The sequence below is a fragment of the Scleropages formosus genome, chromosome 20, assembly GCF_900964775.1.
Source record: "Scleropages formosus chromosome 20, fSclFor1.1, whole genome shotgun sequence".
NCBI classification, from domain to species: Eukaryota; Metazoa; Chordata; class Actinopteri; order Osteoglossiformes; family Osteoglossidae; genus Scleropages; species Scleropages formosus.
In genome coordinates, this window is record NC_041825.1 from 21,626,893 (window position 1) to 21,750,180 (window position 123,288).

At 44.2% G+C, this 123,288-nt stretch overlaps 8 protein-coding genes and 1 pseudogene across 16 annotated transcripts; 8 read left to right on the forward strand and 1 right to left on the reverse strand.

The window, feature by feature from the left end:
- Nucleotides 1–673: 673 nt before the first annotated feature.
- LOC108939817 (calponin-1-like) lies at nucleotides 674–11,051 on the forward strand. Its single transcript, XM_018761447.2, has 7 exons — nucleotides 674–860; nucleotides 5,998–6,119; nucleotides 6,646–6,712; nucleotides 7,294–7,431; nucleotides 7,801–7,917; nucleotides 8,899–9,045; nucleotides 9,488–11,051. The coding sequence occupies exons 1-7, from the start codon at nucleotides 801–803 to the stop codon at nucleotides 9,731–9,733; spliced, it is 897 nt and encodes a 298-aa protein (XP_018616963.1). The 5' UTR covers nucleotides 674–800; the 3' UTR covers nucleotides 9,734–11,051.
- An 882-nt stretch (nucleotides 11,052–11,933) lies between these two features.
- LOC108939943 (transcription elongation factor 1 homolog) lies at nucleotides 11,934–15,538 on the reverse strand. Of its 2 annotated transcripts, none has more exons than XM_018761636.2 (4): nucleotides 15,372–15,538; nucleotides 14,145–14,265; nucleotides 13,976–14,046; nucleotides 11,934–12,853 (listed from the first exon to the last, which is right to left on the reverse strand). In XM_018761636.2, exons 2-4 carry the CDS (start codon nucleotides 14,258–14,260, stop codon nucleotides 12,789–12,791), a joined length of 252 nt encoding a protein of 83 aa, XP_018617152.1. In that variant the 5' UTR covers nucleotides 14,261–14,265; nucleotides 15,372–15,538; the 3' UTR covers nucleotides 11,934–12,788. The 2 variants fall into 2 exon arrangements, with proteins under 2 accessions (XP_018617152.1, XP_018617153.1); XM_018761637.2 differs by lacking the exon at nucleotides 15,372–15,538 and adding an exon at nucleotides 14,405–14,925.
- A 3,255-nt stretch (nucleotides 15,539–18,793) lies between these two features.
- LOC108939881 (mitochondrial cardiolipin hydrolase-like) lies at nucleotides 18,794–22,773 on the forward strand (annotated as a pseudogene).
- A 2,377-nt stretch (nucleotides 22,774–25,150) lies between these two features.
- On the forward strand, nucleotides 25,151–39,599 carry LOC108940165 (ras-related protein Rab-3D-like). 4 transcript variants are annotated; one of them, XM_018762135.2, is made up of 5 exons: nucleotides 25,151–25,228; nucleotides 29,413–29,643; nucleotides 35,056–35,174; nucleotides 35,939–36,063; nucleotides 36,634–39,599. In XM_018762135.2, the coding sequence occupies exons 2-5, from the start codon at nucleotides 29,413–29,415 to the stop codon at nucleotides 36,819–36,821; spliced, it is 663 nt and encodes a 220-aa protein (XP_018617651.1). In that variant the 5' UTR covers nucleotides 25,151–25,228; the 3' UTR covers nucleotides 36,822–39,599. The 4 variants fall into 4 exon arrangements, with proteins under 4 accessions (XP_018617651.1, XP_018617649.1, XP_018617648.1 ...); XM_018762133.2 differs by lacking the exon at nucleotides 25,151–25,228 and adding an exon at nucleotides 25,619–25,758; XM_018762132.2 differs by lacking the exon at nucleotides 25,151–25,228 and adding an exon at nucleotides 26,049–26,108.
- A 604-nt stretch (nucleotides 39,600–40,203) lies between these two features.
- On the forward strand, nucleotides 40,204–45,802 carry LOC108939965 (erythropoietin receptor-like). 2 transcript variants are annotated; one of them, XM_018761669.2, is made up of 8 exons: nucleotides 40,204–40,844; nucleotides 41,939–42,074; nucleotides 42,279–42,445; nucleotides 42,547–42,698; nucleotides 42,787–42,943; nucleotides 44,321–44,408; nucleotides 44,713–44,800; nucleotides 44,900–45,802. In XM_018761669.2, exons 1-8 carry the CDS (start codon nucleotides 40,523–40,525, stop codon nucleotides 45,611–45,613), a joined length of 1,824 nt encoding a protein of 607 aa, XP_018617185.2. In that variant the 5' UTR covers nucleotides 40,204–40,522; the 3' UTR covers nucleotides 45,614–45,802. The 2 variants fall into 2 exon arrangements, with proteins under 2 accessions (XP_018617185.2, XP_018617186.2); XM_018761670.2 differs by lacking the exon at nucleotides 40,204–40,844 and having other exon boundaries at nucleotides 41,756–42,074.
- Nucleotides 45,803–48,848: 3,046 nt separating this feature from the next.
- LOC108939992 (tetraspanin-1-like) lies at nucleotides 48,849–58,807 on the forward strand. 2 transcript variants are annotated; one of them, XM_018761722.2, is made up of 8 exons: nucleotides 48,849–48,878; nucleotides 51,759–51,834; nucleotides 53,234–53,449; nucleotides 53,957–54,031; nucleotides 54,127–54,234; nucleotides 54,800–54,928; nucleotides 57,514–57,606; nucleotides 58,487–58,807. In XM_018761722.2, the coding sequence occupies exons 2-8, from the start codon at nucleotides 51,778–51,780 to the stop codon at nucleotides 58,550–58,552; spliced, it is 744 nt and encodes a 247-aa protein (XP_018617238.2). In that variant the 5' UTR covers nucleotides 48,849–48,878; nucleotides 51,759–51,777; the 3' UTR covers nucleotides 58,553–58,807. The 2 variants fall into 2 exon arrangements, with proteins under 2 accessions (XP_018617238.2, XP_018617239.1); XM_018761723.1 differs by lacking the exons at nucleotides 57,514–57,606; nucleotides 58,487–58,807 and adding an exon at nucleotides 57,276–57,334.
- Nucleotides 58,808–63,373: 4,566 nt separating this feature from the next.
- On the forward strand, nucleotides 63,374–74,582 carry LOC108939882 (tetraspanin-1-like). Its single transcript, XM_029246997.1, has 7 exons — nucleotides 63,374–63,430; nucleotides 64,090–64,305; nucleotides 66,060–66,134; nucleotides 66,242–66,340; nucleotides 66,886–67,031; nucleotides 67,223–67,355; nucleotides 74,367–74,582. Exons 1-7 carry the CDS (start codon nucleotides 63,374–63,376, stop codon nucleotides 74,580–74,582), a joined length of 942 nt encoding a protein of 313 aa, XP_029102830.1.
- A 6,846-nt stretch (nucleotides 74,583–81,428) lies between these two features.
- On the forward strand, nucleotides 81,429–98,628 carry LOC108940192 (tetratricopeptide repeat protein 39A-like). Of its 3 annotated transcripts, none has more exons than XM_018762178.2 (18): nucleotides 81,429–81,837; nucleotides 83,455–83,559; nucleotides 85,795–85,926; nucleotides 88,223–88,296; nucleotides 88,976–89,043; nucleotides 89,658–89,722; nucleotides 89,925–90,024; nucleotides 90,159–90,224; nucleotides 91,178–91,286; nucleotides 91,887–91,954; nucleotides 92,732–92,791; nucleotides 93,045–93,206; nucleotides 93,401–93,492; nucleotides 95,048–95,168; nucleotides 95,289–95,400; nucleotides 95,558–95,672; nucleotides 96,803–96,919; nucleotides 97,276–98,628. In XM_018762178.2, exons 1-18 carry the CDS (start codon nucleotides 81,797–81,799, stop codon nucleotides 97,382–97,384), a joined length of 1,716 nt encoding a protein of 571 aa, XP_018617694.1. In that variant the 5' UTR covers nucleotides 81,429–81,796; the 3' UTR covers nucleotides 97,385–98,628. The 3 variants fall into 3 exon arrangements, with proteins under 3 accessions (XP_018617694.1, XP_018617695.1, XP_029102848.1); XM_018762179.2 differs by lacking the exon at nucleotides 81,429–81,837 and adding an exon at nucleotides 82,728–82,862; XM_029247015.1 differs by lacking the exon at nucleotides 81,429–81,837 and adding an exon at nucleotides 82,933–83,118.
- A 3,525-nt stretch (nucleotides 98,629–102,153) lies between these two features.
- dand5 (DAN domain family, member 5) lies at nucleotides 102,154–103,240 on the forward strand. The gene is made up of 2 exons (XM_029246998.1): nucleotides 102,154–102,615; nucleotides 102,950–103,240. The coding sequence occupies exons 1-2, from the start codon at nucleotides 102,154–102,156 to the stop codon at nucleotides 103,238–103,240; spliced, it is 753 nt and encodes a 250-aa protein (XP_029102831.1).
- The last annotated feature ends 20,048 nt before the right edge of the window (nucleotides 103,241–123,288 follow it).

The window sequence follows — 123,288 nt, forward strand, 5'->3', positions numbered from 1 at the left end:
CCAAAAAGAAAGAACGACGGGCAGCGTGGTGGCGTAGCGGGTAGTGCAGTCCGAATCCGACCCAATCTGTGTGTGCATGTTCTGCTGGTGTCTGCGTGGGTTTCTTCAGGCTGCTCTGGTTTCCTCCCACTGTCCAAAAACAGAGTTCAGGTAAATTGAACACTATAAATTGCCCTGTGTGTGTGTGGCTACCCTGCGATGGACTGGCGTCCCATCCAGGGCATATATCTCAAGCCCTGAGCCCAGTGACTCCGGAATAGGCTCTGCACTGCTGCGACTCTGGCAAGGACAAGCGGTTAATATGAATGACTGCTAAATACTAGAAATAATTTACCCTTTTATGTGAGGAACTTGTTTATGTACCTGTATAATTATCCCCAGTCATATTGTAATATATTATCATTTAAATTCTTTAGCCACTACTTTAAATTTGACACTAATCAATAAAAACAAGCACAATTGTTTTCTGGGAGTGAATATTACAGAAAGTGCCGAACTGAAACATATTAAAAAAAAGAAAAGTTGTGCTCACATAAATTACAACTGAGTACCACAATTCCATTTCCCTCGACGCCATCCAGATGACGTCACGAAGAGAGCGCGACCTCGTCCCGATTGGCTGGCTGACATGACCAATCACAGCGTGCACTGAGCACGCTCACGCGGTGAGAGTTTTAAAGAAATTCTGAGGGGCGACACCGAGTTGCCCGCGAGCACAGCGACGTACGCGTTCGCACGTTCAAGGAAAGAACACCTTTTTCATTTGCACCTGTATCGACCGAGAGTTGTTAGGAGCCAGAATGAGCAGCCACTTTAGCAAGGGACCAACGTTCGGGCTGTCAGCTGAGGTCAAGAACAAGGTAGAACCAGGTTTTACTCTGTCACAACAGCACTCTCTGCAGCGCGTCACCGTCAGTCAGTCGGCGAGATGTGTAGCGGTGTCTGTCTGTGTTGTTTCATTGTCCTCTTTACATCTCTTACTCTACTGTATGTAATTTATTTATTTATTGTGTGTGTGGCATTTATTTATTTATTTATTTATTTATTTAGTGTGTGCGTTATTTATTTATTTATTTATTTATTTATTTAAATGGAGGACAAAGTTTTGATAGACAGAAGCAGCAAAAGAGCAACATCTGAGGATGAAATGGTGCATTAGGAGCTGTCAGTGTCAGCCTGCCACAATTAAGAAGTTTTCCTTTCAAGTAAGGGGGGAGAGGGGGCAGTACTAGCTGGGTTGGTCAGTGTTGTTCTTCTCTTGGGGGGGGTGCAGTGGGTTGGACCGAGTCCTCCTCTCCGGTGGGTCTGGGGTTCGAGTCCCGCTTGGGGTGCCTTGCGACGGATTGGTGTCCCGTCCTGGGTGTGTCCCCTCCCCCTCCGGCCTTACGCTCTGTGTTGCCGGGTTAGGCTCCGGCTCCCCCGCGACCCCGTATGGGACAAGCGGTTTAGACTCTGTGTTTGTGTGTGTGTGTGTGTGTGTGTGTGTGTGTTCTTCTCTTCGATAGACAGCGAAGCAGTGAACATGTCTGGATCACACTGGACCTCAGTTGTTGCTATGTGCACTGTGGACCACATGCCGTGGTCCTGGAGACACGGGTAGACAGGTAGACTTTGACCTCTGATGTCATTTGTGCAGTTTTGTTTAACATTTACTGTAAAACCACATAATAAGTGATGTTATTAAATGCTGTTGTTAAGTTGGCCCATCTCTGGATGAAACTGACAAGTGCTGTATACAGAAACTGCACATCGCTCACTATAGTTAGAAGTGAACTGTATCGGTTAGCGGTGCTAAATATAATTGCATGTGCCTTTACACGATATACTGGTTTAATTTTTTTCTTTTGTTTTTTTAGTGTAGTGATTCATTAGGCAGTACGACAGTAATAAATGGCAACATTTATGCAGTGTAATATCGTAGTAACCTTGTGAACTGTGGCCAGAATGATACTGATTGCTTATGTTTTTCTAACTCCTCTGTTTTTGCTGTCGTTTCTTTTCTCTCATGTCATTACTTTCACGTGATACTGCTCTTCTTGCCCTACATTTTCAGTGTAGTTTTGTGGAACGGAACGGAACGAGCTTTATTGCCAAGTATGTTCACACATACAAAGAATTTGTCTTGGTGACAGAAACTTCCACAGCACAGACAGAATGACGGTAACAAGACACAGATGAGAAGATAGAATATGTGAATAAAGGATGAAAAATGTATAAAGTACACAATATACAAAAAATAGTCACTAGACATAATATGTATGTTCTATACAAGTGCAAGGGAATGTGAGTAAATGTGATAAATAGATATAATTATAAATATAAATAGCATTGTGTATTGCACTGGTTTATTCTCTAGGGGGGATTTAGCTGTTCATGAGGTAGATGGCCTGAGGAAAGAAACTTTTCTTGTGCCTGGCCTGTCCTGGTGCTCAGTGCTCTGTAGCGCCGGCCAGATGGCAAAGGTTCGAAGAGGAAGTGGCCTGGATGCACTCTATTCTAACTGTATCAGCTGGTCCAGAGTTTACTGCTCCTCCAGAATTTCTTGCGACCCCAGAACTGACAGCGACAGTATGATGAACGCCTAGAGGATGGTAATCTCATCGCCTGAGCCATTGTAGCTCGCATCCGGTGAAAGTGAGACTCGGAAACAGTGTCAAGGCCAAGGAAAGAAAAGTAGGAATACGAACGCAGAGCGCAGCCGCCTGCTGGCGTGTCTGGCGGGGAGCGTGTGCAGGCCGTAGGCGTTTCCTGCCAAACGGTCCAGCCAGCTGTAAAAGGACAGACTTCACAAAGCCCATACCACAGATAGGAATGGTGTGAATGAGCAGTTTCTCCCAAGTTTGGTGTGTTTTAAGGCCACTGGTCTGCAGTACTTGTTTGTGTTGGCTGGTCCTTCTCTCTTTCTGTTGGGCAAATGAGGGAATATTTAAAGGACAAGGGGGAGGAAGAGATTGAGAAGTAGACTACCGTCTTGGAATGTGAAATATGGTGGTGTTCTTCCCATCAGCCAGAATGGGAATAGGTGGGAATCCTCACTGAAATTTCGCATGGTTTCCCTTGTTATGTCTTCTCTTTTGTGTACACTATGGTAATTTAGGAGCTGCCTTTTTCCAAAAAATGACTGGCACTTTCATCACATGAGTATACCTGTTCCTCACATAATGGGGTTAAATTTGTTCTGGAAACCCATCAGTTAGGCCAATTCCCATTGTGAGGGGGATCAAATTACCACTTTTTCTCACGGAATAATTTTTTTTTTTTTTTTTTTTTTGTCCTGGATGAAAAACCTGTAACCTGAAGTTATTTAAAATAAAATTTAAAGGTATTTTTATGGCTCATAATTAGAACACCAACATATTTTATGCTATTTCTAACAAAAATATTATTTCTAGCTTCCCTTTTTGGCTATACTTTCATGAATTATTTTAATTTGTTAGTTAATTCATAATGAATACCCACTTGTCCAAGCAGAGTCTTGCAAATCTGGAGTCTGTCCAGGAAGCACAAGGCAGGACACATCAAGGATGAAGACACTTTGACAATTTGGGTCCTAGATGCCTACTACACCTAGTGAAAGTGATAGTTTCCTGAGAAACCCGTCATGAGATTAATTCTCATAACTCAAAGGTAATTACCTTTACTTTCAATGGTAAACAATGGTGTTCCTGAGCCCTAAAACTATGCTGTATTGATGAGTGACTCTGTAAGTAGTGTATCTAGCAGTGTAAGTCACCTTGGTGAATAAGGTGTGCAGGCTAATAACACTACATAGTATCCATTGGAAGTCACTTTGTAGAAAAGCATCTGTTAAATAAATAGAAATGTAAATGTATACTAGCACCCATTTAGACTTAAATATCTCCAATTTCTATAAAAATGGGCCCAATTATTCCTGTAATTACCATTATAGTTATCATGACAAGGTTGTTTCCCTTAATTAATTGCTCTGTAACACTGTATGGCTGTTTACCTGCTCTTGTTCAGCTCTTTCATAGCTCTTATGTACAGCAGACTTTAGGCTGATAATACATACAGTATATATGATACTCTGTGTTAATGCATTAATTTAATGTAAAAAAAAAGATCAGTAAAGACAAAAGGAATCAATGAAAATGTTAAAAATGAATTCACCAAACAGGTTGACAGGGTGTTTCACAGCATCTGAGATGTGTGATCGGACATATGTTCGATCCCTGCTCCTTGTGTCTGAAGTGTGCATGTTCTCACCATGTTCGAGTGGGTTTCTTCCCACAGTCCAGTGATATGGAAATTGCTTTGCTACATGACTACATGTAAATGTCTTGTGTTGCTCAGCATTTGGGACGTGTGCAAAATCTGTCCTTGAGAAACAAATATCCTGTAGGGTTATAAATCGTCCATACATCCATATACTACACATATATATATTATATGAAATCTATATAGTATAAATCCCATAAAGTTGAACTGTCATTCAAATGGTTGTATCATAAGGTGTGACTATATGTCTTTCGCTCTACAAAGCAATGTCGTCTGTGATGTGGTGTCGTGTTTAAAAATTAGCCTGCTATATGAATAGGTAAATGATTGTAAGTAGCTTAACAATTTGCATCACTTTGGAGGAAAAGTGTCAGGTATCATGATGGTTATTACTATTATTGCACTGAAGATGCCTTTTCAGTTGTGATATAGCATGAGACATAATTGGCATTAAATAAAACCCCAGTTGGTATGGTGGCGCAGCAGGTTTGGCTGGGTCCTGCTCTCTGGCAGGTCTGGGGTTTGAGTCCTGCTTGGGGCACCTAGCGACAGACTGACATCCCGTCCTGGGTGTGTCCCCTCCTCCTCCGGCCTTGCGCCCAGTGTTGCCGGGTTAGGCTCCGGTTTGTTGCAACCCCGCTGGGGATGAGTGATTTCAGCGTGTGTCTGTGTGTGTAAAATCCCACTTCTGACAGTAAAAGGACTGTAAGTGCAGTTGTACTGAATAATAAGCCTGCTGTGTGTAAAACAAGTATATATTGTCATTGAGCTATTGTCGTGGTTTCTCATTGTACAGAAACCTGGAGCTGAGTTTAATGCAAAAAGGAGGTCACTTACATAGAGTCACAGTTAATGTATTACTTGGGGTCTGCAAATAAACAAGCACATGTATGGAAAGTTCTCATGTTCAGGCTGCAGGGCACAGGTTGGAAGTCTTCAGTCTTTCTGAGATATTGTGCTTCTTGAGCTTTTTTTGACAATGAATGGGTTTCTCTAATTTGTGTAGTTTCCCTGCATATTAAATGTTAATGAACCCCCAGGTTCAAAATGAGTATTTTCACGAATGTGTCTTTACCAGTAGGGTTCGTTCTTTGTCTTCTGCAGAGCTCTTAGTCATGCCAAGTAGCGTGGTGGTAAATGGAGTAGTAAAAGCAATGGGTCATACCTCTGTAGATGCATTTCACAGGAACTGATACCATCACAGAGCAGCATCAGTCTCCTGAAGCTTGTGGATCCAAAACAGGACACACTGGCTTTCTGGCTATAATATACATTTGTGTTTTTACTCTGATTCTAAGATCTTTGGTATGATCTTGGTATGAAGGTCTTCCGTCAGCATCGTCCCTGAACGGAAGACCATGTGAAATGATTAACTATATTAGACTGAACTAAGGAGTTTCCTTGCACACCTAACTGAACAAGCCCAAGAGCAGGTCTTCATCTGCACACACATTAGCAGTGGATATTGGCCTAAACAATGAAGGCTTCTAACTGCTGGCACTACAGAAGTATATTGGGTGGTTTCTATGAAGAGATACAGAAAATGCTAAAAAAAAAAAAAAGATGCCAGGTTTTGCAGAAACAGTAAAGTCACCACATATTTTCATACGGCTTCTCCTAAATACTCTTCAAATTGTAATCACTGCCAGTCAATGCAGTGTAGGAGGTTCCAGCCGGAGTCTCCCTCAGTGCGACTGCAGAAATCAACAGAAATGTAACCATGTCAGTTCCGCTGTGAAAAGTGGCCTCTCCCCTCAGCTGGCCCAGAAGTACGACCCGCAGAAGGAGGAGGAACTACGACTCTGGATCCTGGAAGTCACGGGTCACAGCATCCCGGACAACTTCATGGAGCGTCTGAAGGATGGAGTCATCCTGTGCGAGTGAGTGATTAGCTGTTCACTTGTCAAAGCCAGATTTTGAGTTTGTTCTCTGGAACTAGTGAGGTGTTGCCCACTCAGCAAAAGACCAAGTGGAAAAGGTAAGTGATTGACTCAGTAAAGTCCTTATGGGTTATGCTACGATCCTCCGCTACACTTGGTTGTTTCCGTCCGCATTTGCCATACAAGGTAATATATTTGACTTAATAATATGCTGCAAGTTTTGGAGAAGATGTTAGAAACTCCGTAAGTAAAGGACAGAGGATTTTCTCCAGGACTGTCAGACCCTATTACCCAAAAAAGGATACACTGCGGCCGACAACATCTGGGATTGCGGACAAAGACGTGCCAAAAAGTGGCAACTTGGCACATCTTTGTCCGCGATCCCAGAAGATGTCAGTCACTGGCAGTGACATCACAACAGTCAGCTACACTCAATGGTTGATAGTTAAATACATCAGAAAGGTCCTTCTTGCTGGTACGTGTGTGCTATATCCTGCATGTATTTTTGTTCTGTTTGATGTGGTAGACTGATCAACAAGCTCCAGCCTGGATCTGTGAAGAAGATCAACAACTCCGCACAGAATTGGCACCAGGTAACCATACCCAGTCTCAACAAGGAAGTGCCATCCGAAACAATCAAGTGACATAAACACCCAGCGTGTCCTTTTAAGACCGTAGCTCTTGTAAGATTTCCGTCTGTGCTGCTGCCGACTCTTAATTCTTGTTGTTGGCAGGGATTACGTATACATTTACATTCCATGTCACTGACGATTAGTTAAATTGGGTTCATCCTTGTGTGCGTGCGTGCAGTTGGCTTCCTGGGGAAAATGATTAGAAACTCTGCTGACTTTTTGGCTTTTGTGCTTCATTGTTGTGAACCTTACACTGTTTGAAATAACAAAGTTACAGAGCAGATCCTGAACACATAAAACCGAGCCAGGATTTCAAATCTATGGCACCAGCAGCATTGCCGTTTATATTTCATCTGATGAAAATCCAGAACATAAAAGGTTTTGCTTCACATTATGTGCACGTGAGGAAAATGCTTCTGGAGCTGTTGCTTGTTCCTGTGTATAATATATTTCCAGTCTAAATAGCTGGCTGTGCCACTTACACTTCTTGAAATTCATTTTGGTGATCTCCTCTAGTTTGAAGCTATTTATTGTATTTTCAGCTGGAAAATATTGGCAATTTCGTCAGAGCCATTACAGACTATGGGCTGAAGCCTCATGATATCTTTGAAGCAAACGATCTGTTTGAGAACATCAACCACACCCAAGTTCAGAGCACACTCATCACTTTGGCTGGACTGGTAAGCGCTGGGTTGACTGATGTACACAGTATATCAATGAAGTATCTTGGTAGAATTTGAATTTGTAACTTATGTTTTGGCATAGTTACGGTATTTTGTATTTTCTGTATGACAGTGTTTAATCTTAATTAATCTGCTCAGGGAAAGGAGAACAAAATGACTTTGAATACATTTGAAATATGGGAGTTTTGTTCTAAAAATGTTTGTTTCTGTGTAGTAAACTGAATGATCCAAGGTACTCTTAAACAAGGAATGAAACTGTTCATCTGCATCACGAAGCCACTTGGGCCTTGAGTCCATACTGACTCGTTGGGGTTTGGACCTGAAAATGCATCTCGTGTGCTTGAACTTCCCCACCTTCCTCTGTAGGCGAAGACTAAAGGGTTCCACACAAAGTATGACATCGGGGTGAAGTACGCTGAGAAACAGCAGAGGCGCTTCAACCCACAGAAGATGAAAGAGGGCCGTAATATTATTGGGCTGCAGGTTTGGAAAAAAAAACATTGTCCTGCCGTGTCTCCGCATGGCTTTGTCTGATTGTTTCAAGACCTGTTAAACTCGCTTCTATTATGATGGTCTGTTACCCTTTAAAGAAGTACTCTTGACTTTATGTTATTTAAAATTTATGATTAAATGGAATAAATCTGAAGTAAACTAACATTTTAGTGATAGGAACAGATATAACACTAATGGTGCTTTAATATATGGTACACAGTAAGTTCTAAGACTGGCCACTGCGTGGCACTGTTATGCTGTTTCGTGTAGCATGCATACAGCGATGGGTTTGAAACAAAGCATCATCACACAGTGGCCACTTTTAGAAATTATAGACTGCACCACAGATAACCTTTCCAGCCTGGATAGAAAAGAGTAGTGAGATTGCCCTTTTATTCTTTCACCTGTGGTTCCTGCAACACAGGTATTTGATATGAATGTCATATTTTCCATTAAGCTAAAACAAGCAACTAAAACTTTTCGATACTTTTCAAATCCATGTATCGCACTTAGATTGCAAGATGTAAACATAGTTATAGTTTCAGCTCCCATTAAAGTCATCACCAATGATCAGGAAGCAATGAGGTTCCTAGCCCCTTCTAGTTTTCAGAATTTCTTACACAGACTATTAGGCATTTTAAGATGCTTTCCAAAATTAGATGCAAAACCTTTCACGTTTAAAGCTCTTTCCAGTTTGTGGGTGATGAGTAAATATTAATTTTAGCTTACCATAATGCAATTTTTTTTGGTTTCCCCAATTTTTTTCTGTAAGTTGACAATGTGGTTTCCTTCTTTCAACCCAGATGGACTGGCAAATACTGCCATCTGTTGTCAGATATAGAGAAATTTTCAAAGACTATTAGTATTGTTTATTGCATGGTTAAGAAATGCATACTTCTAAATTACAGACATTATAGCTTGAGATCACAATCTACTGCTTTAATTTAGTAAATTTTAAACTGCTCATTTCAGATGGGGACCAACAAGTTTGCCAGCCAGAAAGGCATGACATCATATGGCACAAGACGTCACCTCTATGATCCCAAGACGGGCATGGATAAGCCTGTGGACCAGTCAACCATTAGCCTGCAGATGGGCACCAATAAAGGGGCCAGTCAAGTGAGAGCATTTTCTTTTTACTGTAGCAAACTTGAAGCATATTGGTCACTTTATAAAAGAAAACCATTTACTGCTAGCCCAGGTCTTTCTGCACTGGTGTTGATGTGCAGGGAATTCCTCATCTGACCTGTGATGAAATTCAGTAGTTTTGTCCTCACTTTTAATTTTACTGCTTTAAGCCCAAAACCTTTCCATGATTCTGTTCAGTCCTGATCAAACAAACAAGGCCTTGGCAACCTTCTTTTGGTCTCTGTGAGGAAAGTTTCAACACATATCTCTCAACAAAATTTGTAAAAATCAGTGCACTGTGTAGTGCTCATGGGTTCCCATAGGCTCTCTGTGTATCACCTGTGCTGGGACAGATGTACAGAAATTAAGCAAACATGTCTTTTAGTTTTTGAAGTGTGACAGTGTGCGCATGTGTCATTTCTCCCCTTCCAAGTCGGGCATGACCGCTCCTGGCACGAAGAGACAGATCTTTGACAAGAAGGTGGACCTAGAGCCATGCGACATGTCCACAGTGTCCCTGCAGATGGGCACCAACAAGGTGGCGTCACAGACAGGCATGACCGTTTACGGTCTCCCGCGCCAGATCTATGACAGCAAGTACTGCATGAGTCCTGATGGCTATATTAACAACGGGGAGGACGGGGAGATGTACGCTTACGATGGCTACGACAACTACTAGGAAAGACGAGAACCTGTGAGATCCTCCCAAACGTCTGTCAACTGTCACTCTTGCTGTCCTGTGTTTGTGTTGATTGTTTCTTAGTCGTTTCAAAATTCTTCCCTCAAGTTTCTGTCTGCTGTTGTCACCTGAAATATTTTGTCAAAGAACTTTTTAAATTCCCTCCCCTTACATCCATCCCTCCATTCCACAATTTTTATATTACAACTACAGCCTACAAAGAATGTCATCACTCAGTCTATTTACTGCAATGCCTATTTACTGCAGTGCTTTATTTATATGTATTATACATTATCAGTTTTGATACCAAAGACACTTTTTTTTTTTTTGTTCTTTCCTCCTAAAGGCAATGGGCAACTGCCAGGTAAATGTATATAAAAATGGCTCATTTTGTCCAGGCTGCAAGTTTCTCCATGGCTTCCTCTTTTGATGATTGACGTCTGTGTAAAAATGGACTGACATTTTGGAGGGAAGAGCCGCAGCCTTTTGGCACTGGGGGTTCATGGTCACAGTGAATTTACAGTGGAGATGGAGCACATAAGTTGAAGGGACCTGGTCATTGTCTGCCAGCCTGGAGTTTGGAGGATCAAGCAGATCCCTTTGTCAGTGTCTAAAATTTCTGTTTTCAAAATGTTTTAGTTTCTGTTTTTTCACAGTGCAATATATTTCTTTGCTCCCCCCCATGCTGTTGTTGTGTGTTTTTTTTTTTTTTTTTTTTTTTTTAACAGTTAATGTAACATTAACTGGGCAGTATAACATCACTTGCAGCCAGTCATTTTATACAAATTTTTATGACAAGCCTTTTTAATTCAATGTTTTGCTTTATGTTAAGCAGATTCTGTATCACACAAACTATGTTTAATAAGGTAAATCTTTGAGAAGATATTTAGAGCATTGCAGAAATGTACCATTTTGGATTTGTTTCTACATAAATATTGGTACAACAAAAGTGGATGGCGAAAGTTAATTCAACTGAAGTAATTTCTGTAAGAGAGTTTTGCATTTAAAATTCTATTTGTGTGCAGAATAAGCTTCCCGCATGCTGTTTTTACGATACTGACTATAGTGAACAGGCAAGTTTGTTGGGAAAGTCGGAGGAACGTTCATAGTCCTTCCTTAAATACGGACTATGAAGCTGAAGGCCATGTAAGGTGGTGATATAGAACCCTAGAAAAATAGCGAAGAAGCCTGCAGAGCACTGTTCTCCCGTGGCCTTTCTGCTTCATATTTATACAGTCAGTGGACACTTCTCGAAAGTGACTTACAATTTTAAGCTACCTGCAGTTATTGATACAGCCGAGTAATTTTTACTGGAGTAATTAAGGGCAAGTACCTTACATAAGGGTACTACAGCAGCAGGCAGGATTTAAACCTACACATCTTAGAATCCTGGTTCTCAAGGTAGCAGCTACCCCAAGTGTGTTGAAGTGTGCAGCAAGTGTACCATGTGACTGCCCATCCTCACCTACTGTTCATGTGATACTAAGGAATGTCTGTGGTAGAAAGTGGAATAAAGGATAAATGGTCTACTGTATGTATGTAGCCTTCACCTTTGCAGCTGGAAATTGACTGAATAAAATAAAAAGTTGAGTAGCTGTTTAATGAATAGAAAACTTTTCCAATGTTTCCTTTTTTTTTCTTTAAAAGAGACACAATGGGCCATGTTAAACAATTAACCTGCCTTTGTATTTGAACAGGTATAACCTTTTCACATTTACTGATTTGTCAGATGCCTTTTCTCCCAAGTGACAAATTCAAAGTTTAATATAGCAACTGCTAATAAATAACTGAGCATCTATTAAAGCAAGTGCTACAAAAGTAGTGTACACATTAAATTTTACTTTTATTACAAAATATACACAATAAAGCAACTACTGTACCTTCACTGTACCCTTCCTGAAGACAGCAGGCTAGTGAAGCACTGCGGTGATGAGAAGTTTATTCCACCACCCTGGGGGCATTCTTAGTCAGCTGGACAATTTGATGGTACAGGCCAAAAGATCATACAAGAAGAAACTGGACTAACAAGAAACCATGAGTATGTAAGCAGTGACATAACCAGAATTCATTCACAAAATATTACAAGAATATGCAATGAGGCCCTCTAGCTAAAAGCTGAGGAAATGCCTTTGTATTGGCTTCCCTTTCTTGTATACAAGATCGAGGGACATGTGTCAAGACTGACACGTTACACTCAACAATGAATTCCTTGCAGAAGTTTAAGTCCCAAAATAAAGTTTATAATTGACACTTTTCTTAAATGACATGTACCACTTCAGTTCTGCTCCCCACACAGTTTGCTTTATTACAAAAGGTTGGAAAGAATATTTGTAGGAAAAGATGTCCTTTTAAAAGCAATGCGAAGTGGTTTGGGTTCCTTAGTGAGCTTTGAAAGTAGAACACAAAAGCTTCAGCGGAAAGGGCTGAACACGATAAGCTTCACCATAGGCGTACTTTCAGATGTGAAACATATGCACCTTTTATATAGAGAAGCATCCAAGGAAAAAAAAAAAAAAAAAAAATCAGGAGATTCAAATGTTGAAGTTCATTAAAAATTATTTCTACTGTGACAGCCAAATTATTAAAGATAAACCAAACCTTTATTTGTCTCCAAAGTCCAAACCAGGAAGAGTTACTATGACAAAAGGAGGATGCTGAAGGACTGTGGTCTTATCCCGAAAACTGCCACATTTTGGCAACTATGTCTTAATTCTGTGTGAAATTTTTTTTTGCACAAAAAACCTTTTCACATCCATCATTTTTTCACATTTCTTGTTTGCAGTGTGAACATCACTCCACACTGAGTAACATCAATTTTATAGACCATATCCTTCTGATGACCTACTTTGCAGTAGAACAGGACTATTCAACTCACAGAATCAAAGGGTCCACTCCCATAGGATTTTTGTTTTGATCAGACTACAACTACTTGATAGAATCATCTTACCACCTTAACCGAACCCAGTGAAGTCCGTTTCTAACCTACTGGTGGATTAAGCAGAGCTGGATCCAGTCCGTCTGGACTGTGAGTCTAACAGCCCTGTTGTAGGAGTCGCTACTGATTCGCTGCTTCACAAGCATCTATCCAGTCACTATAGACATCTACTGGTTCTGAAAGATCTGAGGAGGAATATTAAGGAAACAACTTCTCAGGATCAAAACTGGTGAACAATATTGTCAGTATACTTAACAATTCTATCAGAGTAACTACAGCAACAGCAACCCCAGACTCACTGAGTAAGTCACATGCACCTTCAGTATTCTTGAACTATAAAGGTTAGTGCTATCAAAAATTCAACTCTCAGTGACTACTCTCATGGTCTTCATTATAGAGGAGGGTACAGCTGTGGTTAACCACTGCATCAATCCTGATGTCGCTGGACTGAATATGTGGAGAACATGCAAACTCTCAGTCAGATATGAACCTCATACAGCTGAACCACTCTGGAATACCTGCATTATACACTGTACCACTACTTAACTACAGACTCATTTTTAAATACCCCATAACTAAGATGGAAGTGCTTTATGAAATGCCCACCAGGTTATTTTTAAATTTGCCAAAGAGTTTAAGCCAAAAGCTGTGATCGAAATTGTGTTACCTATTCTAGCATACAACCTTCAAATTTTTGCGGGAACTTTTCTGGCTGATCTAAAAGTACTACTTCATATCCCACATCAATGATTCTTGAAAAGATAAGTAATTACTGCAACCAGCTCCACTGATAGAACAAGTTTCCAGCACTAGTAAGAAGTGCTGAGCCATGTCTATTATGGCTAAGCAAGTTAGACACTAACTTTTCATAGTCTAACAAATCAAAGTTCAAACACAGCACGCGGTTCTACCTGCACTTGTATAATACCAAAAAATGTCAAAGTGGGGTCAGCACAGTACTGTAGCAGGTAGCACTGGTGCCTCACTGAGCAAGGGCTTTGCGTGAGGTCTCCAGTTCTCACCACTTGTGACTCAGGTGGATTGATGACTCTAAATTTCCCATACTGGGTTAGTGTGTGTACATGTACACATGTATGTGTGAAAGAAAGAGTATGTAACTCCCCTGTGATAGACTGATGTCCCCTGCAGGGACTATCTTGCCTCACACCATATGCCTCCACGATAGGCTCCAGATCATGCAGACCCTGAATCAGGACAAGTGATTATTGATGATAAACCGATGGATCTGAAAACCAAAGAGGCCAGCACAAGTATCCAGACAAAGTTTCTTGGCTGAAGAAGGATACAGGTGATGGGAGTCTGGAACTCCTCTAGACATACCGTGCAGGAGATGATGCCCGTGTTCCTGCTGCGTTCCCTGGGGAAGCAAACACACAGGTAAATATGTCAGAAATGTAGGACATTCCCGGAACAGCGAACACCACATAGGTGAGGATTATACTCGTGTCCTGGTACATTTTCACATCGCAGGATTTCTCGTGGTTGCAGAAGGGGCACGTGAACTGTGTGTCCAGGTTGCCCGTCAGCTTCTTCTTTGGAGGTGGCTTTCTCTTCGATTTGCGGCGACCCATGTTCTCTGCAGAACAACAATAAAACACAGCCAGGGCTCAGGTAATGGTGTCCTTTACAACAAAAAAATTGTCACAACAGCTTACACAAAGAGAATTCTTTAAACACTGGCATTTTACTGTACGACTGGGACCAGACACTCTTACCAGGTGTTTAGTGACAGAAGTATTGGTGTTGTTGCATCAGTGGTGTCAACCTGACTAATTCAAGCGTATTAGTAACACGCTGAAAACAAAACCAAATTCCATCACACTGACAATCCGACACAGTCGCAACAATTGCTTGCGGTAAATCTAGCATCGCAACAGAAACAGCACACTCAGTACTATTATTACTTGATTTAGCTGAGACCTTTCTCCAAGCAACTCACAACATTACCTACACGTTGCACAGCTGGGTGGGCAATTTGGGGTAAGTGCCTTCAGGGTACTACACATGGTGTGGGGATCAGACATTCGTTAGGTATGTAACACAGTGCCCTAACGGCATAGCCTCCATGTACACATCGGAGAAGATGCACCCTGCCTCGATCCTGCTTCTTCCCGGATAGACTCTGGACCTCCAGGACCCAGCACCGGACAAGCAGCAGGTACTAATACGTACGGGCAGCCGGTAGCATACTGGTTAGAGCTACTTCTGACCCAAAGGTTGCAGGTTCGAATCCCACCTCCAGCTGTAGTACCCTTGAGCACCGTTACCTCTACATTGCTGCAGTAAAAACACCTGGCTGTGTATAAATGGGTAAACAATAGCAAACGGATTAACACACATTGTAAATGATGGAGAAAAGCATCAGCTAAACTGGGAAAAAAAAAATGTAAATGATAACGAACCACTGAAAAAAGAAAGATATGATGATTAGAACACAGTCCTCTAAGAAATACAATCATGCTGGTGTTCTTGCCGTGTAATACCATTTCCTGGTGAGGTGACATGATTAACTTGGGGAACTGATTATTTTGGCCATGACTCATGAGTAATCTCCTCACAACGGGAATTCGCGTAAGAAAGCGATGCCTGGCTGGGACTGCGAGCTCTTAGCCACCTACTAGCTTTTGCCGAAACTACCCTACTGGGTAACTAACAGTAACCAAACAGGAGCTTGTAACTTACACTTTTGGTAAATGACACAACCGGAAGGGCGCGCGAAGATTCAGAAACGCAAACGCAGGTCCGCCACTAAATAAAATCTTTTACAAAACCGCTTCATAAATCTGATACTTATCTACCCGCTCAACAAAACACGAAGCAGTGCAGCATGACTCAAATGACCTCGTACCCGGATGTTGTACCACAACCTTCAACGTGATTGGATAGAAGCCTCGAAATGACCCTTCAACTATCACCTGGCAAACCAAGTAGGTTGATCCTGGTTGGTTGTAGCAATATCCTTGATATGATTGGATGACAGTTTCAGTGTGGCTCGTTCGAGTTGCACATGGCGGTAAAGTTAGGGTGAATCGTGCTATTGGATGTGTGTTAGTATCGCACTTCAGCGCGGTTTTGCAGCTCGTTTTACTGAAGGTGAATAGATGAAGATTTAAACGTTTAAAAAATACTAAAATATGTGAAGATATTACATAGGTCTCAGGTTTGAACCCTTATCTTACAGATGTACTCCTGGGTGTGTAGGTCTTTACTTTGAATGAGTAAGAATACCTTGCGATAAGTGGAAGTCCCGGTAAAGTTCCTATGTGACACTCAAAAATGCCCTGAATAAAAAAGGGATAAGAAAAATAAATGCTCGTTGTAGTGGTTTTGGGAAATTATTCTTTATTTAGCTGACTCTCTTAGTCAACCCCCACCTCCTTGTGGTAGAGAGTCGGGCAACCATGCACCATGTGCCATAGGCTAACAGGGGCTCTGCACATCCAGAGGACTAATCATTCTCTAGAGGTAACCTTCACGATTCCCAGAACTGTAAAATGTGAACAAGTCTTGTCCTCTGGCAAGACTGAAGGAACCATGGGAAAAACACCCGATTCATCTTTATACGAATTCTAACAATGTGCTGCCAGATCTTTAAAGTCCAAGGCCAGACGGTTGCTCCATGTCCGCCGGCAACACCCGGAAGAAAACAAGCTGAAAATGATAGCACAATGGGTGTGAAATTCAATACCACATGATAATCTAAGTCCTGCTTTTCAATCTTTACATAGGCACATATCCATATTGGATATAGAAGAAACAGCTAAGGATGTCGACCGATGTATCAAACAGCTGCTCGATACCCTGCTGCCCCCAAGGAAACGTAAAGGAGACGAGAGGAGGAAGATGGATCCATCAATAGGGAAATCGAACAAGGAGAAAGGCACAGATGTAACAACAACTAGAAGAGTCCTCAGGTGTATTCAATATGCAAGAATCCAAAATCTGTATAAGAAGAACAGGAAGAAGACTACAGACCTTATCCTACCAGGCGAATGGGATAAGGAGATGGTCACCACAGTATCGGGCAAAGACAAACTTAGATACTGGAGAGGAGTACTAGGGGAAAGTAAAACCAATGACCCAAGGCCCCCGGTGAAATTAGGAACAGCATACTACGATATGCTGAACCCTACCACCGTAGAAGAGGTAGGAGCAATGCTCAAGAGCCTATGTTACAACAAGGCTCCTGGCCCAGACGGACTACTTAATAAATCGATTAGAGCCATAAATGTTTACAACCTGTGCCTACTGTTCAATGGAATACTAGTGTCGGGGGCAGTTCCTGAAAATTTTAAACTTAGCAGGACAACATTGATCCCGAAAACATCGACACCAAGGGATGCGATAGAATTTAGACCTATTTCTGTAGGGGATGTGCTGGGTAGATTGTACCATAAAATTTTAGCAAGGCATATGTCCACATACATACAACTGAACATGGTACCAAAGGGTTTTCCCAACACAGATGGCTGCAATGCTAATATTATGATCATTAGCACCATCATAGATGATGCCAAGAAGACTTACCAAGACCTAGCGATTTGTTTCATTGACCTACGAAAAGCATTTGACTCCGTAGCCCATGAGTCCATAATTAGAGGTGCCATAGCTGCAGGAGTACCAGAATATATTTGCTGGTACTTACAACAATACTACTCGTCTGGAACAGCTGAGCTTCTTGGTCAAAAGATCCGGATAGCAAACGGAGTTAGACAAGGTGAGCCGCTAAGTCCCCTGTTGTTTAACTGCGTGTTAGACGAATCAATCGAGAAGGTCCACCGCCTTAACGTGGTTACAGGCTAAAAAACTATAAGTTAAAGCATTGGCCTTCGCGGATGATATGAAACTCATAGCAGGCACAGAGATGGGACTTCGGAAACAACTTAACACACTGCTAGAATGCTTGGCGCTCTCCGACTTAACACCAAATGCCAAAAATGTGCCAGGATCATTGGAAATCCAAGGAATAAAACTTGGCATTGCAGCCCGAAGACTTTAGCATGCATAGGGCAGGACCAGGTACCAGCTATAGACATCATGGGCACCTACAAATACTTAGGGATACATTTTAGTGCTTGTAGCACGCTGGAGCAGTCTGAAGAGGGGGCGGAGCCAGGGACGGGCCAGCAGCAGCTGAAACTAATTAACGCCTCTATTTCTTTCCTTGTTCCGGCCAGTGAGAGGGAGAGAGACTGAGGAGCCGACGACGGAAATGGCTCCAAGACATCAGCGATCCTGACCACAACACCGACCCCGACCGCAACCCCACACATCGAGTTCCCCCATGATCTACCCGTTCCCTGTCCCCCCGTTCCCCCCTCTGTCTGCTTCCCCGCACGACCCTGAATAAAAGCCCCCTTTTCTCATGAACTCTCCTTGTCTCTGCCGACGCTTCTTTGCTACAGTACCCAAGGTAGGCAATCCTCAAATCAAGAGGCCCTAAACATCATGTTGCATAACATGAAGAAAGCCCTGTTAAAACCACAACAGACAATGTTCCTGCTAAGAAACTACGTAGTACCCAGAGTCCAGTATCAACTGGTGCTCATAAGAGTCACTGTGAAGACATTAAACAAACTGGACATCATCAGAGGCTTTACAAGAGCTGCGCTGAGGCTACCCCACGACACCCCAAAAGGATTCTTCCACAGTAACATCATGGATGGGGGACTAGGTGTGCCTAACCAGCGAACACAGGTCCCATACCTCAGACACAGTAGAATGCTGAACCTGACGAGGATCCTGGAAGAGGACGCTTATAACATCACTAATACAAACAGATTTACCTCTCAGCTAGAAAAGGACGTGCAGTTAATGAAGCGAGGGGGGATTATCATAGACAAAAAAGCATTCTACAGGAGCTACTGGGCAGAAGAACTACACACCAGTCGGGATAGTATAGGCCTTAAAAACACAAACCAATGCCCTCTGTTGCCAGCTTCTGGGTTGGAGACAGGACAACCTTATTATCTACATCAAACTACATCAAAGCTATAAAGATAAGAGGCAACCTGTCCAAGACAAAAGAAAGAAGTCTACGAGGCTGGGGACAAGTACCTAAATGCAGCGAGGGCTGTAACGCCACAGAGAGCCTTGGCCATATCATGCAATCCTCCAGTAGAGTGCATGACAAATGGGTTGCAAGACACAACAAGGCTAATAAGATGCTGACGGATCTCATTACTGCAAGGGGATACCAGGTCATCCAGGAACCGAGATTAAAAACCAGTGAAGGTACCAGAATTCCTGATTTAATTTGCTATAACACCAAACAACTGTTTACCATAGATGCAACTATAACAGCAGATGCCAACTTAGGTGACACCTTGACCAAGGCCTACAATGAGAAAAGGACTAAATATGGAAGACCACAGATCAAAACGACAAACTGGAGGTGCATGTAGGAGCACTTGTGTTCGATTGGAGAGGTGCGTTAAGCAAAAAGAGCATTGACCTCCTAAATGGAGAGGCTGACTTAACAAAGGAGAACGTATACTTTCTCGGAGTCAAAGCTTTGGAGGGAAGTGTTGTAACGGTGGACACTTTTAACCAAAGAACAACCAGGAACAGGATGAAAGATAAGACGGCACAAAAGCATATCAAAGACTAATGATGGCAATGATCTAAACCCTTTGGGAGGTCATCACCGGAAGGAAGAGAGGCTCAACCAACTTTTTGCGTGCCGCCCGCGCCTGATACAGTCGAAATTTTGTCCAGTCGGGCTGGGGTTTTAGCTGGTAAGAGTCCGACAGTACCCGGGTTTGCTTTTTCCGGGTCTCCATGAGGATTTCCCAAGCCTTGGCTTGGCCAAAAAACAAATATGTGACACTCCAAAACGCCCTGGATAAAAAAGGGGTCAGAAAAATAAATGCTCGTTGTAGTGGTTTTGGGAAATTATTCTTTATTTAGCTGATGCCCTTGTCCAACAAGCAACTTGAAGTGTTAATACTACATTTTTTCTTTCCCTCCCATATTTTTTTGAAAATATACAACAAAGTCAATGCAAAAGTATAATATAAAAGCCAGTCGTATGATTGGTAAGTTTTGAAGGAAAATGTTTGTGCGACACACTTTATTATTGTACATGGAAGTCGTGTCTAACACGCATGTGCACCTTTCCACCTCTAGGGGGCGGAACTCGGACATCCATCGTTGAACACGCTGAACTGGCAACTTGCTTTAGATTTGTGCGCATTAATACCACAAATTACTACTCCAGGTTGGTGTTGCTCAATAGTCATGTGTATGGTCACATCCAGGTCGGTGTAGCTCAGTGCTCATGTATGGTCATGTCCCCCACAAGCGTCACCTGCGTTGAGCATCTGTTTGCATCCAGAACGGACCTCCCTCTGTAACAGACCTACATTTCTCTTGTTTGTTTTTTTTTTTAATTATTAATATTCCTAGATTTAGGGGGTTTGGCTGGTGGCAGCTGTGTGGAAGGTCTGGGGTTCGAGTTCTGCTTAGAGTGCCCTGCAATGGACTGGCATCCCATCTGGGGTGTACTCCCCCACCCCCGCGCCCTGTGCCTCCGGGATAGGCTCCAGCTCACCACAACCCCGCTCAGGATAAGTGGTTGTTGACATTCGTTGGTTGGTTTGTTATCCCTAGATGATTCAGCTGGTTAGAAAGTAACAAAAGTGTGTGTCCCACAGACATCAATACACTGACAGTCGTACTCTGTACCCTCATTTGTCACTGTGTGTTCATTAGTCACATCAAGCTGCGCTTTGGTTCAGTTTAAGGTGTAGTGGCGGATGGTGTGTAGAAGTTCCCAGCTCCACCCTCTTATTTGCCGTCGCCCGGGGAGCGTCTCGTGATGGCTATCACTGTAAACACGGAGCAGTTGGAACATTCACGTCTCTGTCCGTGAGTGTTCAGTCATACACACGTGCGCGCACTCGTTGTGCCCAGTTGTCCTTCTTTGTACTAACAGTAGCCGACGCCTTTGGATGCTTTGCTGCAATTAGTGTGTGTGTTGTGCTTGCTGGAGCAGCATGTATTTAAACTGTGTACATTGTGTGTGTTCTGTGTCCAGTGTCCTGAACGTTACCAGAGTAGCGCTGTTGTAAAATGTCAATTCACATGTGAGCGACACTTTTCTCCACAGCAACTTACACTGTTCAGTGTCTTACGCTTATTTACCCGTTTATACAGCTGAGTCATTTCACTGAAGCAATTTACGGTAAGTACCTTGCTCAAGGGTACTCCAGCTGAGGGGGGATTCAAACCCATGACCTTTAGGTTCAAAGGCAGCGGTTCTAACCACTACACAAGCAGCTCACTGTTTTAGTGGTGGGTAAATGCACATGATGAGAGCCACACTTACGAGCAGAAATTGAGTGCGTTACTACGATGGGAAGAACATTGACTGCTTTGTATCTTCTCTCTTTGATCTCGTTTTACCCCCCAGGGACTCTGCTCTCCACACCGGCCTACAAGAAGAGGAAGGGCAACAGGAGGGAACATACCGTGATAAAGAGGTGAAGCAGGACTGGACACAGCGCTGTTGGAGTGGAACCATTGGCTGTAATGTTCACTCTGCTGTGATCCAAACCCCCCCCCCAAGTGCTGTCTTGTATCCTCCTCCATGCAGGTCCTGCCCCTGCTCTCTGCCGCACGGCCTGGAGACGTCCTTCACGAGACTCATGCGGCACCTTCTGTCCGCTACATCATCCCTCGACCTGTGTGTGTTCGCCTTCTCGAACCAGAAGCACCGTGCTGCTGCTACTGCAGAGTGGGGGGTGGCCGTGAGCATCCTCACCAACAAGAACTACGTCTTCATCAGTGGCTTCCAGATTGGCGCCCTCCGCAGGGCAGGTGCTGTGCTGCTCTTCTCATCATTACCGGGTTTTGCCTCTGTTGTTTACCTTACTGTTATTTCTTTTGCATGGTGCTGCTGAGAGCTGTGCGCTACGTGGGGGGTTGGGGGGGCAGCTTTTTGCAGTTGACAGTCGAACCATAGACTCCCTGTGGCGAGTGGCTTTCATTGTGGGAGAGCAGGTGAGTGAAGCGCGATGTCCCGGGTCAGTCCTCAGTCGGGCCCTGAAAGAGAGACGAAGGCTGAAGTTACCACAGTAAAATAAGTGTTTTGCGGAGCTCTGCACAGCAGGGCACCCGCAGTGCGTCGTGAAGGTGCTGCACCGGTGGGATCAGAGCCCAGTTCTGTCCCTCAAATGCAACGTAAAGCTCTTGGGGGTGCGATCTCTCTCGAGGGGCAGTGCGGCACTGCGCTGCATGATGTGTTTCAGTGGTGTATTGTGGTGTAAGTGTTTCTACAGCTTGAGGCACCTGGAAGATTACGAGACATTTTTGTTACGAGGGCGAAAACTGACAGTCGGCTGTTTGCAGCGCTCATCGGGGTCGCTGCCCTGTTACTGTGTGCGCGCTGGCCGAACGTTGTGTGACGGGGTACTGTACCAATCATCTTCACACCCCCCCATTCATATGAAGGAGCCTTTGCTGGCAGATCCCTGGAAGCAGAAGGAGCAGTAAACCAAATTATGCAGACGTTGACAAAGGGAGAAAGTGATGGGATGTTGGATCGCGTCCCCTTTCCAAAACTCACTTTCTAATTAAAGCTTCAGCATCAGCGCTAATGGGAAGATGCCCAGCACACACGGCGCTCATTACCTGGGAGGATGGGAAAGACGGTGGTAGCAGGGTACACACACACACACACACACACACACACACGCACACACACACACACACAATGTGTAGTAAGATAAAGTCTTTCTAAGGGCAGAGTGAAGCACAGTTTGCTCTTCTTACCTCTGTATCTCTGTGTGGTATTTTGATATCTTCTGCCCCCAGCGCCCACAGCCCCATCTCCTACTTCCTATGTCACAGGAACCTGTGTGCGGCATGAGATGGGGCAGCATACGTGCATCACAAGTTTTGTGTGGTGGACAGCCAGCTGGTCATCGCCAGCTCGCTCAATTGGACCATAACAGCATTCCAGAGCAACAGGGAGAACGTTCTGGTAACGGAGGAACCCGATCTAGTTCGCTGTTTTATCCAGGAGTTCGAGCAGCTGTGGGAGGCGTACGACCCCTCGCGATACCTCTCCAGCCTCACCTAAATGTGTACAAACACTGCTCCATTGACATACTTTGTTATACTTTGTAGCAGCTCACTTGGCATATCTTGTCATATTAATTTATCATCTCATCCATTTGCATTTCATGTGTGTGGCAAGTACTGCATACAGAGCAGTAGTTCTGTACATGTATTTTTAGCTTGGACATTCAAAGAAGGAATAAATATGGATGAGCATAATGGATGCAAGTGATATCGATCTCAGTACTGTACTGTGAAAGTGCAAGAGAAAACAGGAAGGAGGGTGGGAGGGAGAGCCAGGGTGCGATGCAGAGTGATGTGTGACAGACTGGTGTGGAGATTTAAAAAAAAAAAAAAAAAAACTTCTGTAGGGGCCTGTGGTAAAAGTGAGATGTAATACCCATGATGCAGCAGTTTGGCAGAGCTCCCTTACACTGCCTAGAGCTGCACATTTACTACAAAAATTACAAGATTCATGAACGAAGCTCAGGTGGCAGGGAGCAGAGACTGCGACGCATCTCTCAAGAGTCCCTTTTCTCCCACAGGCAGAATAGGAGTGGAGCGGAGAGGAGCCACGCTCAGAAAGGGTACAAATCATGGTATAAAGGGGGAATAGCAGTGCACATGTCTCTGCTGTAATGACAGGACGCACTGCAGGAGGAAACTGCTGTGCAGCTCTCCAGTTCCGTGTGTAGCAGCGCTTTAGCTGCTTATATGTTATATTTTTTGTTGCACTGCCTAATAAGCAACAGAATGATAATAATAATTCTTTCATTCATTGTCAGTCACTGCTTGTCCAGCGCGCAGTCACAGTGGTCCAGAGCCTTTCCTGGAATCACACGGGATACACCCTGGACAGGATGCCTGTCCACTGTAGGGCAGTCACACGCAGAGTGTGTATTTCATGTCATGATTGTCCAAGAATCTTTAGGGGACAGAATAAAGGTACTAGGTGGCACAGCAGGTAGCGCTGGTGCCTTAAATTTCCTATGTTTGGACATATATATATAGAGTTTACATGTTCTCATTTCTTCTGGGTGCTCTGGTTTCTTTTCACAGCTAAAGATGTGTTTCAGGTGAATTGGTGACTCAAAATGACTGTTACCGTTGTGTCCGGTCACGGGACAGAGGCGACCACAGCAGGACTTTTCTACTGAAAAGAGTTTATATCATAAACCAAAAGAACTGAAACAGCCCCTCTGGGCAAAAGGCAAGAACCCAACAAAAAACAGGACTGAAACCCCTTCTCCAGCACCACCCTTCCAGCCAGTTCTTCTCCAAAACAAGTGAGTCCTCAGGCCTGCTCCTCTTATTCCGTCCTTCCTCATTAGATCTGATCGCATCCAGCCAGCTATCATCATTCGCTGAGTGGCGGCTCTGTGAGAGCTGTCAATCTCTCAGCTCCTGCCTCCTGCCTTGGTTTGCACCACCCACAAGCTCACTGTGTGTGTGTGTGTGAGTGATTGAATGAGTATGTGTGACTTGGGATAGGCTCCAGACCACCATGACCTTGTATGGGAAAAGCGGTTGCTGATGATGGATGCATGAAGAAAGTAGCTGGTTTACTGACAGTCTGAACCGGTCGAATGAGTACAGGATGATGGCGTCTCATTTCCTAGAAAGCCGTGTTGCTCCTTGCCGTTGACAGCCGATGCCTAGATCCTCGGGTATTTTACAGCACGCGTTCTAGCAGCGGAACGAGTGAAGGTAAACAAAAAGACAGAGTAAAAGTACAGTAATGCTTAACTCCGTCCCGCTCACCTGGCGTCCTTGATCCAGAGCTCAGGTGGGTTCATCAGCCATCAGGGCTGCAGTTTAAACTGAACAGAAGCAGGACACACTTCTGTCCAAAATGAAGCGGTACAGTATGCGGGGCAAAAAAGTTTACTCAGAACCATCATTAATGAGAATGTTCTATCGGTGCAATAAAAACTGTTTCAGAAAATATAAAAACAATGAAAAATTGTGCTTTTGAAGCATTTTTCCAGATACAGCAGTCACTTCTTTTGTACCTGCTACTTTCCATGTTTGCTGGTGTATATTTTTACAGTATATTTTAATTCAGCGGGATACTTAAGGGCCAATAATTTATGCAATTTATTGAAGTTTTCAGCGTGGATCCTTAACCACCCCACTATGGCCTGGCGTGTCTGTGGCTCCCACACCTCATTCATGACGCTTCTTCAGCACTGACACGAACGTGATCTGAGCTCTCAATACATACAAATATTACTATTTATGCAAGACGGCACGATGACATGCGAAACAGAGCCCTCGTCCCTGCGCAGTGTGCGACACAGCGTAGCTCCAGCGCTCCATTACTTTTTATGGCGCGTTTCGCAAAAAAAAAAAAAAGGTGAACGCGCGAGACGTGAAAGATGAACGTGCACGTCGTGAATAAAATATGAACCCTTTACATCCCGCTAATAAATGAGCCACACTGCAGTTCCCTTGCTTTGCCGCAGCAGGCACACGAGGTAGAATTTCTTTTTACCATTCAGCAGCTATATTTTATCTTTCGAATGTTATTTTGTCGTTTTCCTCCTATGTTTCGTTATCCCTCGGCTAACTGCACGTACGTGTCACGTTCAGCTGCTTTCTGTGAATCTCCCTCTTAAGGATTATTAATAAGTATTCTTTCCCTATTATTAATATGCCCGGTCCTATATACAATTTAATTTAAAGTGATTCGAATTGGAGTTGTGTAAAAACGTGTGAAAACCACGCTAGGTACCCAAAGTACTGTACGTGTGAAAGCTATCGTGTCCGTTACTGAACTGTGCTGGGCCACAGTGTGTGTGTGTGTGTGTGTGTGAGTGAGGGGGGGAGGAGTGTACTAGAGGGAGTGTACGAGCGAGGGAGGAGGGTGGAAGAACAGAGGAAGGATACGGGATACTGGAGCTCGCGACCTACTCTTTTCCAGCGCGAGCCCTAAATTTCATAGAATTCTGCACAAATTCCAATTTAAAGGGACAGCTGTAAAAGAGAGGGTCCCCCGCACAGAAGGGTTCGTTCATTTCCTTCTTTTGTGTTTATAGGTGTACATACATATATTTTTGTTGTGTCTGTGTGTGTCGTGTGTGTGTGTTGGGTCACTTATGTTCCGGTGCGTTTTCCTCTGTTCTGTCCTGTTCACGTAGAGAATGCGGATGCCGCGGGCGGGCTGTGTGTGTGTGTGTGTGTGTGCGCGCGCCGAGTGACCATATGGTACTCCAGTTGGTACAGTTACAGTGAGGACAGATAGTTGGAGACCAGCAGCCCTTAGTACATGGTGACTGCATGCAAGACAAGCTCTGGCGTGTTAACACCGACCCGACTGCACTCGCTCGCGCTGTGCTTAATAACTCTGGTGAAATGGTACGTGTCGTGTGTGTGTGTGTGTGAGAGCAGAGAGACAGACACACGACACGCCGGGCTGTGTGACTGACTCGCTGACTCGCCACTTGATAAGTGACACGATAAAGAAAGAAGTTGTGAGGCCGGCCGTGTGTAAGAGCTGCCCGTAGGCGCTTCGATATACATAGTCTGTACAAACCTCTCGGTTTGACTTGATAAACTTTTATAGTGACGTAGACCGTGCACGCGCCCGCCGCCCGGCAGCGTGAGCGGCACGAGCACGAGCCCGGATTCGATCCGTATACCTTTATTCTCGGCTTATCCATAAAAACAGACCCCGGTGGGCACATTCGGGACGTGGCTGTCTGATAATTTTGGGTAACTGATTTGAAGCTGAGCTTTCCTGAGGTGTGTCACATCCTGTTTGGAGATTTTTGTGTGTGTGTGTGTGTGTGTGTGTGTGCGCGTGTGTGCGCGCGCGCGCACCTGGCTCCAGGAGCTTCGCCCCTTGTATAAACACATAAACTCCAAGTGGCCCATTCCTGTCCTCCCATTCACTCTAACACACACACACACACACACACACAGGCATCTCAGGGCAGTTCCGAGACCCACATACACACTGTACAACAGTCCTTATACAGCTGCACCCATACCTCATTTTGCAATCGGGGACAACACACACTTATACACACACACACACACGCAGCTAAGTCAGACCCTGTCCTCTAAAAGAATAACATCTTCTGCTGGAGAGAGAACATTGTCTGGAGGTTGGAGGTGAGAATCGTTCATAACTCTGCAAACCGCCGACAGTTCAGCAGCCGCGTTGCTCCTCGTCACGGAAAAAGTGCCTCTCTTTGCAGCTTCCTGCTAATAAAGGCTTCGAAGAGCTTCAGTTCCAAAAATAAGGAAGGAGTCTTTGAGAGACACGTCTACTGCATGTCATCGGTGTGACAGGATGCGAAGGCTGCCAGTGTTCGGGGGCCTCAATCTATTATGACCTGTAATAAATGGCTCGGAAGGACATGCTGTCTCTGCACAGCCCTGAACCACCACGGCTGGCATCAGTCACTTATGGATAATGAAGTCCATCAGGCTCAATATTCCATTACTCATTGTGTGTGTGTGAGTGTGTGTGTGTGTGCGCGTGCATGCAGGTTTAAAGGCAGCTTTAATCTATTCATTGTGACACAGCATTGCTAATGTCCTTCCATGTCCCTGTCAACACTGCCGTGGATCTTGTGTGCTCAGATGGATATGAAATAAGAATTCTTATGGTATTTTTTCCAGTGCTTTTGTTATTTTGACAGAGAGCAGGAGAGGGATTGTGGGACTGTTAGTCGCCTTGAATGATTTGTTATTCATTCCAAGCGGCTGTGGTGCAGCAGGTAGCGCTGGTGCCTCACAGCTCTTGTGCTGTGGGTTCAAACATGGGTTTGAATCCAGCTCGCTCTATATGGGGTTTGTATGTTCTGCTCATGTTCACATGGGTTTCCTCCGGATGCTCTGGTTTCCTCCCACAGTCCAAAGTGATATGTTTCAAGTGAACTGGTGACTAAATTGCCCATAGTGTGCGTTTCAGTGACTGGCTCAGCCATTGAGAGCTTAGTTATTGATAACGAACGTGCGGCTGGATGAAATTGTGACACGTTTTTGAAGTGAAGCAAATGATTCTTAATGAATGATTTACAGTTTTGCACAGCCAAATAAGGATATGTTATTTGTGACAGATATCGGCAGAATGATGTACGCTAAATATTTTTTTGTGGTCCATCTGTCAGCAAGGCCACAGCGTCATAAACTGGTGCAAAGACACATTTGATTCTGTTGCAATTATTTTGGTCAATCTTGAGAGCGTTCTGTTACATTGGATATAAATATTACTGTGCTTGTGAGAGCATTTCTCCATATCCAGGCCCTCCTCTTATCGAACCAAATCTTGCGCCACAAAAGTGCAAAGAGGGAGGAGAGGGTGGCGCTTTATCCTATTGTTCCTAAGGAGTAATCCACAGATCAGAGAGCTTATAGGATGTTCTGATCCGACACAGTTCCTTCCCGAAAAGTTCACCTTTCCCATTCCTCTTAGTCATTGGTATCCAACACCCTGAAGCAACTTGCTAGTATGAAAGCCTTCCTTAAACTGATCTTTAACTCCCTTTTCAGAGGCACTCTTGCTATTTTTTTAATGCAGTCAACGTTATGATCTGGAGAACTTCAGCATATGTTTACACTTTATTTTCGACCTTGGGGTGCTTAGAACTGAAAAATCCGAACAAGTTTTACGATGCTCATCCGAGAATGGAAACGTGACGGAACATGTTCTTTTATCCTGCTCGACTCATTCATTGCTCACGCGGGCCTGCTGCTTCCTGACTCTGAGCGATGGAGTATGGGGGTGTTTTGCGCTGCATTAGCATTGTCTTTAGTGGAGCTCTGCGAGACCTCTTCAACCCGTTATTGACCGTGACATCAGTCGTTCGTTATCAGGTCCCGCAGGCAATTCATTCCCTGTTCGGGTCTGGCCCGGTGATGCACGACCTCATCAAAAAACAAGCGAACCCGGAAACAGAGACGCCAGTTATGCTGCTGCAGCACATATGCTTTAGTTTCATCGTTTCTGGAACTAATGTTACGTTGCCAGACTTTTTCCTCCTGTTCTCAGCTGATGCTCTTCAACGACTGGCCACAAATCTCCACCTGCAGCACAAGAAATTATGTCTGAAAAGGTTATCAATCACAATTTTGCAGCAAAGGAAAAATATAGCATCGGCCTAAGAACATAAACCGTCGTGCAGGGGGTTTGATTTTTAAACAGTGCACAATGTCTCTTTGCCTATTAATTTATTTTATCATATCTCTACTGCTGGCAGTGATCTTTCCTGAGTGCATGTTGCCTGGCTCACTAATGGGTCCGGGTGGTTTTTGTTGGGCTCGTTTCCATGGAGAGGGTCTTCATCAGAGGAAAGCAGCGCTGATTTAATAGCTGGGTTGGGAGGGGCACGGCCATACTGAAGTGGGGGAGGGAGAGGGTCCCATCATCTCTCTGCTCGGTCCTCTGTTGCTTTTCTCCACATCCCACTGTCAAGTATTGCCTAGGAGAACAAAGCTGTCAGCACAGTATTTTGTTTTGGCCTTTGGGGGCAGTCACAGAGCAAGTCCACAGAGCCAGGTTCAATAATTTGGTCATTTGTGATGAAAAATGTCCCATAATTCCTAAAAATCTGACTTACACGGTGGTTTTGGAAATGTGGATTGGACGACATCACCTTCAAAGCTCACTGAGGTCTCTGCACCATCTTGCTGGGTTCTCTCCCCTTTGTAGATGGCGTCAGTGAATGATTCTCGGCAGCAATCCCAGAAGGACGCGGCGGACCAGAACTTCGACTACATGTTCAAATTGCTGATTATCGGCAACAGTAGCGTCGGTAAGACCAGCTTCCTGTTCCGCTACGCGGACGACTCCTTCACCTCGGCCTTCGTCAGCACCGTGGGCATCGACTTCAAGGTCAAGACCGTCTACCGCAATGACAAGAGGGTCAAGCTGCAGATCTGGGTGAGTGTGTCAAGCTGGCCACGGGCCGGGAGAGCTTAGATGCAGAGGTGGATTTATTAGGACAGGCAAAAAAAAAAAAAAGCTGGGTTTGTGAGCAATTTGGTATGAACCGAGTCTTGTACAAATTAATGACTTTGTGAGTGTTTGTAGAAGAGAGGTGTGTATTATGTGTATTAACACATGGGGGCAGATCCGTGTGTGTTCTGTCAGTTGCATAGCACCACGAGCCTGCTCTCCGTAGTGAAATGCACAGGAAGCACAAAGGAAGTTACCCCTCTAGTAAATTACGGAAACTATCCTGAATCCAAAGCATGTGACCGGGAATTCTGTTTAAAAAAATACAAGTGACGTCATCTCTGAATAATAACAGGATCCGTTATCCCCCGACTTTCCGTGGAACTTACTATCATCATTCGTGCCTTTGGAAATATGTGGATTATAAGTCTCGTCCACAAAGTTTGTAGCTGGTACAGTGTGTAATCTTCATCCCATCCCAAAAACTCATTTGTATCAGGTTCATTTCCAACACAAAGTATAATGTTTACTTTTACTTAAAAAAAAAAAAAAGCTAATAATTTCATTTGAACGGTTAGAATTACAGTGCTTCAGTCTAGGTTATTAAGGGGAGAACTGGAAGTAAAGTTTGCACCGAATGGACCCGCTAAATATTCTTTCACAGAGATGATGTCCGCGATCTGACTCACAGTGGGTCATTACAGGTCCTGAGGCACTTACTGCAAACAGCATGGGTGTAACCCCCATGCGGCTGGGCTAATAGAGCCGTCTCCAGCCAGTCCTTTAATCATCTCTTGTAACTGTTCAGCGCGAGTCCTCCTCTCTCCGCTGACTTCCGTGTGTAGCAAAAGAGTTTTGGCAAGGGTCAAAATGACATGGGTCACCTGGGTTTCTCAACAGGTCCGGATGGTGATCCCTCAGTGAGAGAAGGCATAGGAATGCCCCAGGCGTAATTGTGGCTCCGTGAGCCTGGGAACACAATGTGTCATCCCGTCGCTCTTGCACCAGCGTCCTGGTGTATTTAGAGGGTGTGGTCACTGAAAGACCTTCTCCAAGGGATTTCCTACAGTTCCTTAACTTCGTGGTTAATGATCAACTTTGAGAAGAGGAATTTGCAGTTTTGTTTTAGCTGTGGTTCTGATGGTGCCTTCACTTGTTACCAGAAGGTTGTGAGATCAAAGCCCTGAAGGAGCACTGCTACAAGACCATTTGGTATGACATGCTGCAGGAATTGCTTTCGCTGTGTACATCTGTGTGATCCCAGATACCACACACACACACACACACACACACACACACACACACACACACATTGGCTGAAACCGCTTGTCCCAAGCAGGGTTGCAGCGAACCGGAGCCTAACCCAGCAACACAGGGCACAAGGCTGGAGGGGGAGGGAACACACCCAGGGCGGGACGCCAGTCTGTCACAAGGCTCACAAGGCACCCCAAGCCGGACTCGAACCCCAGACCCACCGGAGAGCAGGACCCAATCAAACCCACTTCACCAATGCACCCCCTGTATGATCCTAGCTGCCTTTAGATGAAAGTGTTGGCAGTGCAGCAGTATAACAATGATTGGGTTTCTAGCAGAAAATGACAGAGAATTTTTGAGAAAAGCTTTTGCCAAATGAGTGAATGATTGAATGAAGTGAATGAGTGAATGTTTCTACTGAATGGACAGGTGAAGAAGAAACACTGCAGGCAGCTGCTTGACCTGAACCATTACTCCTGCATTCTGTGCCTTTATGGCTGCAGCGCCCGAGTGGAGTGATGGATGGCGTCTCAGGGCTTTTTATCCATCTGATTTATTTCTCTAGTGCAAAATGCTCTGGCCAAAAGACTGGTGGAAGCAGTGCAGATGGCACAGTGCATGTTCCCCGGTGGGCCAGCACCACCTTGAATCCTTCCTTGAAAATGTTCAGCAAGCTTCCTCAGTCCTCAGCATAAGCATTCATCTCTTGTGGTCATTCAGATACTTTGTCATCTGTTTTTTTTTTTTTTTTTTTCTTTTTGCATGTTCACCCTTGAGTGTTGATACTGGTGCTGTTTTATCAGGTAGTTTCCAGACAGCCCCCACCCATCCAATGTGCCGTTTTTGCCAGGGTTAGGGACTGAAGCTCTACCAAGTAGAGGTAACCAAGGCTTGGTGAAATATCTACTTCCATGAGGTCTTGCAACTGGTATTGTTTTAAATAGTTAGGAAATGATAATACGTTGGTATTTTTCTATAAATTTGTTGAAATAACGCATTAAAAGTATGCCCCAGAGTGAAATGTCTGCGGCACGCCCATTTCCTGGACTGCTGCCCGCAGATGCCCCATAGCACTGTATTTAATGGACTGATGGAGGAGAGGAGTGGTCACACTGCAGAGCTCGGACTCGCCTTGATGCTGTGTGTTGCACTGTTTGTTCTGTGTTTTTCATAAAATGTTGTGTGTAAGCAACACACATGCTGGAACTAGGCAGCCTGCAGAGGCAACTATTGCATTTCTTCATTTAGCAGACACTTTTGTCCAAATCAGCTTCCAATGAACTCTATATAGTGTTATCAGCCCACATAACAAGTTCACCACAGTGACTTACACTGCTAGAGACACAACTTACAGTTGGTCACTCATCCATATATCGGTGGAACACATGCTCTCTGTCACTCACACACTTTGGGGGAACTTAGAGTCACCAATCCACCTGAACAGTATCTCTTTGGACTCTGGAAGGAACCCCACACAGGTAGGGGGAGAACATGCAAACTCCACACAGACTGAGTGGGGATTGAACCCACATCCTTTTGCACCACCTAGGTGCTACAAGACAGCAGCGCTACTCACTGTGCCAGCATGCCATCCTTAGGAGGAAGTCTCACAGTTTCAGTTAAAAGCATTAGTTTTAATGAAAAGGCATTTATGAACACAGTCGAAAAATGGCACTGTCATAAAAGTGCGCCATCCTTGACCACGTATAACTATTGAATTATGTCAGATAGCACTAACCTTATTTCTTATTCCTTTAGCTCTGCTTTTTTCCCAAGCAATGTGCAGCATTAAGCTACTTACAGTATTTACCATTTATAGAGCTGAGTAATTCTTACAATGTCAATTCAGGGTAAGTACTTTGCTAAAGGGTACTACAGCAGGAGGAGTGATTCAAACCAGGCCTTTTGAGTGCAAGGTGAAAGCGCTGACCACTATGCCACCTATTGCCTCTGCTTTAATACTACTCCATGAGAGAGATTATCGGTGATTTTATCGTTGGTTTGCTTCGATTTTATCATTGGCTTTCTAGATTTTTCTCATTTATTAAGTATTTTTCAGTTCATCCGTTTAAAATATCTAGGTCAGGTCTTAACATTTTTACATTACATTACATTTATTTATTTAGCAGATGCTTTTTCTCCAAAGTGACTTCCAATGAACTCTATGTAGTGTTACCAGCCCACACACCTTATTCACCAAGGTGACTTACACTGCTAGTACTGTACAGTACTTACATTGGGTCACTCATCCGTACATCAGTGGAACGTTTTATGTGAACTTGTTTGTGAAAATTCCCTTGTGGTAAATTAAACAAGTCAAAACTGTCATTGACACGCAAGAAAGAAATTGTGACTCATGTATCTTTGGCAAGGTTACAACAGTCCCTCTGTCCTTTGGTTTGAACCCAGGACAGCTCATCCAGCAGTAGACACTGTCCTGCCCCCGAGATGCTAAGGTTAACTGATCCGGTTCGTCATCCTGTACAGAGAAGCAGGCGTCTGACAGTGCCAGGCAGCTCTGGCTTTGCTCTTTTTTGCTGACGAAAGAAGAAGGACAGCAGGCTCATCATGTTGCACGTGCACTTGCCGCAGTGTGCAAAGGTGCATGCTGCCAGCAGGATGTGGTCCCAGAACCAACAAGGGGGTCCTCATCAGGTGCAGCAGTCAGTCGGTTATCCAGAGCTGTAAGCAGCACGCTTGTTTGGAAGAGGCAGACTGACCCAGCATCCCCCGCGCCGGTTACTCACTGACAGCAATCGCAAACATCTCAGCAACATCGCACTGTTTACACTGGAAGACTTTTAGGCCCCACCAGACACACTTGCTGCTTGTCCACAAATTTGACTTAGGAATTTAAACAATACCTTTGTTTAATATTTACCTATTTCAGAAAAAACGTATGTGTAATTAGTACAAATGAGTGTGGTGCAAAAAAATCCCGATAATACAAAGGAACCGCAACTTCTACATTTAATTTTTACAGGAAAAATAAGTTTTAGCATCCGGTTCTTTTTGGATCACTCATTCATTTTTCAGGCCTACCAATTAATGCAGGCACTATGTATTGCCTATCGTTTCCTTTGTGTGACAACCAGACGTGCAATGCAAATGCACAAGACCATTCCCTGGTGGGCCATCTGATCTAATTAAAATGCCCCAGGCCACTCCCATTGTAATGATTTAATTGTATTGAGGCAAATCAGGCTCTTTGCAGCAGAAGAGGTTGGAGAGCACATGGAATAGACCTCTGTGTGGTAAATGGAACTAGAATGACAGTGATTATTCAGCCCTTCCTTTTGCTTTGTGCCTCGCCATGCGATTCCACACAAACCGTTTAGAGGGAACTGAAGACATTGCCCTGCCTGCCTTTGTTGGGGGACATTTCGTCTTCTGTGCCTCTAAATTAGTTTTATTTCACTCGTACACTTTGACAAAGATGAGCAGGCAAACACACGCACATGCACACAGTGCCATAAAAATGCTACCGCTTAAGTGACCCATTGTTACCTGGGCAACCTCCCATGATGTCGTGGCCCTCTATACTAATTACATGCTACTATGTGGTTACCAGGTAACAACAAGAGTATGGGCTGGTTGCCATGCCATTGGGACACCACTCAGCTTTGGTTGCTGTTTGATTTTAATCTTTTCTTTGTTTACTGCTGTTTGCGAAGAGCAATACTGGTATTGGCTCCCACCTTCACATCTTTCATGCTAACTGTCAGATGAACAATCACCCCTGATTGCTGTGTGGCTTTGTTGAGCGTAATGTTGAATAGAAAAGCAAACAAATAAAAAACATTTCCCTTGGACTCATGACTCTGTTGATTTCCATTCATAGATCTAGAGGCTGTGTTGTAGGGAGACTGATTTGATATAGCCTGTTGTGAGTAGCCCGTGTCTGGTGTGCGCTGACATGACGTCTGTGGCGTGTCATTTGTGTTGCCCATGGGCACTGTGTGGAGGGATGCTGTGCTGTTCATCTGCCCTGTGTCCCAGTGCTGTACTCTGACTTGCACTTTATGCAGTGCTGCGTACTCTTCTGTGTTGCACCATGGTCTCTGGAGAAACAACATTTCGTTCCACTGTATACAAGCTATATAGAGGAATGACAATAAAAACATGTTGCTGTATGGGTCACAGGACACAGCGGGGCAGGAGCGGTACCGGACCATCACCACAGCTTACTACAGAGGCGCCATGGGCTTCCTGCTCATGTATGACATCACCAACCAGGACTCCTTCGGTGCTGTGCAGGACTGGTGAGTTAGGAAGGCAAGCGGCAGAAGAGGACAATCTGACACCTTTTCCATCCTTCGCACTCCTCTATGACACCATCTGCCCCTGAAAATGACAAAAGAAAGTCATGTTAATCATGAGGCCTGTTTTCAGTTAGCATGTCCTCCTGAGATCCAGCCATTCATTTACGTCCACTCTATGTATCTCCACATCTCTACATGCTATAGTGCTGAATCTTAATTCACCTTATAGAGGACACTCTATGCTTCTACATAATACCACATGATTGGGGTGGGAGCTTGGCCATCTTCTTAGAGATCCTAGTAAATTATCCAAAAACCTTTTTGCTGGATCTCAGTAGGATTTTTACTCAAATGGAAGTTGAACCACTTAAGAGATATTGCCATTTTATGTTGGGGATTGGGAGCTTTATTGCAATAAGAACAGCATCCAACTGTTGTGACTCATCATACTCTGTCTGTTAGTTCCTTTTTGATATCCTGCTCTTTCTCTTTCTCCTTTCTGATTCATCATTCTTTTTTCAGTGTTTGTCCTACCGCCCTTCCCTGAATAGGTATCACCTTTCTCTCTGATTGATTATTCTACCCTCATTGTCTGACTTGTTAACCCATAACCCTCTGACTCAGTTCCATATCCTCCTTCTCTGACTCACTGTCCTGTCAGCTTTTCTTTTGTATCCCATCGCATTCTCTCATCTGTTACAGTTATCTCATTTAGTCTCCTCTTCTTGTTCTTTTCAATCGCATCTCTTTGCTTCTCTTTTTAGGGCAACTCAGATCAAGACATACTCCTGGGACAATGCCCAAGTGATCCTGGTGGGTAACAAGTGCGACCTGGAAGATGACAGGCTGGTCCCCACTGAGGACGGCCGACGGCTAGCAGACGAGTTAGGTGAGCTCCGTCAGCATACGCTGCAGACACATACAGAGCCCAGTCAGGCTAAACCATGACTGATGAGTGATATGACATTTTAAACATGTGCTAAGAGTGTTGACACAACAGGACACAAGTAATCATGTTTACTCTATCTCTACAAAGTGACAAAAGAGCCACAGCAGATGCTTAACTTTAGTTTCCTGCTCTTTAAATCACTTGCCAATGTTCTCACACACATCACAACACCGCGTTATTAACTTAACCTTATGGTGCAACGACAGGCCCCAGGCCGCACCAAGAGGGTGTGTCTTGCTTCATTAGGACACCACAGCCACCTCTCATTGTGGGAATGGTGTTTAGCAGTGTACTTAGTGCAACAGTGAATAAAACAGACCAGAAGGTGGCTGGTTCAAGTCCCAGCAGGGGATGTCTCTAGTATACTTGAGTAAGGTGCAGGAATTCATTCTTTTTGCTCCCTTTTCATATAGCCCTCATTTATGCTACATTCAACTCATTGTCCTCTCCCTCTTCTCTCTCCCTCCCTGTTCCCACTCTCCTCCATCCAACACTTGAATGTTTCCCCAGGTTTCCAGTTTTTCGAGGCCAGTGCCAAAGACAACATCAACGTCAAGCAGGTGTTTGAGCGTCTGGTGGACATCATCTGCGAGAAGATGAATGAGAGCATGGATGGCGACCTTAGTCCGGTGGCCAATCACCGAGGCCCAGCCCTACAGGACACTCCCCCTGACAGCCAGGGCGGCTGTGCCTGCTAACCTGCCACCCTTTTTCCCGTCCCCATGGCCAATCTGCGTGCAGCCCCCCTCCATCCGGATTCTGCTGCCCCCCTGAATGTGATTATATAAGATATGTACCCTGGTCCTTTTCTCAAGTGATTCTCAGCCGTCGCTCGAAAGCTCAGATCTCCTCACTAACTGCTTGACCTCTACCAAAGTTGTCTAAAATCTCCCCAGCGTTGAGTCCCTCAACTGCCTTAACTGGAATGCCTCTTGAAATTTCCCCACATGATTTTTCCAACTGTCACTTCCTTTCCTTTGTTGTCGCCTTTCAAGATTAGAGTCTCCCTCTTTTAAACCTTGTATAAGAGTGGAGTTCAGTTAGTCCTGAATGAACAGGAGAAGTCATCCATATCTTGACATCAGCATCCTTCCATAGTGCCATTGTCCCGGTGAAGTATTCTTGTGTTCTTTCCCTACCACCCTGGCAGATTAATGGCCTGTCTGTATTTAATTAGAAAATTATCATTTGGTCCCTGATAAACATGTTAACCGTGTAATTAATTTTCTTGAAAGAACACCCTAGTAACCCACAGTCACAGTAACTCAGACACAGCTACACAAATAGCTCACCTTTATGGCAAATGATTGGCTATCCCCAAGTGATCGAAGCAATGCCATGATACTGAGAATATTAGTGAATGTTCAAGACCCCCATAGTTAGGTGTTTGACTGAATTGCCTAACAATTGTGTGCCTATCTGTTGAAAGATCTTTGTGATATTCTTTTAAACGTCGACACCATAAGGGAACGGATTATTTTTAACGTCTTGCACAGACGTTGATCGTGACAGTTCCTGTGCCCTGATGAACACATACCAGGCAGGAACATACTGTATATGACAGCAGGAGGAGTCTTGTGAAAAGACTAACTTTAACCACTGGTTTCCTGCTGTTGTAAAACAAATGGAGCCTTGTTACTCACAGTTTTTTTTTTTTCATGATAAATTATTTAATTGCCTGTATGAAGATGCTGCTTACGTTGCTTCCTACTTCAGGGCTAGCCTAGATTTCATCCAAGTTACTTAATTAGTAAGGGATTCTGGAGCGTCAAAGAGGGAAACTTGTGCTTGTATTAGCTCCTTTTAATGTTTTAAATAGATGTGTACTGTTCGATTGCATAAACCTACAGTTCAAATGGTTGTTACTGTGCTTAATGGTAATTAGCTGAGGATGCGCTGGCATCTGTTTTTAATACAGTACAAGGTTTCGCTCAGAACACCACTCTGCCACCTAGTGGGAAAATGAGGGAAACAGATTTGAAAGCTTTGTAGTCAAATCTCTGGGCCTGTATATAATTGATAATGTATTTACAGCTAACAAAAAGTGCTGTAAACACAAGAATTGTCTTTGCATGCTTAATGGGAAAACATAATGAGGAGCAGAAAAGAAAGTGCATATCCTTGTGTTCTGTTCTGTGTTTTGTCGTCATCACGCTTGCTAGCTGTCTCCTGCAGTGGGAAATCAGTCCATTAGCCGTCTGCATGCTGGCAGCCGGTCAGTGCAGACTTAGCTGCTGCTCGGTGATAATGGCACCATACATTAATGCGAAACACTGCACTGCTGGCGGCTAGGATCAGCGTTTTATCAAACCTGCCAAAGGTTCAGGCTCCACGCTTCGGGGGGTCCTCCTCAAAATGTGATGCAGAGCAGGAAACTCTTTGCCGAGCTCCTGCTGTGGCCTGTTCCTGCTGACGGGTGCCCTGCTTCATGTACACTTTCATAGTTCAATCCTATCAGGAGGTCCGTCCACAGCAGGTTTTCTGGGGGTGGCCTGCATTTCTTGAACCTCAGAGTAGCGGCCATGGCATTAGTACACAGGGAAGCATGGGAAAAAAGAATGAAGAGACTGGCCACAGAGGGCTTGTGAAGGTGAAGCTGAAGGAGTCTGACGTTTCACTTGTGTGTCCCTCTGCGTGCGCTTTATACTCTTTATTGCTCTTTACTCATGCATGAATGAGTGAGCAGAATCCTTGCCTGTTCCGCCAGATGGAATTTGTGTCCATATGTCCACTGCCTTCACGTGCACAGTAACTGCACTTTTTATGAAGGAGCAAGAGTGGCCAGGCGGACCGTTTCTTGTTAAAAACGGCGCCATCAAACCCGTCCAAGAATCTCCAAAGCGCAGTGGCACCGCGGAGGCCATGTGGAGTTTTTGTAGTGGCTGTCCACATGATGGTTCTTGTTGGTATTACTGTAAAATTGCTTAACAGATGCTTTTATCCAAAGTAATTTGCATAATTTGTACATGTTCACAAGATGGGCCATTTATCCAGCTGGATTCTGTGGAGAATTTCAGCTGCAGTATGCTGTAAGGGTACTAGAGTAGGACATGCTAACTGTCGGCCTCTACTTTATACATGTGCTGCTTAAGGAGGGTGACGCTGGTATTGAGGAAAATCTTTTAAGACTACTAATTAAAAAAAAAAAACAAGATTCCAACTCAGAATTGTGCCTCTTCTTTTCTTTGCAATGCTGTGAAAGTGCAGCTGAGGAGGGTCACGTGCAGGAGAGCACGTTGTGTCTTTTCTTCTAAAGCCTTCTGTTTCTGTGTTCTCGAACCCAAACTGCGATCCTGTTGTTTCATTGTCTCGTTTGTTGTTTCACTGTGAGACATGAACGTGTTTGTTCATTTAGCAACACAGAAGTACACACTGTGCGAAAATAGACATTTGGTCAAAATAAAGATTGCATTCGTTACAAAAAAAATCCTCTTAAATTTGTTTGACTTTGACAACCCTGATAGGTAAGTAAGTGTACATGGAACTGGCCTGGACTGTTCACATTTCTCATGCTATGTTGACCTATGATTTCCATTAAACGTTGTGTTGAGTTTTTATCTCATTTGACAGAAAACCTTAGTGCACCATGGTGGCCCAGGGAGCAAACCTGCTTTCTGGTGCTCTTTTCTCGCTCCAGACAATACTAGCAGCGCACACCAGCTGTACTTTGTGTGCACACAGCACAGGGCTCTGACTGAGAAAAGCACTTGTGTGCAAGATGGCGTCAAAAGTCTATCTCGTACCGTACGACTAGAGCCTGATATTCAGTATAAAACTCTCCATCACCTTAATTTAGCTCACGATTTTACATTAATTTGAACTTTCATTTGCAAGTATTTCCAGTTAATTTGTGGTTTCCCAGTTGGTTACGCAGTTGGGTTTTGCGCGTTTTTCCACTACCACGAGACTCAGTCACGTAGTATCCTCCCGGCCGCGCGCCAGCGAGATGTGGCGGCAAACGTCCGTCCCACGAGCTTCAGGCAAACAAGGCGGGAAACAACAAATGCTTATCTATGGCAGGAGCCGCTAGGTCGGAGGCGCGCGCCGCGATAAGCCACCTCGCGGGTCTGAACAAGACGGTGTCGCGCACTGATAACGGACCGTTCGTTCACAGAATAGGGACGCGAGACCGCCTCGTGACTGTTTGAAAAACGAGACTTAGCCCACGCACACATTGTCAGAACAGCGTTCTGTAAACGTCATTATGTAATTAAATTCACACCTCAATAAATTTGTGTATTAACATTTGCTATTTCGAGCTTCACTAGTAGTAGTCAATATAATTCCGTCAAATTTTACGTTAACGTGTGTAAGCCGTCACTGTGAATGTGAAGTTTTATTATCCAGAATTCCCGCCGCTTGTTTTACCGATGCGACTCCTGACGAGAAAAGTTAATGAATGAATCCCCGCAGCCCCCCCCCCACTGGGTCTGTGAGCGTGGAGTGTGGTAAACTGCAGTACTCCTCCCATAACTGGCGGGGAACACAGCAGAGAGCCGTTATGTGTGTGTGTGTGTGTGTGTGTGAGAGAGAGAGAGAGAGAGAGACATATCTCCCGCGACGCAGAGCCCTGTGTGGGGGGTGTGGCGGCAGCAGAGCGCTGGACAGCGGGGGACGGTGTGTGTGTTTCAGCGGCACGATGAGCCCAGTGAGAGCGCTGCGGCGGTGTGTGTTCCTGCTGCTCGTCTGCGTGCGGAGTGTGTGCGCGCTGGACAGTAAAGGTACGGAGCGGGCAGACTGCGACATCTATGTGTGTCCTCTCTCTTTTCCGTTTCCTACACTCATGGGGACAGCTGCTGCTGGTGGCGTAGTGGCTCGGGGTACAGTACAGTACTGCCCAGCCTTGGGACCCGAAAGTCGCAAGTTCCAGTCTCACCTCCAGCTATACCCGAGCGGGGTACTTACCCTAAATTGCTCCAGCAAAATTACCCAGCTGTGGGTAAATAGTCTAAGTAGCTCAACAATAAGACTGAGTCACTTTTTTGGTCGAAAAACGTCAGCAAAATGAATAAACGTAAACTGATAACAAAGATGATGGATTGTGTAAAAAAAAATGGAGCACAGACACAATACCGAGTTGCTGCTTTTTAATCGTTGTTTCAGTGTATTTATTTGGAACTTTATATAATTTGTTATTGATCTCAGGAAGAGCAGCGCGCTCCGTGTGGTCGCCCACGTGCACAGGTGTGACGCTGCGGCTCCGCGCTCTCGCACGCGCGCGCTGGCCCCGTGCGCATGGTGTAGAATTATGCATTTTATTAACACACACGCGCACGCACCCATGTAGACGGCAGTGGCAATGGTAACCGTAGGGGGACTGCAGAAAGAGGAGTTTGTCTTTGTGTGTGTGTGTGTGTGTGAGAGAGAGAGAGAGACACTACTGATACACACTGACAGTTAGGGAGTCTGCAGCCTGCTCCACATTTTATTCGCTTCCCCACATACCAGCAGGGACAGTTAAATCTGGGAGAAACGTGGCTTCATTCACTTGTGCCACTTTGACTGTAAGCTCGGTGTTCACCCACGTGTGCAGGCTGATCTCTGACACCTCGCTCAGTGATTTCTGACACCATTACGCCCGAATAAATACCACCGGAGACTAAATGCACCTTCTGGAATATTAGGGGTGGAAAAAATGATGGTGCTCATTAAGTCATTAAGAGAGAGGTTGGAACAAAATCTGCCTGCGCTTGAACATAGCTATGACAGACAAATTCGGCCACCTTAGGACTTTGTGTTTGTGTCGCTGTGCCATTTGGTGCCAACGCTATTATGATGAATGTGGCTGCGACTGAAATGCTGTGTTGGAATGCAGCATCCCTGTTAGTTGCTGTTGAGCCCGAGGACCCAAAATGCTTTGCCGAAGGGATGCGAGACCTTACTTGTTTCTGGGAGGAGGAAGGCAGCCGAAGTCCAGACGACTACGCTTTCACGTACATGTACCAAGAAACGTGAGTTTCCCATTTCGACGGGAATCACGCTGCATGTTTACACCATCTCTTAACTGAGTATGTGAAGTTTGCGGCTGAGATTCAGAATACACCGAGCGATTTAGATGCATATGATCAGTTTCTTACAATTTCTGCTACAGTCTTCTCCATCTTTTTGATTTTGTTTTGCGGAATTTCATTTGATCCATTTTTGTTTCCATTCAGAAATGAGGAGAGCAGCAAATGTGCTCTGACAGCCCAGTCAGTAGGGGGCAGTAAAACACGGTACATCTGCCGACTCCCTAGCGTTCAGCACTTTGTGCCTCTGGACGTCAGTGTTTTTCAGGACGGACGCCTTATCTACAACCGCAACCTGTTGATTGACCATGTCTGTGAGTTTTTTTTCCTGGGGTTCCGTGCAGCTGCCTTTGGTCTTTATATTTTTGCCTGTGAAATGATGCCTCTTCCTAAGTTTCCTGTCTGCTGTGGTCAGTCCTGTTAGATCCACCAGCCAACGTGACGGTGACCCAGACGGGGGAACAGGAGCAGCTGAGGGTATGCTGGCTGCCTCCTGCTCTCATGGACATGGAGAACAGTATGATGTATGAAGTGGAGTACGCCCCCACCGGCAGCCACATGGGCAAGGTATGGTAAAGCCACCGCACAGCCATTATAGGCGCACGTGGGGAGGGCCCAACCACATTCACACTGACTCACACTTGTTTCCTGCCAGCGGGAAAGCGTCCGTGCCAGGTCTGAGATCATCCTGCACAGCTTGCAGCCTGACACACGGTACAACATCCGGGTGCGAGCCAAGCCTGATGGCCTTTCCTACAGTGGGTACTGGACTGCTTGGGCACCCTGGGTCTCCATGACGACACCCCCTGCTGGTAAGATGACCAATATTTGTGCACTCTCCCTTTGCCTTTGCCCTTTTTGCACATTTATATGCCATTTGGATTTCACCATTTTCATATGATCATATTAGAAATATGGGACAAAAAACACTGATTTATTGTACCAGGAATCCAACTGAGCACTCTGCAGAGTATAAGACTGAAGAAATCTTCACCAGTGATGGTGTTTCCGGCAGGTGTCTCTTGGCGGAAGTGACTGTCTTGTTTTAAACTAAAAGGAATGTCACGGTAGCATGCCTTTAATATACATAAATAGCAACACATAACACCCTACTTATGAAAAATGACTTGTAGTTATTTGAGCAGAGGTGAGAGGCTGAGGTCTTGGAAGGCATAACCTCAATGCAGCTAAATAAATATTGTAAAAGTATTGCGAAATTCTAGGTCACTTGGGAAGAAAGTAGGTGGCACAAACCAAAATAGTTCATTGGTATTTGCTTTAGAAGGGGGTGCAGTGGCATGATGGGTTTGGCTGGGTCCTGCTCTCTGGCAGGTCGGGGGTTCAAGTCCCACTTGGGGTGCCTTGTAATGAAGTGGTGTCCTGTCCTCGGTCTGTCCCCTCCAGCCCTGCGCCCTGTGTTGCTGGGTTAGGCTCTGGGTCACTGTATATGTATGTATTTGTTTTAGACAGTTACTCTTTGGATATAAGTAATGTACATATACCATGTAATGCTGTTAGATGCACACGTGTGAACTGATCGCTCGTATTACGGTATTGTGTCCCTTTTCAATAACATTTTCCAGTTCTCATCAAAAAGACAAATAAACAGTGTCTGTTTCATACAGGGAGACATTTAAGGGATGCGCATATACAACCTAACATTTCATTCCTTTCATTCGTCTGACCGGTTACATTGGCTTTATAAATTGATTGTTTTAGAAAACCGTTTTGCTCGTGTGAAGCCTGCTTCAGACCAGACTTGACTTGAAGAATAGATTTAGATTATAAAAGACTATCTGGGGACTGATGATACATTTCCTGTAGGAGCTTGCACCCTGACAACCTTTTTGCAGGACAGCGTTCAAGTTAATGAGTCATCTGAGCCTCGGTCAGGGGGAGCCAAGGCGTAACAGAGACATTTTTTAATTTGTGTTCTCATTCAAAGCCTTAATTTTTTTTAATTAGATCAGTTGTTATAATTGAATGAAGGTGACCAGGTGCTCAGTGTTTCAGTCTACAGAGAAAATCTGCAAGATTGTGGCACTCAGAGAACAGCGTAGTCTAATCCCAGGGCAAGACTCCAAACAGGACACCTACTTCTCCTCCCCATGGGCGGCGACAGCGAGTGTGTACTGTCTCCTTGGACCTCTGCTTTATACTATATCCCTCCTACCCCATTATTACAACAGAAATGGATCTCCTTATCCTTGCCTTGTGTGTCGTCATCTCCCTCATCTTGATCCTGCTCTCGCTCACCCTGCTCCTGTCTTACCGCAGGTTAGTAAAAGCCCCTCCAGCTTTGCCAGCTTGAGCCATGCTGATTAAACTTTTTTCCTTACATTGTTACACCATCTTCACTTTAAATTCATAGGTATTAGTATTATTAAGGGCAACTGCAAAAACAACAAATGCACCTTAAAAGTTGGCAACCCGTGTTGGGAAATGGGTTATAGAAATACTGTACTGGCAAAAGATGTAAAACCGTACACATGCTAAGTGGAAAGAGTCTTTGAGCCAATGAAGCTAACACAAGAAACACAAGTGCTCTCATTGCTTTAATGGAGTATCTCTGTGGCTTTAGGTTTCTGCTGAAGAAGGTGTGGCCTGTCATCCCGAGTCCTGAAAACAAGTTTGACGGACTCTTCAGTGTGTATGGAGGCAATTTTCATGTAAGGAGCACAGAGACTTCCTGTCACATGACCTATGAGTTTAAGAAACTCTTCTTTGGCATTTCTGATGCAAACTTTCTTATTTTGGTTGGCATTCAGGAGTGGCTGGGCGTTGGAAATAGAGGCTTTTGGTGGAGTCCTACCTTCCTGTTGGTGGAGGAGAGTCCATCTCCGCTGGAGGTGCTCTCTGAAGCAGGTTTCACGGCCCCAGTTCCTGTCCATCCCATGCCCTTCAAGGCCTTGGGACTGAGCAAGAAGGAAGTGGAAGAGGATGAAAGAACAGGAGGGCAAGACTCTGTGTTGATGGGGAGACGAAAAGGGAAGGCACACCCGCACTGGGTACTTGAACAACTGCAGTCCCTGGACCAACCATCTGTGCCCTGCTGCGAGCTGCACACACTGGAGCCCAGTGACACTTACGTGTCCCTGAACTACAGGTCCCAGCAAGATAGTGGTGCTATGAGTCCGTTAGCTGACATATCAGAGGAATCGTTGCCACTGCAGGTCCTCTTTGAAAGTCCAGGAACCCCCACCTCCTTCTCCGATTTGGAGTCTGTGACATATAGCTCAGGGTCGGGAGAAATATCCTCCCAGTCTAGTCTGGAGTACCCCTATGGAGCCTGGCCACTAAAGGGACCAAGCTACATCTCCATGACAGTAACCGATTCAGGGATCTCCACGGACTACAGTCACATGAGTTGGGGCACCACTGGGTTAGGGGACTTGGCCATGGCCTACACCAATGAGTACAAAAACAAGGTCCCTGCTCCCAGGTTGCCCCCCCATGGGCACACTGTTTATTCTTACTATTGAAAGTTTGAGATCTCTGTAAAAAGTGGATTCGGTGCAAACTTGGGCTCTCGAGAGGAGTATCAGTAGACTGTCGGAACAAAAAGCAAAAACTTTTCTGGTGGGAATGCTCTGTATTACAGTATCTGTATGAAGGGGACTTCAAGTTTCAAGTTTAAGTTTATTGTCGTAGATGCAAGTACCATGTACATGTATCATGAAAATCTTCCTGAATGCTTCTCCACAGACTATGGGCAAGGACAATAGAAGTACTGCACAAACAAAACAATGACAAAAAAAACGTCAGTGACAGTAAATAACAATAGCAGCAATGACAGCAATAACAATAAATAATGGTAACAGTAACAATAATGCCAGTTGACAGTCAGAGAGCTCAGAACGAGAGAATGAGAATGCTTAAAGTGGCAGTGTAATTTACAAATGTGCTTGGGTGGAGCAGTTCAACTCTAGTTACTAAAGGTGGTTAGTGTTGTATAGTCTTACAGCAGTGGGGTAAAATCTGTTCCTGTATCTAGCTGTGCGGGTTCGAATAGACCTAAGCCGTTTTGCAGATGGCAGGGAAGAGAAAAGTGCCCGTGCGGGGTGACTATGATCTCTCATAACTTTGTGTTTTCACGGCCTTCAGTTAAGTTTATGGCAGGAGAAATGGACACCCACAGTAAACAAAGATCAGAAACACTTCAATAAAATGAACAATATATACACACACACACACACACACACTTTCAGAACCGCTTGTCCCATACGGGGTCACAGGGAACCAGAGCCTAACCCAGCAACTCAGGGCGTAAGGCTGGAGGGGGAGGGGACACACCCAGGACGGGACGCCAGTCCGGCACAAGGCACCCCGAGGGGGACTCGAACCCCAGACCCACCGGAGAGCAGGACTGTGGTCCAACCCACTGCGCCACCGCACCCCCCATGAACAATACACAACCTTCTTTTACAGTGCCTTGAATTATGTTACACAGCTGTTTTTTTTAAAAAAAAAGCTATGAAATACTTAAACATCATATATGAATAATTTCTATGGTGTCTTCATATTTTGTCAAAATGCACAGTTGTGGTTGTACGGTGAATTTAACTACGCTCTTGTAAGTTTAACTTCGTATGACAGCTGTGAAAGTTTAATTTCATCGGCTGGTTCTTACTGTCCTCATGATTTGGACATTCAGATCAGATATTGGACTGACCACAAACAGTGTTTAACATTTTGCAGCTGAACGGTGCTCTTGAATGTAAATGTGTTTATATTTTAAATAAAAGAAACTTTACTCAGTTTAATGGTAACCTGCTGCATTATGGGAGAATCTGATATTATGAGAGAATATGTTGCATTACTATTTTTTTTTTTTAGAATTTCTGGTTCAACTGTATCAAGTCTTACTGTTTATAACCGTCATTGCAATTAAATGTATTTTGCGCAACAACTTTTATGTTTTTGTATATTACTCAAATCTGTAATAAAAAAAAATACATGCAAAATCGGTAATATTGTGTGTTTAGTGGTGATAGTAATATAAGAAATGGTGCAGGACACAGGCTGAATTGATTGTTGATGAACGGAGTGCTCTCTCTGTGTCTATGATTACAGGAGCAGCAGTATGGATTGATAGTTTATGTGGCATCATCGTTCAGCGATGACTGCACTGTGACCATGGCGCTATGAGGGGGGCATCCAGTGTAGAGAGAGCATCAAAGAACAGGAGGAATTATTGACTACTGATGTTTTTTATGGCCCTTATTGTGGGTCAATATCTGCTTAAGTTGTGGTGAGCAGTTAAACTGCTAAATACGGAGAAGGTGCATGAAATCTCCTTGGGACCTAAAGTCAATATGAGGCTTCTAACACTGCAGATGTTGCAAGAAGTATATTTGCAACACCTGTACAATTTGTTTTATTCATATACTTATAAAAAATGTTTTACTGAGCTAAATCCTCCAGTAAATGAGTACCTGTTAATTTTTTTTCATGTTCCGGGTGGGATAACATTTCCGGGTTTTTGGTCCAAGTTTCTTTCCGGGTTCGTGGTCCAAGTGTAAATTATTTTCTTTGCCTCGCCATGTAATAAAAATCACACTGGAGCTCATTTGTGCAATATTGTCTTACGTCATTGGTACAAGAAAAGAAGTCTGACCCTCCTTTGAAAATCCTAGAACGAAATCTACCAGGAGTCCATGTAACCGAATCCAGAAGATATTTCCAAATAGTCATGGGTAGACAGAAGCCTTTGTCACATATTATGCTAAATGTTTTAGTTAGCTGTAAAAATCATGAGTGTAACATGTAGGTTAAGATATAGGTTTATCTTCACTTTGCTTAGTACAAAACTGCAAAAATGTGTGAATCTATATATTTGATCTGAATTCCAAAAAGAATATTTCATTTTTTTGTATTCTTGGACCAAATGTTTTGCATATTAAAAGTAATACAATTTTTAATGTACATATCTTCCAGTTCAAACGATTGTATCTAATTGTGTTCACCTGATGAGCTCACCTTTTTGACCTCCAAACACACCCATCAGTAACTCGAGAGAACACTGATCATCATTTCCGAAACACTTTTCTAACACGGTCAATATAAGAGACATGACACAATATATGCAAATGATTATGACGTATCAGTCCCATTAAACAGTATCATAGCAACGTGCAACCAGCACTCGACACAGGTTTCAATGTTTAAAGTAATTTGTAACAGAGGATGTAACGCAATAAAAAAATAAAACAGCAGCCTACAGCGGGACAGCTGGTGTCATAGTGGTTAGAGTTGCTGCTTTTGGCTCCAAAGGTTGCAGGTTCAATACCCCCTCTGGCTGTAGTACCCTAGAGCAAGGTACTTACCCTAAATTACTCCAGTAGAATTACCCAGCTGTATAAATAGATAAGTAATTGTAACCTTAACAGTGTAAGCTGCTTTGGAGAAAAGCATCAGCTAAGCAAATAAATGTAATGTAGACTACAAAAGGGGAGGAGTGTCTTGGTATGTTTCATGCTAAAATAAGCTCTTGGATGAGGTTGGAAATGTTCTGTACAAAGTGCTGCAGCTACTAAAGGTAATAGGTCAGCTATTGTGTGTGTGCTGGCGTTGCGTTAGTTTCTGTGCAGGGTCCTACCTATGCCGGAAGAAACATTGTCACCCTCACCTGTTTAGCTCCGCCTCCCACCCCCCCACCATCCAGGGTGTCTATACAACCTGCGGGAAAGAGCACAAACAGTCACTCGCCCTCACAGAGCCTCTGCACATCACATCACCTCTCCAGAGGTAAGATCTGTCATGGCACCGGCAAAGCATTTGCATGCTCCTCTTTCTGCGCCAGCTCACTCGCCTTTCTTTGAGACTTCCACAGCTTCTTTCACGTTAAATGCTCAGCATCTCCAAAAGGATCCAAAAACGATTCTTTCAAAATATCAAGGGATGATTTGTTACAAAGCTTTGCGTGAGAACAAATCACTGTTTTGAACTGGGTATCCAAAACGTAAAGGGTTTCCAGCAATAATTTACTTTCAGAGGGTCACAATCCAGAAGGTTTCAGAGAAAACATCGTAATTAATGTCTGGTTGATGCTTGATCAAGCATCACAAGAAGCCTGACATCCAGAGAGAACCTGAAACCTCCAACACTGGGCCTTTGCCATCTAAAGGGTGTGTTCCTCCGCTCTCCACCGTTCTGTGTACACATGAAGAGGCATCTTAAAACCTGCTGATGGATGACATCAAAAAGGTTGTAAAGTATTCAATGCTTTAAGATGATGAAGCTTTTATTCTCATAATGCAGCACAGGTCCGGAACATTGCATCTGTAGTTTGCTAAAAATTTTTTAAGTTGAATGATTGGCATGTATCAAGATTCATTCAGTACCTTGAGCACTTACATCTGCTGTGCTGTGCAGGCCAGTGTACTTTGCCACCAAAGCGGTCTTTTATTTCAGATTTGAACGTATATTTTAATTATAATTGTTCATATTTTACAATTAATTATAACTTGATTTGTTGGAGTTAATTTCGGATTAAAAACAGTTCGGTATGTAAATAACTACACTGGATTATGATAGTGATGGAATGAAATACTGCTTGTTTTTGAATAGGGGAGATTTGATTTAACTTTCTATATCCTACAGTGAGTTCCAGTCCAGGCGTTTGCAAGGGTGCGTGCAAACACATTTGTATGTATTTACGATGATGAGGAATAAAGATGAATACCCAAAACGAGAAGTCATTCTTCTCCCTCTACGTCATTAGTCAGGCGCCACTGAGGAGGAAGTTGGGCAAGGATTTCAGAGAAGAGAATTCTGGCTAAATATTAAACGCCTTCACATTATTCAAGTGCAGCTTACTGGCATCCATGTGATACTGAGTTTCAAACATTCAGTGGACTGACAATAGGGTCCTCTGGTGAGGAAACAACATACACAAGCAGCAACGTCTAGTTGGCGATCACGTTGGATACTTTAGGGCTCCTTCAGATAATGGCCTCTAAATCTCGGGTTCAGTTCGGCAAGTTTGCATTGCATGGCATGATCAGTGTTGCTGATGTTCAGGGAACCTTAACGCTGTTCCCGTGTGTAAGGTGACAGCCTCTGGGGGACGGCTTTGGATGGCAATTCACCTGCAAATAGCACAAGAGAGCGTGTCTGAGACGGGAATCATAAAACTGTTCAACGTGATTCGCTGACGCTGTATAAATACGAGAGTTATTCGTTATTGGTGGCGTCCCTGCCTGTCGGATCTTTTACAGGGACTGATCCAAAATGACTAGCAGGAAGTGTGTTTTTTGTGTGTCCTTCAACAGGAGTGTTTTGTTCAATACATATTTTTGTCTGTCATCCACATTTTTATGTTGCTTTGTTAACTTTACTACAGTAAAGATTTTGAGTCTTTAAAAGTTCGTGACAAAACATCTGCTTGTCCCGGAGCTTAACCCAGCAACAGAGGGTGCAAGACTGAGGGGGAGGGGACACACCCAGGACAGGCCACCAGGGCACCCTAAGCAGGGCTCAAACCCCAGACCACCAGGAGAGCAGGTCCTGGCCAAACCTGTTATGCCACTGCACCTCCACTTCTTAACAAAACTGTCAGCCAAATTCCATTATATAGTACTGAGTCACTGCATAGAGCTGAACATCGCAGAACATCATCGCTCAAAGTAATTTTTCTGATTTTATTTTGCTAAATAAATGGTTATTGATGTAATAAAATGGTTTTTTTTCGTGAATGCAAATGGCCTGGGCTTGGCAGATGTTGCAGTAAGATGGATGAATGGATGGATGGATGGATGGATGGATGGATGGATGGATGGATGAATGAACGAACGTTCGTTCTCCGGAAATTTAAACAAATTGTTTTATGGACCCTTTCGTTTGTACACGTTTCTCCTGACAAGCATCACCTTGCGTCTTTGTGCAGCCGCGCTACATCCTTGAAAAGGTGCATTTATTTTCTTATGAGGTATGAAACCATTGAGCTGAGTTCTTATGTTTAATAAAAACTCAATCCAAGAGAGTTTTGATCGCTTCTTTGCCAGTTTAAGAATATGAACGTTGATTTTAATTGCGAGATGGAACCATCTGAACTGGTTACGATGACTGACCATCAGAAGGCATTGGATGGAAAGAGAAGTGTCTTATGTGCGGTGGACAACATTGGTCGTTTCTTTGTGGAAGGTTTAACTAAATTTGATTTCGCATTTAACTTTCCATATCCTACAGTGGATTTATCATGATAGATTCATATATGGATCAAAGGCTTGTGAGTGCAGATGTTTGCAAGTATCTATTCACACACACACACACACACACTCATTCTCACTCATTTTAGTTCGGTTTTGTACCTATTTATGGTGATAAGGAATTCAGATCTGAAAGATCTAGGTTTCCTTTTCAGCAACATTTTCTGTTTCCCGCAGGTTTTTCACCAGATTTTGATGTTACCGAATGTGGCTTTAAACTCCACCTCATGTAAAATTTTGGTTGAAATCAAGATGTGCTGTAAAACATCATCCAGCATGAATCCTATGAGATCAAATGTTCCCTAAATGACTGAACTCCGGCTGTTCTACTTTGCAGAGATATGTTAGTTTTCACTGACATTTCCATGTGGTCATCCTTCTACTTCAGCGATTCCCTGTATCCTCTCTCATGTTTTAGGAAGAAAACAGCAGCAAAAATGTGTTGTTCCGGCTTTCTTAGAATCATCATGATCGTCTTCAACGGCATCATCTTTGTAAGTAGGCATATTGTAATCAGCCCTCTAGGTAACTGATAGCAGGAAATGTCATTTTTAAATAGATATTGCAAATGCATTTGCATGATGATGTCAGGCTTGCCCTTCATTTGGTGGAAATGTAAATGTACATAGTTCTTTGTTAAGAGAACTGAGTTACTTTTCAATACACGATTTAAAAAAAACAAAAAAAGCTCCTATGTTCTGAATGAAGGGGGGTGCAGTGGCACAGCAGGTTTGACTAGGTCCTGCTCTCTGGTGGGTCTGGGGTTCAAGTCCTGCTTGGGGTGCCTTGTGATGGACTGGCATCCCGTCCTGGGTGTGTCCCCTCACCCTCCAGCCTTGTGCCCTGTGTTGCCGGGTTAGGCTCCGGCTCACCATGACCCCGCTTCGGACTGTGTGTGTTCTGAATGGTTAGGGTTCTCTGTTTCAGTGTGTAAGCTATGTAAGTTTTACAATCGGAGTTTTGATTACGAAGAAGAACATTTTTCCGCAGCAAAGGCCGTATAGTAGACTGAGCTAATGTGATGTTTACAAGACACAGGTTAGTGATGCACTGTATGTCACCTCTGTTCTTCGCACTTTTTAAGATGCGGAAATTCAGAGCCAGAATCATGGGTCGAGGGGCTCTTTACCACCGCAAAACAATAGCACAGACAACTCAACACTCACATATCAGGCATTACGCAACCACTCTCGCATGCCCAGTTCATAAAATGTCAGATATGTGAACAAAATTGTGTATAAAATACACTTTTTCTGGCAAGTACAGTCACTCTTGCTTGTTCGTTCACAATACTTGTCTGCCTGTCCCCACTGAGCTGTTTATTTGAGCTCTACATCCAACTGGATTGGAAATTTCTGCACTTCCTTTAGGTCTCCCATCCTACTCCTCAGAAAACATGACTCATGACGTATATTATACCACTAACCTGTGTCGCATGAAGGTCATATAAACCCATTCATTGCTATGACTGCCTAAAAATACTGGGAAAACATTTTGCTTCCTTACATCAGGGCAGGCTGGTGTTGTAGTAGATAGACTGTTGCCTTGTAACCCAAAGGTTATGGGTTTGAATCTCATCTCTAGCTGTAATATCCTTGAGCAAGGTACTTACCCTAAATTACCACAGCAAAAGTTGCCTGGCTGTGTAAATGGGTAAATAGTTGTAGGTAGCCTAAGATTAGAAGTTGCTTTAGAGAAAATCGTCAGCAAAATGAATGTAACTGTTTCTTAAATATTCTTTAGACCCTCTATCAACGCAAGTATTTCTTGGCAGTTTCTTTAGGTCTCTCATCCTACTGGCTATTTATTTTCAGAACAGTGATATAGTGGAAGCTTCCACATGTCTGATGACACATTCCTCAGCCAGCCTGTCTCTCCCCTTCCGGCCCACAGCTGGCAGGGGCTGCCATCCTCGGCATCGGGATCTGGGTGAAGGTGAACGGTGACTCCCTGCAGAAAATCCTGGGGGAGATAAAAGATGCTCCGGAACAACTGAGCCAGATCTTTAATGTGGGCTACCTACTGATCGCAGTGGGTGCAGTTCTAGTACTCATGGGCTTCCTGGGCTGCTGTGGGGCCATCAGAGAGAGTCCATGCATGCTGTTAACGGTGAGTTTACCCCAGGACCTGTAACCTGCCCGCTGTGCTCTTTAAAACAATTACAGCCACTTCATCATTGCAACCATCCCCAATTTTAATCAAGTTTTCTTAAATAAATCACATCTAGAATAATGTCACGGTTGAACTATATGATTGCAGAGAGTTTTTCATAACAGCATAACTTGGGGTCCCTGCAAAACCCTTGTGACAAAAATACCAGCATCCTTACAGCCCCCTTGTGTTACATTTAGCAAAGCGAATGGGCCTTATAATAAAAGACTTCAATGCTGCCGAGAATTAATGTGACTCGGTTTTGAATTAGAATGCTTATTAAATGCAGGTATTGCGGTATGAAGACGGGGTAAACGGAAATTGCAGCTATCAAAGGTTAAGAATTTATTTAAGACCGCTAAGATTGAGTTTTCCATGTTGCTACTGAATCCTTGCGAAAGGTTTTCTGACAGATCTCGTGAGTGCGTACACATTCTGCGTGACTGAACAGTACCCCTCTTCCAGTTCTTCATCATCGTGCTGCTGATCTTCATTGCTGAGGTGGCCGCGGCAATCATGGTCTTCGTCTTCAAACCTCTTGTGAGTTGAAGATGTCTCTAAGGGCTTAAATCAGTGAAGGGCTGTCCATGCATACTCCAAGATTACAATTGCTGTGTTTTTGTTGTCTATTTCAGGTGAATGAACTGATTGATAGATTAGGCACCGAAGCTGTTAAGAGCATTCAAAACCAGTATGGAGAAAATGATGACCTAACCGGGTTGTGGAACACCACCATGCAAGGGGTATGATATTCATTCATGGTAATTAGCACAAGGGGGTTCATTCTCCCGTAAGCAATAGATCAACATACTGGCTAGAGAAATTGTTCTGTATTGGTGGGCTGCCCTGTTTCACAACCAAGAATGAAAGTGATCCAGAGAAATGATTATGATGTCTTTATAAAGCAAACACATTACACTAATGTATCAAGTCTCATACAGAAAAACAACTTTCGCAACATGGCTTATACACACACTTGCCCCAAGTGGGGTCACTGCGAACCGGAGCCTGACCTGCCAACACAGGGCGAAAGGCTGGAGGGGGAGGGGATACACCCAGGGCAGGACGCCACTCCGTTGCAAGGCACCCCAAGCAGGGCTTGAAACCCAGACCCACCAGAGAGCAGGACCTGACCAAACCTGCTGCACCACCGCATCCCCCCACATGGCTTATAACATCTAGCAAATGTTCGCCTCTTAGCCATCATATGTGCTGTTTGTTTTATTTTTTCACTTTTATCTTTAAATTGTTGTACAGCTTTGGGAAGGAAGTGCAATCACGTAATGCTCTCCTTTTTGTCCTTTCCAGCTGAACTGCTGCGGATTTTATAACTACACCGATTTCACTGGGTCTCCTTTTAACAACATGACTGCTGGAAGATATCCAGACACTTGCTGCTTAAAGAGCCCCTGTACTCTGGAAAATGCTGGAAATGCGGTACTGATTCTCCATTGGTCCTTCGTACCTTTCTGTAGTATTTCATATAGTTTTTCAGAATCAGAATCAGAATCAGAACGAGCTTTATTGCCAAGTATGTTCGCACATACAAGGAATTTGTCTTGGTGACAGGAACTTCCACAGCACAGACAGAATGACAGTGACAAGACAGGTGAGAAGATAGAGTATGTGAAGAAGGGATAAAAAATATTTAAAAATATAAAGTACCCAATATACAAAAATAGTCACTAGATACAAATGCAAGGGAGTGTGAGTAAGAGATATGATGTGATAAATAGTTATAAATATAAATATAAACAGCATTATGTATTGCACTGGTTTACTCTCTAGGGAAGAGATTTAGGTGTTCATGAGGTAGATGGCCTGAGGAAAGAAACTTTTCTTATGCCTGGCTGTCCTGGTGCTCGGTGCTCTGTAGCGCCGGCCAGATGGCAAGGGTTCGAAGAGGAAGTGGCCTGGATGTGAGGGGTCTAGAATGATTTTGCTAGCCCTTTTACTGACTCTGGACGAGTGCAGTTCTCGGAGAGCTGGGGGGGATGTGCCGATGATTCTTCCAGCAGTCCGAACTATCCACTGCAGTCTTCTGATGTCTGACTTTGTAGCTGAGCCGAACCAGACAGTTATAGAGGTGCAGAGGACGGACTCGATGACTGCGGAGTAGAATTGCATCAGTAGCTCCTGTGGCAGGTTGAACTTCCTCAGCTGGCGAAGGAAGTACAACCTCTGCTGGGCCTTCTTCACAATGGAGTCTATGTGGGGCTCCCACTTCAGGTCCTGTGAGATGGTGGTGCCCAGGAACCTGAATGACTCCACTGTTGCCACAGTGCTGTTCATGATGGTGAGTGGGGATAATGCTGAGGTGTTTCTCCTGAAGTCTACGATCATCTCCACCGTTTTGAGCGTGTTCAGCTCCAGGTTGTTATGACTGCACCAGACAGCCAGCTCTCGGACCTCCTGTCTGTAAGCAGACTCGTCACCATCCCGGATGAGGCCGATGAGTGTGGTGTCGTCTGCAAACTTCAGGAGTTTGACAGAGGGGTCTTTAGCAGTGCAGTCGTTGGTGTACAGGGAGAAGAGCAGTGGGGAGAGCACACATCCCTGGGGGGCACCAGTACTGATTGTGCGAGTATTGGATGAGAATTTTCTCAGCCTCACTATCTGCTGCCTGTCTGTCAGAAAGTTGGTGATCCACCGACAGATGGAGGTGGGCACAGAGAGTTGGGTTAATTTGGACAGGAGGAGGTGTGGGATGATGGTGTTGAAGGCTGAGCTGAAGTCCACGAACAGGATTCTCACATAAGTCCCTGGTTTGTCCAGATGTTGCAGGATGTAGTGCAGTCCCATGTTGACTGCATCATCCACAGACCTGTTTGCTCGGTAAGCAAACTGCAGGGGGTCCAGCAAGGGTCCAGTGATGTCTTTCAGGTAGTCCAACACCAGTTTTTCAAGTGACTTCATGACCACAGACGTTAGGGCGACAGGTCTGTAGTCATTAAGTCCTGTGATTTTGGGTTTCTTCGGGATGGGGATGATGGTGGAGCGTTTGAAGCAGGAAGGAGCTTCGCACATCTCCAGTGATCTGTTGAAGATCTTTGTGAAGATAGGGGCCAGCTGGTCAGCACAGGTTTTTAGGCAGGCCGGCGAGACGCCGTCTGGGCCTGGTGCTTTCCTTGTCTTCTGTTTGACGAAGACCCGACGCACCTCCTCTTCGCAGATCAAAGGTGCAGGAGGGGGGAAGGTGGGGGTTACTGGAGGTGTTAATCGATGCACGGAGAGAAGGTCAGAATGGGTGTGGGGTGTGAGACAGGGTTTATCAAACCTGCAATAAAACTCATTCAAATCGTCGGCTAGTTGTTGAGTTGACACGGTGCCGGGGGGTGGTGTCTTGTAATTTGTGATGTCTTTCATGCCTTTCCACACTGACGCAGGATCGTTGGCTGAAAACTGTTTCTTCAGCTTTTCAGAGTAGTTTCTCTTAGCCACTCTGATCTCCTTTGCCAGTGTGTTTTTGGCCTGTTTATACAAGACTCTGTCCCCGTTCTTGTAGGCGTCTTCTTTGGCCTGACGAAGCTGTCTGAGTTTTGCAGTGAACCACGGTTTGTCATTGCTGTATGTTAAACGAGTCCTGGTAGGGATGCACATATCCTCGCAGAAACTGACATATGATGTTACAGAGTCTGTTAGCTCATCCAGATCAGTAGCAGCAGCCTCAAAAACACTCCAATCAGTGCACTCGAAGCAGGCTTGTAAGTCCTGCTCTGCTTCCCCAGTCCATCTTTTAACAGTCCTTATTACAGGTTTAGCTGATTTCAGTTTCTGCCTGTAGGTCGGTATAAGATGAACCAGACAGCGATCAGAGAGCCTCCTTTCATACGCTTCCTTTCATACCTCACTGAGTGGTGATCCTACTGTTCGATGTTCCTTAAAAAATTTTAATTGCCTTCTACGCTACCTCCAAATTGAGGTGAACATTTTCCCGTCATCTTAGTGTTTTTCTATTTCACAAGGATCTGCTGCTGTGTAGCTGTAGTGAACTAAGTCATTTCAATCCCTCGCCCTCACAGGAAGTGCCTGGCTGCTATCCTAAGCTGGTGGACCTACTAGAGAGTAACGCTGTCATTGTGGGAGCTGTGGCCATTGGAATTGCTGTCCTTGAGGTACAGTATTATTTCCATCCAAGCATCTAACATTGTGCTGTTGAAGAAAGTTAAATTAATGCAGCATAAACTAAAGTTATTGATGACAGATTTTTAGAATTTTGAAAAAGTTCAGTGCCATGAAAAAGTATTTGCCTCCTTTATAAATTTCTGTTGTTGCAGCTTTTTCCACATTAAATTTTCATCAGATCTTTTTGACAGTTCTCATAGTACTGAAGGGAGTCTGAGAGGGGCAAAGTGATGCCACTGTTGTTTTCCCATGACCTTGGTGTGTACAATACATTCACATTTATTTAGGAGACTCTTTTCTCCAAAGCAACCTTCAATGAACTCTATGTTGTGTTACCAGCCCACACACCTTATTCACCAAAGTCACTTACACTGCTAGATACGCTACTTACACTGGGTCACTCCTCCATACATCAGTGGAACACACACACTCTCTCTGTGTCACTCACACACTACACAGAAACAGCATGTCTTTGGACTGTGGGAGGAAACCAGAGCACATGGAGGAAACCCACGCAGACACAGAGAGAACATGCAAACTCCACAGAGACTGAGTGGGAATTGAACCCACTCAGGCACTGTGAGACAGCAGCACTACTCACTGAGCCACCTGTTAGTACGCTTGGAACTAGCAAAAATATTAATGAAATTTAATTTCAAAAAGCTGCAAAAATAATTAAAATTGGGAAGAGCCAAACACTTCTTCACAGAGCTCTCCATGTAAACTTATGTGCTCAGTGATGTTTAAAGTATGTCTACAGAAGCTCATGTGCACAGAAGTAATACAGACAAGGATGAAGAGTCAATAAAGGTGATTTGCATTGACTGCCAGGTGCTCCCTTCATCAGTATGTGGTTCACTATCTTTTCAGATCGCTGCCATGGTGGTGTCCATGACTCTGTACCGGAAAAGTTCACGTCAGAGTCATTCAGCATAATCAATAGTCATAATTCGCAGACCAAAGAGTTTACAGTTTCCTCTGTCTAACTTTGTATTTTAAATTCAGTCCTTCCATCTTCCACCAACACATTATGTATCAATGACATTTTTAAATCGGATGAAATGATTGTTTCTTTATTGAAAACATAGTCTTTTTCTATGTGCTGCATTAAAATGTGCCTGCAAATGTGTTACTGTGCTACTGCAGATTCCAAAAGGATTTAGTATTTTTCATTATTTTTCGTTATTTTTAGTTATTTTTGTAAAGTATTAACTGTAAAAATTTCTGATGAGTATTTTCTGAAGCAATACGTTCTCGGAAGTGCCTTGCATCTATCACACTCCTATAGACACAACTGAAAAATTAAAATGCTACTCTTTATTTAACTCTGGGATCGTTATTTCGGTTATATACAGTACAACGAAGGATTCAAGAGTTTTCAAGGATTTGTATATTTATATTTAGAGCTCAAACCCTACCTGCTTTTTTAGGGCTCTTGAGCAAGGTTTTAATCTTCAGAATGCTCTAGTATAAAACCACCTATTTGTATGAATGGGACATCATAGACATCTCATTTTCACAAAATTGTGGTAAGAATTGTCTGTATGTACTTCACTATACTGTGGCATACAGCACCATAGACTTGGATAGGGTTAAAAAAAAAGAAAACAGAGACAGCATTTATCATATCATGAACATTTCATTAGAACACTAACACCAGCAAAATAACACTCATTCAGGAACTGTGCTTCCAGCCAGACTGCTCACTCTACTTGACTTCCCAAGCCTCTCCCACAATACACTAGCAGACAGTCACCCCATCATTTCCCCTAGAAGTGCCCCCACTGGTTACACATGCTATTTACAAGTTACCCACAATGCAACTATTTACACAAAACATCTTCCCACCTAAACACAGTAACGTGGGTCATTACAATACTAAACACATTGTCTGATATACACACAAATGTTTACAAAAGGCCTTCACATAAAGGGGGTAATTCATTCCTTGAAATTACCTCATTAAGTAAATTATTAATGTGAGCAGATCAACAATTTGTTCTTATGGAAAAAAAATGAGCTCCTGGAAGAAAAATTTAATTTCTAACATATTTTAACTTTAATATAGTTCTATTTTTGCAGACTTTCTGAATGACTTTTGCACTTTTTAGGAGACATTTTGATAATTTGGTATGCAGATCTTTATAATTCAGAGCTAACAAGATTACTGCCCATGTCTGTCACTATGCAAAGGACTTGGACACTATTCAGATGTTCAGGTGTTCGCCGAGCTTGGCATTCAGGCTGCAAACATTTCATCACCAGTCAAGGCGACATCATCAGAACCCCGAACATCTAAATCGACAACCCGAGCTACAAACAGCATCAATCTTCTCTCCTATTTCTAGCTTGGACACTATCCTCTTTGAGGTGCTGTGTACCATTAATAATGAGTGTTTGATGCCAGATGAGGCTTGAGGCTTTGTTTACTACAGTGGTCATTGTTTCCAAGGTAATTTAGAATTTACATTTATTCATTTGGCAGATGCTTTTGTCCAAAGCAACGTACATCTCAGCAAAAGTACAATTCATGCATTACATTAAGAGAAAGAGACATAGCTGCAGACATGCAAGTCTCAAATAAACCTAGTTTGTTACCTACCACTTGCTGCACTGAGGTTAATCATTCAAGTAGGTGCATAAAACACAGGATAGACAAATCCTGATACCCTCCTACCAAATTTTTTTTTTTATATATATAATATTATAAGATACACAAGCAAACAAAAACAATGCCGGAGTAGTGGCTGAATAAAGGCTTTATCTGGGGATGCTCATGAAGTTACAGTGCATGAATATTTACACCGTACATGAGTTGGAGAGATCGTGGGCAAAACTGATCCAGAAAAGGTGAGTTTTCAGACCCGTCTTGAATGTAGACAGAGTTTCCGCAGTTCTGAGTGAGAGGGGAAGGTCGTTCCACCACAACGGAGCCAGAACCGAGGACCTCCGAGCTTTACCTTTCGTGCGCGGGATCACTAAGCGAGCAGAAGTAGACGAGCGAAGGGGTCTAGCTGGGGTGTAGCAGTTGATCAAGTCCTGTAAATAGCTGGAAGCAGTTCTGTTGATGCATTTGTAGACAATAGCCAGGGTCTTGAATTTGATTCGGGCAGCTATAGGAAGCCAGCATAGAGTAATATGATACGTGGGAACGCTTTAGCAGATCAAACACAACTCATGCAGCAGCATTCTGTAAAAGCTGCAGAGGTTTGATGGGAGTAGCAGGAAGACCATGCAGGAGAGAGTTGCAGTAGTCCAGATGGGATGTCACCATGGCTTGGACAAGTAGTTGGGCAGAGTCTATTGTGAGGTAGGGACAGATACTACGAATATTATGTAGGATGTATCTGCAGGACTGGATTGTGGTTTCGATGTGCTGAGAGAAAGACAGACCCTTAGCCAAGGAGGTAGGCAAGATGAGTGAGTTGTCCAGTTTTCTCGATAGATTGTGACAGGAGGACATGAATTTAAGATACTGCACTGAAAGGGGTGAGTTAAATGGTTTGTGTGAGTTGTAAGAATCCCTCCTGGTTGAGAGGAGACCCTGGGGAAGACCCAGGACATAATGGAAGGACAATTTCCCTTTCTTGACTTGGGGATGCCTGGGGATCCCTCAGGATAAGCATGTTTGGGCCCGCCCACTCTGCCTGGTACCAGTGATACCCCTTCCAAGACAAGTATGACAAACTGACTTCATCATTTTGATATTTGTAAAAAAAAAAAAACTTTAATTTGAATACATTTTTTAACATTTTTGACATGCTGACGTTACTTTTGAAAAGTTCCCACTCACTATTTTAATATTGTTTCCTTGAAACCAATCAAGTCATGTTTACTGTAACCATAAGCAACACCACCTCACTGCCAGATGACTTGTGCCATGGATTTCATTGGATATTGTTAGTTGTCAGTTAGTTTCCCCTGTAACCAATAAAGTGTCATTGTAATCTTTTCTAGTAGCAGTTTTAGGAAAGAACATTTCAATAATCGGTAACACTTGCTGTTTGGCAGATTAAGACCCATGTAGGATTTGCTCTGCAGTTTGGTTTAGGCTGAAAATCAATGGCTTTGAATTCAGCCTATGTTCATGAAAAAAACTGGTATATCATTAATATGACATTTAGCTAATGCTTATCAAATTCTACAGCAGCAGGGTATTAAAGTGGAGCATTTTGGGGTAAGTGCATTGTTCATGGACACTATAGTAGTGGAGCAAAATAAATTCAAACCAGCAATCTTCAGGCTGCAAGTAATCTTCCCTAACTGCTGAACTATGTTGTATGGTCATGGAGTATAATGTCTCACATGTACCTCACATAACATGCATGTGATAACAGGGTCACATCTTCTTTTTGCAATAAGGCCATTTTGAGTTCGTTGTCGGTGAATCACAGTTTATTGCTGAGCTTTGTCCCGTCCTGACTAACTACATAGATCAGTCATGGGCAGGGGAAGTGATGCTGGAATAGTGAGGAAGAAAATGTGACTTAATACATGTTTACTTTGTTAAGAATTATTTCTGCTTCATATTGTTCAACCATCTATCCGTTATGTAAAACTGCTTTGCACATATCAAGGGTGCAGTGGGTTTGGCCAGGTCCTGCTCTCTGGTGGGTCTGGGGTTCAAGTCCTGCTTGGGGTGCCTTGTGATGGACAGGTGTCCTGTCCATGGTGTGTCCCCTTCCTCTCCAGCCTTGTGCTCTGTGTTGCTGGGTTAAGCTCTGGTTTACCACAACCTTGCTTGGGACAAGTGGTTTCAGGCAATGTGTGTGTGCTTTGTACTGTGTAGGATTGTGGTGATCAAGACATTACCAGACATGATATGAGGAAGGGGACACCTGGCCATCACAGAACAGGCTCACACATGCAAAGGGTGCTTTGTGAGCATTAAATATTATGAGTTTGCCTAAATTGTTCTAAAACACAGCTATTTGGTGACATGTTCCCATGTGAATTGTTCAAGTTAAGCACATGAAGAAGGCAAACACCATGTAGCCGAGTCACTATATTTATTAATAACGTCAGGGGTTTCTTCAGTCACGTGGCCTACAAACTGTTTCCTGGTTTAACAGTACCTGCTAACCTTGCATCAGGACTGTAACAGTGACAGATATATGGTATGATAAGTGGCATTAAAAGTCCGCTGAGGATAACAACATAAGTGTCTATACGATATGTTTGATGGACTCCATGAGCGCTATGTTGTGAAGACTCTTGAGATCTCTATCTTAATGCGTTTTCTCAAATTACAGTCTGAACTGTCAGATTTTTTTACTGGCAATTATGCACACGAAACAAATTAAATGGGGATTACAAGCGAATAACTCACTAAGATGAGTTTGCAGTCATTTTTTGGGGGCAAAATATCACTTTTCCTGAAGTTTTGTTCAAAGCCAAGAAGATGTGCTGCAAAATTTTATTAAATTTTCTTAAATTTTATTAAATAGGAATTCAGAAAGATCAAGGAAATTTCCCCTAAATGAGCGAGCTGTGCCTTTGCCAGTGTGTAGACGTCATTCAAACAGGATGGGTACTTTAGAATCACCGATCCACTCAAAACGCAACAGCAGAACAAACGTCTGTGGAAAATCTGAAGGAAACCCATGCAAAACTGGGGAGAACATGCAAACTCCATGCTACATCCTCTCACCTGTATATGTGTGTTAGTTCTCACAGACATTTTCATGTAGTGATACCCCCCCGACCAGTGATTCCCAATATCCTTTTGTATGTTTCAGGAAGGATACGGCAGCAAAAATGTGTTGCTCTGGCTTTCTTAGAACTGTAATGATTGTCTTCAATGCCATTATCTTTGTAAGTAAAACACTGTAAACCTTGGTGTAAATAATTAACATCAGGAAAAGAATGTAAAGAAATAACCAGTGTGATGGGAAGCTAAAAAAACTGCCGAAGGAGGACGCTGCATGGAGCTACTGGAAGTGGCCATGGATTTGGGCCTAAATGCCTGCGACATTTATCCTATATGCAATTTTGATTCACACATGTGACATTTTATGAGCTGGGCACGTGAGAGTGGCCGCCTGATGTCTGAGTTGTGTGGCTCCAGCTGTCAGGTCTGTTTCATACAGTGGAAAAGGGACCCTTGACCCCTTGTATTGGTGTGTGTTTAAAAAGAAAGGGGAAGAACAGTGGTGACATGCAGCATGTCACTAAAATGTGTCTTAAAAAGGTTATATATAAGCTCAGCCCACTGAAAATCCATTCATTTTTTCCTCCCTAAAAATCATTGATCTTTATAAACAAAAGTGCTGGGAAAACATTTTTAATTGTGTTGTTTCATTGTTTTAATTATTTTTTTTTTGTGTATTCTTTAAACCTTCCATCACCTTGGCAGTTTCTTCAGGTCTCCCATCTCCTACTGGCTATTTATTTCCAGAATATACTGTAATACTGGAATTTTTGGTTAATCACACATCCAGCAATGAGCTTGCTCCTCCTCTTCTGGCCCACAGCTAGCAGGGAATATTATCCTTGGCTTGGGGATCTGGGTGAAGGTGGAGAGTGAGTCCCTGGTGAAAGTCCTATGGAACACAGAAGACACTCCAGAAGGGGCAAACCCAGTATTTCACATGGGGTACCTACTGATCGCAGTGGGTGCGGTGCTGCTAGTCATGGGCTTCCTGGGCTGCTGTGGGGCCATGAAAGAGAGTCCATGCATGCTGTTACTGGTGAGTTTACCCAAAGACTTGTAACCTGTACACACAAGACACTTTTTATATCAAAAACAGCCATGTCATCACAGTAGGCACTGCCTATTTTGACTATTCTTCATTGGAAAAAAAAATTCCAGTAATGTATAAACAATAAAGTACAATGAATCCACTAGTAGGTCCTACATGTGCCACTGTGGGAGGCACCGACTGCCCTCAATCCACAGCTTTTAGCACCCACATCCACAACAGGTCTTGAACGTGGCTGTGACTCAATGTCCATCTCCTGTCCTCAGGACAAGGGAAAAATTCTCATGGAGGTTGGAACTGTTGCCAGAATATCCTCAGAGCATTTGGGTCTCCCAGGTCTATCTGGCAGGTGCTTCAAATTGCATGTATAACTCACCACCAGGTGGTCATCATTTGATTGTTCTTCTCCTTTTTTCACTCGAGTGTCCAGCACATACAGCCTCAAGTAGGATGCTACAACCGTGAAGTCAATCATCACCTTGTGGCCCAAGGTGCTCTAGTACCAACCAGGCGTTGTACCCGACTGCCACCCTTCATATTGCAGGTGGCAAGTTCACGGGATGGTTCCTTCCTTGTCAGTGGGTTCAGTGGCTTCTTAAAAAAACTCCAGTTTGGGGATCTTGGTTCTTTACAAATCCAAAAATGGTTCCCCTTATGGCATCACTGAAAAAAAAGGCTTGGTGTCCTTTTTGAGAGTGAACAAAGAAAATTCATTATAACTCACCACTGAATATTGTATTGAGTACAGATAGCATTACTATAGCTTTAGGCACATTTCTTGCAGAAGTTTTTTATTTTTATTCTGAATCCAAATTCATGATGTAGGACCCCGAAGCAGTCACCAGTTTGTTTAATTCAGTTTAATTCACTTTTTATTTTATGGAGTGCTCCTCTCACCAGAGTAATGCAGAGAGCTGGATGACATTACTGAAAATTATCCAAAATTACGGTTATAACATACAAATAACAGTAGAGTAAGACAGCTGGAAAGAGCGGAAAGGAAAACAAAAGCACCTAATCGCAAAAAAAATGGGAAAAAATAAATGTCTGGGGGTCCAAATACCAGTGGTTGCCCACCCCTCCTGGACTTTCTATTGTGGTGACAGAGGGACATGTGTGGACATGTCTACTACAAAAAAGCAGTAGAACAACTGTCAAGACTGAGCTACAATCTATAGAAGCTATAAATTGTTGTCCAAGCCCAGGTTTGTGGTCCCGTCCGTTGTGTTAGTGTCCATAGTGTTGACAGTATCCAACAGTGCACCAAGTACACCAAACATCTTGAGTCAATGGTCACCTCTGTGCTATCACAGGGTACAGGCTAAAGACAGAATAGAGAAAAGGGGTAGCAAGAATATATAATGGGTGCAAGGTATGCTGTTAAACAAATTTGTTTATAATTAATTGGTTTGCCTCCTGATGGCAAAGACAACGAAGCTCTCATATTCCACTCCAGTGACTCAAACATTCAGTAAAATAAATGCACAAAAATGGCTTTATTTATTATTGCACCGATGCACAGTATCACTTTTCTAAGCCAAATTTTTATAGGTCTTGATCTAGAATTCTCAGTACACTAAACTGTGAAAATAAATTGGAACTACAGCTATGAAGAGTGACATAGTGAACATTTATTTCAGAACAGGTTTTTACAGTACTACAGAATCGGTGCTCAGACTTGTTTTGATAGATATTATGAAGACATAAGAATTTTGTGTGAGTGTACAGTACCTCTCTTCCAGTTCTTTGTCATTGTGCTGCTGATCTTCATAGCCGAGGTGGCTGGGGTAGTCATGATCTTCATCTTCAACACTCGTGTGAGTCACTGTACTAGAAAAAATGTCACTAAGAGCCAAAGGAAATGCAGGGCTGTCCACGCACTCTCTAAGACTGCAGTCACTGTTCTTTGTGTTCTCTTCTTCAGGTGGAAGAGCTGATCAATAAGTTAGCCCTTGAGAGCATTAGGGAGGATTATGGGACTAAGTTTGATCTTACCGGATTATGGAACAGTATCATGGAAGTGGTATGACATTGTGTGGAAGACAGTCTGGATTCACAATGACTTGATAGAGAAATATGCTCAAGGGTACTAACTCTGACTTAAGAAACACACCAGCTGAAACTGCTTGTCCCATGCGGGGGTCGCAGGGAGCCGGAGCCTGACCCGGCAACACAGGGCATAAGGCTGGAGGGGGAGGGGACACACCCAGGACGGGACACCAGTCTGTTGCAAGGCATCCCAAGCGGGACTCAAACCCTAGATCCACCGGAAAGCAGGACCCGGTCAAACCCACCGCACCACTGCGTCGCTGCACCCCCTCGGACTTAAAACAATACATAAGAAATTGTGGCTTATCAACATTGGATGAGAACTGGTTTATTACTGATGGGTTAATATGAGAGTATATTGGTTATAGTAATTATTTAGTATTGCCGGGCTAACTTGTTCAAAACCCGAAAACGACAAAAGTGATGCAGAGAAATTAATACAAAAAAGAACATGCATACACATATATAATAAGGGAGGGTGGACTGTATGTATGTATATTCTCTCTTTGTCCTTTCCAGCTGAACTGCTGCGGATTTTATAACTACACCGATTTCACTGGGTCTCCTTTTAACAACATGACTGCTGGAAGATATCCAGACACTTGCTGCTTAAACAGCCCCTGTACTCTGGAAAATTCTAGAAATGCGGTACTGATTCTCCATTGGTCTTTTTTACCTTTGTATAGTATTTCACATAGTTTTTTACGCTTCCTTTCATACCGCACTGAGTGGTGATCCTACTGTTTGATGTTCTTTAAAAAAATTTAAATAGCCTCCAACGCTACCTCCAAATTGACGTGAATATTTTCCCGCGTCTTAGTGTTTTTCTATTTCACGAGGATCTGCTGCCGTGAAGCTGTAGTGAACTAAGTCATTTCAATCCCTCGCCCTCACAGAAAGTGCCTGGCTGCTATCCTAAGCTGGTGGACCTACTAGAGAGTAACGCTGTCATTGTGGGAGCTGTGGCCACCGGAATTGCTGCCCTTGAGGTACAGTATTCTTTCTATCCACACCAACCCTTCCAAGATCATGCTGTTGCTGAATATTAATCATTGTATCCCATCTAGTGTAAACAAAACTTAACTAAAGCTTTTGCAGAGAAATCTTTCTAATTTAGGGGTACGGTGGCAGAGGCGATTGGGCTGGGTCCTTCTCTCTGGTGGGTCTGAGGTTCAAGCCCTGCTTGGGGTGCTGTGCGATGGACTGGTGTCCTGTCCTGGGTGTATCTCCAACCCTATGCCCTGTGTTGCTGGGTTAGGCTCTGGTTTGCTGTGACCCTGCTGAGGACAAGTGGCTTCAGCCACCGTGTGTGTCTTTATAAATTTCACATAGAGGAGATGCAAATGTTAGTGGTCAGTACGCAGTAAAATATTTCTAAAGAAGCGGTGGCTAGAAGTAATAAAGACACAGATAAAGAAGCAGCAACGTTGATTTGCATTGACTGTTAGGTGTTCCCTTGATCAACATGTTCAGGTTGGCAGTTTGCTTTCCTTTCAGATCGCTGCCATGGTGGTTTCGGTGACTCTCTACCGGAAAAGTTCACATCAGGGCTGTTCAGCATGACGGACAGTCACAAGTCACAACGCTTAAAAATGTTCAGTTTCCTGCCTGTAACTTTACCACATTAATTAGTCATATATTCTACCTGCGTACTGGAAGCGCTGACACCATTTGGATGTGCAATAATTTTTACATACTGGGCCATTCGGTAACATAGTGGCTAGAACAGTTATTTGTATTCAAAAAACTCAGGATCTGCTATAATACTCTTATGTAGTTTCATACCCTGAATCACTCTATTAAAATTTACTATAAATTGATAAATCATTGTAAGTAGTATACAAATCTATCATTGTAATTTGCTTTGGGAAGAGAAGCATCAGCAGCTAAGTGGATAAATAATAATTATGTTTAAATGGAGTCTTGTTTTATGTGTTATATTACACTTAAGCTGCAAAATGTGTTGCTGTGCTACTGCACATTTTCAATTGTGGGTTTTCTGATGCAATGCACTTTGAATTAGTTTGTATTTATCACTATGTATGCACAAAATAAAAGTTTATGTCACTGAACTCCAGCATCATTTCAGTTATATGCTACAAATGATTCTGCAATTCAAATTAATTTTTAAAGTTTCATATTTATTTAGCAGACACTTTTCTCCAGAGCAACATCCAGTGAACTCTATGTAGTGTTCTCAGCCCACACACCTTATTCACCGTGGTGACTTACACTGCTAGATACACTACTTACATTGGCTCACTCATCCATACATCAGTGGAACACACACACACTCTCTCTGTGTCACTCACACTATGGGTGAACCTGAACAGCATGTCTTTAGACTGTGGGAGGAAACCAGAGCACCCAGAGGAAACACACACAGACAGGGCAAACATGCAAACTCCACACAGACTGAGTGGGGAATCAAACCCACATCCTCTTGTACCACCCAGGAGCTGTAAGACAGCAGTGTTACTCACTGTGCCACCATCCCACCTTTTGTTTAAAAAAGTAATTTGCAGTCTATCTACTCATAAATTGGTTTATTTCTCATAGCATATTAATTCTGCTCCAGCAGCATTGTAACAGTCGTTGAGGACTACATGTAGGAACAAGATGGCAGCGGCAGTTGTAAAAGAAGTGAGATGTAGACCAGGAGCTTCCATTTCAGCAGATGTAGAATTTATGAAGGTAGCCAACCATTGTTCACGTGGGCACTTCAATAGCAACACATTGGAGAGCAGTTCTCAAGGCTATGAGAGCTACTCTAACAAAGGTTATTCATCAATCCACCGAACTTCACAAATCCATCGGAAGACATAAAGAAACGCTACGTAATCACAAAAACAGTTCCTCCACGTGCATGGATTGCCATTCTATCCCAGTTGTCCCATACATGTGGGCCTGCTCACAAACATGCCAAATGTCATGACATTTTGTCATAATGCAAGACCATCATATATCATTATGAGCCCTGAAACAAAGTCTTAAGAACAATGTGCTAAAAGAAGATGAAAACAGAATGGAATCCCTTACCTGTCAGTGTAAAGCTTGATTAACCCACAAAATTTTCTTACATTTACATTACATTTACATTTATTCATATAGCAGATGCTTTTCTCCAAAGCGACGTACATCTCAGCAAAAATACAATTTGTACATTATATTAGGAGAAATAGACAGAGCTGCAGACATGTGACTCTTAAGTAAACCTAGTTGGTCACTTTCCGCTTGATGCACCGATGTTCATCGCTTGAGTAGGTGCATGAAACTCAGGATAGATGAATCCTAATCCCAAAGCAATAGTTTTCATTTTGTGACACCGATCACTAGTGTAAATCTTTTTTACTCACTTCGCTAATGTGTCTTTTTCTCTTTTCTTTCAGAATTCTGACATGTGTTTAGTGACTGACAAGGGCAATCAAAGACAAAAATTTGACTTCCCAGAATAAAACTCTTCAAAAGCCCTTACATAATCAACTGCTGTTACAGAAGTTTCATCTTCACGATTTTTCACAAATGCTGTTGCCACTGTGTTTTAGCAAATAAAATGTACAGTGTTCTCCTATTTTATGTGTCTTACTTTCCTTTTTTACTTGTATTTCTCATAACAGTAATTCTGTTTAGAAATGAAAAGAAAAGGAATTTTAGGCAGGACGTACAAGTACAGAAATGCATCATTGTTTTTCCCATAAGAAATAAGGGGAAATTGGGTTGGATATATACAAACGCTCAGGATACAATCGGTTTTCAGGAACGAATTATGTTCATAAACCGAGAGATGCCTGTATAATATACTGTGACAGTGCTGAGATTGTGCAGCATTTCTCTCATTGTGCTTTGCAGCAGGTGTTTCTCTACTTCTGTACAAAGTTTAATGAATCTGATGTAATTATGTGACATTTTAAATATTAAAATGGTTGTTCATTTATAGTTTATTATCATGTGTTAATTAATTATCATGTGTTAATTAACACACGATAATAAACAGGCAACAGCTCTACCACTATACGACTGTCACGGAGCTGTTGCCTTTGGACCCAAAGGTGGCAGGTGTGAATCCAGCCGTTGGCTGTAGTATCCTTGAGCAAGGTACCTACCCTAAAATTGCCTAGCTTACAAAGGGGTAAATAATTGCAGGTAATTTAACATTGTAAGTTGCTTTGATTGTAAGTTGCTTTGGAGAAAATCATTGGCTAATGAATAAATGTAAGGTATTTAAACTTCCCTTCTGGAGAATTACATTACATGGAGGGCATTACAGCAATAGAGACTCAAGTGATTCCAATGTTACTGAAACATACTGAAATAAGGACGGGATGGAAATAGAATGTGCTGGCTGCTGCACAGCATAGTGGTGGGCACAGAAAATGGAGAGGCACACAGCAACAGTGGACGAATTCGCGAACAGAATGGTAGGGTTGTGCCAATAGTGAGTGTGGACGAGGAGGGAACAAGCTTTGGAGTGTAATGACTCCGTGATGGCGCTTTGGAGAGCAGAGCCATGGTCTATGAATTTCTTGATTCTGCCAATGTGGGGCAAGCTACCGAGTCCATCTAAACTGTTCGGTTGGGGAAAGGTTGATACTCTATCATGCCCATTGTTTCCAAAGAGAATGACGTTGAAGCACATCCACAGCAGCTGTACAAGAGCACTAGGTAAGGGCTGCTGTCACAGCCCCCATGCTCATATTTCTAAGGCTGTGGCAGCTTACGAATGTGGGGATTGCACACAGCATCAAAGCAGCAACCTCAGCAACCACAGCATCAACCACCAGCTCAGGGCTCCTGGTGACAGTGCAAGACCGGCAGTCGATTGCTGACATAGGAAGACAACGTAGGTATCAAGTCACCATCATGGAGACATCTTCAAGGCTAGATCGTCATGCTCTCTGGAACTCCAATCAAGTCATATTGTTGGAGCTTGTAATCCCTTTGGAAGAAAATAGGGAAGAGGCCATGGAGAAACATCCACTGATCTCAGGTTATATCAGTCACGATGTGTCCTAGTGTACTACAAGATGTATTTAAATAAAATAATGTCATTCTCTTCTCATCTTGAATTGGTTGCATTGTTTTTAATGTTCTTTCATTAAAACCAATCAAGTCATGTTTACAGTATCCAACAGAAACACCTCAGCTGACTTCTATGGATTTCATTGGCCAGTGATGGCTGTCAGTCATAGTTTTTCCTTTAACCAGTCAAGCACAGTCATAACTTTTACCAGTAACTCTTAACTCACTAACTGTTCAGGCAATTTAAAAATTTCAATAATAGACATCGCATTCAGTTTGGGAGACTGGGATCAGGAGAACCATGTGGCTGAGCAGCTTGCTTTAGGGTGAAAATCCGTGGTTTAACATTCAGCCTGCGTTAATGAAAAATGAAACTACATCATTAATTTGTCATTTAGCTGACGTCTGTACTATTTCTGCAGCAGGGTATTTGCACAGTTCAGGGTAAGTGCATTGCTCAAGATCACTATAGCAGTGGAGCAAAAGGAATTTGAACCACCAACCTCAAATAACCTGAGCAGTGTGATAATACCATGATGACTGATCAGTTTGTCTTTGCATTGAGAACACTTAGCACTTACTCTTGCTCAATCAGTTAATTGCTTAGTTTTATCTTGCTTTGAGGGACAACCTAATTCATTCACTAGCAATGGAAGCGATGGACCGCGGAAAATGTGAATGAAGTTCACATTAAGAACGAGTTATTTCTCATATTATTGTGAGCACTGAATTTTTGTCTAAATTCTTGAACTGAGTTACTCATTGAGTTGTTTCCATATTAATAGTTTAATATGTGACCTGCCTGTTTGGTATTGTGTTAATAGAAATGGCATTTTCTATGTTTTTCACATTTTAATGATACGTTAATTGTTTAAAAACAAAACTGTAAAGACTCGTTTATTGTAACCATTAGTAACATCTCATTACTGATTTCTGTGGATTTCATTGGCCATTGTCAGCTGTCAGTCAGTTTTTTTAAACCCATCAAGTCACTTCTCCTGTGAACCAATTGCAACACACTTCACTATCAGCTGACTTCTTCTCTAGATTTAATTGGCCGTTGTTGGATGTCAGTCACAATTTTCCTTATGGAGCAGTTGTCAAGCAGCTTGGTTTAGGGTGAAAATCTATAGCCCCAAATTCAGCCTGTGTTAATTTGTCATGTAACTGGTGTCTTTATCCAAATTAAGTTACAATCTATACATTTCAACAACAGGGTATTTGCACAGGAGCAGTTTAGGGTAAGGACATTCTGCATGTGTGTAAACTGATGTTAACACAGTTGAAAACACTTGCTATTTTTATTTAAAAACTGTCCAATAATTGACATAAAGTCGTTTATTTTGATGATAAGTTCTACCAGACAGTTGAAATAACCATTGGGTCTTGACTCTTGTTCAAGACAGCTTTCTGTTTTTGATGTTCTCATCATGGGCATTATAATTGTGTGTGTGTGAGTGTGAACTGATTTTGGAATTCAGCGCTCTTTGCTCTTTATTGCAATTTTACCCATTCATTGTCTGTGGGTGGACAGATTTGAACAAACATACTACACATCGAAATGTGAGTAAAACTCATAAAATTGAATGAAACTGGTGATCATATTTCTGTCTTTACATGAAACGAGCCATATTTCCAATATATATAAGTTAGAAATGGTTCAAATTTGAGCGGAACGCAACCCGAGGGTTAAATATCTAATTGCAGAACCAAGTTTTTGAAAGTTAGATGTTAGCTGTGCTTTATAAAGGTTTACTAACTAATATCTATACACACATACATGTACATCCATCCATTGTCAATAACCATTTCTCCAGTGCATGGTCACTGTGGTCCAGAACCACCCCCAGAAGCACAGAGAAACGCGGTACATGCACCTAGACAGGAGGCCAGTCTATCACAGTGTTAATGTATTTTTTTTCTGTTCCTGTTTGCATTCTGACCAAACTTCAATTTCAACATTAGCAACAGAAAGCCATGTAAATACCATTTAGCTAGCTGCAATAAACTAGCAATATAACTTGTGTTCAGTATGATTATTGCCTCTATCTGAATTGAATGCCCTAAATGAATAATTAATTAGTCAGTTAAATCATAGAATTTGACTAATAAACTAGTTAGAATCTGAAGATTTATTTCTTTGTATTTATTTGATTACACTTATTATCTCAGCTATCTCCAAGATAAGCAGAAGAAAAGGATTAACTTTTTTATTTTATTGATGTGTAATTTTATTAGAACAGCAGGTTCAATTAAAAAATATATCCATGCATTTTTGCGTTATGTATTATATATTGGATATTATGTTGCTTATTACTATATTTAAAGCGGTTATTGTTGCTGCTGCCTCAGAATATAAAAAGTGAAATAAGTAACAATAGTTTCGTTTTTTGACCTGATACTGTTTTACTCAAATGCCTTTTGGGAGGAAGACATTTACTTAAGACCTTGTTTTTTAAGTAACAGTACTTCAGTATTGTTTTGATCATTCTGCAACAGGTTTGTGACACCTCACCCAAAATGGCACATCTTCAACCCCTCTATGCTCTCCTGAGGTATTTAATGTTAGGGGTCACTGTGATCATTATGGTAAGTACTACGTGCCTTTTAACAATCATACCTTCTCTTGAAATGACATGCATTAAAAAATAAAGCATTGTAAGCCTGTGCAAAGTTGGCGGTGTGTACAAGCAGACTGAAATGCGAAGCAGATAATTAGACAAAGCTATTGCAGTGGAGAATGAAGCCACTTCCAATAAAACATTTAATCTTGGGTAAAAAAATGTACATAATGTAGTTCTCTTGTATGTATAAAAATTACTGTATGTCATGAGATTCACAGCAGTTGTAAAGGCAGTAAATCCCTGTAGCACATTAATAGTTCTGGATACAATGTATATTCAATAGTTTTCGTAAGGAGTCCATGTAAACTAATTAACAATAATAACTGTAGATTGTCATATTTGTCTTTGGCCTCTCAGATCAGCGGCCTTGTGACCGTGATCTTTGGTCTTTGGATGAAGTACGGTACCACCAGCTTTGTGGCGGCATTAGATTCCTACTCCATGCAGCTCTTCACTGAGAGTTACATCTACATGGGAACAGGTTCAACGGTTATTCTCATTGGCGCCATCGGCTTCTGCGGCGCCCTGAAGGAGAACCGTTGGCTCATTCTGTTGGTGAGAGTTCACTCATGATGAAATATACATTTTCTATATGTTTCCCCCCAACAACCCAGAGCTCTGTCTTAGGAAACATTTTGTTATTTTATTATTTATTATGTTTTCTGGGTTTTGTAACTTGAACCTTTCCAGAAGCAGTTCTTACATGAAGGTCCATCTTCTCTTTACAGTTCTTTTTCATTGTGACAAGTATGTTCATCGCAGAAGTTGTTGGGGTTATTTTAGTGTTGGTGTACAGTGACAAGGTAAGAAAACTAGACGAAATCACCAGTTCAACTGTTCACCCATTTTTTTTTTTTAAAACAAATGAACTGGGTCACAAAAAATAGAAAGTAGTACAGTAGAACTTTTTAATAATTATGGCTTTTTATGGTACTGAGAAGCTGTATTCATTATTGAAATGTAATATCACATTTCTCATAGCCTGGTGCTTCATGGAAGTACTACATAACCTAACCAGTGACCCTCTTAGAAACTGTTCCTCCTTTGCAACATCAAGTTACTATTTCGAATGTTTTTTTGAATAGCATTTCTTCAGTTACCACTGTGATCCTAAAACTGTCCGTTAAAGCCAACGTGAATGCTGAAATGACTGAATACTTAGTGTTTCGAGGCGGGATTTGGTACCAATCCTATTTTAGTCAGAGCAGGAATTGTCACTTCCCACTCTGAGCCCCAGTGTTAATTGCTTATTCATCTGGCTTCCCATTACTGAGCGCCAAGACTAAGTAAAGCTTCTATAAAAATTTCTTATATGCTGCTTAATTTAGAAGCCTACTACAATGTATTAAAAAACACATTATTTGGAAAGTACAAATATTGTGCAATTGGAAAAAGAGCCATAGATTATTTATATTTGAAGGATAACAAAAACACAAAATGGTACGATGTGCTATGTTATTATATAGCCACAGTTTATATGAGTATCGGCAATATTCCACAAACATGCTCAGATGGATGCAAGTGAGATTTTGAATGTAATTATATTTGTATTTTAGGTCAAGATGTTGACAATCGAGGCAGGCAAGCAGTCTTTATTGAAAGACTATATGGGCTCTTCGGCTTTCGATCCAATATCAGAGGCTTGGAACGTAATCATGCTGAAAGTGAGTGGTTTCACTACACCCTTTTCCTGCGTAGTACACTCTGTACATTCTTAGACTGACCATTAAACACCAGATCCTTCCACCGTGCTATGTGCATTCTTCAAAGACACCCTTTTTAAATTGACCTCTATTATTTCTTTTTCGTTTTCCTTTGCAGTACAAATGCTGTGGCTTCTACAACAAAACGCAGGATTTCCAGAACTCTTGGTTCAGCTCCACCACGGGGCTCAAATACCCCAAGACATGCTGTATTGACATGAATTCATCTACGTGCAATGGTGTCAATATCTCTGAAAGCCTGATTCACCCCGAGGTAGGTCGCTCAGCAAAGGGGCTGCAACCGGAACACTCCAGACTGCCCCACTATCAAGATGCGAGACGTAACAAAGTACATAGCCACTGTGGATGACTTGCTAAGAATTATATTGATGAATCCCACCCATAACCATAGTTTATCCCAAGTGCAGTCATCAAGCTAGTCTGAAGGGCACTTTACTGCTGTGTTCTCCAGGGCTGTTTTATCAAACTCGCCAAACAGTTTCAGAACCAGTCTGTCATGATCGGATCCATAGCATCTGCAATCTGTGTTATAGAGGTGGGTATGCGTACGTTCACAAGTCATTGTGTGTGTGTCACAGTCTCCCAACCATTGTTCAGGCCGTTGCTTATCCCTGACCTTCTACTGCAGATCGAAGCTTTAATATCTTAGTTTCGCTTCAGAAAGACTCACTGCAATGCACATATTTTTGCTTATTTAATGCTTTATTTTCTGCAGCCTGTTTTCATAACTGATATGAACATGATTGGTTGGGTGCGTAGCTGACATTTTTATCCAAAGCATCTGAAAGTATTTGATTCACTGATGCAGCTGGGTATTTTTACTTCTGCAAGTGAGGAGAAGTACCTTGTTCAACAGTACTGTAGCAGTAAGAGATTCGAGCCGAACTGGTCACAAGCTCCTGTCCTTGACCTACTAGTTCAAATTAGTTTAAATATGCCGTGTGAAAAAAGTCATACATCGTGCAATATATTTATACAGTTTGTCTACTTTACACAGCAGTGTGAGCAACTCTCTTCCTTAGTGTGAAGTCTAGTAGGTTTTATGGAATACATTATTACCGCTGGACTTATACCTTAAGCATGAGCTCGGGTGACTTGCTGTCCGGATAATTACTCATCCATCCAACTATTGCTAATCACTTGTCCAAAGCAATTTAGAGTTACACAATTCAAACTAAATATCTTAAGAGTGCAGAAGAAAACCAAACAACCTATAACATGGAAACTCCACAGAGTTAGAGTTGAACCCAGCTCGGATGCCGTGTGGTACCAGCACTATCCGCTGCACCACCTTGCTACACTAGCATGTTTGTTTTGTGGTTTTTCATTAATGAATAAACTGTCATCCACTTGTAGGTTAATGTTAAGTGATGACAAAAGTTAAGGGTATTGTGAACTTTAAAGCCTTTTGGATTCATGGCTTAACCTGGGTGGACTGTATATATGACAAATAATGTGTGAAATGATGGAATGATCACTTTCTTTCATTTGTCCTTTTTCTAATTTGCAGTTAACTTCCATGATTGTCTCCATAGTATTGTTTGTGAAACTGGGGCCCAGACCCAGGTAGAGCCAGAGTCTTCAGTGTTCTTAACACACGAAACTCCAGCAAAGAATCTGCACAGACCTGTGAAGCTCAGTAAAAATGTTTCCTCAAAGCAACTCCACAATTAGCTATAGAATGTACATCACCCTCAAATAAAGGGGTTAATATGTTCTGTGAAATCACCCCATTAGATAAATTCCTATTGCGAGGAGATTAAATGACCATTAGTTCTTCCAAAAAAAATTACAGCTTCCTGCATGGAAAAATATGTCACCTCTAATTAATATAAAATAATTAAAATAAAAGGTACTGTATTGTAAAGGTAGTGTACGATATTGACATCAACTTATATTTTTCTAACAATTGCTGCTAGCTTTCTTTTTAATGTTATATTTTGATTAATTTATTTACGAAAACTGCTTGTACAATGCAGGGTTGCAGTGAATCCTCATTTTTATGGTATTTTAAACATGATTGCAAGACCAGTCGGAGAACTACAACTAAACCCGTACTAAAATTGAGGAAAGAAGTGTCCTTTTCAAGTCTCTTCCTTTTTTTTTGTTTCTTGCTATGTTTCAAAGAAATGTTTTTTTTTTTTAACTATACTTGGACAACTCACGGCCTGTGAGCGTTCTCTCTTGGAATTAAAGACACATTGCTGCTATATAGCTCCTTTCCTGTAGCAGGTGTGGAACAGCACATACATCATACGCTTTTACACGCTCCCTTTTATTCCTTTTTGAAGGGAGATCAGCGGACGCTCCGAGGTAAGTGTGGTGTTCGTGAACTGAACAACATTGTTCCAAACTCACAGAAGCACTGAACAAAAACCTTACTTCTTTTTAAAGAAAGACCACATTTTTTATGTTCTAACTTTGTTTTTACTGAGCAACGGTGGCTGTGACCCACAGGCTAGTTTCCTCCAAAAACTACTGGCTGAAATAATGCAATACAGACATCTGGCATTCTTTTGTACGTCATTTTTATTCTACATAAGACTTTGACTCACTCGGCTGTTTTGTACCAGGTAGTTGGAGAGCCATGCAGCGACCGCGTTGCACTGGGATTAAATTTTTCCTTTTAAAACCAACCACTGGGTGAAATAACACAAGAGCAAAGGTGACTGGGCTTTTTATATCAGTTCATTTTACACCTGCTGCAGAAGTAAAATGACCACCTAATGGGGAAAAATGCTGTTATACCGAATCATAATCCCTTTGCATTAAAAAGGCGTATATATTTTCATAAGATGTTGTAACAGTTTGCATTGTATGGGACCCTGTTACATAATTGTTGAACGCACTGACAAAAAAATGCATATTTGGGGGGGATTGAGCACAACATGCCTTAAAAATGAAAGATGACCCTATGAACACTGACTCGGAATAATGTCTTTTGTGAATTTCAGTTCCCTGTGTTCTTCAGGGAAATACCTTTTTGTCTCAAAGAATATAATTAACATGAAGTGAAACATTAAGTTGCCTGTTTTCTTTAAATAGGCCCACTTGTTATGGGGGTTAAATGATTAACACTGTGTAATGTTTAACAATGCTATGTACCAAGATCATTTTCCAATATTACATCAGTTTTGTGTTTTAAAATGACACCCGTTACAGTGACGTGCGCATGAAATTTCAGCCTACAGTTTACTCCAATTCTCCTTTTTCCCCTTGTGATTGTTTCATTTGTAATGTGTCACAGTCACTAATCCTATTTTAATGCCCACATCAGTATGAATCCTGTTGAAAACTTGAACAAATAGCCTTGCTTTCGCCCCAGGAAAGTGTTTTTGTGTCTTTTAAATGCCATTGCTTTATTAATAACTACCTCTAAGTAAGCATTTTCACCTTGTTCTGGGATGTATACAGTATTTCCCTCTTGTTACAGTTAGCATACTACTCTGTCATGTGAATAAAGAACAATACATGGTGTCAGACAAACTGATTTTCAGGAATTGCGTGTCTGCATCTATTTCTCTTCATCCGTTGAAATGCACTTTTGTTTACTCTGATGTGTATTTGCCTTGGAGAAAAACATAATAGGTGGTGGCAGCACTGTGCGAGTGAATATCTACAGTGCCCCCTTGTGAAGACTAAACAAACAAAACTGGATTTTGTTTCTTAATGTTGCATCAAAACCATGTACCAGCTTAGACCCACACTGAATAACAATAGTGTGTGAAAATACACTTAAGTTATGGATAAAGTGAATCTGGATATAATGCCATAATCGGCTGACTCAAGAATGTGAGGTTCACGAAAGAAAATTAGATTCAGATTTGATCGCTGCGTCGATGAAGATGAATCTAAATTCATGATAAGTAGTGGCTGGCTGGAGAGAAAATGTAAACTCAGTTAGGTTCTTGCATCTTAGGTTAAAGCACCTGCTGATTCCCACCCAAATGAGGTGAAAAAGTAAGAATGTGGTTATTCGCCTTGGTGGGGAACAACACATGGAAGTGAGTCACTAGTGAGGAGAGTGCTCTGTAAAACTGAGTTGAAATTTATTGAATTGAATAATGAGAATACTGACAGCCCTGAAGTCGTGTGTCACCTGTTAGACTCTAGTACACACCAGGAGTATCACCTGCCGTGACAACACCGCTCTGCAGGAGTGACGCAAGACTTCTGGTTACTGATGTTTGTCTTTTGGGTTTTCCCACCTTTAAAATATCTTGACCCTGCTCCAGTCACATGCACGATAACGCAGCTCTCTGCAGCGCTGTTCTGGGCTTGGGCGTCCCTTTGACACTCCCATACTCAGTTACGACACTGCACGGTGCTTCTTGGGCCTCAGAAAGACAAATAAAAATAGTCAAGTGTTACTCAAAGTCTGTCATTTACTTGCTTGATCTGCTATCAAAGCTGCTTAGAGAAAGCTGAATTAATATTTTAAACAGTCTGTGACAAATGTCAAAGCGACATTTTAATGTCACATTCTGAAAATAATATATTGACTAATTTCATACTTTGTCCAAGTAAACATTTCCTTATATAATCTGTTAAAATGTCAGAATATTTTGTTTATCTTAATGAGACTGTATACCAGTATGTGCTTAGAAGGGTTAAAATGATGCTCAGTAGTAATACCAATGTGATCTTTTGTGTGTTGTAGTCTTTTTTACAAACACATGTTGTTAGTTTCCTTGGAGAAAGGCGCCAAACAAATAAGGAACACAAAAAAGCACATAATAATATTATCCAGCAGCACTTTATGAATATGGCTTTACAGATTAGCTATAGTTAAGTGGTGAAAGTGGAAAATAAAGTGTCTGGGGATATAGCTAACCTTTATTTCCTAACTCACTTTAAAGAGATTATCACTGGTATGTCTTTATATATAGTGCTGTTACACAGGGGGTTAGAATGAAATGTGGTTGAAATGTTGATTGACCCTCTTGCAATAAATTCTTAAGTATATTATATTGTATAACGTTTTACATTTACTTTTATTCATTTAGCAGATGTTTTTCTCCAAAGCGACGCACATATCATAGAAAATACAAAGTGTGCGTTACATTAGCAGAAAGAGAAACACAGATGCAGACATGTGATTCTTAGCAGCTAGTTTTTTCCACCGTATGAACCAATGTTCATCACACGAGTAGCTGCATAAAACTTTATCTAAATATCCATGATTCCTTACTAGTAATTTTATATATATATAAAAATTATATATTAATAATATATATAAAGAATTTTATATTATATATATAGGGGGGGGTGCAGTGGGTTGGACCAGGTCCTGCTCTTCAGTGGGTCTGCGGTTCAAGTCCCGCTTGGGGTGCCTTACAGCAGACTGGCATCCGGTCCTGGGTGTGTCCCCTCCCCCTCTGGCCTTACGCCCTGTGTTACCGGGTAGGCTCCGGTTCCCCGTGACCCCGTACGGGACAAGCAGTTCTGAAAATGTGTATTTATATATATGTAAACATTTATGTTACATTACAGGAGTAGCTGCGTGAAGGTTTACCCATTGCTTAACAGGCATGATCTCAAAGTTATAGTGCATGAACATTGCATAAACTTAGTGGATCGTGGGAGAAGTGAGGAAGAGGTGAGTTTACAGACCATTTTTACATGTGGACAGAGATTCAGCAGTTCTGAGTGACAGGGGGAGGTCGTTCCACCACATCAGAGCCAGAACCGAGAACCTTTGTGCTTTTGCTTTAGGAAGTGTAAGTGAGGATAAATTTCACCTTCCCAGCTGTTTTTAAAAGGGATGTTTATGTGCCTGTGTGTACATATGCTTTTCCTGTCCTGTTTGAAAAGGAGGAGTCAACCCCTCAGTCACTCATTCATGAGGAAGTACAGATCCTGTGATGGAATGACTGCACCTCCTTCCCTCACACACCACAGGCTCTGTTACAACCCCACGCCTCTTTCTCACTCTTCTCTTACTCACCATAGTATGGTGAGCAGAAGTGTTCCATCCGGCAGGACAACCTGCTGCATGTGACAGTGTGTGGATGAGTGCAGTGTGGATGAGTGCTGTGTGCCAGCTGTCCTTCAGGGAGAAGCATGTCCCGCCACGGGAGGGGAGACGCGCCTTGTGCTCCGCAGTAAGTGTGAACGCAGCTCTCCGCCGACGACACCACATTCACACTGACTGATTGTTCCAGAGCGACACACGAAGCGCTCTGAACCGAACGGAACCGAACACTCGTCCGCTCGCGTTACTCGGCCCCAGTAACACTGGACTGGTGTCGATCTTCCCAATAAATAAACGATGTTCTCATTTTGGATAACACTAACACAGCTGTTCATCCCTTCGGTCGCATGATGAGGATATTTCTCATTCACTGTGCGTTTATTTACGCTGTAAAACATCATATGGTACGTTTATTAAACTCGGAGAAGCAGAGCGTACGGTACTAACTATTTGTAAACACTAACAAATACAATAAATAGTGTCTCACAGGCAAATGCCTAGGTCACCCTTAGCCCCCCTACCCCGCGCAACGGTTAGGGGACCACCGTAGGATTACCCAAAATTCCCTGTAACAAACTAAACATAAACAATAAAACGACCAATCACAACAGAACACCCAACTATGTAGAGACATGAACACTAACAGCTATTTACACGGAGCTATTATTTCAGCTCCCGTCGTCGGCACCGTACAATACATAAATTTACTTGCAAAGCTCAAATAACACGATTAAGTATTTTTAGGGTAACGAACGAAGCAAACTGCAAAAACGGTCATTCCGGCGTTTCGACATAATCCGACCTCAATAACTTTAACGTACATGTCAGGAAGTGTGTCTCACTCACTCATTGTCATGTATAGATGAGTTACCCAGTGTAAGTAGTGTATCTAGCAGTGTAAGTGACTTTGGTGAATAAGCCATATAAGGTGTGTGGGCTCATAACACTCAGAGTTCATTGGAAGTCGCTAAGCGTCTGCTAAATAAATAAATGCCAATGTACGTTATATTACACATTGGCTGTGCATGTACCGTGCAGAGTGTACAGTAAGTAATACTGGACACACGCACATATATGTTATACAGAGTACTTTTTAAAAAAAACGTATTCCTCATCCTGAGGCAACCGTTTATCTAGGCGTAAACACTCGTCCAGGTGAGTTCCGCGCACGTGCGTGTGTGCGCCTGACTGTCACGCAGCGTGCGCGTGGCCTTAGTTTCGCGTGGACGCTCGGCGAGAGCTCTTTTCCTGCGCAAACTGGATGCATTAAGCTTTTAATGCCAGAGGTGTTACGGCAATGTGTATTTCTGCGCCTTTATATTGTTGCTCAAAGCAAAACATGTCCTGCTTTTTCACCTCTTACTTACATTTATTCATTTAGCTGAGGCTTTTCTCCAAAGGGACTTATAAGGTACCTATAATTATTCACCCATTTATAGGGCTGGGTAATTTTTACTGGAGTAATTTACAGTAAATACATTGCTCAGGGGTACTACAGCCAGAGGTGGGAAGCAAACCTGCCACCTTTGGGCCCACAGGCAGTACCTCGAACCACTAGGCTCCCAGCTGTCCCTCCTTGCTTGCACTGCGTTTGTGTAACATTGTCAGCATTGTATAATTAGTTTTAAATTTTTTTTTACATTAATTAATTTAATTAAAGTCATTTTAATTTGAAGCTTTCTTGGACATGTTGTTTTGAAGAGCGGTGCAGTACGTGCCACTGAGGTTTGGTCTCTCTGTGTTTCAGCTGCTCCCCGCTGAGCCTGCAGGAGTGTCTCGAAGAATGCATGGAGGCTCTCGACCTCTTCCTCAACAACCACTTCGCCGAGAGCCTGGACAAGCTGCGGCCGCGGTACGAGCAGGCCCCGTCTTTTCTCAGGTTGACCTCCACTTGGCCGAGGACACCTACCGCTGTCCTCTCTGCACTGGCATTGTGTTTTAATCATGGCACATGCGCTGAAATTTAGGGTGTCCTTCCACCTTAGGCTTCATTTTAAAAGTTGTCTACGTCTCCTATCAAAAGTTTGAGTACACCTGGCTAAACTGGGTGATGCATGTATGGAACAACCTGAACAGAAGAGTGAGAGCAAAGCAACCCACCAGTGGCCTTCGTGTCTGGGACCTGCTGCAGGAGAGTGGAGGAGACATGGTGCTTCGTTTCGTCATCAAAATTCTAGTGAAAAGGCTAGTTTCCAACCAGTGGCCTCGCATTTTTGAACGGTACTCTACATTGAATTCTCTCCAGACTACAGTGGAGCCATTCGCAGTAAAAAATGTGAACAAAATCATGCTTCATCTGCAATTTTTAGCAAAACTTTGACAGCATTTATCAATGATACACAGTGAAAAAATTAAACAAATGATCTTAATCAGCAGGTATAATATGTGACCCACCCTTTCTGGTCACAAAAGCATGTGTTTGTTGATCATAGGTAATTCCTGTATGGACATAATGAAAGAGTGGGCAATTTTTCCAGTTAATAGGAAAATCACTGGATCTGTCTTTACACTGTGGTGTGTCCGTGCTCCATGCACCATTGCTGCATAGGTCTCTGCCATTCACCCCATCCCATGCAGAATCAGGCCTCCTGTCCGACAGGATATTGAGTGTTTGCTGAGGCTGATGCTCAAAGCCTGGAGCCAGGACGGAGCTTGTCGTAAATAATACAAAGGTGGAGCTAAGACAAGGAAACTGGGATAGGCAGAGAGAGAGAGAGAGAGAGATCAGAGTGTGAATAAGAGAAACAAGCCACTGGGTGTATGCACCATGGTCAAGTTGGCACTGTGGTGTTGTCTTCCCGTCAGGGAAGTTCGCTGTGCAAAAGCAGCATTAGAGTAAACAGCACAGGTAAACGGGTCATGACCAGTTGACCCTGATACCTTAACCTAGGAATCAAATACAAAGCTAACAAATTCAAGTTTAAGGCACTCCCAAGTTGTGTATCTCTAAATTTCTGTGTAATGTCCTAAGGGGGGGGAAGCTGGCACTGAGTCCACTCCCATAATGTGTGCTGGTGCAGTACCGTGGTAAGAAGGCCCAAGGAACACCAGCTGGGTTCTTCTGGGTCTGTGACATGGCTTTCTTCAGATACACGCAGGGCTGTGGTTTGAACAGGACAAATTGTATTTGCGTCCAAGTGTATCACCTGCTAAAGCCTGTAAAGTGGAAAGAAGCTGGTTGCTCACAGTCTCCCTGTCAGAGGAGGTGTGTGGGCATGCTCACCTCTGCGGAGTACATGTGAGTGCGTCGTGCTTCAAGGGGCAGTCGCAGGAACAGGGTAAACAGAATGACTGCTGTATGAGCTGTGTGCATGCCACAGCAATGTCCGCTTGCCAAGTTCACTTTCAGGGTGCCAGTGTCCGTGTTTTGTAACAGTAAAAAGGTAAAACTGAGATTAAATCATTATCTTACCGACATAATAATAGCAACTGCATTGAATTGATATTTTAGGCTTCAGCAGCTCCAGTCATGATATTATAAGCCTTAGAGCTGCAGCATTTGAGGACTGGAGCTGATGAACTTTGCTGTAGTGAATATGCGTGTATGTGGGCATTGTCTCAGGAATTGCTGTCCATGTTAAATGGATCTGTTCAGAAGATGGTTGCAACATTTTGATGAAGGAGCAACGGCAGTTGACGTGCGCTCCAGAATGTGGCGCACCAGCCAGTTGCGAGGGATCTGGGTATAAATTTCTTTATGGTCTGTGAGAATCTGAACAGTTAGAAGGCAATCCTTCAGGGCACTGTGTCACAGCTGGCTATGCCTTCTCTGGACAAAGTATTTTCAGTAGTTTTCACTGTAGTGCTGGATTTTTTTTGGATTTGACACGGCAATTTGGGCTTTATCATGTTGCCAACAAGTGGACACAGCAGCCTAAGGAAATCAGTCAACACCCGTGGTTGGATCCAACGTCTACTGGTTCACTAATGTGTGAGGCACATTAGCTCAGGCATGCCATCGCCTGGAGCCGCTAGATAGCGCGCTTGGATATAAGCAAACGTTGCCATCGTGACCACTCATCTGTTTTCCCAAATGCACCATTTATTTGTTGCTGGCATTTATTCCCAGGGATAATGTCTTCTGCAGGGTGAAGGACAGCATGTACCATGCCCTGGTCTATGCCACTGTGTTGGAGATGCAGGCCATGATGACCTTTCAGCATGAAGACATTGTCAGTGCTGGAAGCACCATGAAGAGGGCTCAGGAAATTTGCCAGAGGTGGGGCTCAGCATTCGTGTCTCGCATACACAGTCATACACAGGTTTTGAATGTAACACGTGGCAGACTAAATAAGCTGTAAAGGAAGAGGTTCTCGGCATTATGAGGAAGAGGTTGTCCTTCCCATAGCGCAATCCTGGATTCCCAGCCCTGACGAGGACTTGTAATGGTTGCAGCATCTGTTTGGCTTGCCTCAAAAGAGCAAAAGAGGCAGTTTTGTGGAGGAAAACAGAGCGGAAGGCACAACATTCTCTTCCACTGTTCATCCTTAACAAAGAAGCCATTTACACACTGGCATGTTATCTGTGCTCTTCTGTAGCAATTTGCCTGCCTTTGCCTGTGTGCTTGCTGGAGAATCATCTTGTTGAACAATGTGCTGCGCACCGCATTCCGCTGGGAGAGACTGCATGATGTAGGTCGCAACACTTTAGGGAAAATTGCATCATCTCACTTGTCGTCAGAGGAATCCATGTTTAATGACAAATAAGTGTTAATTCTAGCACTAAATTATATAAAAGATGGACCCTTCTGGAGACTTCACCGATGATCTCTTAAATTCATCTATCGTGTGAATGTTCATGCTCTATAACTTTGAGATCATACCCGTTAAACAACAGATAAACCTTCACGCAGCTACTCCTGTAATGTAGCGTATATGTTTTTATATATTTAAAAAAATGAGGAGTTTAGGTGATTAGGAATCGTATATATTTGGACAAAGTTTTATGCAGCTACTCATGTGATGAACATTTCATATGGTGGAAAGAAACTAGCTGTACCTAAGAATCACGTGTCTGCATCTGCAAGTCTCTCTTTCTGCTATGCACACACTTTATTTTCTGTGAGATGTACGTCGCTTTGGAGAAAAGCGTCTGCTAAATGAATAAATGTAAATGTAAATTGGAAGCAAATAAATTAAATGACAAAGGCAGTAATTATTACACCATTTTATCTGGGATTTTTATGTAAATATGAGCTTGGACGTCTGCTATGAAAATGAAGATAAAGTTTTCCCTCACACAGCAAACGCTTATATTATGACAAATTCACACTTACAGGAACATGTAATTTGCACCTTAAAATTTATAAGACAAGCTGTCAACTTCCTCTTATGAGGAATACCTTCTGAAAACAACAATTTAAACTGAAAATACCAGCCTTGGTCTTAATGAGCACCGCACAAGGTAAGCAGCCCGCACCCCCGACTCTAGGTGTCTTTTCTCCCACTCAGTTGTCTTGTTGCTGTATGTATGCTCGCAAGCATCTGTTAGAAAGCATGCCTTTTATGATAGTGTAAAACCACGAGCTGCCATAATAATGAAAACTAAGGCAAGAACACTTTAAAGGAAGGGTAAAATGTTGGAAAGGCAAAGGAAAGCCTTATCTTCCATTATCAATAACTGCTTACCTAATGCAAGGTGGCAGTAGCCCAGATCTTACCCTGGGAAACATAAGGTGTGAGGCTGGGAATACGCTGGATGAGACAACAGTCCATTCCAGTGCAAACATACACACCAAGCAGGCATAATTCACAGGCAATTCAGAATCATCAGCTCTCCCAAGACACATCTTTGCACTTTGGGAGGAAACCCACACAAACATAAGGAGAATGTGCAAACTCCATGCACAAACCTGAACTCATGTCTGAAGCTGCAGGAGCTGTGAAGCACCCGTGCTTTCTGCTGCCCTACTCTACCTCACATGGAAAGCCTTAGCTTAACTTGAAGTAGTGAAACAAATAGAAGTCTCTTGAATGGCAATATCGTTAAGAATGACTTTGTGATTTGCTTTACCATCCATGCATTGCAAATGATACTTTACAGCCTTAATAGAAAGGGATTACAATCCATTGTCTACATACTGGTATTTAAGAAATAAATTTACAGGGCAAAGCATAGTAAAAACCTGGTGCCTCACAACTCCAGCCAAGCTGTTTGGTTGGCATAACGTTCAAATTCAGCTCAGGGTGTGCAGACATTGAATATTCTTAGCGTTTGCACCCCACAGACATGCAAAGAAGACAGAAATGGCAAACAACTTCCGTTCCTTCCCTTGCTTTGGAAACTAGGCTTGTGTTCACTGTGAGTGGGATGCGACTCAATGGCATATCTGTCCGCTCAAGGGTTTATTTTAAGAATTCACCTTTTGAACAGTTGTTTAAGAACAGCTTATGCTCATGATGCAAGGGAAATTGTAATGGAAAGTAGGAACTTGTAGAAATGGAATTTTACTTATTGTCTTAGTTTAACTTTTTTGTCGTATGCTTTAGTGACCTCCTTTGTTAATACAATTTTAGATTTCGTAAGAAGACATCTATGGTTGGGTCAATCACCAGCTTGGGGAAGTCATCTGGAGATATGTTCACTGAAGGTGGGTGTGGAAGCACAGCCCTTGCAAACATCTCCTGAAAGCCATTTTCGTTTGATCTGCTGAGAAATTTATTTTTGCACCAATATCGCAGAGTCAAAAAAGGAACCTACATCTTTCTTCACTTCAATCAGATTTATGGAGAATTATTTGATGCAGCCTAAGGCAAAACTTTGTCTTTATGGCATGTGTTAAAGGTGACAGAGAGTGGTAAGGAAGATTTCGGGTCTTCAAAGCAGAAGATCCTAAACAGTAAACACCATCAAAGGAGAGTCATAGTGACTGATCTCAGTTATTCAGTTATTCTCCCAAGGTTCTAAATACTTGAATCCTGGATCCTTAATTCCTTACAACAAGGCCAGTTGAAACTTCTCCCTTTTAGTATTTCCCCAAATTGTCTCTTTCATCAGAGATTAAATGACCAGTGGCCACTTTGAGTACTACAGTATGTTTCCGTTATTTACTGAGTGCACATATGGTGGAACTTCTTGCTGCCAAAAAGTATGGTGAACTCAGATGTTCAGTTCAGGTGCTACTCTTCTTCAGTAACTTCCTTTCTCTTGTGACACGTGACGAACATTCCATCTCAGTGCTGTCAAACTTGGTCTCCGAAGCCTTGCACTCCAGACGTGGTCCCTGCAGAGTCTTCCCTGGGTTACATGACCTCTGTGTGTCTTCACAGAGGAGCTCCATGCAGAGGTGTGCTACGCCGAGTGTCTTCTACAAAGAGCTGCGCTCACGTTCTTGCAGGTGAGGCCGTTTCTTATTGGCAACAGTCAACCCAGACTTGAACAGCTCTTGAGCAGCTAAAGAGGGGCAGCAGTTGGTACAGCAACTGAGGAAGTGGGCCTGTGTTGGGATTCATGAATGTCCCTAGAACTTGTCTTGGAAGCTTAACATGAATCCCTTACCTATATCCAGCTTCTGGGATGTTTAGTAAACCTTCTGTAATAAGAAGACCTCCCAGTTGAGGACATCTATTAATCACATTAATGGTAATAAGTAATAACTAATAGGAAGGCTAGTGGTGAAATCTGACTGGTGTAGTTTTATAGTCGTTCAGGATCTGCTCCAGAACAAGTACAGTACATTGTATCACTTTCATCATTTTTGTATTACCTTATGAAAATAATTTATATGTCATGCAGCTGAAGGATCATGTTCCTGATACAAGTTAACTTGGGACAATAACTTCGTATGGACTTTTTAATGCTGTTCTCCAGTTACGTGAAGGCATACGCTCAGGTGTTTCCCTTCTGTACCAACGCATCTCCTACCCTGTCCTCGCTTGTAGCAATACTTTTCCTTCACCTGAACAAGGCTTTTCCATTCTTGTAACAAGATTTCTTGTTCACTTTCCTCAGGATGAGAACATGGTGAGTTTCATCAAAGGAGGAATCAAAGTCCGTAACAGTTACCTAATATATAGGTAAATTCCCAGGAGTCTGGTTTAAACAATGAAGCTATCCATCTTTTATAGCAACAGTGAAGGATGCTTATCTCTGTTTGATGTATTTAATGTTTCTAATGAAACTGGCATTGTGTAAGGTACATACTTTAGTATGTAAGGAGTGTTATGTTAATTGGTTTCTAAATGATTAAGTGATGAGCAAATTGTGTGATCCACTCAGGGAGTTACACAACTTCATCAGTTCAAAAAAGTTGCACAAGGGACCAAACCACTTCCACCTGGAGGGAGGGGTTTCCCTTGGCATTGGAGCGTTCAATTTGGTATGTTGCACGAATGCGTCATTTCTCCTTTGAAAGACTATTTCTGCAAATGGTCTGCCGGCTACAGAGATCTTCTTGGGTTTATGTCTGTCCTTTAGTACATATCACTGTTTTGTATTTTCTGTGTCCAACAGACCCTGTCTCTCTTTCCTGCTCGGATTCTCCGGCTGCTAGAGTTTGCTGGCTTCTCTGGAGACAAGGTAAAAGTCTTGTTCCAAATTTCCTGGTGCTACAGCGAATTCCACCCTCAAGACATGAAGGAAGATGAAAATTTTTTCTTTTTATTTTTTACTTATTTCCCTTAGTATTTTATGCTTTTTAAAATTGTCCTCCCTTCAAAGGCTCTAAAAATTTTGTAGGCACCAGGCTATAGAGGACAAGGAGTGTCACATAAACAGCAAACGCGTAATCTAATAGCCATTGAACAAAATCTAAAGTGAAAAACAATACATCACATAATAAAGTAAATGGGGGAAAAACCATAAAACAATATAGAAAATGCACAACTTAAAACTTGTTTTGGACAAACAAATTATAACTCTATGTAAAAACTCTGGTAGTTTGGAGTGGGAGACTAACTGTAGGCTAATGACCGATGAAAGCACCGCTGAGGGGACGGACGAGGACAGTTTTTTCCATTTGCTGTATTTATTTACTATATGTTTACTTCCATTTTCCATTTACTCTATTATTTGATGTATTCTTTTTCCAGTATATTTTTAACTTTTCAATTGATTTTTGTTTAACAGATTACTCATTTGCTTTTTATGAGGCAGTTTTTGTCCTCCATACTAGACACTGTGCCTACAGTGCCTAATGGGGAATCTGTCACTTATGACAAAGATGGTTGCATTCTCAATTCAGAATTGAGAACAGTTCTCAATTTTGAATTTTTTGCTTAAGGTACAAAACTTAAGGTTCAAGTTTAGGTGCATATTGCACTTGCTTGTAACAAAGTTTCTCGTAAATTGAATGCTCTCGAACTGGAGAAAAAGTGTTTTGATTTGATGTGCCCGTGTTACAAGTGCAGGAAAAAATGCTGCAAAATCTGCATTTATATTTTTAATATGTATTGTGTAAACACATACAACAGTTCTCCTACAGAAACACGTACAAGTGCGGGTTTCTTTGTTTCCTGTGCGGCTCTGTGCAGGAGTATGGTCTCTCCCAGCTGCACGAGGGGGCCACCACCCTCAACTTGCGCTCCATGCTCTGTGTCCTGCTGCTCCTGTGTTACCACACCTTCCTGTCCTTCATCTTGGGTAATGACACCAGCTGCAGTGAATACACAGACACCCACACACTGGCAACAACACGTGTATAGTCACTGAGGACACATGTTCCCAAACAGCAGAGCACTGACACCCGTGACATCAAGGTGGGACATCTGATCACTTAGAAAGGAATGCGGTCTAGTCCTTCGTTTTACCCTCCTCGTTAAAAGTGCAAATAAAGGGATATGGACTGTAGATAACCATTTTATTCATGCCATGCTGACACTTGTATGGGCTGTAACATTTGCAGGTTGCGCAGGTATCCGTTTGGTTCCAAGCGCAGTGCTCTTGGGGAAACTTTCAAATGCCACATTAATTATTTTTTCTTTTAGCTGACACTTTACTCCAAAGTAGATGATAATGATTTATTGTTTCCACAGCTGGGTAGTTTTTACCAAAGCAGTTTGGTACTATGACAGGAGGTAGGATTTGAGCCTGTGTCCTTCTGGTGAAAAGCAGAAGTTCTAACCATTGCTCCCGTAACCATGCTATGGTTTATGATGGCACATCACATTATAACCACATAACATTGTTAAATCCTAGGGGTTAAGAACTCCAGTGCAATGAGTAATGGCCTTCCCTCTGCAGGAACGGGGGAGGGGGATGTCGCTGATGCTGAGAAGCTACTCAAGCCATTCCGGGTTCGATACCCACATGTGAGTGAGGTCGCTCCACCCGGCACATCCAGGGCAGAATACCAGGGCAATATGGACCGATAAAGCAGCCGACGAAAGCAAACACTTTGCCGAGAGAGAGAGTGAAAGGGAGAATGAGAATAAGAGACTGATACATTTGTCTTAAGGGTCTGCCCTGTGCAGGATGGTTCTTACTTTTGACAATGATGGATAAGTGTCACAAGTCAGTTTTGAGATTCAGATGCTCACAACTATTAGTCCATAAGACTTCCCATGTGTTCATAGCAGCCCAGATGGACAAAAATTTTGTCTCGCATAAAGTGTTGAAAAAAGTAAATGTTCAAATGTCCCTCCACGATACCAATATTTACATGTATAAAATGGTCTCAAACCTGAGGTGTGTCTACAGCATGTTCAGGCAGTTTTGATATTTCAGTCCATTTCAGAGCCAGATGTATTTGCAAATACATTAACTGCAGACATACAATAATTAAAAATTAATTGCTCAGAATCATTAACAGGTGAGAATGTGTATCTGTGTGCGAGGAAAGCTAACATACATATTCTGTGTTCACATCTTCAAAGACTCTGTGCCACAGCCATATTCAAGATGATGTTGTTCTGCGATATTTACTGCAGGGAGCAAAGTGTAAAAGACAGCTTAAATGTGTTGAATCACGGTAAACAAAACGCTGTAAGATGCCCCTGTATCCCACATATCAGGCTGATTTCGTGTCATTAAAAATACCTGACCATACCAGAAGCTCTTTGTTTATTTTGCCTCCATCCTGCTTTTAGGGTGCTATATTCCTGTTCTTTGCCGGAAGAGCTGAAGAAATCAAAGGGAACATTGATGAGGTAAGGACGCATGTCTCACAAAGAGTAGTTTGTGAATACGTTAAATAAAGTATTGTATGACTGATGAAGCGAATGAATAACTTCTTTGTAAATTCCAAAAACTGTCCATCTACTCAACCTGAATAAATTCAATATGTAGCCGCATAAATTGTATATAATCTTCAATTAATCCACCCCTTTAAGTACGTAATAAATTATGTGCAGTCAGGTGTTTTTCTTTTTTTCTTTGCCTGTCACTCCCCTTCTTGACCAGGCAGTGGCGCTGTTTGAAGATGGTTGCAAGGCTCAGCAAGCCTGGAAGCAGTTCCACCACATGTGCTACTGGGAGCTGATGTGGTGTTTCACAATAAAGCGTGCGTGGAAGATGGCCTACTTCTATGCAGACCTGCTCAGTCAGGAGAGCTGCTGGTCCAAGGTAGAGGAGGAGCAGGACCCCGAGCAAAGTACCTTGTGGTGCTGGTAACGGTCTACAGCCGCTCACATTAGTAGTCTATAAGAAAAGCCTTATGTCTCAGTTTGCCATCCATTTTTTCACTGAACTGACTCGGTTTGCCTCTAAAGCTTTTGAGTGTGTTCAGTGACTCCGCGAGTCTACTCGTTCTACCCCAGGCCATGTATGTGTACATGAAGGCTGCCTGTCTCAGCATGCTGCCCCCGGAGGAGGCCAGGCCCTTTGGGGAAAATGAGGTGGAGCTCTTCAGGTACTTGAGAATTCATGAACGGAACAATTCACTCAGTAGCCATTAGCCTTAGGCATATGTGTGTTCACGCTTGTGTCTGTCCCTTCTCACATTAGCCAGGTCTGCAATGTCCCCGCGCATAATGAGCCTAACTTGCTCCTGAAAATCTGCTCTCAAACTCATAGTTACCGAAAAAGTCACCCGTTCTTCACCAAACAAGCAAAATTGATGCCTTGTGCTTTAAACACACACAACATTTTTTTGAAAACCATGCCCAGAATTATCAGAACTCTGATTATCTGGCTCTATGCAGAGTTTGCATGTTCTGTCTCTGTTTGCTTGGGTTCCCTCAAGATGCTCTGGTTTCCTCTCAGTGTAAAAACATGTTTCAGGTTAACTGGTGACTCTAAATTGCTCTTAGTGTGTGTGTATGTATGACTGAATGAGTAAGTGTGACTGCCCTACAATGGACATGCATCCCATCCAGGGTGTGCCTTACCTTGAGCCCCATGTTTCTGGGATAGGCTACAGACCACCATGACTCTGCAATGAACAAGCAATTATCACACACACACACACACACACACACACACACACACACACACACACATTTTCTGAACCGCTTGTCCCATATGGGGTCGCGGGGAACCGGAGCCAACCCGGCAACGCAGGGCGTAAGGCCGGAGGGGGAGGGGACACACCCCGGACGGGACGCCAGTCCCTCGCAAGGCACCCCAAGCGGGACTCCAACCCCAGACCCACTGGAGAGCAGGACCCGGTCCAACCCACTGCGCCACCGCACCCCCCTTAAGCAATTATCAGTAATGCATTAATTCTGTTATTTTAATCTTACAATTGCTGATGTTTATTAGTGTACATTTTCATGTTGTATGCCATATATGTCTCCTGTTTATTGTAAAGAACTTCAAGAAAATGATTTTAAATTTGCTATATAATTATAGTTGTTATTATTAGAACACCTAATAAAGGGTTTCTCATAATGTAATTACTGAAATCATAACCCACATAACACCTCTCTGCTGAGCTCTTCATAAAGTGTTATTTGTGATAAAAGAATAGTAAATGAAATCATACACAGTCATTCATAATGACATTTCCCTTCAAGGCAGTTGTATGTTTTACCACTTCACATTTTAAACTAAGTAAGGCTCTCTTTTGCCTTTTCAGCTACTTTTAGCACTTTCTCAATTTTTTTTCTTCATCGATAATTAATATGATGGCAGTTTAACATTATGATAAAACTTCTCTTGATGATTTCTGAGAGATCCTTAGAAGGGGAGAGCCACAAGACAACTGAGATGGTAGCCTACTTGCTCTGTATGATGCTCGACTACCGAGGCTTGCATTGTGAATTGGAATTCGTGTTCTCGTGTGATGTTTCTTGTGCATGTCAGTTGATGGCTTGTTATTCAAATGAACCGTAAATAACTGTGGGTGGAGATCTGGCTTTTTTCCTTATTTATTATTTTTTAATTAAAATATTTTGTATAAACTGGAAACCTGGCAAATGCTAACTTGGAGAACTTGTTTTTTTTTTTTCCTTTTTTCCCCTCAGACAAGTACCTTCTTTGAAGCAGAAGATAGCCGGAAAATCTCCCCCGACGGAGAAGTTTGCCATCCGCAAAGCAAGGCGCTACAAGGCTGAGCAGCCAGTGAGGCTCCCGGTGCCTGTTCTGGTGAGCCGTTGTGCCGCTGAGCCGCAGTGCTTCTGATTCGCACAGCTTGTTTCAAGCAAACTGCATGTTTGTGCCAGCTGTCCCCTAACTGCACGTCACCAACGGCCGTTGATGTTTCAGGAAATGATGTACATGTGGAATGGCTTCAGCATGATCCGTGATCGCCCCGACTTGACGGAGGGCATGATGGAGACGCTGGTGGAGGCTGAGCGCACCCTGCAGGACACATTGGGTACTCCTGGCCACATGTCACACCTGAATTATTAATACTCTAGCAAACCAAAATAAACCAGAACATAAACAGAACATGCTATTTCACTAATCCGTTAACCCTTGTCATTATCACTGTTCAGTTTTGGTGTCCTGATTCCAGTCTCTGTCCTCTGCAGTGAACGAGTACAGAGTGGATGACAGCTGCATCATACAGCTGCTGAAAGGGCTGTGTTTCAAAAACAAAGGACAGATGCAGGCAGCTGAGGACTGCTTCAACAAGGTGTACCAGAGGTGAGAGGTCACCTGGGCCTCAGCGTAGCTGCTCGTCCACTGACGCGTTTGCACTGCCTGCGTCTACAGATCACGTGTTACATTGTTGAGGTGATGGGCATCCCGCTGTCTTGAGAATGTGCTGCAGTCAATTAGTGCCAAAGTGACACTTAAAACAGCAGGTGAGGTGAATTGCTGACCACACGAATACTTCAGTAAAGCCACTCAATGAAGAGGTTGAACAAAAACCTGAATTGAGTTGGGCAGCTATGTCCAGGGGGCAGAACGTAAGGAGCTAATAAGTCCCATTTTAGACTGGCATGTAGTTCCTCTAGGTTTACAGGAAAGACAGTGGTTAAAGTGTAGGAAGTCTGAACATCTAAACCTAAAAAGGAGCACTTCTGCAGAACATATTATTACATATACATATACATATTATCTCATCTTAGTCGAATCATAAATTATCAGCCTCTTCAAATGCATCAGTAACCTAGAAATAGGTTTTTATAGCCATCTTCATAGAAACACCAACTATGCAACTAAATGTCATATTAAGAAATATGCTCCTTAATTGTTGTATGTTTTGCAGAGAAAACGCTCGGTCATTAGGGAGGATGGTTGAGTGGGTTTAATGAAATTATGAAAAGGGACAGAGTGACACTAATCTGCCGCTCTCAAACAGTGACATCTGTATTCTTTGTAAATTGATGCACGTAACAATTTGCATGGCTCACAGTGAACCCGTTATACTCGTTGGCTTTTACTCTGCAACTAGCCAGAATAATCAGCGATCCGCATGGCACTGCTCAGCCCATATGTAAATGTAAGAGAAAAGCACCTTCAAATTTCTTGCTGGACACTTAGGGAAAAACTTGAGCGTAATGCTAATTTGGCAGGTCCAGTTCAAACACACGTGTGCTGTACTGCGCTAAAAAGTCACGTAAATCAGTCGAGACAAACATTTTACGGATTTGAAAGTAAAACATTTTGTCATGTCATCACACGAAATTCGATTTTTTTTCATTTGTGCAGAAACCTTGCTGTCAGTAAACAAGCGCTTTGGATGTTGGCGCCGGGAATTCTTTCGGGCTGAGGGTGGTCGTGAACCAGGGTAATGTTAGAGTAAAGCTGCTTCTGCTAATTTCCTGCAGTGAGAAGAAGATTAAATATGACCACTACCTGGTGCCCAATGCCCTGTTGGAGCTGGGGTTGCTCTATGCACAGTTGGGACACAAGGAGCAGGCTACCAAACTGCTGCAGAAAGCCAAGTGAGTCTACTTCATGTGTCACCCTCCATTGCTCTGCTGGGTACAAAACACACTACACACTCCCAGAGATAGCCATACCACCCCGAGCCCCCCACATAAACAACACACCTCTGTCATACTCAAGTCCTTTTATTTCTTTAGCACTTCTCTGAGCTTGTAGATATTCAGCAGGTAGTTTACAGCCTTTTCAGAAAGTTAGCGAAACTGATAGAATAAAATACTGGTATAAATAATAAAACAAGACAGGCTTTAACAAATCCACTAAATAATAATGTCTGTTGCTCTGGGTAGGTGATAGATGGGTATAGCAAAACCCTTTTATTGCATATGAGCTGGGCTATTGTTTCTTTTTCCAGAAATAACTACAAGGACTATTCCATGGAGTCACGCACAATGTTCCGAATCCACGCTGCCCTCTCCAAACTCAAAACTGACACAAGCGATGAGGAGAGTACAGAGCTTTAATGTACTATTTAACGGGATGCCCTTGTCTCTGCTTCACAAGACAACTGCTCTGCCCTGTCACATCAGAGCCTGCCGCCAGAGGTCACATTCCTTTTGCAGCTGCGGACTGGATGGTCCTCCCTCGATTCACAGACCGAGCAGTTATAAATCTACAGCTGTTTTAACATGGTCTTCACTGTAATCATATGGTACGTAAGATGAAGCAAGACTAAGTCAGCCCGCTCGCACATTCTGCAGTTGAGAGCACTATTAGTAGGGGCTACAGGTAGCACAGTAGGAAGCGCTGCTACTTTACACTCATAAGACCCTGGTTCAAACCCCACCTCTTGCTATAGTACCCTTGAGCAAGGTACCTACTCTAAACTGCTTCGGTAAAATTACCCAGTTGTAGAAATGGGTAGATCATAGGAAGCAACATAACAGTGCAAGTGGCTTTGGAGTAAAGCATTCAATGAACAGTACTGGGTTATCTGCATTTACTCACTGGAGAGTCTGCACAGGAAAATACTTGTCAAAGTCTTTCTGTGTCCAGTTGCGGAGAGTTCACTTCAGGTGAGCAGCAGGTGATCAGGCAAAAAGCCGCTGTCTGCTGTAAACATTTTATTACACTTCATTTAGTGCCCCAATAGACCACGTGAGTGCACCTAACAACTCAAGTCTGTCTTGCTCGTGTCCATGACTTTATTAAGTGAGTCTTATCCAGAAGAAGTCCAAAACATATTTCATCAAGATTTCTCACATGTTTGTAACATATATAGATAATATATATAATATACAGTATATACTTGTGTTCCGCAAAGTTCAATACACACCAGATTCTAGCTGTTTGCCGAGTGCAGTCTCACCTTATTTAAATGTTAGACATCAAAGAGGGTAAAATGTCCTGCCCAATTAATTTCATTGGGTCTCATTGTTCCTTTTGAAACCCCACAGGATAGGAACTTTCCTAAGGAAGCTGTTAAGTATCTGCCTGCACCTATATTAGCCACCCAGTTCTTAGGTACATGGGTGTTACACACAATACTCAATTGCTTAGACCAAGTGTTTAAAAGAATTTTGATTATTTGCACTCAAGATTAATCTTGTTACTGGATTTAATTATTAACGATATGCAACTTAACAATTAATCACTGTCCTCAAATCACAATATAAAAAAAGTCCTGGCAATTTACCACTGAGTGGTGATTTCAGTGTATGTATATGAAATGTGTGACTGTCAATCAGAATTGTCCAATAAAATGTATGTCTTCTGCTTGTCAGTGAGTAAATAGCTTTATGCCTGTCAGGTATGAGAAAATTTGAGTATCAAGAATTAAGGGCAGTAGGGTGGAGCAGTGGGTATCACAGCTGTGAGTGTCCAGTGATACCCACTGCTCCACCATACTGCCCTTAATTCTCAGTGCTCAAAAACTGTTCTCATATGTGAGAACTGTCACTGGTTTGACTCCATCTCACTCTGCGTGCGGTTTACGTGTTCTCCATGTGTTCACATGGGTTTCCTCCAGGTGATCCCACAGTCCAAAGACATGTGTTTCAGGTGAATCGGTGACTCTGAATTGCCTTTATTGCGTGTTCGTGAGTAATTGAGTGTGTCCTTGCTGCGTCCCATCCAGGGTGAACTCTGTCTCGCACCCTGTGTTTCTAGGACAGGCTCCTAACCACTGCAAGCAACACTGGAAAAGCGTTTGTGTTTACATGCATCATCCATCCATGTAATTTTACTAACTGCTTGATCTGATCAGGGTCGCAATGATCTAGATCCTATCCTGGAATCACTGGACACAAGGCTGAGGGGGGGGTACACCCTGGACTGTAACAGGGTAGCTGGAAAAGCGGTTTTTTAAAATGGAATTAGAAATATGTATAGGTTTTATTCGCTCTAAAAATAATTGCCCCTTGCAGTGTTGTTTCAGTTCAGAAACGTTTCATGATTTTTTTAAAATGAAGAGCCTAAAAAAGGAAGCTTTCTAATTTAAAGACCTCATAGCAGCTACTTTGAGTCTAGAGCAATGTTGTAAAAATATTAAAAGAAAATATTGCTGGTAGTGAAAGCTCCTTACCCATCAAATACCCCATTAGAAAGCCTGATAAGAAATATAAACTAAAGCAAACATGGACACACACACATTTTCAGAGCCGCTTGTCCCATACGGGGTCACGGGGAACCGGAGCCTACCCGGCAACACAGGGCGTAAGACCGGAGGGGGAAGGGGACACACCCAGGACGGGACGCCAGTCCGCCGCAAGGCACCCCAAGCGTGATTCGAACCCCAGACCCACTGGAGAGCAGGACTGTGGTCCAACCCACTGCGCCACCGCACCCCCCATCAAACATGGACACATTAATTTAGAAACCAAAACATTCAGATCCTACACATATATATGACTATTCATGACGGCTAAAAAACACATCAAGGTCCGGTTCCCAAATCTCCCTCAGTGTGTCAAAAGAGCCAGTATATCCATTATCTGTAATAATTCGTCCAGTGCTGAGTCACAGTGGTCTGGAGCCTAACCTGGAAGTATGGGGCTCAAGGTGGGGTACACCAAGGATGGGACACCAGTCCAACAGAAGGCAACTACACACATTACGGGCAATTTAGAGTCAACAATTAACTTAAAAGACACGCCTTTGTACCAGAAACCAGAGAACCCAGAGAAAGGCCACGTAAACCCCACATAGACTGTGACAGATTTGAACCTACAGCCCGGGAGCTGTGAGGCACCAGAGCTACCCATTGTGCAGGTCTTACGCGCCTGTATAGTCACCTTAAGTGGTGTAAAACAGAGTATGGATCAGTCCAGGCCTTGCACAAAATCTGCTTCAGCACATATATACCTTGGTCATTTATTACACAGAAACAGATGTTTCCTGAATGCAAATCATAATAGGAGAAAGGACCTGCTCAAGCAAGGACCACGAGGAAGTTTACACGTTTACATGTATTCATTTAGCAGACGCTTTTCTCGAAAGCGACACACATCTCATAGAAAATACAATGTGTGCAGTACATTAGCAGAAAGAGAAACATAGATGCAGACATGATCATAAAGTACAGTTAGTTACTTTCCAGCATATGAACCGATGTTTATCATATGAGTAGCTGGATAAAACTTTATCCAAATATCGACGATTCCTTACTAGTAATATTATATATATATATATATGAACATTTATATTACATTAGCTTGGGGGTGCGGTGGCGCAGTGGGTTGGACCACAGTCCTGCTGTCCGGTGGGTCTGGGGTTCAAGTCCCGCTTGGGGTGCCTTGCGACGGACTGGTGTCCCGTCCTGGGTGTGTTCCCTCCCCCTCTGGCCTTATGCCCCTGTGTTCCCGGGTAGGCTCCGGTTCCCCGTGACCCCGTATGGGACAAGCGGTTCTGAAAATGTGTGTGTGTGTGTGTATGTTACATTACAGGAGTAGTTGCGTGAAGGTTTATCCATTGTTTAACAGGCATGATGTCAAAGTTATGGTGCATGAACATTTACACATTACATGAGCTTAAGAGATCATGGGCGAAGTGAGTCTGGAAGGGGTGAGTTTTCAGACCCTTTTTACATGTGGACAGAGATTCAGCAGTTCTGAGTGACAGGGGGAGGTCGTTCCACCACATCGGAGCCAGAACCGTGAACCTCCGCGCTTTACCTTTTGTGCGTGGGACCACCAAGCGGGCAGATGTGGAAGAGCATAGCGGTCTGGTTGGGGTGTAGCAGATGATCAAGTTTTGTACATAGATGGGAGCAGCTTTTCTATACTATACCCAGGGTCTTAATTTTGATCCGGGTGGCCATAGGAAGCCAGTGCAGAGAAATGTGTTTGACACCTCTACAGTAAGCACTAGAAACCCTTTTGCCCTATCTGTATAAAATGGGTAAAACAAGGTACTGCGAGAGAACATTATTAGGCCGAGTCCCACCTCAGTGCAGGAGCGGTTCCTCACTGAAACGTGTGTAAGCACAGGTGCACCTCCTCCCAGCGGAGCCCCTCGCACAGTTGCTCCCAGGGGCAGGGCCATGGCGGGAACATGCAGTTAAAGCCAGTGATGGAGGAAATGAGGACTGAAGCAAGTTAATTTCTAGGTTGTAAAATTAACAGGATGGCACAGATTAAGGCTCAAATTAACGACGGTAAAACGGAAGACAACATGTTGGTTGCAATTTTACGATGTCACAGCTTTTGCTTACCTGCTCCCTCATTCTTCATGGAGCCAGTCACTACTTTTAATTTGATCTGCATTTAGCGAAAATAAGTAGTTATACCGTGCATTTATATATACAGGCATGACGGCCACGCTGCGAGCCTTTCGGTCAATCTTTGATCTGAGTACAATACACATTGCGGTGCTGTGGATGGAGGCGTTAACTGTTGGCACCACCTTTCCAAAGATCACCTGTCATAAACCCGTGCCTTTAATGTGGGGCATTTCAGGTGGTCCAGGACCAGCCAGGTGTGAGGTGTGTGGAGATGTGTCAGTGTGGGAGTATTAACACCTTCACTTACGCACTCAGTTAACCTCCCTCTATTAGTATATAAGGCGCTCCCCGGACGTTGGCTTTTACACTCTCGACAGCAAGGTTCCCTCACGAAACCTTGAACCACAAAACCTGTTTGTTGGTTTTTTTTTTTTTTTTTTTTTTTTTTTTTAATAAAGAACCTGACTTATCTCAGTGGCAGCGAATCTTGAATATCGACGTGTGATTTTCCTACAGGCGTATTTCAGAGCGTCCGAGCGCTCGTGTGAAATTCGTCGTTTCAAAATCAGAGAAATGACTCCGCTTCACTTTAGCGTCCTGACTGCGTTATGTGCCGCGGTTCACGGCTTTCCCCACAACGGGATTCTAAAAGACTTTGAAGCATCAGGCGGAGATGTGGACGAACCCTCACGGGGGATGGTCAAAGTGTTCAAAATCAGCCCTCATTTCCTACAGCAGCCCGGTTCTCCACAGAGGGCACCTGGCCTTCGCAGCGGCACGGCCCCCAGGAGCCCTTTTCCGGCCTTCCTGGCTCTGGGGCGCCCGGGTCCCGGTGAGCCGAGACAGGGAGCGGCGCTCGTGGCTCCACACAAGCGCCTGGAAGCCAACGTGGGCCCGGAGGTGCTTAGCAGGCACGGGCTGGACATGTGGCGGAGAGCGATGGAGAAGAGCAGCCAGGGCAAGGAAGCACTGCCGTTGCCCGGGAACGTGAAGGACGCCTCCAGACAGAGCTGCTCCACAGTGCCCTTCGTGCAGGTAGGCATCAGCAGAGCTTCAGTGCAAGTAGAGCTTTAATGACCTTACTTTCTATTTGCGCTTTGTCTTTAAGACCAGTTAAAAGTGGGTCTTGAATAAATCTGAAAGCATGTGCACCCACCAGACTAGGCAGAAGTTGTTATTATTATCATTATTATTATTACTGTGTAATGTATGTATTTTTAAATTAATGTGATTATTGATATTCTTCATCTTGAGTCAAGTCACATCAATACATGCAGTTTTACACAGTAGTAGACATGTTGCAGCGCACGACAATCTCATTTGCTCTTGATGACGTAAATAATAAGACGCCCCGCCCCTTGGCACGCAGCGGGTCACCGAAGTGGGCTGTGACGCTGTCGCCGTGCCCAACAAGCTGTGCTTCGGCCAGTGCAGCTCGCTCTTCGTGCCGCCCGGCGCGGGTGCCCGCGGGACGCCGTGCGCGCGCTGCGCCCCGTCCAAAGCCCGCTACGCTACGGTGACGCTGCGTTGCCGGGCGACGGCGCAGGCGCGCGAGAAGCACGTGATGCTGGTGGAGGAGTGCAGGTGCGAGGCGGGGCGCGAGGCGGGGCGCGAGGAGGAGCGCGCGCGGGAGCCGCAGCTGCACTTCTTCAAAGACTGAGGCTGGACGGACATTTTTTTTTTTTTTCCAGTTTAATAAAATCACTCATTTAAGTCGTAAAGACGCGTTGGATTCCTAAAAGCGTCGAGTACTCGTGTCGTCTCTTTGTCCCCCCATGTCATTATATTTCCCCACCCCGACACATGTAGGTACTGTCAGTAGAGCAGTAAATCCTGCTTCAAATACTGTTATATTTAATGATTATTTCTGTATAATTTCAGAAGATTGATATGGAAGCAGTACTTCCTGCGAATGTGTGTGTTGACATGTGGGCCAGAATTGCTGGTGCACGCAAAAAGTGTGTTAAGCTTGACAAGAGGGTGACCTGTCCACGAAGTGTGAAGACTTATTTGTCCACGCTGGACGCTGTCTGTCCCGTCCTGCCCTCAGGGTTCGACTGAGCGTCTCTAGCGATTTCGTGGACCGTCGTCCCGCTCTTTCCACCATCATTTCTACAAAAACGGCCCTCCTGTGCCGTGGGATTAGCCCTTTGCATCAAATGTAAAGTGGCCTAAAATGAACCATTTTCAACCGATTAATATCTTTGTTTATAGTTCCTTCTTCGAACGCGTTGTTGTCGTAGGACAATGCAAGTAACCGCAAACTGTGCTGAGGCCGAAGCAGGCCTCTTATGGTACGCCTGTTGTCATTGTAACCAGAGTAATAAATATTATTTTATATATGCACTTGTCCATGTGAATGCTTCCGTGTTGTTTTTTGTAACCTACCGAGAGCCTACAGCACACAGGTTACTGAATTGAAATGAATGACGCTCCATGCTGCACAACATGCTAGCCGCTGTATAATAATTTGCCGGCAAGATACCGTCACAAATCAAATGTTACCAAAGAAAATGTGACGGATGCTGAAATATCATCATCGACCAGCTTCCAAACTCAGCTCCTGGCAGTGTAGGTACCTTGAACATTTTCCCTGTCCTAATCAACACAATAACCTTTTTATTACTATTCATATTCATACCTATCAGCATTTCCCAAATGATGTGGCATTAAAATACAGTATTTCTTTAATATGATAAGTATGAAACTGAGTAATCAATGCAGGACACAGGAGGAAAAATAAGCATAGGCATGATCTTCCGGGAGTTTAACACCTGTGTCTTTTCGGTATGGTCAGGTGAAGAGGGTAAAACTTTGACAAAAACTTCAGTATGTACATTCGCTGATAAGATCACAATTTTAACATGAGTAACAATTTTTTTTACCAGAAAATATGTTTCATAACAGATACACCTTTTCTTGTTAGTTCATTCACAAATTTTCAATCTAAATATGTTTCACACATAACCAAGATGGTAAATGGAAACATTACAAAGGAAATATCCACTTTGGCTGAGCAGCGACATGAGGCGCATTAGATTTTTTTTAAATCCATATTCAGTGTCTTCATAAACAGTGTTGTTTCATAAAAGCACTGCTGCAAAATCAAAATCTGGATCATTTTTCCTACATAATCATTCACCGGAAAGTTCCACTCCATATTCAGTCAACGCTTGAATTGCTCCAGCTCGTACCGAAATCGGCCGAACTCACCGCAGCGCGCAAAGATATTACGGGTGCGTAAGCGTTTCATCTCAAATGTCCGATGACTTGGCCTGCTTCTTTTCATTTACATCTCCTTTCTGGTCTGCCTGACTCGCCCGGCACCAAGCACCGCGGCACTTGAGTGTTTTCGCTTTATAAATGTATTATTTATTCATTTCCTGGCACTTAAAAATAGAGAATATTACTTGTCCCATATGTCACGGTTCCCTAATGAAGGAAGGTCCTTAACATGGCTTGGCATGTGGTCAAACACTGTGCAGGCTACATTTGTGTGGAACGTCACTTTCGGCGCGTTGCGCCAAGCTGGTTTCTTGCAGCCTTATATTTCATCCGTGAACGCAAACGCTAGTCTCGTGTAATTTCCTTCGCCGCTACACGATTGACTATTGTTGATCGTTCGAACAAAACCTGCATGTGTGTAAACACAAAAGAAGTGTTTTTTTCATTATACCGGTGCAAGACTAATTATCTGAAACATTTCCATAACATCTGTGGCACTTATGTAAATTCATGCCACCACACCTGCTTCCACGCAGCAGGTAAAGGTAGCACCCCTCCCCCCGGCCTGGGTCCATCCTTACTTACCTGGCCTCCCAAGAGCAATGAGTGCAGTTAGAACTTGACTAATTAGACTACTAATTGATTTAATTAGGTAATCATTTGTTCAGCTGGGATGATGCCGGAAACCTTCCAGCTTTGCTTTGATCCACCTTTTTAACGAGTGTTGTATATTCATTATAATCAAAATATCCTACAAATGATTCACATATGTTTTGGGATATGTATTTTTTTTTTTTTTCCCCAGCATTTATTGCGCTATTTTTCGGTATTTCAACAGCTATGTCCATCCTCTGCCAAAAAAAGAGAGTAGGCCTGTGTGTTTCTCACTCGAACATTATGCATCCAACCTTTATGGTACAATGGAGGAAAAAACATGGTGTCTGTTGAGCTTGAGCTGCGTGTAGAAGGGCAGACATCAGTGTACGAAGAGCGTTATCCTGGCACGGTGGAGCCACAAACAGCCAGAGGCACTGAAAAGACAGCTGAAAAGATTAGCTAACACTTAAAACACTCCAAAGGGCAGCAACCCAAAAATGTAAAGTTAAAGAGACGCATGCAATTTTCTAATTCCCATTTCTGAAAAGAGGCTTTATGTTGTTTTTTTTTTCCCTCTCCATTTTTTAACACCCCCAAAGTCCCCTCCTCCTCCAGCTCCTCTTTTATTCTATGTTGCTTTGCGAGGGAGAGCGATAAAACAAATGAGGCGAACTCGAGTGTGGCTCTCAGTGAGGCAGATGTCAGCGCTTTTGTGTGCTGGCGCTGGTGGAGCTCTCCAGCATCATTAAAGATGTACTGTTCCCATGACAGGCGAAGGCACGACAGGGGCTTCATTTGGCGAAGAAGCAGCGCCGAGCCAAGACAGGAGCTTTAGGGATCAAATCACTGTCATTCACTGGTAAACGGGCTTGTTAGCAGCTAAAATCCAGGCAACCGTGAGCACGAAGCTCTCCGCGTAGGTAAGAATCGCTTGTGCCAAAGGCCCACAAATTGAGACGTTTCAACACGGAGCATCGCCGTCACGGTGCTCTCATCACAACGACCCTTTTTTCGGGAATAATTTCCAAAAAACGGGCTGCTTATCGTTCCGAATGTGTGTCGTCCCACCGCCGCGTCTCGCCACGTTTCGCCAGGACTGGGGCACGAGGGCGTCCGACTGTCCGCCGCGTCCTCGTGGGCCAAACTGCTTAGCGAATCTGTCGGTGCGTCGCTTTTAAAAAACAAAGTTATGGTTGAAAAATTAAGTCCTGCGAGGGCGAGCGGCTGGACGGGAGGGCTGAGGCTGTGCCATTTCCGTAAGCGGCAGCAGTGGCCGAGGTAAGGAGGAACGGAGCCTCGGGCTCCCTCGGCCCCCCTCCCCCCAGCCCCAGGCTCCCGGGCTGAAATGCCAGGGGGGGGTCAGGGGCTGCGCCGTAGCAATAGGGCACCTTTGCGCTGGGGCGGCATTCGTACACAGCGCCAGCTGGTGACCGTTGGCAGCGGCCCGCCGCGGGGAGCCAGAGCCCGGGGCGCAGGCAGCCTGGAGCCCACAATGGGGAATAGAGATCGGTAGGAGCAGGGGCTGCACTGCCACCCTGCGCTCATTAACAGGCGCGCCCACCGAGATGGGCCCACATGCTTGTTTGTTCAGGTATTTGTTTTTTTCCCGCAACTCTGAGGGGAAGAGGCGGCCCCCGCGTGTCATTAGAATGTAAAATGTTGTACCCTCCGCAACATTTCGAGCAAATCATGATGGTTGTAATGATAATTGCGATGGTTTTAATTCGTGTAATTACAATAATCGCAACGAAGATGGTAACAATGCAATTATTGTGCCGGGGGGGACAATGGAGCCATGAGTAAGCGCTCGCCCTGAATGAATGGTGATTAGCGAGAGCGCGAAGCCAGGGACGGTCTTGGCGCTGCCCTTTCGTCCACGGCGCTCCGCGCATGTTAGCGTGCGTGCGGCTTGGCTTCGCCTCGGCCTGCTGAGCCCCGCACCCTTTCGGCGCCGCTGAGAAAGGCTCCCCGGGCGCCTGGCGGTCTTGATGCTGTATGTGGGTCAGTCCCGGAGGGAGCGCCGCTAATTGAGGAAGGCGCTGGGTACCGACTGCGTTTGCTCACCGGGATGGGGCAGCACCAGCGGGAGATCGCCGAGGCTGTTTGGAGGGCACGCGCCGAAAACAGCGCACTATACCACGTGCCTCCTCGAGAAAAGCAGCCCATATGGCCCGTGATTAAACATTTAAACGTCGCGCGCTTTGGAAAAAAGAAGCGCTTAAAAGGTTTTCCTTTAAAAACCGGCTTGTTTTCGTTACCATTGTGCGCCTTTCTGGGTTCCGTATTCCCCGTGACATCCTTCTAAGTGAAGTGGCACACTTGCAGTGGCGATGTGAGGCATCTAAAGAGACCCACGTTCTTCTCTGCCAGCTTCCCACTTTGCCGTTGTTCGCGCGGCTCCATTGTTAACGGGAAGCGCTGCGGGGGGGTGGGGAGCGGCCCCGGTGTCGCTGAAATAAGGGCGACCCGTGGAGGGCGGTGGTTAAGGGCTCCTTCGACGAGGAGGATGCGTGTATAGAGTGATGCCGCAAACACTGTACCTTTTACCTAAACCTGCATTTCTTAAATATGCGTTTAGCTGCATCTGTGGGCAAATGTGTCAATGAACCGCAAGCTACATGATTGCGTGAACTAGTGTATATACGGTTTAAAAAGAAAGCCCTTGTATGAATATACGTTTGAGGAACGATAAGGTCAGCTACTATAGAGCCGTTTGATTTTTTTTTTCACCCGAGTCCAAAAAAGCTACAAATGTGTTATGAATAATCCACCCCGAACGAGATCGAACGGAAACGCTGTTCACGCCGTACATGCGCATCGTTGTGTTTTTTTTAATGACGCTCCACCTTTACCTGTGTGGTTTGGCTAGTTCTGAACGGGAGGACAGAAGTGTGTGAAATAAATGCTTGAAAACACTTTTTAATGGTGGCTAAGACACAGCGTGATGTAAACTGTGGGCGTCTCTTTTTGGGGAGCATCTCTCTGTAAGCGGGAAAAACCTTCTCCCGGAGCGCGTTTAAGGCCAGACACCTCTGCACTCACACACACACACACACACACACACACACACACACACACAGATAGCAAGGAGGGGGACCAGTGTTGGTCATAGTACACACTCAGTAAGTCTTAATTTGTTAATTTTGTTAGAAATGTCCAGGTATTCAGCATCCAAGTGCTATCTTATAAAAAAAAAATAATAATGCAAAATACATCTAGGCTGCTGTTCACGTTTGGCACCAATAATCGGATCTTTGAGTGCCAGATCTTTGTTGAAGGCCGACAGATGAAAGGGCCCTTTATGCCTATAGACAGACAGACAGCCCCATCGGTGACGCTAGAAACATCTCGGCCGAATGCAGCTCTAAATCACATCAAACTCACAGAAGCACGCGGTGTGTATGTAAATATGTCTTTTCTGTATTGACCACAGTGTCGCTAGCAGTGCATTTTAACGGTGTGAATCACATAACCGTGACGAAGTATAAATCCTTGCTTTGTCTTCAAAAAGTAAAACAAACAGACACGATTCACATTTTGCAATAAAGGGACGTCAAGTGGTTGAATTGCAGCCATGAAGCAGGAAATCAGTGCGAAAAAATGGGAGCCGAACAGTGCATAGTTCATAACAACAATAAAAATGAAGACTGGAAATTAAAATAAAAATGTACTCTTTATGGTGCAACATAGAAAATACAGAAAGAAAAGATGTTTTATGGATTACTTGCTTATCCTATGTGCTAAACGTGGCTTAGACACTTATTTAAATGTAACAATAAAGGACATGATTATTGTGTCTAATTTTTCCCTGAAAACAAAAAAGCGCTTTGTTTCTTGGAAGAAGGAATGATCAAGGTGAAGATGTGACTTTGCTGTTATGTATTTTTCACAATAAAATGTAAAAAATATTTTAAACGTAAAAAGATGCATTTAAAATAAAGAAAAGATACTGCTCATGACAACTTCACACACCGCAGGAGACAGCAGCAGGCTCTATTCTGACATTTTATTTTAGGCCTAATTGTTGTTAGTGAGCTGTGATCTACATGGGACATCTGTATTTTTTCATTGTCTGTTTCTAGACAGTTTGTTTATGTAGTACCTGAATCAGAGTTCACCCGGAAAAGGTCATTATTAATCACTAGAAAATCTCTTTATGACGAAATACAGAAAAACGTAGGTAAGAAAAATATACGCTTCCATTTGTAGCATGTAGAAGCAATGTATGGAAACAGCGCGTTGCATATTTTGTTTCTTTGTTTTGCAAGAACATGGTATTTTTACTTTTAGAAGTGATTTTATCATACGGAAATACTGAGCATGTGGAATCATAACGGGGCAAAACAAATGTTCGCTTTAAATATTAAATATCCACTTGGTCAAATATGTAATACATGTAATGTATGCATGTAAGTACATAATATATGCACTTCAACAAGGTTATTGTCCAAATAGATTCTGAAATAAACTTACTGAACATATGAAGTCTACTGACAGCCTGCTTTGATCTCTGATTGTCTCCACACGCGCCCGTTTTACCACAGTACCTCCCACAGTTAGGTGAGCCCCCATTGGGGGGGGGGGGGTTAAGCGCAGATTCAAGGACTGCTGCCGGTGAGCCTCACACCTTTTGCCCTCTGACCTGCAGCAGCCCAGCAGACACTGTGGACGCACGGTCCATCCGAGACCCCAGGGGGCGCCAGTGCGCTGGGAGTCCTCGCAAGCCCTCGCCGCTCAGAGGCTGGCCAACATCATGGAGACGCAGGTGATGTGCAGTTAGGTAATTAAAGCCCTGGCGATGGTCGGGGAGGGAGAGCAAAGGACATTGCTGTATCTCAGGGGCCAGGAGTGGTGTCCACATCCGGCATGGAGCTACCAGCTGAAGGCCTTGCGCTGCACTGCTGGCTCTTCTCTCACACAGGTCTCTTTGGCGCACTCAAAGCTCCCTACCCTGGATCTAGGTGGAGCAGTAGCGGTGCGACGGGCAGCGAAGCGGTAGCAATTTGCTGAGACGAAGGATGCGGAGAGCGCCGGCTCGGGGACCAGTGATGTGTCATCCTGTGCAGGAGTCTGCTTCCTGTTCCTCCAGGCCCGGGCGCGGGACGACAGAGATGAAAGGGTTCCGTAAGAATTCCTCCATCTGGTTGGGGATTGCAGGCTGCGCGAGGGAGCCTCTCTGGGAGCACTTTACGGAAGGTTTGCGAAAACCGAGCGTGAATGGCGTGTGCCGGGCTTCTCCGGACCGCTCCCGGTTGCTCCGCCAACTTCCGTTTACCCTCCGAACCGCGCAAAGGTTTCATTGCCCGCTCAGCCTCAAGCTGGCGCCGTCACAACGTGACCGCGAGCTCCGTTAAGTTGCAGCTGCTGTTCGTAACCTGGTCGGTTACCATCCGGGCCACGCCAGCAGCTTGGCAACACAGCCTTTTCCATGACTTACAGTAAGCTTAATCTCAGAGCCGGTGGTGTTGTGGTTTCTTACATTTGTTATATTAGTCCCGAAACACTTTCATTGTACATACTGTACTCTGCTGTGCTGCTTCTATGTTGATCTTTCTGGATGGAATCGCTGCGTTCTTCGAGAATATTCTCTCTAAATACGTGGAGTCACACGCTTCACTGTTGCGCTTTTTGGGAAGCCTCCAGATCGCTTTGACCCATACTGGGAAAAAAACTTACCGAGAACCCGTGGACGTATTGATCCTTAACCAAAGAGGACTTTGAAATCGGTCATGGGGCCAGACTAAACGCATTTCCTGTGTTTAGTTTGTATGGAGAGTGACCGCTGGAGCAATGTAACGCCGTCAGTAATGCAATTTGGACTGAGCGACGCTCCTTCCTCAAGGGAGGTGTTATTTAATGAGAGGGCTATTAACAAATGTCTCCTTTTACTTGTCCAGTGGTGGGATTCATAGAGACGTCTCTCTGGGATCGCTCATCACCTGGGCCTTCCCGCTGAGCATCGTGGGCTAAGGTCACAACTGGCCATCCACCACTCCGGTCCAAGAGTCTCAACAAGCACTATTGTTATTTTGCAGAAGCTGAAAACTCTTGGGCTTTTTCTGGATTTGGGGTGTGGGCTTTATTAGTGTACCACCTACTGCGTGGAGACTAATTATCTTGTTATGCTGAAGATTCATTTTGGTGCAGGAACGTCATCACTTCCATGAATATCCATGGGGCAATAAGAGCGTTTCTGTGAATAGCGATTCACCTTCAACGCAAAGCCTTCCAGTCACAAGAGCGAAGCTTGACGTTATGAATCTGAGCACCCACTTCTCCAACGTCCTGTCAATATACCGTATTCTATAGAAAGCAGATTACTGCTGAACACGTCTTCATGTTTTGTACTGAAAGTCCATTCAAATTCATATGAAGACTTTTCCATTTTCCGTTTTACAAATAAATGGTAAAAAGTTTCATCTGAAAAACCATCTTTATGTTTTCCAGATCATCTTGTAAGGCCAAGATGCTGTAGAGCCCACTCTAAAACAATCTGCAGAATATTGTATGTGAAAGTTTTGACAGACTCTTAATTTGTCCACTGGGCAAAATCTTTTCCAGTCCTTTTTGTTTAACTACATATTGCCCTGCGTTCTCCTCCAGATGTCGGGGACTGTAAAAACGATACAAGTCGACATGCATGCTGTGAGAACTTTAAGTACATCTTCGCATTGTCTCAGCAGGATTTTCCTTGGTTTCCCACGTTCACAATGCCAGCTTACTGTGGACGGAAAACCAACCGCACCTTTTAACACTAAGTGGTGTTAGACTATTTTCGGCTGAGTTTTTCCATTTTTCTCTTACCCATCCCCACGTGTCTATAATAGTACAAGACACACAGACATACACCGGACCCTAACCCGGCAACACAGGGCACAAGGCTGGAGGGGAGGGGACACACCCAGGATGGGACGCCAATCCGTCGCAAAGCACCCCAAGCGGGACTCGAACCCCAGGTCCACCAGAGAGCGGGACCCGGCCAAACCCGCTGCACCACCGCACGCCCCATAATAATATAAGCAATCCCATAAATATTCATCAAAATTGTGGGACAATCATAAAGCTAATGATGACCCAGAGGTATGCGCATTATAAAATGTATACATGAACAATATTCACAGTGATTGCATCTGGCATATTTTCAGTTGAAATCTTCACGATTATTGCAATCTAGCAAAACAAAAGGCAAATAATATTTCTCTAATGTTGCCCAGATGTGCGGCGTGTTAGTGCTATTCATATCAACATTTAGGCAGCTAGTCTGTCCTAACGTAATCAAATAAAAGCCAACGGACAAGAAAGGGGGCCGATTGAAACGTGCCCTCTTATCTCATCGAACGAGTGGCCATATGATACGTGCGACTTGCACATAAAGTACTGCTCACGCGCCATTAATCCGGACTGATCGCGTTTGCATTGCCTGACCTGACAGCAAGAGGAACCCAGATAACGTTCACGCTAAAGACCCCCGTTTGGCTTCCGATCGCCTCCCAAGGCCCCGTGCCACCTGGAGGAGCCGCGCGCGCGGCACACGTCCTGGGAGGGGGCTATCGGGGTAGGCTAGGATGGGGTGGGCCGGGGGGGTTAGGGGGTGCAGGTGGTACAAAGCTGGCATGAGCCCGTGCGCCGTCCCCCGGCCGTGCCAGCGCCATCTGTCATCGGCTCGAACATCTGCAGCCCAAGGTGCCCTTGTCACCCAGCGTTAGAGTAACGAGTTTGGCGTGTCCATTAGAGGAATACTGGCACAGCCAAAAGCAGCGAGAGAGAGGCAGAGACAGAGAGAGGGGATAGAGAGAGAAAGGCTGCGCATCAGAATAATAGCTGCACTTTGCAGGAACGACGGCTCAGCTGGACCGAAGATAAACGCAAAGCAATTTTCATTCATGGCGCCGGAGAGCTCGCCACGAACGCGCCGGTGCCAAAACGTTCTGTTCCCTCATCTCCTGCTCCAGGCCCTCGCCTCTACACCTCGCCTTCTTGCCGAGCCGCACCGCAGAGTCTCCCCTCTCCCCTCGTTACTCGTGCTCGGTTTAAAACGTATCTTCGGTTCCACTTTTTTTTTTTTTCTTATTTTTTTTTTTTTTTAAACTGCACTTCCCTCCCCCGCAAAAAAAAAAAAAGAAAAAAAAAAAAAAAACAGATGGCATCCCTTTTTGTTTTCTTCGTTTATTTATTTATTTTCATTATTCCCTTTCGCATTCATTATCCCCCGCTTTCCGCCGAGCAGGTGCGAGACTGAGCCGAACTTGCAGCCCACCTGTGCGTTTCCTGCGCTGCTCTCGGAGCGCCGCGCTGAAAGGGCGTGCGTTTGCGTGCACTTCAGGAGCTCCCGGGACGTGCCTCCGCGGGGCAGGTCCCGCCGCGACTCACGCCGCCTCCGTCCCTCACCCTAGGAGCCCTGATAGATGGGCCACAGGAAAAGACACGCAGATGAATTAGTCGTGTTCGTCTGTTTCCCGCAGTAAAGAACCCATCGCCTTTGACGACGGCGCCAGGTTAAGTGTCTTCCTTGGGCGTCCGCCAGCCTCATTGTATACACGCCGCCCGCCTCTCCGACGACACCTTGGAGGCAATCTTCATTTCTGGAGATAACGTACGCTCTCCGCTCCCTGCTCTCGTGTCCTCGCCTGGTTTCTGTCATCCCAGGACCTGTGGGCGAAACCTGCTCACGCCCTTCCGCCTGTGCTTTCCCGCCGAGACGGATGCGGAAGCCCGGGATGACGGCCCCTGAACAAAAATTTAAGCGACTTGCGTGGCTTCAAATGTGAACGTTAACGTGTCCGAGTGTTTTACCGACGCAGTTCAGTTGAGAGTCTTTATCATGAGAACAGCAGGACCCACACACACATATTGTCTGAAACCGCTCGTCCCATGTGGGGTCACGGCGAGCCGGAGCCCAACCCGGCAACGCGGGGCGTGAGACTGGAGGGGGAGGGGACACACCCAGGATGGGACGCCAGTCCATTGCAAGGCACCCCAAGCGGGACTCGAACCCCAGACCCACCGGAGGGCAAGACCCAGTCAAACCCACCGCACCCCCCCAAGTAAATAATGTGGGAAAAAAAAACATACGCAAAATCAGATGCCAAATCGTTACCTATGGCGGCATACGTCACGTGCCAGTTTTAGAGATGATGGGTAAACAGACCTGAAGAAACGCTTAGCCGTGTCATGATTATTCATGGAGGTGGGGATTTGGGCTTCTCGCGATTCTCACATCGCAGACAGACAGAAGGTTCCTTAAAGCATTAAAGCATTCATTAAGGGGTGAATAAATTAGCGTACGAATGTCACAAGACGCATTTATCTGCGAAGAGCTTAGACATGCACTCTAAACGAGAAACGCCGGTGTTGCATCCGCACCTTCGGATGCACTTTTGCACGGATCGTATTTTGCAGTCCCGCCGTTTGCGCTTCACGGCCGGTGTTCAACCCTAAAACGTTTCTGGTGAACTTGAGGCAGGTTTCCTTGTAGACAGCAGATGGAATGTGACGCGGTGAGCTCTGGGGGCAGCGGGAACACGTGCGTGCGAGCGGGTCTCGGTGACCGAGAGGAGAACGCGCCGGAACGGCGGTTCGTGGGCCCGGCCACAAGAGGACGCCCGCGCCGCGCGCCCCCGTCCCGCTCGGCCCCCCGTCCGCCGAGACCGTCGGTCCGTCGCCGCGCGGACCCGGCCCCGGGGACCGCGCAGGCCTTCGGATTCAACCCCCACGCCCCGGGCGCCACAGAGATCCCTTACCGAGGTCTCTTGTGCTGGCTGCCCCCCGCCAAGCTCCCGCTCCAGCCATGCGAAAGAGCAATTCGCACACAGGCGCGCTCTGAGGCTGTACGTCTCAAACCCGGGCCCGGGTGCCTCGCCGCGTACGTTGGGTTTTGTCCCAGCAGAGCTCCTCGCTAATTAGGGACGACTGACCTGTTGACTGCATCGCCACCAGCATCTGACCCCTGGTGATTCCCACCAGGATTTGCCCCGCGAACAAAGAGAGAGGAGAAGATAATGGGGCGCTGTTAAAGTGCGCTGTTATTGCTCGGAGCCCTTAAGTGACGCACGGATGCACCGATTCATTGTAAGGGAGTCAAAAACAAGCAAGACCATTGAATCAAGTCCGCGAATGAACCAAATCTTCCGCCTTCATTCATCTCACGGATCGGCATTTAACGTACTGCGAGCTAAGCGTAGAGGGCGAATAATAATTGAATCCATATATAAAACACGCCCATTGCTTCTGTACCTTATGTAAATCTCGAGTACGCTTAATCACGAGAGCTTCCGCAATTACGCACGCGACACTGAAATACAGGAAAGTACGACGTAAATTTGCAAAAGCAGGGAATTATGCCGAGCAGCGCTGCGTCATTACTAGTATATTAATTAGCACGTTAGTATATTCATTAGTATGACTGAATATATCGCGTCCTGATAAATGGGGACAATTATGAAAATCACAGTTTTCTTTGCGAAAAGCTGCACTGAAATGATAGTCCTCGCTGCTGCTTTGCCTCTTTCGATATTTATTTTTTTCCCAGGGACACTCGCTTTGTATCCGCACGGCACCCTGACGAACACGCTTTCCATTATCTTGGGGTAATTGGCTGACATACGCACATAGTACGTTTATTCACGTTATGAATCGCTTACGTAAATAGTTCAACTGTGCTGATCCAGAAACAACAGTGTGTGTATCAGTGCTGGGGTGCGGTGGTGCGGTGGGTTGGACCAGGTCCTGCTCTCCGGTGGGTCTGGGGTTCGAGTCCCGCTTGGGGTGCCTTGTGATGGACGGGCGTCCCATCCTGGGTGTGTCCCCTCCCCCTCCGGCCTTACTCCCTGTATTGCCGTGTAGGCTCCAGTTCCCCGCGACCCTGTATGGGACAAGCGGTTCAGACAATGTGTGTATATGTGTATGTATCAGTGCTGTACACAATTCCCTGTGGGGAAGGTGCACTACAAATACCTAGCGGTGTATTTACGGCCTCTTTTTACAACACTGTGTGTTTTGCGCACACGTAAGAGCCGTAGCACACCTACACTCAACACACACATCGTCTGGACCGCTTGTCCTATTCGGGGTCGCGGGGAGCCGGAGCCTAACCCGGCAACACAGGGCGCAAGGCCGGAGGGGGAGGGGACGCACCCAGGGTGGGGCGCCAGTCCGTCACAAGGCTCATCCCAAGCGGGACTCGAACCCCAGACCCACCGGAGAGCAGGACCCGGTCCACCCCACTGCACCATCGCGCCCCCCCACACTCAACACGAAACAAGCTCAATATTAGTGTACAATCATACAGCCAATGCGAGACCAGGGTTTGTCCAGCACGGTACATCTGATCCAAACGAGGTGCGTACACACACACGCGCACACACTCGCGAACGCGCGTCGGCTCACCTGGTGAGCAGCACCACAGCAGCTGAAGGGATCAGTCTGTCCCCGTCATCCATAAGGAGGGTGCTGCCAGTACCGTCCCTCTCCCCCCCCACACACACACACACACACACAGGAAGAACAGCTGAATAGGTGTCGAGCTCCAGAATTTTTTTTAATGGCAGACCATGATTATTAAGCAGGAACAACAGATTGTAAATGTGTTTATAAGGCCTGCGAAACCTGCGGGCTAATAACACTACAGCCTTAATTACAGGCATTTCGCAGTATTGAAGCCCAGTTAATTGTTGGCTGTTAGCAGCTCTTCCAGGAGCACACATGGGCCCGCGCGACGCGCCCTCTTTGTGCTCCGCCGGAGCCGACGCCAAACGAGCGCGGCAACGCTGACAACGGCGTCGACGAAGGGAAAAGTTCCGCCCGCCCGCCCGCCGCCGCTAACGTTCGCTAACGAACGCGACTCGCGTCCGGGTCCGTCCTCGCCATCGCGGGAGGCTTCGCCCGGCGACTCCTCTCCCTCTCGCTCGCTGGCCCGTCTTGAAAGGCCTCCTCTCGCCACACCGTGGCTTTCAAAGGGAATCGGGAGAAGAGCAGCGAAGGAGAGCCTACGGATAATCAATAAAGCGCTCAAAGGCGATCCTCCCGGGGGCTTCCGCATTCAAGAGCGGCCAAGAGGAGCTTGGCGTCCAAGGACGGCCCTTAAAAAGAAACACCTGCGAGGAAGCGAAAAAACAACAACAACAACAACAACAACAAGTACTACTGCTGAAGACGGACTTAAAAATTGTTATTCTGGGCCCACCGAGTTCTGGCAGGTTTTCCGCGAGACGCTCCAAAGGGGGCGAGGGGGAAAGGAGGAGCACAAAGGAGCTCGGAACAGGAAGAAAGGCGTTCTCGGGCGGGATGAAGTTTCAAACGTCCCCCCTCCGACGCGTCCGTTTGTTTATTTCGCCCTGCTCCCGACGGGCGGTTGGCCGAGGGTCGCCCCCGTCGGATCGGCGGAGGACGTCTGCGGGCACCGTGTGCGTGAGCAAAGCGTACAGAGCGTGATGGGCACTCTTTCGGACGTTCTCAGCGTCGACATATTCGCACGTATTTTAACGTCGATGGAAACCCGCACGCGTAGCCGTTACAGGTTATTCCGGAGAAGCTCCTCCACGCGGTTTCTCGTTCAGCTGCTACGAACGCCGCGAGCGCCCGGGCCTACGGCACACGGCGCCCGCGATGGACGCGGGTCAGGAGGAACACGCGCGCGCCCAACGCGCGCTCTCCGGCCCCTCCGCCGTCCTTTGTTCCCTCTCCCGCGTTTGTGAACATCCTGGCCGCGGTTCAGCCTTTCCGCTCCACGCCGTGATTTATAGATGGTGTCATGCCAAGCGTGGCTCGCGGTTCAGCTGAGGACAGAGGCAGAGAGATGATTACACAGCTTATTATTAGGGAGATTATTTTTGCGCCTCTTCCTGCGGCGGCTGCTGCTCTCGTTATTGATGATGCGCGTGCGTCTCCGGCCGCGCCCGTCGAAGGACGAGCGCGCGCCGCAGACAGAGGTGCGGAGACGCTCTTCGAGATTCTTCGGCGGTTCGAGCGCGCGCCGGAAAACGCTCGCAAGCATTCGGATCTCGCGTTTCGGCGTGTGAGGTTTTGGCAAATGGCCTGCGAGACGGAAAGGAAGGAGAGAAGAAAGTGGGAGAAACGCAAAGACTTGGGAGGGAGAGCAAACGGAGTTTCACGTCTCCTGTGGAAATTCTGTTTTTTCTTCTGCCAGCGATAGGAAGCGCCTTTGCCCTTCGAGTGTGTGTGTGTGTGTGTGTGTGTGTGTGTGCGGGATGAGCACACTGGCGTTAACCTGCGATGACCCCCCCCCCCCCCCCGCCCGCTCATCTCCATGTTTCCTACCATCGTACCGTCGCTCCCCCAAAAATAAGTGGAACTGAACCGAACGCATCGGTTTCATACCATGTCACAAATTCCCAAGTTCACGTCACAATGATTTTTTCCAGGGTGCGGAGAGCAAAGGGTCAAAGGTGGTTAATGTCCTGAAGGTAACTGGTCCTGCGGAAGAGCCCCCCCGCTTTAGGAGATAATTGTTTGTTTACAGGTCCTGTACGTCTGGTCGTGCGCCGCCACACGGGCTCGCAGGTGGGCCAGTGCGTACGGCTCTGTGTGTGTGTGTGTGTGTGTGTGTGTGTGTGTGTGTGTGTGTGTGTGTGTCTGGAGTTGCTGGGATCGCTGACACGGACGCCAGATCCCCGCACGGCCCCCTTTGTCCCTTTCCGTGAAACCACTGATTAGGTGTCCCTCGCTGGCGCGTTTTCTCCGCCAGGTATCGCGCTCCGAGGGCCGGACAGCGACGGGGACGGGGGACGGAGACGGGGGATGGAGACGGGGGACAGGGATGGCGGATGGAGACGGGGAGCGCGCCACGCCTGGCCGTCCACATTGGGGGGGGGGGGGGGGGGATATAGAGCTGGGGGGGCTTGTGGTGGGGGGTAGCGGCGGTGGGGGAGAAACCAAAAGCAGATGGTAATGCTGGCACGGATCATGTGCCAAAGTCTGTTCAGAGCTTTTCGGTGGGTATAAAAAACGGAGCCCTTCTTGTGCCAAAGTCTCAGGTTTAACCCTTTGCGACCCCCCCCACACCGCCGCTGCCGATTCTGCCTCGCTAAATAATTAGATGTCTCAGCGCAGGGGGGGTGGGGGCTGTACAAAACAAAACATGTCTTCAGACCCCCTTCTCTCACGCCCCGACCGTGTACGCGCACAGAGGGCTCATTCACGTTATGAGGCGGCGGAGGCCTCATTTGAGATAATTAGCGCGCTCAAAGACACGCACAAAACACGGGCCGCGCGAGCGCCGCCAAGCCCGTCGGCCGGAGACGTGACGGCGAGGGGTTCGCAACCGGGCTCGGCACGCCGGTTACGCGGAGCTCGTTCTCGGCAGTGCCTACAAGGGCAGGGGATGGAAATGTGGAGAACGGCGGCAGCCTCGTGCGTATCACTATTGTAGTGGCGCCCTCTCTATACATTACGACAAGACAGAGACCCCGTTATGCTGCGGCCGTGACGCTGTGATGCTCTTCGCTCAGCATACCTGTCAGACATAAGGCAGTAGAGCTCCAGGGAACAAAAGGGCCTCCAGCAGAGTCCCCCGGCGGGGATGAGATTTCAGCCCAGGGTGGCGCGGAGCAGCGGCCCGTTCTCGGCGGAAACGGCCGCGTGCCTCCAAGCACATACTTAGTAAAAATGTACAACATTAAACCAAACAAAGCAAATAAACGGAGCACATTTATCCGTACGTTTGTACACCTCCATACGTATATCGGCAAATTAATGTGTTTTTTTGTGTTTTCCCTCCATAAAATGAACGCGCTGCCCAAGGCAGTATTATTTCAGTTACGGGTTCATCGGTTCTCAAATCTATCCATGTTTCCCGCTGTCCCCTTGTTTCATTTCAAAGCAGTTCGAAGTATTTAATTTGGGAAAATGCCACATTTTGACTGAGGAAACCAGGTGGACAATTTTCACCGAATGCAAATTTAAAGGATTAATCGCGTGGGGGGAAAACAATAGACGATCGACATTTTCGATATGTTTTTTTGAGAAGGGAAAGAAATTGTTCTTGCTCTTCATCACGCATACGGTGCGTTTGCGATTGTTCGAAAGTAGCCGTTGAAATCCGGAGCGGAATAACAAGCGATTTGCAGGGAACGCGGCAAAAAGACTGGAGTGACTACGTCTATCGGGTTGCGGGGTTTTCTCCGCTTTCCCCCGACAACAAACTGAGTCACGCTTCGCTTCGCTGGAATTTTGGACTCAATACAGTGTTTTTCACATTTATTTTTCAGGGCTACAGCACTGAGTGGGAAATTTAAACGTGCTTCAAGCTGTAAACGCATTTGACAGCCTCAACTCATTGCCGTCACTCATATACACATATATCATAGATTCACAATTACAGACTCATTACAAGCATGAAATAAGTGATTGTGCCTCTTTGTGCTTCGACTCACAGCGTCGCACTTCGAAAGTGGCTGCGAAAGCTACATTCTACGTGGCATCGCACAAAACACCCGTCTACATACTTCATACCAGAACAGCTCGAGGCCCCGCTGCCTAACACGGCCTTCTCTCCCTCCACCCGGAGCACAAAATACAAAAATGACATTAAGAAATATAAAACTTGATTTTTATCCATACAGGTTTCAATTAATAAGTATTTGTGTTTTCTTATAATTATTGTTCTCGCCGTTTATCGGTGATCTTGATATTTTTGATCTTGATTTATTGACGTGCATATATTATTATTATTATCATCGTTATTAATATTGTTGTTGATATTCATGTTGTCGTTACGATGCATGAAAAATGATTGTTTCTACTCATTAAAGGAACATGACAGCAAGCGTGATCAAAGTGTGATCCATATGAAGGTGGAGGTGTGCCGGCCGGGTGGTTTGTGCGGACCAGGGTGTCTCAGGGCGACCGCCGCACGAACGCCACCTTCGAACGCGTTTGTTCTTTCGGGTCATCGCACCTCTGTGGCCTGGCGCTGTGTTTGCTGCGGTCTCATGCAGATCCGGACAGGGCCAGAAAACGGGCGACTTTTTTACAGTTTTGAATGACCGTCTTGGATGGGTCACAAGAATCGCACTCAGCCTGGTTTTGAACATAATAACTTGTAATGAGTATATTTTGGAACGCTGCAGTGCAGTTTGCAGTGCAGGGCCTCTGGTGTGGAAGCACTGGGAAAACCTTCCATGACGTCCAGTCCAGGATTGCCATCATAGCCAAGGGTATGTTCCACACACACACACACACACACACACACACACACACACACACACACACACACACACACACATGACCTCCAAACCAGACAGTGGCGGGTGAACTCGTGCACCTCACTAAGCTGAGCTGCTTGAGAGGTTGAGTCCACTAACGAACAAATGTGACACTAACATGCTGAAATAATTTATTCTCAATATGATCTTGAATTCTTCAGGCTGAAATTTATTGCAGAAGCAGGTAACGTGTTGGTTAAGACTAGCGCTGCAGCCTGGATTCGCACTCCCACTGTAGTACTCTAGATCAATGTACTTTACCCACCACTAAAACAGCAGTATACTTTGTAATTTAAAAAGTAAAGTCGATTTTTCGCCATTGAAAATTACCAAGTTACCATTAGTGTTTCCATGTAATTATTTATATAGACATGCATACATATATACACACATATGTATAGTATATGTGTGTAAGAATCATACATCTGCAGCCATGTCTCTTTCTCCTAATATAAGGCACAAATTGTATTTTCTATGAGATGTACGTCGCTGTGGATTAAAGCATCTGCTAAATGAATAAATGTAAAAGTTAATGTAAATATTGCTGGTTGTGAGCAGATTATATATATAGACAAACATAGATATATACATACAGATGTACATATATATAGTGTGTGTGTGTGCAAATATTGCTGGTATGAGCTGATACATATTATTTATATAGACAAACATAGATATATACATACAGATGTACATATATATAGTGTGTGTGTGTAAATATTGCTGGCTGTGAACTGAAGGTCTTCAGTCTTTCAAAGAGCCCCGCCTGCCCTCCGATGTGTGTCATACGCAGCAGTGACCACGAGAGGGCGCCAGAGCCCTCGACTCTCCCGAGGCCGCAGCGTGTGAGCGCTGCGCTGCGCTGCGCTGCTCTCCTCTGCCCTCTTAACGAAACGGGGATTTCAAATGCAGGTAAACAGGGTAAAAAGCACCAATCTGCGCCACTGTACCCACAGATGCACTTAGATGTGTTCTCGGCCCTTCTTCCCTTGCTCTGTGTGTGTCTGTGTGCTTTTGCTGCACACACACACTCACACACACACACTAATGAGCAGTTTATGGATTTATAAGGCCAGAGTTCAGTGTTTTTTGAACAATTTCTATCATACTTCACTTTCTGACTCCCACCTGAGATATTTATTGTCGCTAATTATTTTCACCTCTGACACAATAGCTCTTTGTTGAAAGGGTACATAAAGAAATTGTCAGCAATCCCAGAGCTTTATTTTTTTATGCCCGGCAGCCTAATAAAGAAAAGAAATGTTTACAAAAAATGTACACATTCATAAACCACCATTGTGTCCATACTGACCGCAACGCGTTTAAATGTTTACAAGGCTGAGCGGGTACTTTTTACTGCCGTGACCAGACTTACTGGCACGAACGCGCACCCTATAAAGAGACCTGAGACACCTATTGTATCGCTCTGTAGTCGGATCCAAGCTCAGTAAAAACACTTAGTGAGTGAAACGTCCACCAGCGGTTTACACCGAGGAGTGTTTCCCACTGGCTGCGTTTATGGGGCATCGGTGTGTGCGCAGGTGTGATGTGCGGTGTGTGTCTTTGCGCATTTGCGTGCGAGAGTGTAAGTGTGTGTAACAGAGGCTGAGAGAGAGAATGTACCTGTGTGTGTGTGTGTGTGTGTGTGTGTGTGTGTGTGTGTGTG

Coding starts and splice junctions, on each gene's coding strand:
- LOC108939817 (XM_018761447.2), top strand. CDS start 801: ATGAGCAGCCACTTTAGCAAGGGACCAACGTTCGGGCTGTCAGCTGAG. Junction 6,713..7,293: donor CCGCACAGAATTGGCACCAG/GTAACCATACCC, acceptor TTGTATTTTCAG/CTGGAAAATATTGGCAATTT. Junction 7,918..8,898: donor GTAATATTATTGGGCTGCAG/GTTTGGAAAAAA, acceptor TGCTCATTTCAG/ATGGGGACCAACAAGTTTGC.
- LOC108939943 (XM_018761636.2), bottom strand. CDS start 14,260: ATGGGTCGCCGCAAATCGAAGAGAAAGCCACCTCCAAAGAAGAAGCTG. Junction 14,047..14,144: donor AAATCCTGCGATGTGAAAAT/GTACCAGGACAC, acceptor TTGCTTCCCCAG/GGAACGCAGCAGGAACACGG. Junction 12,854..13,975: donor GTTCCAGACTCCCATCACCT/GTATCCTTCTTC, acceptor ATTCCTCCTCAG/ATCTTTCAGAACCAGTAGAT.
- LOC108940165 (XM_018762132.2), top strand. Junction 35,175..35,938: donor TTCGGTGCTGTGCAGGACTG/GTGAGTTAGGAA, acceptor TTCTCTTTTTAG/GGCAACTCAGATCAAGACAT. Junction 36,064..36,633: donor ACGGCTAGCAGACGAGTTAG/GTGAGCTCCGTC, acceptor ATGTTTCCCCAG/GTTTCCAGTTTTTCGAGGCC.
- LOC108939965 (XM_018761669.2), top strand. CDS start 40,523: ATGAATCCCCGCAGCCCCCCCCCCACTGGGTCTGTGAGCGTGGAGTGT. Junction 42,075..42,278: donor ACGTACATGTACCAAGAAAC/GTGAGTTTCCCA, acceptor GTTTCCATTCAG/AAATGAGGAGAGCAGCAAAT. Junction 44,801..44,899: donor TGTATGGAGGCAATTTTCAT/GTAAGGAGCACA, acceptor GTTGGCATTCAG/GAGTGGCTGGGCGTTGGAAA.
- LOC108939992 (XM_018761722.2), top strand. CDS start 51,778: ATGTGTTGTTCCGGCTTTCTTAGAATCATCATGATCGTCTTCAACGGC. Junction 54,929..57,513: donor TGGAAAATGCTGGAAATGCG/GTACTGATTCTC, acceptor TCGCCCTCACAG/GAAGTGCCTGGCTGCTATCC. Junction 57,607..58,486: donor TTGGAATTGCTGTCCTTGAG/GTACAGTATTAT, acceptor CTATCTTTTCAG/ATCGCTGCCATGGTGGTGTC.
- LOC108939882 (XM_029246997.1), top strand. CDS start 63,374: ATGTGTTGCTCTGGCTTTCTTAGAACTGTAATGATTGTCTTCAATGCC. Junction 63,431..64,089: donor TCTTCAATGCCATTATCTTT/GTAAGTAAAACA, acceptor TCTGGCCCACAG/CTAGCAGGGAATATTATCCT. Junction 67,032..67,222: donor GCGGTACTGATTCTCCATTG/GTCTTTTTTACC, acceptor GCTGCCGTGAAG/CTGTAGTGAACTAAGTCATT.
- LOC108940192 (XM_018762178.2), top strand. CDS start 81,797: ATGTCCCGCCACGGGAGGGGAGACGCGCCTTGTGCTCCGCA. Junction 83,560..85,794: donor CTGGACAAGCTGCGGCCGCG/GTACGAGCAGGC, acceptor TGTCTTCTGCAG/GGTGAAGGACAGCATGTACC. Junction 88,297..88,975: donor TGGAGATATGTTCACTGAAG/GTGGGTGTGGAA, acceptor GTGTCTTCACAG/AGGAGCTCCATGCAGAGGTG.
- dand5 (XM_029246998.1), top strand. CDS start 102,154: ATGACTCCGCTTCACTTTAGCGTCCTGACTGCGTTATGTGCCGCGGTT. Junction 102,616..102,949: donor CCACAGTGCCCTTCGTGCAG/GTAGGCATCAGC, acceptor CTTGGCACGCAG/CGGGTCACCGAAGTGGGCTG.